The sequence below is a fragment of the Trachypithecus francoisi genome, unplaced genomic scaffold (genome assembly GCF_009764315.1).
Source record: "Trachypithecus francoisi isolate TF-2019V2 unplaced genomic scaffold, Tfra_2.0 Lachesis_group4, whole genome shotgun sequence".
NCBI classification, from domain to species: domain Eukaryota; kingdom Metazoa; phylum Chordata; class Mammalia; order Primates; family Cercopithecidae; genus Trachypithecus; species Trachypithecus francoisi.
Genome location: NW_022681469.1, coordinates 119,887,003 through 120,023,483, shown reverse-complemented (window position 1 = coordinate 120,023,483; position 136,481 = coordinate 119,887,003). Strand labels below are relative to the sequence as shown.

At 45.0% G+C, this 136,481-nt stretch overlaps 2 protein-coding genes across 7 annotated transcripts in view; both read right to left on the bottom strand.

Annotated features, from left to right (window-relative positions):
- NCF1 (neutrophil cytosolic factor 1) overlaps nt 1-3,599 on the bottom strand; it is a 16,202-nt gene extending 12,603 nt beyond the window's left edge. Inside the window, exon 1 of the mRNA XM_033192910.1 lies at nt 3,444-3,599. Within this exon, the coding sequence (XP_033048801.1) occupies nt 3,444-3,515 (72 nt within the window). The 5' untranslated portion in view covers nt 3,516-3,599. The remainder of the gene's footprint in view (nt 1-3,443) is intronic.
- Nucleotides 3,600-14,884: 11,285 nt separating this feature from the next.
- Nucleotides 14,885-129,925, bottom strand: GTF2I (general transcription factor IIi). 6 transcript variants are annotated; one of them, XM_033192904.1, is made up of 35 exons: nt 129,500-129,925; nt 96,543-96,646; nt 93,602-93,740; nt 84,220-84,354; nt 82,212-82,395; nt 82,008-82,036; nt 76,052-76,106; nt 74,814-74,857; nt 69,977-70,054; nt 65,931-65,990; nt 63,893-63,949; nt 61,916-61,978; nt 51,214-51,324; nt 49,824-49,889; nt 46,258-46,441; nt 44,959-45,017; nt 43,083-43,154; nt 41,639-41,822; nt 40,005-40,063; nt 34,710-34,781; nt 33,305-33,488; nt 32,281-32,339; nt 31,133-31,207; nt 29,132-29,233; nt 28,144-28,209; nt 27,783-27,966; nt 25,745-25,800; nt 24,658-24,738; nt 23,021-23,104; nt 22,162-22,345; nt 20,338-20,366; nt 19,000-19,041; nt 17,889-17,930; nt 16,723-16,798; nt 14,885-16,023 (listed from the first exon to the last, which is right to left on the bottom strand). In XM_033192904.1, exons 2-34 carry the CDS (start codon nt 96,639-96,641, stop codon nt 16,740-16,742), a joined length of 2,997 nt encoding a protein of 998 aa, XP_033048795.1. In that variant the 5' UTR covers nt 96,642-96,646; nt 129,500-129,925; the 3' UTR covers nt 14,885-16,023; nt 16,723-16,739. The 6 variants fall into 6 exon arrangements, with proteins under 6 accessions (XP_033048795.1, XP_033048796.1, XP_033048798.1 ...); XM_033192905.1 differs by having other exon boundaries at nt 65,931-65,987; XM_033192907.1 differs by lacking the exon at nt 61,916-61,978.
- Nucleotides 129,926-136,481: the final 6,556 nt, after the last annotated feature.

Below are 136,481 nucleotides of genomic sequence, written 5' to 3'. Positions count from 1 at the left end.
GGCGGATCACGAGGTCAGGAGATCGAGACCATCCTGGCTAACACGGTGAAACCCCGTCTCTACTAAAAAATACAAAAAACTAGCCGGGCGAGGTGGCGGGCGCCTGTAGTCCCAGCTACTCGGGAGGCTGAGGCAGGAGAATGGCATAAACCCGGGAGGTGGAGCTTGCAGTGAGCTGAGATCCGGCCAGTGCACTCCAGCCTGGGTGACAGAGCAAGACTCCGTCTCAAAAAAAAAAAAAAAGTAGGACCTAGGCTGGGCACGGTGGCTCACACCTGGAATCCCAGCACTTTTTAGGACTGAGGTGGGAAGATCGCTTGAGTTCAGGAGTTCGAGACTAGCCTGGGCAACATAGCGAGATCCCCATATCTACTAAAAATACAAAAATTGGCGGGTGTGGTGCCGCACATCTGTGGTCCCAGCTGAGGCAGGAGAATTGCTTGAGCCTTGTAGGTCAAGGCTTTAGTGAGCTCTGATTGCACCACTGCACTCCAGCTTGGGTTGGGAGGGGAGGGGAGAGTCAGGCAGTTTGGGCATAGTGGCTCATGTCTGTAATCCCAGAACTTTGGGAGGCCAAGGCAGGTGGATCACCTGAGGTCAGGAGTTCGAGATCAGCCTGACCAATATGGTGAAACTCCGTCTCTACTAAAAATACAAAACTTAGCTGGGAGTGGTGGTGGGTGGTTGTAATTCCAGCTACTTGGGAGGCTGCGACAGGAGAATTGCTTGAACCCAGGAGGTGCAGGCTGCAGTGAGCCAAGGTTGTGCCACTGCATCCCAGCCTGGGTGACAGAGTGAGATTCCATCTCAAAAAAATTAAAAAGAAGACAACATCGCATCTAACATCCACTGACTTGGATGCGCAAACTGAATCTAATGAAGAGAAACCCAAACCAAGGGACATTGTACAAAGTAACTGGCCCGCTCTCCGCAAAACATCAAAGTTCCAAAAGACAAAGACTGATTAAGACTGATCCAGAATCAGCTGGCTGCGGTGGCTCACGCCTGTAATCCCAGAACTTTGGAAGGTTGAAGCGGGCAGATCACCTGAGGTCAGGAGTTCGAGATCAGCCTGGCCAACATGGTGAAACCTTGTCTCTACTAAAAATACAAAATTTAGCTGGGCGTGATGGCGCATGCCTATAATCCCAGCTACTCAGGAGGCTGAGGCACAAGAATTGCTTGAACTCAGGAGGCAGAGGTTGCATGAGTGGAGATCGTGCCACTGCACTCCAGCCTGAGTGACAGAGCAAGACTCCATCTCATAAAAACAAAAAACAAACAAACAAATAAAACTGATCCAGAATCAACATGGCGAAACCCTGTCTCTACCAGAAAATACGAGCTGGGCGTTGTGGCGGGCACCTGTATTCCTAGCTACTCAGGAGGCTGAGGCAGGAGAATCTCTTGAACCTGGGAGGCAGAGGTTGCAGTGAACTGAGATTGCACCACTGCACTCCCATCTGGTGACAGAGTGAGACACCGTGCCAAAAAAAAAGAAAAAGAAAAAAGATAAAAAGACTGACCCAGATAAAAGAAGGTTAAAGGCCATGACATGGATCCTTGAGTGGATCCTAGACCTGAAGAAAGTTTTTACCGCAGAGGACAAGTAGGATAATCGGAGGAATCTCAGTAAAGTCTGTGGGTGGATAATGGTGTTTTGTCCATGTTAATTTCCTGATTTTGACACGTGCATTGTAATTATGTAAGAGAATGCCCTTGATTTTAAGAAATGCCTAACAACTAGTATTGAGAGGTAAAGAAACACGTCTTCAACTCACTCTCAAATAATTCACAAAATATACCCAGAAAGAGAGGTGCGGATGAAGGTGAGGGAAAGATTATTGGAGTGATTGGTACTGTTTTGAAGCCCAGTAGCCTTTCTATAAATTTGAAATTTCAAAACTGAAAGTTACAAAGAAAAGGAGAAAAGTGACTAGGCATGGTAGCTCACGCTTGTAATTCTAGCACTGTGGGAGGCTGAGACCAGAGAGTTGCTTAAGCCGAGGGTTCTAGATTAGCCTGTACAGGCCCGGCGTGGTGGCTCAAGCCTGTAATCCCAGCACTTTCGGAGGCCGAGACGGGCGGATCACAAGGTCAGGAGATCAAGACCATCCTGGCTAACACGGTGAAACCCCGTCTCTACTAAAAAATACAAAAAACTAGCCGGGCGAGGTGGCAGGCGCCTGTAGTCCCAGCTACTCGGGGGGCTGAGGCAGGAGAATGGCGTGAACCTGGGAGGCGGAGCTTGCAGTGAGCTGAGATCCGGCCACTGCACTCCAGCCTGGGCCACAGAGCGAGACTTCGTCTCAAAAAAAAAAAAAAAAGATTAGCCCGTACAACATAGTGAAACCTCATCTCTACAAAAATTTTAAAAATTAGCCAGGAGTGGTGGTGTGTGCCTGTAGCCCCAGCTACTCAAAGGGCTGAGGCAGGAGGATTGCTTGGGCCTGGCAGGTCGAGGCTGCAGTGAGCTATGATCGCACCACTGCACTCCAGACCTCATTTCAAAAAAACAGGCCCAGGAATGGTGGCTCCCAGCACTTTGGGAGGCCGAAACGGGTGGATCACTTTGAGGTCAGGAGTTTGAGACCAGCCTGGCCAACATGGTGAAACCCTGTCTCTACTAAAAATACAAATATTAGCCAGGTGTGGTGGCGGGCAGCTGTAATCCCAACTACTCTGGAGGCTGAGGCAGGAGAACCAGTTGAACCCAGAAGACGGAGGTTGCAGTGAGCCGAGATCATGCCACTGCACTCTGGCCTGGGCAACAGAGCAAGACTCTGTCTCAAAAAACAAAACGCAACAAAAAAGAGAAAGGCCTTGGCACATAGGACTAAATGTTCCATACAACCTTCATTCCATTTCCTAAATGTGGTTTCTCCCTGGCCTTCCTATGGGATTAGGGGACCCAGTGGACTTTCCTGTCTGAGCAGGCATTTGTCTCGCCTCCCGGGGGACAGATGGGAGGACTCTTGGCCCCTATGATGGTATCACCCTACTGGAGAGGATAAGACTCTAACTGACACTACAAGCAGCTGGGGAGAGAGAGAGAGCTTTAGTTTCCAGGCCTCCCTCCTGAGAGGGCCACTCTCTGATAGCAGGGCTAGTCAGGGAAGGCTTCCTGGAGGAGTGGGCCTTGGACCTGAGAGAGTGCTAGGCTGCCTGGCCATGGCAGGGGAGCAGAAAGAGGACTCCTGGCTAAGTCTGAGGGCCTGGCTGGGGACACAGGCGGGGACAGTAAACGGTGGGTCCAAGGGAACTGTCTTCCCCGGGTGGAGTCCAGGCTCAGAGGGGTAGATCCAGGCCCAAAGACCAGGGACCGGGTGCTGAGACCCTGCCCCCTTAGTCCTCACTGGAGCTGGTTGGCCTTGGGACTATAAGGGTGGCCGCGGTGTCCCTCCCGTATCCCCACCATGGGATCCCCTCCACCAGCTACTCACATAGTGCTGGCTGGGTACGAAACGCTTCTCAAAGCCCAGCAGGGCGATGTGACGGATGAAGGTGTCCCCCATGACTGGGTGGCCTCCAGTGCTCCCTGGCACTTCCAGGCTGCGCCTTAAATGCACTGGAAAGAGGAAGTCGCTTTTGTCGCGGTCAGGACGGGGGCAGGGAGGGTACAGAAAAAGGCTTTGCTTCTTCTTTCAGTTTCTGGGGACTCTTCAGGCTTGCAGGGTGTAAATGGGCAGAGTCACATTCACACACACCTGCAGGGACAAGGAAAAGAGTTTACACTTGTCCTTCCTGTCGCCTACATGGGCCCCACGGGTTTTGGGGGTGAACCAAGCTGCTCCTGCCTCAGGGCCTTTGCATTTGCTGTATCCCCTTGACCATCGTTCCCCCCTTGACCATATTCCTCGCCTTGACCATGTTCCCCCCATTCATCGTCTTCCCTCCATAACTCTCTCCTCCATTTCTCTGCTCAAATGTCACCTCTTCCGAGAAGCCTTCCTTGATAACTTCACATTGCACAGCAAACTTCATACCTCCCTCAGCCTCTTCCTGCCTCCTTTTTCTGCAGAGCACTTATTATCACTGATGCATCACCAATTGCATGTTATTTTTCTTTATTATTATTGCTATTATTCTTTGAGACAGGGTCTTGCTTTGTTATCCAGGCTCAAGCACAGTGGTGTGATCAGTTCACTGCAGCCTCCAGCTCTTGGGCTCCAGCGATCCTCCTGCCTCAGCCTGTGCAGCTGCTGGGACTTCAGGTGCGTTCCACCATGCCCGGCTAATATTTTTAAATTTTTTTGTACATATAGGGTCCTGCTATGTTGCCCAGGATGGTCTCAAACTACTGGCCTCACATGATCCTCCTACCTCTGCCTCCCACTGTTTTTGTTTTGTTTTGTTTTGAGATGGAGTCTCGCTCTTGTTGCCCAGGCTTGAGTGCAATGGCGTGATCTCGGCTCACTGCAACCTCTGCCTCCAAGATTCAAGCAATTCTCTTGCCTTAGCCTCTCGAGTAGCTGGGATTACAGGCATGTGCCACCACACCTGGCTAATTTTTTTTTTTTTTTTTTTTTTAGTAGAGACTGGATTTCTCCACGTTGACCAGGCTGGTCTTGAACTCCCAACCTCAGGTGATCCTCCCACCTCAGTCTCCCAAAGTGCTGGGATTGCAGGCGTAAGCCACCACACCTGGCCTTGCCTCTGCCTCCCAAAGAGCTGGGATTATAGGCATGAGCCACCGTGCCTGGCCTGACTTAATTTTTTTAGTCTCTCCTTTCCACAATGTGTGTCCCAGGAAAGCTAGGGCATGACCGGGTTATCAGGGGCTGTAGCCCCAGCCCCTCCATCTAGTGCCTGACACACAGAGACCATAAATATTTGGATCGTGACTGCAACATTCACTGAGTGAAGGAATGAGTGAGTGAATGAATGAATGAGTGAATGCTTGAATGAATGAATGAGTAAATGAAAGAGTGAATGAATGAATGAGTGAATGAGTGAAGGAATGAGTGAATGAGTAAATGAATGAGTGAATGAATGAGTGAATGAAGGAGTAAGTGAGTGAATGAAGGAGTGAATGAATGAATGAGTGAATGAATGAGTGAATGGGTGAATGAATGAGTGAATGAATGAGTGAATGAACGTGGGCATGGGAGTGTGCATTGCAAGTGCTAGGTGCTCGTCCTTGGCTATGTGTGGATGAGGGCCAGTGACAGCTGCGATGAAAATGGCACAGACTTTGAGTGAGACTTGAGTTCCGATCCTCAAGTAAGCAAATCGTTCATTGAATTGTTCCTTAGAGTTGACTCAGTTTCTTCCAGAGTGAAATAAGACTGTCAGCTTTGCCAGGAAGGGGATTTGGGACAAAGAGGTGAGGAGGGAGCAGCATGCCCAGAGACAGGCTGAGGCCTCTCTCTCCTACTCCCCCTAGAGCCTGGGAGGCCCAGAACTTTTGGAGCTCATTCAAGGTCATGAGTTCATGAGTGGCCAGCCTCAGCCCCAGGCAGCCTGCTGCAGCCTGTGCCTCCCAGCAGGCCAGGGGCTGCACCAACTCACCGTTGCCCAAGCCCAGGGTCAGCTCGTGGTCCGGACCTGATCTCCTGGGGGTGAGGGTTGAGGCCTGGCAGATGAAAGCCGAGACATACTGGGCTTTTATTTATTTGTTTGAGGCAAAGTTTCACTCTTGTTGCCCAGGCTGGAGTGCAGTAGTGCGATCTCTGCTCACTGTAACCTCTGCCTCCCGGGTTCAAGCGATTCTCCTGCCTCAGCTTCCCGAGTAGCTGGGATTACAGGTGTGCACCACCATGCCCGGCTAATTTTGTATTTTTAGTAGAGAAGGGGTATCACCCTGTTGGCCAGGCTGGTCTCAAACATCTGAGCTCAGGAGATCCGCCCACCTCAGCCTCCCAAAGTGTTGGGATTAACAGGCGTGAGCCACTGTGCCTGGTCTTTTTAAAAAAAAAAAAAAAAAAAAAAAGACAGTGTCTCTGTCACCCAGGATGGAGTGCAGTTGCACGATCATAACTCACTGCAGCTCCCAACTCCTGGGCTCAAGCAGTCCTCCTGCCTTGGCCTCCCCGGTAGGTTGGGACTACAGGCACGTGCCGCTGCACCTGGCCTGTTCCTGCTTTTATTATCCAAGAAGTGTAGGGTCCATTCCATCTGCTCTGAAATATTTGCTTGGCAAGTGCTTCACTTCTTCTTCTTTTGTTTTTTTCTTTTCGAGACAGAGTCTCTTTCTGTGCCCCAGGCTGGCATGCAGTGGCACGATCTCGGCTCACTGCAACCTTCGCCTTCTGGGCACAAGCAATTCTCCCGCATCAGCCTCCCGAGTAGCTGGGATTACAGGTGTGCACCACCATGGCCAGCTAATTTTTTGTATTTTTATAGTGACGGGGTTTCACCAAATTGCCTAGCTGGTCTCGAACTCCTGACCTCAAGTGATCTGCCCACCTCGGCCTCCCAAAGCGCTGGGATTACAGCAGTGAGCCACCGCACCCGGCCTTTGCTTCTTTATAGAGAAGAAAAGTCACATCACCTGCCGGCACCTGCTCCCTCTGGTCCTTACTGTCCCCCACCTCCACCCCGAGGTCCTCAGCCCTGGGTGTGAGCAGCCTTGCAAGCCCTTCCTATGGTGATTTCCATCTATGTATCTCGGAGCCTTCCATGCAGAGAGATAGGCATTTGCAACAGGACCTACTCAGCAATGACAAGGAACTGCCCCACAGGGCGACACCGTGGAATCTTCCAGACACATCACTGACGGAAGGAAGGCAGGCACAGAGCACATGTTCTGGAGGATGTCATTTATACGAGGCTTGAAAACCGCCCAAGCCAGGCTGTGGTGTTGGAAGCCAGGGTGACCTCTGGGAGGATGGCGGGGACGGTAGTGAAAGGAAGTAGTGGGAAGTGGTGGGTGATGTTTACTTCCTCTCCAGATAGATGCTAGTTCCACAAGTGGGACCAGGTGCGGCGGCTCATGCCTGTAATCCCAGCACTTCGGGAGGCCGAGGTGGGTGGATCACCTGAGGTCAGGAGTTTGAGACCAGCCTGCCCAACATGGTGTAACCCGGTCTCTACTAAAAATACAAAAATTAGATGAGTGTGGTGGCTCACACCTGTAGTCCCAGCTACTCGGGAGGGTGAGACAGGAGAATCGCTTGAACCAGGGAGGCGGAGGTTGCAGTGAGCCGAGATTGTGCCACTGCACTCCAGCCTGGGAAGCAGAGTGAGACTCTGTCTCAGGAAAAAAAAAAAAAAAAAAAAAAAAAGGCTCATCGCAGACGCTAGACCTGCAGTGGTGCTCACCTGGGCATGTGGAGGCAGGCAGGGGAAGGTTCTAGTGGGGATCGTTGTAAGCAGAGACTTTTGTGGGCTCTCGGCACTTCCTTCCCTTCCTCTAGCAGTCTTTCCACTCTTGCATAACTGCCTGGCCAGGGTGCTTGTCCTGTAGACACCCCGAACCCTGGCTGTGATCTTTCCACTCCCCTCCTGTGGCCTCCCGAGACCCTGTCACAGTGCTCTGCAGACGGGGTATCCAGCAAGTTTGTTGGGTGAGCAGAGGCAGGAAGCGCTCCAAACTTGAGTTTGACCTTGTAATGACCTCTGTAGCAGGTTCACAGCCTTTTTTCAGGATGACATAGGATTTTTTTCCCCGCTTTTTATATTTATTTATTTATTTTTGGTAGAGACAGGGTCTCCAGATGCTGCTTGGCCTGGTCTCGAACTCCAGCCTCAAGTGATCCTCTCGCCTCAGCCTCCCAAAACGCTGGGATTACAGGCATGAGCCACTGTGTCTGTCCAGGATTTAATTTAATGTGTGGATGAAACAAGGTCCAAATAATTTTTTTAATTAAAAAAAAAAAAAAAGGTTGGCACAGTGGCTCATGCCTGTAATTCCAGCACTTTGGGAGGCCAAGATAGGGGGACCACCTGAGGTCAGGAGTTCGAGACCAGCTTGGCCAACATGATGAAGCTCGGTCTCTACTAAAAATTAAAAAATTAGCCAGGCGTGGTGGCGCAAGCCTGTAATCCCAGCTACCTGGGAGGCTGAGGTAGGAGAATCGCTTAAACCCGGGAGGCAGAGGTTGCAGTGAGTCGAGATCACACCACTGCACTCCAGGCTAGGTGACAGAGTGAGACTCCATTTCAAAAAAATAAATAAAATAAAATAAAGTTAAGGAAGGAAGTAATAAAGAGATAAGAGAGTTTTTTCAAGGGGAGGAAATAGAATTTCTAAAAATGTTTGTATTGTGAAATATGTCAAAAACCGCATCTCTTACCTAATTATTATAAAGGAGACAGCTGGTGAACCATCACTGGGTGTTAGAACAATACCAGGGCCCCAAGAATTCCCCCACGTCCCGAGTGCTAACAGGAAGGGCCCCTCTCACCCCGCCACCCCGCCCTATGTCAAGCACTATTCTAGGTGCTTTCTAATTACGATCACATCTTCTCCTCACAAGGAGGCTGTCAGGGAGTGGGTCCAATTTTTTCCACTTCACAGATGGGAAAACGGAGAGGAAAACAGATTGCCACAGCTGGTAAATGCAGAACTAGGATATGTTTTGTTTTTGTTTTGAGATGGAGTCTTGCTCTGTCACCCAGGCTGGAGTGCAGTGGCGCAATCCTGCCTCACTGCAACCTCCGTCTCCCCAGTTCAAGAAATTCTGCGTCAGCCTCCCGAGTAGCTTGGATTACAGGCTCACACCACCATGCCCAGCTAATTTTTGTATTTTTTGTAGAGATGGGGTTTCCCCATGTTGCCCAGGCTGGTATCGAACTCCTGACCTCAGGTGATCTGCCTGCCTCGGCCTCCCAAAGCGTTGGGGTTACAGGCATAAGCCATCGCGCCAGGCTAGAACCATGATTGAACTCAGGCAGTCTGGACCTAGGCCCATGATTTAACTGTCGCCCTCTGATGCCTTGCCCTTGAACGATGTGAATGAATGAATGAATGAGTGGGGGACGGGGGCTCATGAGGGAAGCTGTCACCTCAAGCCAGGCTGGCGGGCCGTGGGGGCTTCCAGGTCTGAGCTGCCGGTCCTGGCCTTTTTCCAAATGTCACCTTCTCCACCCTCAGGCCACTTGGCCTTCCCCAGATGGGCTGAGCTCGCCATTTCCTTAACCAGGAAATCCCCAAGGCCAGGCCAGTGGGGACCATATGGGGAGAAAGGGAGCTTGGTGTCAGGGCATGGGACCCACACGGTGCCCTCTGTCACAATTTATCAGGAGAGGAAATCTAGCAGTTCCTAGGACTGGAGCAAATCAGCCTTTGTGTGGGACAGTTCTTTCCCAGGTCTAACCTAAGCCTCTCCTGCTGCGTCTTCTTGAATGAGTGACAGCCAGGATCCATCCCCTTGAACAGCCCTGGGTGGTGGCCTCCCGGGCCAGCCCATAGGACCAGCTCTTCCTCCTGCCTAGGGCAGCAGGATGGGCTCCAAGGTACCTATGACGCTGGCTCTATGTGACCGACCCTGTATTGGCAGGCAGGTGTCAATAGGCAGAAACGCTGGCCACTCCAGCCTGGCTAACATGGTGACACCCGGTCTCTACTACAAATACAAAAATTAGCCGGACGTGGTGACAGGTGCCTGTAATCCCAGCTACTCAGGAGGCTGAGGCAGGAGACTCACTTGAACCCAGGAGGTGGAGGTTGCAGTGAGCCGAGATCGCACCACTGTATTCCAGCCTGGGAGACAGAGTAAGTGAGACTCCATCTCAAAAAACAAACAAACAAAAAAAGGCAAAAAAGAAACGTGGGCCTCTCACTGCCTCCCCAGAGACCGTCTTCCTTTAGCAACTAAATCACCTGTGCTGGGCTCTGCTTGGCAGGGTGGACCCCGAGGCCTCGGCAGAGGGGAATCAGGGACCTGCCCGTGGGAGACTGGCCCAGGACAGAGCTGAACTACAGCCCTGGGAACTCCCTTCTCCCCTAGACCTGATCTCCAGCCCTTGGCCTAGGGACATGAGAGAATGGACTTCAGGCCCTAGGCATTCAAGTCAGGGGAGTCAGACGGAGGCCCAGGCTGCATGGGGAGATGTGCAGGCCACGGCTGAGCTGTGCACGTGGCTGAAGCTTCCTGAGCCTCCGTCTTTTCATCTGTGAAATGGCACTAACCATTCTACCCACTTCATGGGCTGCCGTGAGGATTAAATAGGGTCAAGTACTAGGGTGGCAAACGTTGGCCATCACCAGATACAAACTGCGCAGGGGCTGTCTCCAAGGTGCGGGGCAGGGAAATTGCCAGGTAGGAGGCAGGGCAGCTTCTTGCTGTTTAAATTGAGCTTTGAATGAAGAAAATGTCACACGAAGGACAGCGGGCACCCCAAGTTGCTGGGACCACTGGCCCGGGGCTCTGACAGTGGGGGCAGTCTCATGATGTCCCTTGGAGAGCTGGTCTGGGTGTGGTGCAGCTGTGTGGGTGGCCTGGAAGCTTTCCCTGACATGGCCAGGCTGACAGTAACCAAGCCCATGGACAGGCTGGGCCTGTCACCACTGCACTGCACTGTGGCTTCTGGCCCAGCTCCAGGCACGACATGGGCCTTCATCAAATATGCACCACAGGAATGGGGACTCTTCAAGCCCCGCCCCTGCGGGAGCCCCACTTCCGTGCTCAGGGGCCCAGATGCCCTCTGCCACCCAGGAAGGCTAAACCCTGCAATGCACCACCACCCCTGGGGGCTTCGGTGAATTTTTTTTGTTGTTGTTTTTGAGACAAAGTCTCGCTCCATTGCCCAGGCTGGAGTGCAATGGCGCAATCTCGGTTCACTGCAACCCCCACCTCCCGGGTTCAAGCAATTCTCCCACCTCAGCCTCCTGAGCAGCTGGGATTACAGGCTCCCGCCACCACACCTGGCTAATTTTTGTATTTTTAGTAGAGATGGGGTTTCTCCATGTTGGCCAGGCTGGTCTCAAACTCCTGACCTCAGGTAATCCACCCACCTCGGCCTCCCAAAGTGCTGGGATTACAGGCATGAGCCACCGCACCTGGCGGATGGTGATTTCTATACACTTGAAACAAATTTCTGTAATGAGGAAATCATGTCCTAAGAGTCAACCAGTCACCAGGTCTGGAGTGGCCATTTCCACATCTCCCCAGCCCCAAGAAGTGCAGTCAAGTCAGCGGTGGTGCGCTCCCTCTGGGACTTGCCGAGGGCCAGGCCCCTGCGCCACTTCCCAGGGGAGATCTGGGACAGTTGCTAAGTCACACAGGCCTGGAGCCGGGGGCGGGCCGCCCGCAGACAGGCGGGACCGGTAGACGCGGCTTACTCACTGAGGGCTTACACAGGTGCAGAGGCACCACAGATCCCCATCACGCATGAGGACAACCTTGTCACCTCCGTGGGACTGAAGCTCATCTCCCGCAGGCCAGAAAAAGAAACTTGGGGCTGTGGTGTCAACACTTGCCACAGCTTCATGAACATGCACCCCGGGTTCCCTGTTCCGGCCTTGTCTTTCTGGAGACCTGCAGTGACTGCTGTCTATCCAAGGGTTTCCCCTGGAGGGTGTGGGCACCGTACAGGAGGGGACAGTTTGAGAGTCCATCGGGACAGGAGTTCAACAGGTCCTTTGGATGTAGCTAGACCTTCTCAGCCTGTGGCATTTGGGACTCTGGGAGGTGGGCCCTCTGCTCTCTTGCTGGCCCTGCCTGTGTCCACCAAATCGCCCTCACACCTCTGGAGGGGTCCTCCTGCGTGGGTCCTCACTGCTTTATGTAGCCTGAGGCATGAGCAGCCTTGAGCCCCCGCAGGAAGTGGATGCCACAGCAGGCCCCGCTATTGCTTCTGGGGAGGAAGTCAGGCAGGAAACACCTTCCCCAGCTGGGCTTGCCTCACAAGCTATGTCAGAGCCGGCTTTCCCAACACTTCCTCAAAATTGAGGCGTGGTGCTGGGCGCAGTGGTTCACGCACGCCTGTAATCCCGGCACTTTGGGAGGTCCAGGCAGGCAGATGACTTGAGGTCAGGAGTTCAAGACCAGCCTGGCCAACATGGGAAAACCCGTCTCTACTAAAAATACAAAAATTAGCTGGGTGTGGTGGTGGACACCTGTAATCCCAGCTGCTCGGGACGCTGAGGCAGCAGAATAGCTTGAACCCGGTAGGCAGAGGTTGCAGGGGGCCAGGATTGCACCACTGCACTCCAGCCTGGGCAACACAGCGAGACTCCGTCTTCGGGGAAAAAAAAAAAAAAGAATTAAGGAGGGGTGGGGGTGCGGGAGGCAGGTAGGGAGGGTGCCCAAGGCAGCTGGGGGGACAAAACATGGGCCACAGTCTGGGCTTGGTTTTTAGCCCAGTTCCCAGGGTGAGAAAGCCCCTGTGGTGCAGCCATACCAGGTCCACCTGCCCTTTGTCACTGATGGGTCACCAGGCCCCTAGGAACCTGTGATTTCTACAACCGGCTGCAAGCTGCATCCTGTCTGCCTGTGAGCCAGGAGAGCGGGCAGCCATGGGTGAAGTACAGAGAGCCAGAGCTCGCTTCCCACCATGAACCCAGGCAGGATCTGAACTCCAGGCGGGGGAAGTGATGCTTTTGAGAGTCAAGGACCCACAGCCCTGTCTGTGGTCATCTCCCTGGACTCGCAGGTCTAAGGACAGGGACAGCAGCCTCCAGGATTCTTCCTCTTCCCCATCATAGGGAAACTGAGGCACTTTGGGAGAACATCAAATCTTCAAAACACACCCAAGTCCAGAAACTGGGGCTTCCATTTAGGAAGACGAGCAGCGACCTTTGAGAAGATGGAAGTGGTCACTGGGCAGTGACTTTCCAAAAGATGCCCCTTTGGTGTGTGACCATGATCTGCCCCCGAATGGTTAAATCCACCAGGTGCCTTGAATTTACTAAGACCAGCGCTTGGAGTATAATGTGGAAACTAGAAAGGCCTGGTCCCTTGATCTTCCTCGCCAGTGGAACTTTTGATCTTTGGAGGGAAAAAAAAAAGCAGAAATGGGGGCCTGGAGGAGGCTCAGAAAAACTAGCCTACAGCCGGGCACAGTGGCTCACGCCTGTTATCCTAGCACTTTGGGAGGCCAGGGTGGGCGGATCACCTGAGGTCGGGAGTTCAAGACCAGCTTGACCAACATGGAGAAACCCTGTCTCTACTAAATATACAAAATTAGCCAGGTGTGGTCGCACATGCCTGTAATCCCAGCTACTCAGGAGGCTGAGGCAGGAGGTGGGAGGTGGAGGTTGCAGTGAGTCGAGATTGTGCCATTGCGCTCCAGCATGGGCAACAAGGGCGAAACTCTGTCTCGAAAATAAAAGAAATATAGAGACCAACCTACTTCAAAATGCAACTGAAGACACCTACTTGCACCGTATTGCTTTTTCAATCCAGACTACTGGGCTAATGAAGATTTTACTGGGCAAGTTTAACTTCCCCTTCACCCTCTGAAGAATCACATTATCCGCCTTTTAGAAATGCACTGCCTGAGGTCAGGCGCAGTGGCTCACGCCTGTTATCCCAGCACTTTGGGAGGCCGAGGCAGGCGGATCACTTGAGGTCAGGACTTTGAGACCCACCTGGCCAACATAGCGAAACCCCGTCACTACTAAAAATACAAAAATTAGCCAGGCATGGTGGTGGGTGGCTGTAATCCCAGTTACTCGGGAGGCTGAGACAGGAGAATCTCAAACTCAGGAGGCGGAGGTACAGTGAGCCAGCAACAGAGACTCCGTCTTCCAAAAAAAAAAAAAAAAAAAACACACACACACACACACACACAGCAGAAATGCACTGCCTGTTAATTAATTAATGCAGGTAGCTAAGGGCTCTTCTTTTTAAGAGACAGGGTCTCACCGTCACCCAGACTGGTGTGCAGTGGTGTAATCACTGCAGTGGCTCAAGTGATCCTCCCATCTCAGCCTCCCTAGTAGCTAGGACTACAGCTGTACACCATAGCACCTGGCTTAAATCAAATCCTTTGTGTGTGTGTGTGTGTGTGTGTGTATATATATATATATATATATATATATATATAAAATAAAAATACGTGTATATACCTGAGGCCAGACCAGCCTGGCCAACATGGTGAAACCCCATCTCTACTAAAAACACAAAATTTAGCCAGGTGTGTTGGTGGGTGCCTGCAACCTCAGCTATTCGGGAGGCCGAGGCAGGAGAATTGCTTGAACTTGTGAGGTGGAGGTTGCAGTGAGCTAGGATTGCATTACTGCACTCCAGCCTGGGGACAACAGCGTAAGACTGTCTCAAAAAAAAAAAAAGAAAAAAAAAAGAAAAAGAAAAAAAATGTGTTATGTACACACAGAATTTTTGTAACGGATTGAATCATGAATCTCCTTGGCAAGTCTGTGACCTCACAAATGAGTGTGAAACCAGTAACTGAATGGAGATTTCATGGAAGAGCTGGGCTTTCGCCAACAGCAGCCTTGCCATGGCCCTGATTCTCCAGGATTGGTGCTGGGAGGTGTGGCAGAGGGTGGCACGGCAGGGCACGTTTTAAGGACACGTTCAAAGAACTGTGAGATGCTATCAGAGAAGCGGTCTCCTCCCAGGTTAGCAGGCAGGCGAATCGTGAGATCAGTTTCCCTTTCTGGCAGACGCGGATAGGGCACGGCAGAGGCAGGGACCACGCTGAGAACAGAAGAGCCTCAGAGCCAGTGTTGGGGCTCAGGCAGGAGCGGCTGCTGCATGAGCTCTCGATGGCAGGGGCTTTTGGCTCCCAAAATCGTATGTGAGCTGCTCTCCATCCACAGCTGGCTGGCCCAGAAGGGTGGGTGGGGGCCCTGGTCCAGCTCAGAGGAGACGAGCAGCAGTGGTCTGAAAAACACCGCAAGTGGCACTGTCCCCGGGAGGCCTGGCGGGCTCTGCCCAGCGCCAGCCTCAGCCTCAGTCTGCGTCCCACCTACGCCGAGCCACCCCCAAACTTCCCCAGACAGAACCATGAAAACAGCCGAGAGAGCAATGACTTAGTGTGTGAAAGGCATGGATGGATTTTATTGATTACCCTATATCTACAATTTGAGGTAAAATAGAAGCAACACATAAAAGGGCCTATTTCTGCTACCATGTCATATAATTCTCCATTGTGAATATTGTGATAAAGCTACTGAGAACTATGCTGTCACAGAGCCTAGCTTCTTGTAGAGCTGGTATTTTACAACTCGCATTGCTTGTGAAATCTCAACACATGTAAGACTCTCCTAGGAAGGCGCAGAACGTCAGAGGTTGCATCCTCAGCCCCCTGATCCCTCCTCCCTCCCCGTGCTGGCACCTCAGGGTTACAAGAAGAACTAGGAAGTAATGCCGGCCATGGCGACCCCTGGAGAGGGGACCGGCTAGAACCACGTTCCTAAGAATCCACGCCACAGCAGGTCCCGCGATGTCGGGGCCTTAGTGTCATCGAGCTACCCCCAATCCTCAACCCGATCTTCAACTTCTGGTACACCATGCATTTTATTTGGACGAAAAGTAGAAGTGGAAGAGGTTCTCTCTGTATTTACTCTGTAATTCACACGCTGAGATACTGACCTCTGACTGTTAGGTGATCCAGATGGTTTTGCTTTTAATTATGATAAAAAAACATAGGAACCATGAGAGATAGCTTAGGAAAAGGTTTAGTCAAATATACAGATAGGAACTGTTCACTCAGTCATTAAGGAGAGCCGTGAACAAAGGATCATTTAAATGATTTTTTTTTTTTTTCAAATAGAAAAACTAAAGAACTGAACTATCACAGGAATTTTTCTTCACTGCAGAAGCTGAGATGTTCCAGTAGGAGATATCTTCACTTGATTGGAAAATAAACACCATAACTCAAGGCTCTGCTGAGTACATAAAAAATCTGGTGAGATTCATTCCTGTCATTTTCCCTGTCGTTTCCCAGCATTGCTGTATAATCCTGATAATACATTCCCAAGTACACCAGCCATTCCAGACCCACAGTCACTCTGCTCTTTAATTCACAGAACTGCTGAAAAAGTAGACATTTCTATCTAAAAGTAGAAAAAAAGGTTTGTATAGAAGGTATTTCTGTTATACAAGTATATTACACAGCTTGGGGAAGTAACACGTCCGAAAAGCTCTTCTCAACCACTGATACTTTAAGCTAAAATAGGAGAGAAAACAAACAAGCAAGCAAACAGGTTAATCTAATTACAGGAATTTAACAGTCACGAATATCACAACTTAATTTGCAAATTCAGGTAACAATGACTTGGATTCGGATGCATTCATAAAGCGGGATGAAACCTTAAGTCCATGAGCTGACAGGGTAAGGCAAATTCCAGTACAACAAGTCTCTGGATTAAAAAAAAAAAATCCATTGTCAAAGTTTCCTGACTTCGGGTCTCAAGCTACTGCTCCTGTTATAACTTGGCCAAGCTTAAGAAATCTGGAATAACAGGATCAGACTTGTGAACTCAACTCTGCAAGATGAACAATAGATCTGCAGCTCTGTGAGACTCTGTAAAATACTATTACTACGGGAAAAAAAAAAGTCTAATGATTCTGACTCATAGTGAATTCCAATGAGAAGGACAACGTTTACTCTATAGATTAGAAACAACATTCTTTTTAAGGCAAAAGTGCTTTTACATCTTTGACTGAGAGACATATATTGATCCAAGGAGAATCTCCCTGTTGAACCTTCTAGCTTAAACATCCAGGAAGGCTCCCACCTGGCTCCCACATTCCCTGAAGGCAGGGCCACCATCTTATGTGGAAATGGGGAGATCACATTAGCTACGCATATGCAGGGGGTTCAGATGGACACCACACGGCATCCCTGACACAGAAGCTGATTTACCCTAGGAGGGAAGAGGTCTACCACGTGGGGTCTGGTTCTTGCTTGATCTGAGAGCTTCCATCAGTCTCTTTTATTTCTATCAATGGAAAAAAAATGGTACCAATTAATCATTTTGCAGACCTGCTCAATGATAAATCCATTTGTACCAAACTGTTTACTAAGATATGGTTTAATAATAAGAAGAACAAGACACCAAACATCAAAAGAGCTTCAGAGAGAAGTCTCTTTAGCAATACATTCAAAATTTTGTTACTTAAGTTTTCAAAGTAACAAACATCTCCTGGCTTTTACGCATTTAAAGGACACACATTATGTTATCTAGGTTATGTAGCAGAGTCATTCACAGAGAATTTACCAAGTCATCTGGGGGAAATGGAGCAAAGGCAGCTATGCCTCATCTCGCAACAGCATAACCTGCAAATCCAATTCACCCAGAAGAAAGAGAGCAAAACCACCACTCAATAGTTTAAACACACAATCCTTTGTCCTGGTAAAAAGTCTTGGCTGGGCGAGGTGGCTCGTGCCTGTAATCCGAGCACTTTGGGAAGCCAAGGCTGGTAGGTCACCTGAGTTCGAGACTAGCCTGGCCAACATGGTGAAACCCCGTTTCTACTAAAAATACAGAAATTAGCCAAGCATGATGGTGCAGGCCTGTAATCCCAGCTACTCGGGAGGCTGAGGCAGGAGAATTGCTTGAGCCTGGCAGGCGGAGGTTGCAGAGATCACGCCACCTCACTCCAGCCTGGGTGACAGAGCGAGACCCTGTCTTAAAAAAAAAAAAGAAAAGATGGCCGGGCGCGGTGGCTCAAGCCTGTAATCCCAGCACTTTGGGAGGCCGAGACGGGCGGATCACGAGGTCAGGAGATCGAGACCATCCTGGCTAACACGGTGAAACCCCATCTCTACTAAAAATACAAAAAAAAAATAGCCGGGCGAGGTGGCAGGCGCCTACTGTAGTCCCAGCTACTCGGGAGGCTGAGGCAGGAGAATGGCGTAAACCCAGGAGGCGGAGCTTGCAGTCAGCTGAGATCCGGCCACTGCACTCCAGCCCGGGTGACAGAGCAAGACTCCGTGTCAAAAAAAAAAAAAAAAGAAAAGAAAAGAAAAGAAAGAAAAAGAAGAAAGAAGAAGTTTTAAGGACTTGCAGGACCACCCCACCCTTTTACCTTCTGTGGCTGGAACTTCCAACTGGCTTGGTTCAGCTGATTCTAAAGAGAAACACAGAGATTGATTTCCACATTGTCCAACAGCTGCTTTATACTATGAAAGAACCCAGGAGGAGGAAGAGAAGAAAAGCCCTCCAGACTCTGTACAAACACAGGTGCATGATGGCACAATGCCCACAGTCTTGAGGTGGAGCACACAATTATCCAAGTGTACTTTCAAATTTCTGTTTCTCAAATGCGGTCCTAAGTTTACACATACAGCTGAAGTCTGAAAGAGCAGTCTTAACATAGCTCTACCATGAAAACAACAAGTGCCTTAGTTAGTTATGCTTTCTTCCTCATCCTTCTGTTTACTCCCTTTAATAAAAGCTTTTCATTACTGTTTTGTTTTTGTTCATATGTTTGTTTTTTTGAGACCCAATCTCCCTTTGTTGCCCAGGCTGGAGTGCAGTGGCGTGATCTTGGCTCAATGCAACCTCCACCTCCCAGGTTCAAGCAGTTCTCCTGCCTCAGCCTCCCAAGTAGCTGGGACTATAGGTGCCCACCACCACGTCCGGCTAATTTTTGTATTTTTAGTAGATATGAGTTTTACCATGTTGGGCAGGCTGGTCTCGAACTCCTGATCTCAAGTGATCCACCCGCTCCGGCCTCCCAAAGTGCTGGGATGATAGGCGTGAGCCACCGCGCCTAGCCTCATTACTTTCAATGACTCACATAGCACCGGGCCATTCCACTTGTTTTTTAAGGAATTTTTTAAAAGCACAATCAGTACATTTATACTCAAGAATATTTTGCTCAATGACTTATGGCAGACATTAGAAATGGACGGCATAGAGTCAGGTTAAAATGACGAGCCTCTTTCTCTGCCATTTCATCCTATCCATTAATCCTGGGGTTCCTGATGTTAGGCCTGAGCTGGGATAGGGGGTACAAATGGTTTGCAGCCCCCTGTTCTCAATCAGGACCCACAGCTTGAATTTATGTTTTGATCAGCTGTCAGACCCAGGAGTGAAAACCACAGAGCAGCATGTGTGCGCTGTGTAACTGAGTCCCCTCAGGGCAGGCGACGGAGCGGCAGGAGTAGCTCCAGGCCCTCCCCTGCCTCGCTCACCTTGTATCACGGGGCCTTCTGACTCACTCTGATCAACCAGCTCTGAAAATGAAGCAGATCAGTTTAATAATGTAAGGACGTGTTGTTCCCTTTGACAAGCATTTTAACATACATTTGCTCAAGATGAGAAGGATACAAACCTCAGAGTTCTGATATGGTCCTCAGAATCACTAATTCATAGTAATTACCATAAAACTCTTATTCCACACTACCGCACAAGAACAGGAACAAAAGAGAACATTTTATTTATTTATGTATTATTTATGTAAATAAATAATTTATTGAGACAGAGTTTTGCTCTTGTTGTCCAGGCTGGAGTGCAATGGCATGATCTCAGCTCACTGTAACCTCCGCCTCCAGGATTCAAGCAATTCTCCTGCCTCACCCTCCTGAGTAGCTGGGATTACAGGCGTCTGCCACCACGCCCAGCTGATTTTTGTATTTTTAGTAGAGACAGGTTTTCACCATGTTGGACAGGCTGGTCTCAAACTCCCAACCTCAAGTGATCCGCCTGCCTCAGCCTCCAAACTGCTGGGATTACAGGCGTGAGCTACCGCTCCTGGCCTCACTTTTATACATTTTTAATAATAAAGTTAAGGGAACAAAAACACACTCGCAAAATTAAGTTTGGCTCAAAATACTATTGAAAATGACATCAATGTTAAGGGATTGAAAGGACATTTGTTCACCCGCTCGGCAATATTTGAAAGCCCAATGTGTGCCAGACACTGTGCTGAAATAGTAATAGAAGCAGGCACATTAAGTGACTTACTTTGGCACGAAATCCAAGCACAGTAATTATAACAGTCATAAAAGCAGTAATAAATATAGATTGTATTCGCTGAGCACATACCGTAGGCTAAGCACATACTATAGGCTAGATGCTGTTTTAGGTTAGGGGGCTGCAAACTCTTTTCTTACAGAGCCAATTAGTAAGCATTTTAGGTTTTGCAAGCACACATTTGCTGTTGCCACCTCTCAATGCTGCCATAAACAAATGAACACGATGGTGGTTTCAATAAAACTTTATGCACAACCCTCGGCAAGAGCTTGCTGACACTTGTTCTAGGTGCTTTCCATCTACTGGAATGACTCCCCCAGAATCAGTGCTATTATTACCATTTTATGATTAAGTGCATCAAGGACAGGAAAAGTTAAGAAGCTTGAAGAATTTTACAACTTGGAAGTGCCTGGTGTTTTTACTGAGGGCTAAAGTAAGTATCTGGCATGGCTGCTGACGTAGGTGAAGTAACGTGATATACTTTAAGCATACATACACACTCACGCACACATGTCAGACCCCAGGGCAAAAACAAAAACACTTCACAAAATACTCACGGTTATTTATCACAAGTCCTGGAAATGGTCTAAAGAGAGAAACAAATTGTAAAGTATAATAATTTATTTTCACTCTATAAGAATTTACAGGTATAACTGTCTATTCAACTCATATCTAGCCCATGTCATTTACGTACTGCAGTGAGAAGTATTATCCACGACCTTATAAACTTATGGAAGAGATAGATAGGTATGTGTCCATAATAAGAACACTGTTAGAAAATGTTACGCAGTAAATGGAGGAAAAACAAAAAACAGAAGCGCAGAGCAGGGAACAGAGTGATTCTAAGTTCAACGCACAGAAGAACGGAAGGGGCTTTTTGCCTAACTCCTGGGAATGATATGGAGAATGACGGTGGGTGAAGCAGAACAAAAATATGAGATTTTGAGGGAAAGAAGGTTGGAAGAAGACGAGTGAATGAGAAGAAACCTCAAGAGGATTTATTATGAGATTTCTGAGTGCCAGTCCTAAGAGATTTGAACTAGAGACAGTGGCAATTTGATGATGATCTGATTGGGTAGGTTGAGTTGTAGCTAAGTTTCTGGGGCGCTGGAAGAAAAAGAGGAAGATAACCTGGGGTTGGTGCTCAGGTGGGCGTCTCTTTTTTTTTTTTTTTTGAGATGGAGTCTCGCTCTGTCGCCCAGGCTGGAGTGCAGTGGCGCGATCTCGGCTCACTGCAAGCTCCGCCTCCTGGGTTCATGCCATTCTCCTGCCTCAGCCTCCTGAGTAGCTGGGACTACAGGCGTGCACCACCATGCCTGGCTAATTTTTTGTATTTTTAGTAGAGACGGGGTTTCACCGTGTTAGCCAGGATTGTCTCAATCTCCTGACCTCATGATTCGCATGCCTCGGCCTCCCAAAGTGCTGGGATTACAGGTGTGAGCCTCCGCACCCAGCCTAGGTGGGCATCTCTTATGGTAACAAGGACACAGGAAGGAATGTGGTGCTCAAATGGTGTTAGAGGGTGAGTACAATCATCATGCCTGCTCTACGGGAGGGAGCTGACACTCTCCGACACTCTCCGTGGTAACAATGGTCACTCTCATTTACAGACAAGGAACAGAGTGACCAGGCTAACGAATGGTTGATGCGAGGTTGAATCCGTCTGACCCAAAGCCTGTGACACGGCGCCCTAAGACAGAGGTTGGCAAAGTTTTTCTTTCTTTCTTGAGATAGAGTCTCACTCTGTCACCCAGGCTGGAGTGCAATGGCATAATCTCGGCTCACTACAACCTCCACCTCCTGGGTTCAAGCGATTCTCCTGCCTCAGCCTCCCGAGTAGCTGGGACTACAGGCACTCACCATCATGCCCAGCTAACTGCTGTATTTGTGTAGAGACAGGATTTCACCATGTTGGCCAGGCTGGTCTGGAACTCCTGACCTCAGGTGATCTGCCTGCCTTGGCCTCCCAAAATGCTGGGATTACAGGCATGAGCCACTGTGCCTGGCCAAAGTTTTTCTATAAAGTGCTAGAGAGGAAATATTTTAGACTTTGGAGGCCATGCTGTCTCAGTCCCAGCTATTTACTCACTGTGACAGGAAAGTAGCCATGGATAATACGGGCGTAGCTGTGTTTCAGGAAGTCTCTAAAAATAGGAGGCTGGCAAACAGTCCTGGTTTGCCAACCCTTTGCCAAAGAATTAAAAGAGTCGGCTTAGGCAGAGGCACATCTAACATTCTACTGATGAAACAAGTTATATTTATTTGTTCATTGCATAGCATAGGAAGCCTGATTCGATGACTACCTGTGGCTGAATTTTAGATGAGTCAGCCTCATGAGCTCCAGATTCGTTCCTGTGACTGAGCAGAAAACTCTCACTTACCTAATGACCGTGAATTTGATAAACTCGGCAGAATCTAAGATCCTTCTCATGGAGCTGATTTCCAGGTAGCTAGGGGCTTTGAAGGATACCCCCGGCGGCATGCCATCAACCACCACACAGCCAGGGTTAATTGTGATTTTCCTGTAGGGAACTTTCACAGGAAAACCCATACCAATGGCTTCACCTACAGAGACAGTGAGACAAACAGCGCAACAGCACCGATTAACCCACTGCCTTAAAACGTCTGTCAAAAGCACCAGATCAACATTTATTTTAAAGACTGTCTCTGCTGTTAACTAAGGTCTTTGTACACTTCAAACACATTTAAATATGAACCTTAAAAAAAAATTTTTTTTGAGACAGAGTCTCACTCTATCACCTAGGTTGGAGTGCAATGGCTTGATCTCAGCTCACTGCAATCTCTGCCTCCCGGATTCAAGCAGTTCTCATGCCACACCCTCCTGAGTAGCTGGGATTATAGGCATGTGTCACCATACCTGGCTAACTTTTTGTATTTTTTAGTAGAGACAGGGTTTCACCATGCTGGCCAGGTTGGTCTCGAACTCCTGGCCTCAACGAATCCACCCACCTCAGCCTCCCAAAATGCTAGGATTACAAGCGTGAGCCACACTGCCAGACGGTGAACCTTAAATTCATGAACTTTTATACTGACAATCAATAATATAACACTAATGGTATCTTATTAAATAAATTTAGCATAAACAAAACACTTACTTTTAAATTTTAATTCCTTTTCTACAGGAGGATTACAACCACCTAACCATCATCTGCTGAAAAGATCTTACTAAAACAAATCTCTTTGCTTATAGCAACTGTACTTTCCAAATGCAAAACTTACCAAATTTCCGACTAAAGAGGTCATTCACTTGTTCTCTTAGCTGTCTAGCTTTTTCAACTTTCGAGAGTCTTTCATTATCATCATCTAAAACAGTTCAGAGAAAACCCAAAACTTAAATACTGCTTTTTTTTTTTTTTTTTTTTTTGGGTAAAGAGATGGTATCTCACGATGTTGCCCAGACTGGCCTCGAACTCTTGGGCTCAAGCGATCCTCCTGGCTTAGTCTCCCAAGTAGCCGGGACTACAGGTACAAGCCGCTGCTCAATGATGCACTTTTAATCCCAATTTATAGGAGCTCTGTGTAATGTTTTCAAGCATTTGCCATTTTTAAATGATTTAAGTATTTGAGCACTTTGAACTCAATTAAATTTGAAATTGTTTAAAATAATGCCTAACTAAAAATATTACAAACTTATTCTTGTTATAAAGACCTTTACCTGCTGATTTTTTTTTTTTTTTTTTTTTGAGACGGAGTCTCGCTCTCCCGGGCTGGAGTGCAGTGGCCGGATCTCAGCTCACTGCAAGCTGCGCCTCCCGGGTTTACGCCATTCTCCTGCCTCAGCCTCCCGAGTAGCTGGGACTACAGGCGCCCGCCACCTCGCCCGGCTAGATTTTTGTATTATTTTAGTAGAGACGGGGTTTCACCGTGTTAGCCAGGATGGTCTCGATCTCCTGACCTCGTGATCCGCCCGTCTCGGCCTCCCAAAGTGCTGGGATTACAGGCTTGAGCCACCGCGCCCGGCCTACCTGCTGTTTTATATAGATTTTTTATTACCCAGAAGGAGTATCGCTCTGTCACCCAGGCTGGAGTACAGTGGCACCATCTTGGCTCACTGCGACCTCTGCCTCCCGAGTTCAAGCATTTCTCCTGCCTCAGTCTCCCAAGAAGCTGGGATTACAGCCACGCACCACCACGCCTGGCTAATTTTTTTTGTATTTTTTTTTTTTTTTTTTTTGAGACGGAGTCTTGCTCTGTTGCCCGGGCTAGAGTGCAGTGGCCGGATCTCAGCTCACTGCAAGCTCCGCCTCCCGGGTTTACGCCATTCTCTCGCCTCAGCCTCCCGAGTAGCTGGGACTACAGGCGCCCGCCACCTCGCCCAGCTAGTTTTTTTGTATTTTTAGTAGAGATGGGGTTTCACCGTGTTAGCCAGGATGGTCTCGATCTCCTGACCTCGTGATCCACCCGTCTCGGCCTCCCAAAGTGCTGGGATTACAGGCTTGAGCCACCGCGCCCGGCCTTTTTTTGTATTTTTAGTAGAGACAGGGTTTCACCATGTTGGCCAGGCTGGTTTTCAACTCCTGACCTCAAGTGATCCTCCCGCCTCAGCCTCCCAAAGTGCTGGGATTATAGGCATGAACCACTGTGCCCGGCCTTATATAGACCCTTTTTAAGGAACAGACTAGACACATTTGTGTGGTTAACAGGATTTAGCTCATGCCAAGTGCCAAAACTTGCGGGAGCTGTTTGGAGAGCAACTGTATTTGGAAGGCAACTGCTGTAGGGGTCTGGGAGGAGCGCCAGGCAATGTGTAACATATCCGAGTACCTGGAGGAGCTGAGCAAACCTCTCTAGCTGGGAGAGTCCAAGAGGCCCTGAAGAGACCCCCACAAACGATGATGGAAGCAGAGAAATCATACCTGGAATTGTCACCTGAATGATGTTAAGGTCTTCTACACCTGAGGCAGTAGTATTAACGTTGGGTGATGAATTTATTTTTCCTGAAAATAGAAATTTAAAATCAGAATTTGTAGAAAACATGGTCAACATCTCTAATAATCATGCTGTCTGAGACTATTTGATCTCAGTCCTGTTCAAGGTTCTTTCTTTCCATGGTACATCATTTCAGGAAGACATGACGCCCCCTGAAGGGCTGCTTTTCACTGTTTTTCTCTTCCTGGTGGTGCTTAGGAGAACATCACACACAAACAGAGCCACCCAACTATTAAAGAACTGAAAACTGTGAAATAGCCCAAACTACAACTTTGAATGGGTTTTCCTTTTTTTTCTTTTTTCTTTTTTTCCTGAGATGAAGTCTTGCTCTGTTGCCCAGGCTGGAGTGCAGTGGTGCGATCTCGGCTCACTGCACCTTCCACCTCCGAAGTTCAAGCGATTCTACCATCTCCTCAACCTCCTGAGTAGATGGGATTACAGGCGCCCGCCACCACACCTGGCTAATTTTTTATATTTTTAGTAGAGACAGGGTTTTGCCATGTTGGCCAAGCTGGTCTCGAACTCCTGACCTCAGGTGATCCACCCGCCTTGGCCTCCCAAAGTGCTGGGATTACGAGTGTGAGCCACCACACCTGGCCTCCATGGCTATTCTTTATTTTTTTGAGACGGAGTCTCACTCTGTTGCCCAGGTTGGAGTGCAGTGGCCGGATCTCAGCTCACTGCAAGCTCCGCCTCCCGGGTTTACGCCATTCTCCTGCCTCAGCCTCCTGAGTAGCTAGGACTACAGGCACCTGCCACCTCGCCCGGCTACTTTTTTTTTTTTTTGTATTTTTTAGTAGAGACAGGGTTTCACCGGGTTAGCCAGGATGGTCTCGATCCCCTGACCTCGTGATCCACCCGTCTCGGCCTCCCAAAGTGCTGGGATTACAGGCTTGAGCCACCGTGCCCAGCCTCAATGGCTATTCTTTAAGCAATGTTTGTAAACCACAGCTGCATGGTGCACGCCTAAGAGCGTGTGTTCTATAGCAATGAAAATACAGAAAATACACTCACTGGGAGGGCTCTTAGAGGAGGTGCTCTCCTTAATCGCCGTCTCAAACATTTCGGGCCTATAGACAAAAGAGGGAAAAAAATGTGCTGATCAAACAGTAAAACTCTGACGTTAAAATGTAAACAACTCAAAGATTTACAAACCAGTAACTCTGTAAAGTCTAAATTCAATTCTTAGTCATGAAGAACAGAAATCACATGGTTATCTAAAGAACCACAGCCAAAAACACAAACCACAATTGTAAATCTAACATCCATCGCTGCCTCTCATTGGCCGCCCTTCCCCTACACTGGTTTTATTGGCATCTTCTTTCCAAGGCTAGAATGTATGCTGAAAAGAATCAGCGCCAGACTTGAGGATGGAAAGAGAAAACGCCCGACGTGCGCAGCACGGAAACACAAGATGGGCTGTGAAAACAGGAGCACTTGAGGCTCTTGCTCCGGAAGTGGAAGCAGAGGGCTTAGGGGCTGCCAAACTTCTGCAGACCTGGCCAAAAGTATAAAAGGTGGGCCACTGGCCAGGCGTGGTGGCTCATGCCCGTAATCCCAGCACTTTGGGAGGCTGAGATGGGCAGATCACGAGGTCAGGCATTTGAGACCAGCCTGACCAACATAGTGAAACCCCATCTCTACTAAAAATACAAAAATGAACCGGGCGTGGTGGCACGTGCTTATCATCCTAGCTACTTGGGAGGCTGAGGCAGGAGAATCGTTTGAACCCAGGAGGCGGGATTTGCAGTGAGCCTAGATCACGCACCACTGCACTCCAGTCTGGGGTACAGAGCAAGACTCCGTCTCAAAAAAAATAAATAAATCAAGAGGTGGCCATTATGCTTGGCAAGGCCAGCTTTGCTTGAGAGCATCCCTGGGTGACTCAAAATTAAGCCTAACACCAAGTAAATGAAACCTAAAATTCATTTCAATTGATTTCAAGTAATTCATGCGCATTAGCATGTACTATAAAACTCCAATTATTCTTATTTCTTTTTTTTCTTTTTTGAGACAGTCTCACTCTGTCACCCAGGCAGGAGTGCAGTGGCACAATCTCGGCTCACTGCAACCTCCACCTCCTGGGTTCAAGTGATTTTCCTGCCTCAGCCTCTCGAGTAGCTGGGATTACAGGCGACTGCTACCACACCTGGCTAATCTTTTTTTCTTTTTGTATTTTAAGTAGAGACGGGTTTTCATCATGTTGGCCAGGCTGGTGTCGAACTCCTGACCTCAAGTTATTTGCCCGCCTTGGCCTCCCACAGTGCTGGGATTTATGGCCGCACCTGGCCCATTCCTATCTATTTCAATTATGTTAGCCTAACCCACAGATGTTCGAGCAAACAGGAGAAATTAAAAATATTCTGTTAATTTGGAGAAATAAAAGTACTTTAGAAAACTGAACAGCTGCTGAGATTCCTCAGCATCAAGCAGTAACAACATTCAGCAACCAAAAGTCGTTATCTCTCTAGTATGGAGGAGTCGTCCTTCCCTTCTAGTAGCAGCATAAGGAAAATTTCTTTTTTTTTTTTTTTTTGATCTCTTTGGTACGCTGGAGTCCTCCTTCCCTTCTACTAGCAGCATAGGGAAAATTTTTCTTTTCTTTTTTTTTTGTTTTTGAGATGAAGTTTTGCTCTTGCTGCCCAGGCTAGAATGCAATGGCACGATCTTGGCTCATTGCAACCTCAGCCTGCCGGGTTCGAGTGATTCTCCTGCCTCAGTCTCCCAAATAGCTGGGATTACAGGCACGTGCCACCACGCCCAGCTGATTTTTATATTTTTAGTAGAGACGGGTTTCATCATGTTGGCCAGGTTGGTCTTGAACTTCTGACCTCAGGTAATCTACCCACTTTGGCCTCCCAAAATTCTGGGATTACAGGCGTGAGCCATCGCACCTGGCCGGAAAGTTTTAAACATAAGAGTGCAGCATAAAAAGGAGTTTTTCTGACTCCAGAGCTCATTCAGCCCTGCCACAAACATGAACCCACACACCCATCTCCCAGTGTCAAACACGATCAACTCATGCTAATCCCACTTCATCCAATTTCCTTACTTTTTAATGATGAATTTAATTTTGGCTTTGTTTCTGAGTATCTTCTCCAGCCTTGGAATGCCAAAAGTCGATGGTCTTCGGAATGGCACGCCCTCAGGTAAGCCTTCCACGTAAAAGTCTTCCGGGAAAGACTCAAATAATGCGAACGGCACCTTCACGGCTTGTTTAAGGCCAAGAGCTTCCCCTGCAAAACAGCCGCGTACACAGAACAGAACATGGGCGAAATGACGCCACTCAAGCCCGAAAAACCCATGCGTTGCCAATGACAGGGACACTCCAACGCTCAGTATCCCCCTCTGCTCCCTTCTACTCCCATGAAGGCACCCTGCGCTGCAGTAAGAATGTTTCAAAATAGACCTACCGCACTTCTCATTGAAGAGATTTTCAACTTTCTGTTTTAGGTCCGTGATCTTGGCATTCCAGGCCTCTGTATATAAAACATAAGATAGTTAAATTGCAATACTTATCACGGTACTTATCAATACACACTCACAGACGGGAATGTTTCATCCTATTTGTGCATCTTTTTGTTTGTTTGTTTTGTTTTGTTTTTTTGAGATGGAGTTTCGCTTTCGTTACCCAGGCTGGAGTGCAGTGGCGCGATCTCTGCTCACCGCAACCTCCACCTCCCAGGTTCAAGCAGTTCTCCTGCCTCAGCCTCCTGAGTAGCTGGGATTACAGGCATGCACCACCACGCCCGGCTAATTTTGTATTTTTAGTAGACACGGGGTTTCTTCATGTTGGTCAGGCTGGGGTCGAACTCCCAACCTCAGGTGATCCGCCCGCCTCGGCCTCCCAAAGTGCTGGGATTACAGGCGTGAGCCACCGCGCCCAGCCTTATTTGTGCATCTTTAAGAAGAAATAAAAAACGCATAATCTTTTACCAGGATATGACTTGACAACTACTCCAGTCCTGATACATAAGCAAACTGTTTTAGTACATTGCTTTTATGTTGACTACAAGTAAGTGAACAAATGCTGAAATAAAGAAAAAACAAATGAAAACCCCCAAAATGCCCTCATAACTTATAGTGTCTACTACATGCGAGGTATGGTTCTAAGTACTTCAAATGACAGTACTTATAATCCTCATAATAACCTCAGAGAAAGAAAGTAATGTTATTACCATTTTGCACAAAGGGAAAATGAGGCAGGGTGCATTCGCCTGCCTAAGTGGCATCGGATTTGAACTCAGATCTGAACTCAGGCAGCCTGGCTCTATGGGCTATTCCTTTAACCTCTGATATATACTGACTCACCAATAAGAACAATTCACCTGGCAAAAGGAAACACGATTAACTTATTCTATTTAAAACGATGAAAGAAAGAAAAATAAAACGCATATTTACCAAAGGAAAACTCTCTCCCTCGTGGCTTGAAGGGAACGTTAGAACCATTAGTCTGGGTAGGGGTTCGAACAGCTGAGGTTTGAGGATTGTTGTTATTAGGGCCTAGAGGAGAGTAAAAATAATGATAATCAATACACATTCAATGACGTAAGTGTCTCTAGGTTACGATCTTCAAGTCCAGCCTGTGCCAGAAAACAAACCTAGGTTCAAATTGAAATGGGTATTCTTGTCATCCTGCAAGTTCCACAGAAACCATTTTTCTATTTCCACAGAAACCCATTTTTCTTTTCCTTTCTTTTTTTTTTTTTGAGACAAAGTTTCACTTTTGTTGCCCAGGCTGGAGTGCAATGGCGCAATCTCGGCTCACCACAATCTCTGCCTCCTGTTTTCAAGCAATTCTCTTGCCTCAGCCTCCTGAGTAGCTGGGATTACAGGCATGCGCCACCACGCCCAGATAATTTTGTATTTTTAGTAGAGATGGGGTTTCTCCATGTTGGTCAGGCTGGTCTTGATCTCCCAACCTCAGGTGATCCGTCTGCCTCGGCCTCCCAAAGTGCTGGGATTACAGGCATGAGAGCCACTGTGCTTGGTCCTAATTTTATATTCTTTTTTTTTTTTTTTTTTTTGAGACGGAGTCTTGCTCTGTCGCCCAGGCTGGAGTGCAGTGGCCGGATCTCAGCTCACTGCAAGCTCTGCCTCCTGGGTTTACGCCATTCTCCTGCTTCAGCCTCCGGAGTAGCTGGGACTACAGGCGCCCGCCACCTCGCCCGGCTAGTTTTTTGTATTTTTAGTAGAGACGGGGTTTCACCATGTTAGCCAGGATGGTCTCGATCTCCTAACCTCGTGATCTGCCCGTCTCGGCCTCCCAAAGTGCTGGGATTACAGGCTTGAGCCACCGCGCCCAGCCTAATTTTATATTCTTAAAGCCTCCCAGGCCCCGTAAACCTGGATCTGCCCTTCAGGAAAGGCTGATCTTGTATATAAGACAGATCTTCCTCTGATCTTTTCCAGAAGGAGGAAAGTAAAGGGTTCAATATATTTTTAATTCTTGGCATTTTTTTAACAGAAATAATTAATCGGGTGTAAGTTGCCCAAGGATGCCTGTTGGCTGTCATAGGAGAAAGCCGGCTCTCTGAAAGGATACTAGATGACTAAATGAGGACTTTTGCGCCACTCAACACCAGTATTGCAAACTCTTATTTAAAAACTTGACACCTGGTATATAGAGAATGATCCTAATGCAGTGATTTCCTTCTGCATTTATGAAGAGATGGAAGAAATATCCATACTTGACTGTTGGTTGGAGATTGTCTTTAGTATTGTATGTAGTATTTTAACACTGTGAGCCTGAAAAGATGAGAACCAGTTGGGCATGTTGGCTCACTTGAGGTCAGGAGTTTGAGACTAGCCTGGCCAACATGGTGAAACCACATCTCTACTAAAGATATAAAAATATCCGGACTTGGTGGTGGACACCTGTAATCCCAGCTACTTGGGAGGCTGGGGCAGGAGAATCACTTGAACCCTAGAGGCAGAGGCTGCGGTGACCCAAGATTGTGCCACTGCGCTCCACCTTGGGCAAGAGAGCGAGATTCTGTCTCCAAAAAAAAAATAAAAGAAAAAGAAAATACTTTCATTCAAAGCACTGCTGTTTAAACCACCCTGAAACTTTCTTTCCTTAAAAGAATAGAAAAAAAATGAAGAGGAAAAAACAAGATAAAACATTCCACGTGATTCTGCACCCTTATTTGTTATGATAAAGGAAAAGCATTTCAGGGCTTTTCTTGGGAGCAGTTTATGATGTGATCCATGTTATCTTTTTTCTATTAATGGTTTAAAAATTTTCAATGAGAAACATTCAGAAATGTAGCTTTAACACAGGCAGCTGTTCACAGGTAAAGCTAGTTTGGCTAATGTCATCCGTATAAACACATAGCTAGTGAACTGACACAATCAGTAAACTAGAGAATGAACAGAAACATACCGCGGACTGGCCCTTACCTTCCACAGTGACCTCAATTTCGGGAACCTTTGAATTACTCCCAGGACTTCGTGGTCTTTTGGGGGACTGCAAAGCTGTAAAATAAACAGATTTCCTTTTGTATATTGTAGGGAAAAAAATACAGAAGGAGATGCTTTATAAGAGCAGAGTATTAAAATTCATACAGTTTGGCTCTTTTCTTTTTTTTTTTTTTTTTTTGAGACAGAGTCTTGCTCTGTTGCCCAGGCTGGAGTGCAGTGGCCGGATCTCAGCTCACTGCAAGCTCCGCCTCCCGGGTTTACGCCATTCTCCTGCCTCAGCCTCCGGAGTAGCTGGGACTACAGGCGCCCGCCACCTCGCCCGGCTAGTTTTTTGTATTTTTTAGTAGAGACGGGGTTTCACCGGGTTAGCCAGGATGGTCTCGATCTCCTGACCTCATGATCCGCCCGTCTCGGCCTCCCAAAGTGCTGGGATTACAGGCTTGAGCCACCGCGCCCGGCCCAGTTTGGCTCTTTTCAAAGAAACCTGCAGAATTAAACTTGTAGTGTAATCCTCCACAGGGGGCTCAACAAAGCTGTGAAAACATGAATGAACTAGGATTGCAAATGTGACACTTCCAATGGAATGTTTTTTTTTTTTTTTTTTTTTAAAAAAAAAAAAGAAAAGAAAAGTAAGTCCATTAAATAAAATACCTTAGGCTGGGAGCAGTGGCTCATGCCTGTAATCCCAGCACTTTGGGAGGCCGAGGCGGGTGGATCATGAGGTCAGGAGTTTAAGACCAGTCTGACCAACATGGTGAAACCCCGTGTCTACTAAAAATACAAAAATGAGCCGGGCGTGGTGGCACATGCCTGTAATCCCAGCTACTCAGGAGGCTGAGGCAGGAGAATGGCTTGAATCCGGGAGGCGGAGGTTGCAGTGAGCCAAGATTGCGCCACTGCACTCCAGCCTGAGCAACAGAGCGAGATTCTGTCTCAAAGATAAATAAATAAGTAAATAAATAAATATATAAATAAATAAAAATAAAACAAACAAAATACCTTAAAAAGCAAAGTAAACAACTACGAGCCCCACAAAGATATCGGCCGATTCCATATGATCTAAGGGATGCGGATAAAGGGTGTCTTAGTGTACACAAATAGGATACGGAGTACACGTCGCCTCTTACCTTTAGTGTTTATTTTACTAGCCATCCCAGGAGGCAAGTAGGAAATAACTAGTTCAGGTCTAGAAAGAAAACCAAGAAATGTTACAGAAGCCAGTACAGTGGTGGTCTCACAGCCAGTAAAATGGTCGTGATGTGACCAGGGTTGTTTCTTTCTAAAGGCGTTCACAGAATCATCCTGTAACACAACAGTAATTCCTAGTGTTGTGGACAAAAGACCCTGACTTTTCCTTCCCGTGACTAGTAAGCCATTTTATGAAGAGCAAATAAATGACTCTTGTCATGAAAAAAAAAAAAAGAAAAAAGAAAAAAAACTAGTGTACTTTCTTCAGCCATTAAAATTCTGCAGAAATGTAGATAAGAAAATCAATCATTAGGCCGGGCATGGTGGCTCATGCCTGTAATGCCAGCGTTTTGGGAGGCTGAGGCGGGTGGATTACCTGAGGTCAGGAATTCCAGACCAGTCTAGCCAACACGGTGAAGTTCTGTCTGTTCTAAAAATACAAAAATTAGCCAGGCGTGGCAGCGCAAGTCTGTAATCCCAGGTCCTTGGGAGGCTGAGGCACGGAGTTGCTTGAACCTAGGAGGCGGAGCTTGAGTGAGCCGAGATTGCCCCACTGCACTCCAGCCTGGGCGATAGAGCAAGACTCCGTCTCAAAAGAAAAAAAAAAGAAAAAAACTCAATCATTGATATTTAGTTGCTCTCAAGATTGACCAGGAATAACAGAGCAGATAAAAGCCAGCAAATTAAACTTCCATTCAGGCATACTGCGAGTCACCACGGGGCCTCGCGGTGACGCAGCGGTGGCCGTCGTCACCGTTTTCCTTGCACTGATGAAGATGATTGAGTATGGGCTGGGTGACTGCAGAGGCGATGGACAGTACCAGGACTGCAGCTCACAGCCAGGCTTTGCCATCAAGGACTTGACAGCCACGCCTGTCACTTCCAGCTTGAAAAACATTGTAACGGAAGTGTCATTTTATTGTTTTAATTCCAGAAACGACTACAGTGGCAAATAGAACTTACTTTTTAACAACGAACTTGATTTTATTACTCCCGCGGACGATCCTTTCAAGTCGTGGAATTCCAAACCAGGTAGGGCTTCGGAAGGGAATCCCCTCTGGCAAGCCTTCCACATACAAGAACTCCGGGTTTGATTCAAACACGGGATACGGTACTTTCACTGCCTCGGTGAGTCCAAGAGCTTGAGCTGAAAGCGGAAGAGAACGTAAGTTGCGGAGGATAACATTTGACACAGACATTCTTTTCTTTGCATCTACATTCTCGTGCACAGTATGGACAAGCTCCCTACAATCAAGCAATATCCACTTCATATTGAAGGCATTTTGCTTAGGATATGGGGCAAATCTGAAGAACGAGCCTAAAAAATAAGTGCTTTTAGGAGGAACATTTTAACACTTTCAATCAAAAGGAGAGTTACGTTATTAGTGAAAATGACCTCTGTGCTCTGGGCAGAAATGACCAAAGGCCATTCCACACAGCAGTGGCGCCTGCTGGTCTTTGCGTTATCATCGAGAAGCAGGGTGTCTGTTCACAAACGGGTGGCGTCTACGATACAGCTAAGCCTCAGTTCGAGTGGTCAGAGGCAGGGTAGTCAGGACTCCTGATCTGGGACAGGAAACGTCAACCCCAGGTATTGAGATAATGGATAGGAGTGCCCCGGGAATATTGCTAGCACTGCCCACTCCTTACTTCCTTCTCCATGACAGACACACCCAATCAACTGAAACACTCTTGCTGAGCCTCCTCAGAATCGTTCTCAAGACAGCACTCCAGGAAACCGCTGTCAACAAATCTAAGCTGAAACAAATGATGAAACCTATTTGCCACATGGGTGTTAGCCAGATGAGAAGTACAAACAGTGGAACTGAGACTTATCCCAACGCCTCCCTTCCTCTCCCATTCTGACACGTGTGAGAAAGCGGAATCCGAGAGAAATGAAGTCATCTGCTTGGTTTCAGTAGCAAGTGCAGTGGTAGAAAGAAACAGAAACCCAGTTTCTGGGACCTTCCTTCTTTAGGTCCTGAACTTTTTTTTTTTTTTTTGAGACAAAATCTCGCTCTGTCACCCAGGCTGGAGTACAGCGGCGTGATCTCAGCTCACTGCTCAAGTTCAGCCTCCCGGGTTTACGCCATTCTCCTGCCTCAGCCTCCCGAGTAGCTGGGACTACAGGTGCCCGCCACCATGCCCGGCTAATGTTCTTGTATTTTTAGTAGAGACGGGGTTTCATCATGTTAGCCAGGATGGTCTCAATCTCCTGACCTCCTGATCTGCCCACCTCAGTCTCCCAAGTGCTGGGATTACAGGCATGAGCCATCGCACCCAGTTGGTCCTGAACTTCCATACCTCTATTCAGACATGGCCCTTCGCTGATATGTTATTAAAGACATAAATATTGGCTTTTACTTACCAAATTTCAAATTAAAAATCTCTTCCACTTGCTTCCGTAGCTTGGTAATTCTGACATTCCAATCTTCTTTGACTGGAAAACAAAAGGAAACCCAATTAACTGTGTTATTTATCAGTGCTGTGGCAAATCAAAATGGACTTTGCTAGAACGTACCCTTGTTTGCAGTGATTCTCTTAATTCAGTTTTGTTAAAAGCCAAAATTTGGGGTCTTAAGGAAAAGAATAATTTCCGGTACTTGCCAAATATCAGAAAAATTGCAGAAAGACAGAATTTATTTATTTATTTAGAGACAGAGTCTCACTATGATGCTCAGGCCGGAGTGTGGTGGTGTGATCTTGGCTCGCTGCAACCTCTGCCTCCTGGGTTCAAGCGATTCTCCTGCCTCAGCCTCCCGAGTAGCTGGGATTACAGGTGCCTGCCACCACACCAAGCTAATTTTTGTATTTTTAGTAGAGATGGGGTTTCATCATGTTGGCCAAGCTGGTCTTGAACGCCTGACCTCAAGTAATCCGCCCACCTTGGCCTCCCAAAGTGCTGGGATTACAGGCATGAGCCACCGTGCCCGGCCTAGAAAGACAGAATTTAAATTTAAGTTGACATGGCAAATAAAGTGAAATTTGTCCACATGAAAGAGCGCTCAAAATCAGTGCTTCTCACACATTGCTCCTTGGAGAAGTCCCTCAGCGAACTTGGTCAGGGCAGGGAGGCCAGCTGCGTAAGGTTCAAGGGCTCCCACACCAGTTTCAACACGAAGGACTTTGCTTTTATTTGCTTTCTCTACAGGCAATCCTTGTTTTATCTAACAGATGTGTGCCTAAAAATCCACATAAAGCAACACTTCACTAATCAAAGTGACTTTTCTCATCAGAAATCAATGCTAAAGGGATGGAATTCATGTGGGGTCGGAGTGGACGGAAGCCTGAGTGGGTCCAGCAGACGGAAACACAGCTGCCAAGTCTGGCCTGGCCTTAGCTGCTGCTGCAGGAGGCGTGAGGAACTCTGCCTTCTACGATGTGGTGCTGGACAGAGAGCTGTCTGTCATCTTCGACCAGTTCCATGGCATTCAGGACACTGTGATAGGGGAAGGAACTCACTTTCTCATCCCACGGGAAAAGAAGCCAATTATCTTTGACTGCTGCTCTTGACCACATAAGGCGCCAGTCATCACCGTGAGCAAAGATTGTCACCATCACACTGGGCGTCCTCTTCCTGCCTGTTGCTGGCCAGGTTCTCCCATCTTCCAATTATCGGAGAAGCCAATGAAGAGTGTGCTGCCGTCCATCACCGCAGAGCTCTTCAAGCCGGGGGTGGCTTGGGCTGACGCTAGAGAACTGATCATGCAGGGAGAGCTGGGCTCCAGACAGGTGAGCAATTAACTTCAGAGCAAGCAGCAACCTTTGGGCTCCTCCTGGATGCTATGACCTTGGATCTGACCTTCAGATTTCGGAGCAAGCAGCAACCTTCAGGCTCCTCCTGGATGGTATGACCTTGGATCTGACCTTCAGGAAGGAGTTGGTAGAAGCAGTGGAACCAAAGAGGTGGCTCAGCAGGAAGGAAAGGGCCAGATCTGTGGTGGCAAAGGCTGAGCAGCAGAGGGCGGTGGCCATCATCTCTGCCAAGGGCAACTCCAGGGCAACGGAATTCATCACCAGCTCAGTGGCCACCGCAGGTGACGGCCTGATCAAGGCCACAAGCTGGAACCATGGAGGACACTGCATACCGGCCCTTCAGCTCTCAGAACTCACCCCCCTGCCCGCGGGGCCGTCCGTGCTCTTCCAGCTGCCCCAGTGAAGGCCGCCCTGCCCCAAACCTCCTCCAGCCAACTGGGCCACAGCACCATTGACTTTTACCACCGCCTTCCTTCCGTCCCCACCCCAGAAATCACTGATTTTTCACAAATGGCTTAAAACAATGGACATAAAAGGAAAAATCACTTCAAAAAAAAAAGAAAGCAATGGTAAAAGACCTAGGAGATGTCACTCAGCATCACCCACAGTGACAGTGGGGCACGTTTTCCTACCCAGAAGACAACCATTACCTTTTAAACATGAAAAAAAAAAAAAAAAAAGTGATTATAAAGACATGTAGAATATCGCTGATGTGGACAGAATGTTCAGGTGTGGAGGAGGTGTGGATGAGGACGGAGGTCAACTTGGAGACACTGCAGTTTGACTGGAGTGTTCCTGGATGACGAAAGGAGGGAAAGAGAGAAAGAGGAAAGGGGTCGGGGCGGGGGGTGGAGGGTTCGCCTCGGTGTGGAGGTCATCTCTGATTGCTGACAAACGCAGTGGAAAATGTTGGAGAAGGTCTGACGTTATCGCTAAAGGTTGGTGGTTTCAAAAAATCTTGTAGAATTTCCTTTACTTTAAAAGAAAACTTAGCATCTCAAGGGTTGAATGTGAGTTTTTTTTTCCCTGTGGATTTCATAGTAGTCCCTTCAGCCACAGAAAATACCTCTGGTATGAACCACATTTGACCACCAATAAAGACCTCGGACTCTTCCTCTGCAAAGGTCAAGCGCCTCTATTACCTGCTCAGCCTCCTCTTCTGCCCTGCTCCCCACTCCCCACCTTGTTCCTCCCATGCAGGACTTCACGGTCTCCTCACAGAGCCAGGTGCCACCTCCCACTCCATCACATGCCTGGCTCCACTGCCTTCTCGTGTGACATCTCCCTTTCACCAAGCTGAGGACAATGTGCACCTATGGTGGGTTTAAGCAGACAATTCTGATGGCCACAAAGTTCTTTTTTTTTTTTTTTTTTTTTTTTTGTGACGGAGTCTCGCTCTGTCGCCCAGGCTGGAGTGCAGTGGACGGATCTCAGCTCACTGCAAGCTCCGCCTCCAGGGTTTACGCCATTCTCCTGCCTCAGCCTCCCGAGTAGCTGAGACAACAGGTGCCCGCCACCTCGCCTGGCTAGTTTTTTGTATTTTTTAGTAGAGACGGGGTTTCACCGTATTAGCCAGGATGGTCTCGATCTCCTGACCTCGTGATCCACCCGTCTCGGCCTCCCAAAGTGCTGGGATTACAGGCTTGAGCCACCGCGCCCGGCCCACAAAATTCTTTTGTCATGTGGTCTGTGACTTGAATTGTCCTGTCCAAAGACTCATAATGCATGTTCCATACAGGCAGGCCAAGTAAGGTGTTGAAATGAGGAACTACCAAGCACCTTTAACTTCTTCCAAGATTTTTTATGAATGGGACAAAGTCAAGTGCTGTTAGTGATGGCGAGAGTGGAGAATCTCCTTCTGGTGACGGCTCCTGCACTCTCGTGACGATGGCGGTCTGGCACTGCTCCAGTACCCAATCCTTGCAGTGACTTCTATGGTGCTTGCACATTGTTTATATAATACAGGCTTCGCATTCTCAGTTTTTGCAGTCACTGTCACAACCGCCCCTAACAAAAGCAGTGACTGCACTCCTCAAACCTTGAATTTGAGCTTTGTCTTGAGAAATGAAGGTTTCTACAGGTTTCATCACGTTCAGATTAATCCAAACTGAAGATCTACCTCCAGGAAGATTTTTCTTTCTCTATTACTTGCCTGAGCAAAAAATGTGTCCCTTCCAATCTTCAATTCTTCACCAATACTTTGATTCCTTGACCAAATCAAAAGCATGCTGAGGTGAACCTATGAGTTAAGCATTGACTTTTATCTTCTCCACTGCAGGACTCCTGGACCAAGATAATTTTGTTACCCTACTACAGAATTCCTCAGCCACTTTCCATGCCATAATCCACACAACATCTATTTGGCACACTGACTGACCTTCACTAATGGCCACGAGGTACTGTGAGAGCTCAAGGAGCCGTATTTTAGGGCACAGGCATGAACTCAACATGAAACATTTGTTCGCCTTAGTATTCATGAGCATGTTTAACTGCACAAATCTGTAAACACCTGATACACACAAAAATTTCATACTTGAATTCAAACACTTATTTCCTGACAACAAAACCTTCACACTCCAGGGTATGGCCATTTATTGGTTCTTGACAATTGCAGTTCCTAAAGTGGTTGATGATCTGCAAATTGTGGTCACTTACTCTGACATTACACAATGGTAAACAAAAAGACAGAGGTCAGGTGCAGTGGCTCACGCCTGTAATTCCAACACTTTGGGAGGCCAGGGCAGATGGATCACCTGAGGTCAGGAGTTCGAGACCAGCCGGGCCAACATGGTGAAACCCGGTCTCTACTAAAGATACAAAAATTAGCCGGGTGTGGTGGCTTGCAACTGTAGTCCCAGCTACTTGGGAGGATGAAGCAGAATTGCTTGAACCCAGAAGGTGGAGGCCCCAGTAAGTTGAGATCACACCACTGCACTCCAGCCTGGGCAACAGAGTGAGACTCCATCTCAAAAAAAAAAAAAAAAAAAAAAGATAGGAAAGAAATAAAGGTACACTTAGAGCTCTAATAAAGAAAATAACATCATTCACTGAACAGAGACTTCTTAGATCTTTCCTATTAGGCTGTGATATTTGTGTGCAGGTCAGAGTTACAGTCTTTGCCATTTTAGGAACAGGATACATATGAATGAACATTAAGGTCTAAATGTATATAGTAGCTACTATCCCCGGGCAGTTGAAGTGTCTGAAATGTGGCTACTTGGAACTGAAATATGCTGTGAGTATGAAAGACGTGCCAACTGTTAAATAAAGAACATGAAATAAAGACCGTGAAATACTTCCTCGTGTATTTCTTTATAATGATTACAGGCTGAACTAGAACATGGACGATTACATGCGTGGCTTACATTTGTGGGGCACACCGTCTTTCTCGTGGACAGCAGTGGTCTATGGTCAAAGCTTGAGTTATCTGCGAACTGCAGGTGTTCACATTGATAAATCAAGGAGTGCCTGGATTGAGCTTCTGCAAACGATTTTTTGGGGAGGCGGGGGAAGGAAGACTTCCATAATTTTAAAAGACCAACTTTTAAAAGCTTAAAAAGTATTGATCTGTGCTTTTTTTTTTTTCCTGAGAGAGTCTCGCTCTGTTGCCCAGGCTGGAGTACAGTGGCACGATCTTGGCTCACTGCAAGCTCTGCCTCCCGGGTTCACGCCATTCTCTTGCCTCAGCCTCCTGAGTAGCTGGGACTACAGGTGACCACCACCACGTCTGGCTAATTTTTTTGTATGTTAAGTAGACACGGGGTTTCACCGTGTTAACCAGGATGGTCTCGATCTCCTGACCTCCTGATCCACCTACCTCAGCCTCCTGAAGTGCTGGGATTACAGGCGTAAGCCACCACACCCGGCTGATCTGTGTTTTTAAAAAAAGATTTCACAATTAGTTTACCTGGTGTATTCGTTCTTGGCTGAGTAACTTCAGTGGTACTGTGAGTCAGAAGTTCTGGTCTGTAAAAACAGAGTTGATATTAGTAATAAAGCATTTAGAGGAAACTCACAGGCCTTTCTCACACAGCTGTGCACTGCCAATTAGTTTTAAATATGGTGCATTCTGCCTTCGTTTTATAGTGAGAAAAAATCATTTCTGTGACTTGAGTTTATTTTGAAAATGGCAATTTTCGGATATTCGGGTGAGACCTTCAAAGTCATCTTATATTTAAGATAAACAGGTGACAGTCACTTTTCCCCCACACCAGCTCAATTCTGTTTCTGTATCTTAGATGAACTGTCTAGCACAGCCAGAAGCAGCTTGCTATAGCATCTTAAACATTTCCTATCCGTTATAACTCAGTCCCAACAAACACACAGAGGCACGACCCCAATCAGTAAGCAAGGTTTAACCCTTCCACATCCCTTCAATGAGTGGAGAGAGGCCTTCTGTTCCTACTCCCGCCCCCAAACCACCCACTGTGTTGCCCTTCAAAATCAAGCCAGAATTACCTTTCTAATGGGCAGATCCAAATTATTTTCAGAGGGATCTGCTTCAAGACCATTTTGTGACTGCCTCTGCTTTCGTAGGATCTGAGGACGTCCTCTACTTGCCCACCCAAGCCGATCCATGCAACCCCATCACGCCCACGTGGCACTCCTCACTCCACACACAATGGGGGAGTTCTGTGGCTACGTGGGCATATTCGCCACCTCCTGCCCCTACTCATATGATTTCCTTCACTTGAAACACCTTCTGTCCTTCCGGATGCACAAGTGACCGAGCTGGATGTGCCATCCTTGCCTTCTCCCCTAAAGATGCTCAATAACACTTCATTCCGTTTTTCTTTTTTTCTTTTTTTGAGATGGAGTCTCGCGCTGTTGCCCAGGCTGGAGTACAGTGGCACACTCTCGGCTCACTGCAACCTCTGCCTCCGAGGTTCAGGCGATTCTCCAACCTCAGCCTCCCGAGTAGCTGGGACTACAGGCTCCCGCCACTGCGTCCAGCTAATTTCTGTATTTTTACTAGAGATGGGGCTTCATCATGTTGGCCAGGCTAGGCTTTTTTTTTTTTTTGAGACGGAGTCTCACTCTGTCCCTCAGGCTGGAGTGCAGTGGCACGATCTCGGCTCACTGCAACCTCCGCCTCCCGGGTTCACGCCATTCTCCTGCTTCAGCTTCCCGAGTAGCTGGGGCTACAGGCACCCGCCGCCATGCCCGGCTAATTTTTTTTGTATTTTTAGTAGAGAAGGGGTTTCGCTGTGTTAGCCAGGATGGTTTCGATCTCCTAACCTCAAGTGATCCACCCGCCTCGGCCTCCCAAAGTGCTGGGATTACAGGCGTGAGCCGCTGCGCCCAGCCTTCAGTGCATTTTTCTTTGTATGAAGGCCCCAATGACAGCGTTCTTGTTAGACCCAATTTTGCACATCTGATGCTTATACTAATAAATACTGGTTCACTAAGTGAATCTAAATATTAATGCCTTCATTGTCAATATAAAGAGGTCATGATAAGGTAAACAAAAGGCCCTTCTTCATCAAATTAACCTCTTCTCAGGGAAGACACCGAAACTATTTCTGCAGATTATCATCTTACCTTTTAATAACAAATTTAATTCGATTGCCCACTTGAATGATTTTTTCCAGCCTTGGGATTCCATACCATGAGGGACTTCTGAAAGGAATGTTTTCTGGCAGTCCTTCCACATACAGATCATTCGGGTGTGCCTCAAATTTTTGGTACGGTACAGCCTTGGCTTCAGTGCTCCCCAAGGCTTCCGCTGGACAAAAATCAAAGCAATTCAGGAGACTACATTTGTATGGAAATCAGATTTTAGTACAATCCAAAGAAAGGCAGAGGTCAGTTTTGTTTTCATTGAAAAAAACTCTTTCTAGAAACATATTTATTAACTATTGAATACATTTAATGCAGCAAAGACAAGTAGAGATGACAGATCATCAACAGCCAGATTTTGGCAGATTTAAGTGTCCTGGTCCTAAGACAATCTTAATAGCTCTGAGATCTTTAAAAGATTAAACTTTGTTTTTCAATATCCTTAGGAAGAAAAGAGAGAAAGAAAATCATCATGGACAATAAAGGACACAACCTAAATACTACCTGGAAGCAGCCTTTTGCTACTAACTGTTCAGGACTGTAATTACCCTCCTCCATCGGCTGCAGCAAACTGGCACATTTCAGACTACAGTTTCATCTGCATGGCAACCAGATCAATGTTCTTTACCCCTTCAACCTCATGAGCATGCCATTTTAAAGGAAATAACTTTCCACAAATAATTCATGGAATGGGGGCCAGGTGCGGTGGCTCATGCCTGTAATCCCAGCACTTTGGGAGGCTTAGGCGGGTGGATCACCTGAGATCAGGAGTTCGAGACCAGCCTGGCCAACATGGTGAAACCCCATCTCTACTAATTAGACAGGCGTGGTGGCGGGCACCTGTAATCCTAGCTACTTGGGAAGCTGAGGCAGGAGAATTACTTGAACCCAGGAGGAGGCTGCAGTGAGCTGAGATAGCACCATTGCACTCCAGCTTGGGCAACAGAGTGAGACTCCCTCTCAAAAAAAAAAAAAACAAAAGCAAAAAACAGAAAACTAGAGCTGAGTCTTATTCACTGTATTTACTTTCCTAAAATAAAACAACATTTTAAAAAACATTACTCAGGCCGGGCGCGGTGGCTCAAGCCTGTAATCCCAGCACTTTGGGAGGCCGAGACGGGCGGATCACGAGGTCAGGAGATTGAGACCATCCTGGCTAACATGGTGAAACCCCGTCTCTACTAAAAAATACAAAAAAAGCTAGCCGGGCGACATGGCGGGCGCCTGTAGTCCCAGCTGCTTGGGAGGCTGAGGCAGGAGAATGGCGTAAACCCAGGAGGTGGAGCTTGCAGTGAGCTGAGACCCGGCCACTGCACTCCAGCCTGGGCGGCAGAGCGAGACTCCGTCTCAAAAAAAAAAAAAAAAAAAAAAACATTACTCAGTAATACATTTTCGTTGAAGTGGTAATTTAAAAAAACAGACTTACCAAATTTTTTGCAGAAAAGTTGATCCACCATCTTTCTTAATTTAGTGATTCTGGCATACCATTCTTCCTTTACTGTCAAAATAACAGTAATACAAGTTTTCTCAATTTAATGGTTTTACTAACTTTGAATATTAAATATTATTACTATAAAATAAGAGGTATAACTTTTCCTTTTCCTGTGACTAAAATTATTTCTAAGATTTGTGGCCAGGCGCGATGGTTCATGCATGTAATCCCAACACTTTGGGAAGCTGAGGCAGGCGGGTCACTTGAGGTCAGGAGTTCAAGACCAGCCTGGCCAACATGATGAAACCCCATCTCTAGTAAAAATACAAAAATTAGCCAGGTGTGACGGCAGGCACCTGTAATCCCAGCTACTCGGGAGGCTGAGGCCGGAGAATCACTTGAACCCAGAAGGCAGAGGTTGCAGTGAGCTGAGATCATACCACTGTACTCCAGCCTGGGCAACAGAGTGAGACTCTATCTTAAAAAAAAAAAAAAAAAAAAAGGCAGCATAATAAAATTATTCTTAATTATTCTTAAGATTCTAGAATGTATTTATTCCTAAAACAATGCTGACACTGTACAAAAGAGGAAGAACGGAACATTCATTACAGCTAGGAAAAAGCAAAACTCAGTGTATTTAGGAACAGCTAGCAGGTAACACTTGCTACAGGAAGATTAGGGATATGATCTTGCTGTAATCCTTCCATCTTACTAAATATCAACAGTGTGATTCCATTCTGTTTTGTCCCCACTCCACTCCACTCCAGAGCAAAAGCAAGAAAGAAAATCAATTCTATTTCTATTTCTTTTAAAATACATCTGGCCGGGCGCGGTGGCTCAAGCCTGTAATCCCAGCACTTTGGGAGGCCGAGACGGGCGGATCACGAGGTCAGGAGATCGAGACCATCCTGGCTAACACGGTGAAACCCCGTCTCTACTAAAAATACAAAAAAAAAACTAGCCGGGCGAGGTGGCGGGCGCCTGTAGTCCCAGCTACTCGGGAGGCTGAGGCAGGAGAATGGCGTAAAACCCGGGAGGCGGAGCTTGCAGTGAGCTGAGATCCGGCCACTGCACTCCAGCCCGGGCGAAAGAGCAAGACTCCGTCTCAAAAAAATAAAATAAAATAAAATAAAATACATCTAACAGGCTGGGCACGGTGGCTCATGCCTGCAATCCTGGGAGGCCGAGGCGGGCAGATCACCTGAGGTCAGGAGTTCGAGATCAGCCTGGCCAACATGGTGAAACCCTGTCTCTACTAAAAATACAAAAATTAGCTGGGCGTGGTGGCGGGCACCTATAATCCCAGCTACTCAGGAAGCTGAGGCAGGAGAATCGCTTGAACCTAGGAGGCGGGTTGCAGTGAGCTGAGATTGCACCACTGCACCCCAGCCTGGGCGACAGAGCAGGACTTTGTCTCAAAAAACAAAACAAAACCAAATACATCTAACAATCAAGAGATAATATAAATGGCTCCATGCTCTAAAAGGAAACCTTATGTCCTGTACATCATGGACATTCAATGAATGCTTGTTCCATTGACTCGTGTAGACTTCAATAATGAACCGTTCAATGCATTATGCCAGATAAATCTTGCATCAAAAGTAGAACACATATTCTTCTTTTACTTCTGTCTACTCATAAATGCAATATTTACATGTATTTACGATGGGTTAATAAAAAGAAGATGCACTTATTCTTCTAGAAATTATTAGACAGAATTTTGACAACATGAATTCTCCTGTAATGGCACATAATTAATAGTTAGAGACATATTATTTCATATGGAAGGTAACATAAAGAAGAAATCAATGTCAAGTGTGAAATAATTATGCACATAATCCTCTGATCTGCCTCGAGATTGAAGACCGACCTCCTGAAGCTGGTTTATCAAGCTGTAAATCTTCACGTGTTGAATTCAGAAGCTCATGTCTGAAAGGTGAGAATAAATACTCAATATTCACTAGGCAATATTCAGCAAACTAATAACTACTAGTACATATTTAACATTTAGTCAGCAAGGCTGGTTTCGAAAAGAAAAGATAATCTGGATGCTTGAGCACAACTACATCTTTTTTTTTTTTTTTTCCTGAGACGGCGTTTTGCTCGTTCCCAGACTGGAGTGCAATGGTGTGGTCTCGACTCACTGCAACCTCCACCTCCCGGGTTCAAACAATCCTCCTGCCTCAGCCTCCCAAGTAACTGGGACTCCAGGTGCCTGCCACCATGCCCGGCCGATTTTTGTATTTTTAGTGGAGACGAGGTTTTGCCATTGTTGGCCTGGCTGGTCTCGAACTCCTGACCTCAGGTGATCCACCCGCCCTGGCCTCCCAAAGTGCTGGGATTACAGTTGTGAGCCACCACACCCAGCCTACAACTAAAGATTAATTTGCGGTTTCTACAGAGTAAAAAGCAAAATAATAATTGCAAATTGTCTAATAAGATGCCTCATGGAGTAGGTATCCTCACAAGTAAAGAGGTAACTTTGCAACCCACAGCTCTTTGAAGCATATTAAAAAAATCTTAAATGGGATCCTTTAATGTCACATTGCATTCAAGACCATCTTCCTCCACACATCTATACAATCAATCATATATTCCCACACACGCTTTAAAAATCTTAGGTCTATGAGGGCAAGGTGGGCAGATTATCTGAGGTCAGGAGTTCAAGACCAGCCTCGCCAACATGGTGAAACACCATCTCTACTAAAAATACAAAAATTAGCCAGGCGTGGTGGTGCACGCCTGTAATCTCAGCTACTAGGGAGTCTGAGGCACGAGAATCGCTTGAACCTGGGAGGCAGAGGTTACAGTGAGCCGATATCACGACACTGCACTCAAGCCTGGGTTCCAGTGTGAGACTCCATCTCGGGAAAAAAAAAAAAAAAATCTCAGGCCTAAAAAAAAGGCATGGATTCTATGTTCTTTGGCAAAAGTAGCAGAAAATTGTGAAAGAAAATGTCAGTTGCATGCCAGTCCAGTGCAGGCACTGTTCATGCTTCAAATGCCAACCCTGGATGACTGATGCAATATTGGACCCACATAAGCTAAAAAGGGGAAGATAAAAATACACAAAATAACTTAAACTTCATCACATAGAACCCTAGTGGTGAATGAATATTTGTCAACAATAAAAAAGACGTATTACTCAGAAGAGAGACAAGAGTCTTACTTCTTAATCACAAAACGAATCCTTTCCTTTGCAAGTAATATCCTCTCAAGGCGAGGAATTCCATAAGTAGATGGCCTTCTAAAAGGAATTCCTTCAGGAAGTCCTTCTACGTAAAGGTCTTCAACATGAGACTGGAAAAGAGGGTATGGGATCGTCACCGGACCTTTGGCTTTTATGGCTTGAGCTATAAGGACAAAAAGAGAAGGAGATACTATTTAAACACGATTTGTGGAAAAGAATAATAAATCATTGAATCTGTATTGCTCTTTAACTTTTTTTTTTTTTTTTTTTGAGATGGAGTCTCGCTCTGTCGCCCAGGCTGGAGTGCAGTGAACGGATCTCAGCTCACTGCAAGCTCCGCCTCCCGGGTTTACGCCATTCTCCTGCCTCAGCCTCCCAAGTAGCTGGGCCTACAGGCACCCGCCACCATGCCCGGCTAGTTTTTTGTATTTTTTTAGTAGAGACAGGGTTTCACTGTGTTAGCCAGGATGGTCTCGATCTCCTGACCTCGTGATCCGCCCGTCTTGGCCTCCCAAAGTGCTGGGATTACAGGCTTGAGCCACCACGCCCGGCACTCTTTAACTTCTATAATTTGATCTTTACTTGTTATTGTGATTGAATCAGAAGAAAAACACTATGAGGGTAATAGAAAGAACACAAAACTTCTAATATTCTGTTTATCAAAGCCGGCAGTGAAATATCCCATTACTTTAAGGCAATGTGAATACAGCCAGACTTTCTACAGAAATCTGAACCACATTACAAAGCCAGAAAAACATACCAGGTAATATCATTTAATACATATAGTACTAAATGGAAGAAGTAGTATTTTAAAAACATAAACATCAGTGTAACCTTATTGGACTTATAAAAATAATTTCTGTTAAATAATAGAGGCAGGCTGGTCACAGTGGCTCATGCGTGTCATCCCAGCACTTTGGGAGGCCGAGGTAGGTCAATCACCTGAGGTCAGGAGTTCAAGACCAGCCTGGCCAACATGGTGAAACCCTGTCTCTACAAAAAATACGAAAATTAGTCAGGCATGATGGTGGGTGCCTGTAATCCCAGCTACTCGGGAGGCTGAGGCAGGAGAATCATTTGAACCTGGGAGGCAGACTTTGCAGTGAGCTATCGTGCCACTGGACTCCAGCCTGGGTGACAGAGCAAGACTCCGTCTCAAATAATAAATAGAAATAAATAAATAATTAACAGAAGTGGAAGATTCTCCTAAACTACAACATCTCTGCTAATATTTATTTACCCAACAGTAAAATAATACAACAGCTATAAACAGTCAAGAGTGTGGGGAGTATTAAAATTAAACATAGCATGTGGACTCCCATCAGAAAAGCTCCATTTTTTTTCCATAATTGTGTGTAAAAGTCTATTTGCTAAACATTAATATTTGTACTGAAACTTCAAGTGTACCATATTACACATTAGCACTGAGTTAGAGTCAATATCCTCTTTTGTACACTAAACTTGAATATCGTATTTATGTCACAATGAAAATATTGCTCTCTAAGGCAATTTCCATTAATATTGCTTTGAAATTATAAAATGTGAAGATGTTTTTATAATTTCACAGCAGTTGAACATTATTTATTGTCTTGTATACAAAATAATCTAATAAATCACCATCACAACAAAAGCCCCACAACATAACCTGTTTGATTTCATGAAAAGCACTGACATTTATGTAACTGATACAGTACATTTGCAGTGGTGCGATCTCGGCCCATTGCAAGCTCTGCCTCCAGGGTTCCCGTCATTTTCCCGCCTCAGCCTCCCAAGTAGCCGGGACTACAGGCGGCTAATTTTTTCTATTTTTAGTAGAGACGAGGTTTCACCATGTTAGCCAGGATGGTCTCAATCTCCTGACCTCGTGATCCGCCCACCTCGGCCTCCCAAAGTGCTGTGAACCACTGCGCCTGACCCCCCCTAGAGCCTATGATCTTACCACTAGGTTACAGTGCTTCCAGGTAGCACATGCTATGAGGTTTTTGCTTCAGAATGAACCAATAAAGAACACAGGGCTGGGCGCAGTGGTTCACGCCTGTAATCCCAGCACTCAGGGAGGCCGAGGTGGGTAAATCACCTGAGGTCAGGAGTTTGAGACCAGCCTGGCCAACATGGTGAAACCCCATCACTACTAAAAATACAAAAATCAGCTAGGCATGGTGGCGGGCACCTGTAATCTCAACTACTCAGGAGGCTCAGACAGGAGAATTGCTTGAACCTGGGAGGCAGAGGTTGCAGTGACCCGAGATCGTGCCACTGCAGACTAGGCGACGAAGGAAACTCCATCTCAAAAAAAAAAAACAAAAAAACAAAACAAAACAAAGGGCAAAAAAGGTGTAAGCTATTAAAAACTGGGAGAAACACTAAGAGAACCTGAAGTAAATCGCTAAAAATATGGAAAATTTGTTGAATTCATTAGCAAATTTACTCTAATTCTATTTTTCATTGAGGGGTAAGTCATATTACTCATGATGAAGAAAAAATGTTCATTTTAAGTTTATTAACACAAATACCATCAATATGGCTTACTGCGTTTAAATTTTCACTTATAGCAACTCAGTTAAAACTGCATATCATACAATTTTACAGCTTGCTAGTTAATGGCAAAGTTGTCATCCAAATAAAAATGATAATAACAGATGATAATAAAATTGATAATAAATATGATAAAAATAAAATGACTTATTTTTAAATCATTTTAAATATTTTATAAAAAAATAAAAATGATAACAAATTGCGAATTTCTTTCATCATTACATAAAGGTGGCTGTAGGATAGAATAGTAAAAGGACAAAGAAGGAATTGAAATCTAGCATCAACTCAGTTATACATCAAGATAAAAGCAGTGGCCAGGATGGTGGCTCATGCCTGTAATGCCAGCACTTTGGCAGGCCGAGGCGGGAGGATCACTTGAGGTCAGGAGTTTGAGAGTAGCCTGACCAACACGGTGAAACCCCATCACTACTAAAAATATAAAAATTAGCAGGGCATGATGGCAGGCACCTGTAGTCCCAGCTACTTGTGTGACTGAGGCAGGAGAATTGCTTGAAATCGGGAGATGGAGGTTGCAGTGAGCCGAGATCGCACCACTGCACTGCAGAGACTCTGTCTCAAAAAAAAAAAAAAAAAAGATAAAAGTAGAGACAATAGGGGGATCTCAGAGAATACTGGATTTAACAAAGTACGTTAAGAGAAACTATCAATTAAAAAAATAATTTTTAATGAAATCCCCAAGATCCAGAGCTTTGTAATACGTAAATCCATTCCCAAATATCCATGCTGAAAGTTTAAAAGAAGTGTTAGCTGATAACTACAGAAGTATAACTTTTCCTTAGCTTTACTGTAATCTAGAAACAAAGACTGTTTCTAATATTTAGACAGACACTACTAAGGACCTTACAATGAGAGACGTGTAAGTAAGTGTGGCACGGTTCACTGGCAGCCCTGGGCTGGGCTTGTCCACATCACCCCCATGGTGAACAGTAACGCCATTGTGTAAATGCTCATGAACAAAGCATTACAGGAATTTTCCTGTTTAGACATACCATATTTCCTTTCAAACAATTCTTCAACTTGTTTACGTAGATCAGTGATGCGAGCATTCCATTTCTCTGAAAATTGAGCAAAAGTTAATTCCCATTAAGAAGTCCCTACCATCGGGGCGGCACTAGGGTCTTGGGCTGACCGAACATACAATATATTTTCTACATTTTTACATCCCAACTGTCCATATCATTTTACTGCTTTCCAAAGCCCTTTCCCTTTTTTGCTGGTGGTTCTAAGAATTATGAGGTTGGTGCAAAAGTAACTGCGGCTTTTGCCATTACTTTTCATAGTCTCATGGGAGACCAGAAGAGAAGTTTTAACATTTAGCACCTCTTTTTAGCCTTTCAATTTCTGAAAAGCAGGAGGGCAGAAAAGATCAAGCGAATTAAACATGGCAAAAGGGAGCCCATGATAAAGAAGTCTCCAGGGGTCTTTTAACAAACTTCCTAAAACATGTCTTAATTGTGTGGAAATAAGACTTTACGGATATATAGCTGCAACTTAGAATGCTAAAGAACAGGCCAAGCACAGTGGCTCTTGCCTGTAATCTCAGCACTTTGGGAGGCTGAGGCAGGTGGATCACCGGAGGTCAGGAGTTTGATTCTAGCCTGGCCAACATAGTGAAACCCCATCTCTAATAAAAACACAATAATTAGCTGGGCATGGTGGTGGGCGCCTGTAGTCCCAGCTACTCAGGAGGCTGAAGCAGAAGAATCACTTAACCTGGGAGGTGGAGGTTGCTGTGAGCCAAGATCGTGCCACTGCACTTCAGTCTAGGTGACAGAACGAGACTCTATCTCAAAAAATTAATAATAAAAATTAAAAATAAAGAAGTTTAAAAACATATTTAAAAAGTACAAAAATTCAATTTATATCCAATCATTGTGACTATGACACAGTGGAATATTAAAGTACTATTTTCAAAATGTATACAAGCTCAATGTTCCACTTATTCAAAATATGAATCATCAACATCATTTGCCACTAATATCTCATTCAGTCGCTTGCTAGGATACATCATCCATTGGGAGCTCACAGATCAGCAGCCGCAGGGACACGGTGCAAAAACAGAAAACCAAGAGGTGAAATAGTTCTGAAATAAAGGTTTTAAAGCTAACAGAAATAAATTACTAAGTCTTTAGCACTAATCTTGAGCCAACTAATTATCATCAGACAAGACAATGTCCTATGCTTTGGTAAATCCAAACTATGTTTAAACAATGTCTGTAATGTAACTTTCAAAATGCTCCTGGCTTTCCAAAGATGAGATTATAATGCAGTAGTACAGGCTAAAGCATTTCCCCCTGCAGAGCATGTTGCAACATTTATCAGTCACACTGAGAGTCCAGATGATGAAGGAAAAGGTCACGTATTTCGCTGAGAACTTACCAAAGTTGAACTCCCTCACTTTCCGCTTCCCAGCATTGGCGGGTTCCGGGACTGGCGGCTGTGGTAGCTCATTGGTCTTTGGTCTCTTAGAAGGTGGAGAATAATCATCATCTTGAAAAAGAAAATGGTCATCACTGGAAGAACCGTCTTAGAGTTACAGTCACCTCCTGGTCAATTCCCAACATTGAAAAGGTGAGCGGGACTTGAAAGCTATTTTGAGTATCAATAATTATTTCTGTATTGTGAGCTTTAGCAGGCTTTTTCCTAGTCACATTTGAAACTGTATTTGTTTGGAATGCGTTCAAGGGAATATTGCTTTTTCCTCTGTCTTTCTTCATTATTTTTTAGTTTGCTTCATTTGAATTGTCATTATAAATTTCCCCTTCTCAAATAACTTTCAAATTGCCAAGAACTATATTGTTTTAAGACTTTCAAGAAAAAACTTTTAATGAAGACAGCCACCTAAAGTTATACAAATAAGTAAAAGGGGATAAAATAAAGCTTAGATGGAAAAGATATTTAAGCTTATACAAAATTTAAGCATGCATAAGCAAGGGAAACTGGGTAACTATGTTCAAATAGTTCTTTTTTTTTTTTTTTTGGAGACAGGGAATTGTTCTGTTGCCCAGGCTGGAGTTCAGAGGTGCGATCGTGATTCACTGCAACCTCCACTTCCTGGGCTCAAGCAATTCTCATGCCTCGGCCTCCAGAGCAGCTGGGATTACAGGCACCCGCCACCACGCCTGGCTAATTTTTATATTTTTTGGTGGAGATGGGGTTGTGCCATGTTGACCAGGCTGGTCTCAAACTCCTGGCCTCAAGTGATCCACCCACCTCGGCCTCCCAGAGTTCTGGGATTACAGGTGTGAGCCACTGCGCCCGGCCTGTTCAAATACTTTTAACAAGTGCAAAATGTATGGGCTTAAAGAACTAGGGCTGCATTATTATGAAAGGGATACTGTTGATTCAGTCGGCACAGAGGCTGCGTATAAAGGAGCAGTCAGCTATTCAAGCACAGCGCATAGCACACACGCTGTCGTGAGAGTTTCGTGCTCATTTCCTTATGGATACACACCAGCAACTCACTCTGCTGTGACCCTTCAATACACCTCACGTTAGGATTAGAGACATCTGGGTCAAATCAGCTGCCACTGTCATCTCTAGTCCCTCAAAGTGTCAGGTAACATGCTATTAATATTGCTGCTCAAACATCATCTATAAAATACTGAAAACATCCTTTTAAGAAATTCTTATTTACAAACAAATGTGGTATGGTAAAGAAAATAATTATTGTGTGAAAGACAGTATCATAGGAAAAACAAGATCACGTGAGTAAAATAAGCTATCTTTTTAGATGGGTATAATTGTTATTCTTGTTTTACAGCTAAAGAAATGGGCTCAGAGAATGTTATTTGATTGGACCGTGTTGTATCTCTGGACAGCACAGCTGAGATCAGACTGTGTGTGTAACTCCACTAGCCTACAAGAGTGCTTCTCATAAAGGTAAGAAATGCAAATTTGGCCTAATACACAACATTGCCCGGGCTTGCACTGGATCACTTCTGTAGACACTTCTGTATTAATCAAGGGAAGGTGAAAATGCTTCTAGAAGGCGACTGGACACCAGCACCCTTGCATGCTGCCTTTGGGCTCTTCCTCTAAGCCCAACAGTGACCTGAAATTATTGACTGGGCTGACCATGCCAATCAACTGGAGAAAATGGTACCGAGGTCACCAACATCAGACAAATTCATTTTAGGACTATTTATGTGCTTAGAAAGACAAAAGTGCTTTTGTAAATGATACTATTTCAGAAAAACATAATCATAGTAACAATTAATGATGTTGTAAAATGCTGATGTGTTGAACGCTACTTTAGAAAAACATGTTCAAATCTAGGAAAAAATTTCTGATAGAAAACTATCTATCGGTAGGGTCTCATTCTATCTATCTCCCCCCGCCCCCGCTCTATTGGCAGGGTCTCATTCTATCTATCTATCTATCTATCTATCTATCTATCTATCTATCTATCGGCAGGGTCTCATTCTATCACCCAGGCTGGAAGGCAGTGGCATGACTGTAGCCCACTGTAGCCTCGAGCTCCTGGCCTCAAATGATTCTCCTGCTTCGGCCTCCCAAACAGCTGGAACTACCACACCTGGCTATTTTTCTTTTAATTTTTTGTAGGGACAGGGTCTCATTATGTTGCCCAGGCTGGTCTGTAACTCCTGGCCTCAAGTGATCCTTCTGCCTCAGCCTCCCAAAGTGCTGAGATTATAGGCATGAGCCATGGATCCAGGACAGAAAACAATTTTAAAATGACAAACTACCTGTGAAAGAAGATTTGGCTGTCACCTGGGTTTGTATTACTGTAAGGATGAAAAATGGTTGGCCGGGCGCAGTGGCTCAAGCCTGTAATCCCAGCACTTTGGGAGGCCGAGGCGGGCGGATCACAAGGTCAGGAGATCGAGACCATCCTGGCTAACACGGTGAAACCCCGTCTCTACTAAAAAGTACAAAAAACTAGCTGGGCGAGGTGGCGGGCGCCTGTAGTCCCAGCTACTCGGGAGGCTGAGGCAGGAGAATGGCGTGAACCCGGGAGGCGGAGCTTGCAGTGAGCTGAGATCCGGCCACTGCACTCCAGCTTGGGCGACAGAGCGAGACTCCGTCTCAAAAAAAAAAAAAGAAAAGAAAAATGGTTGAGACACCCTATAAATAGATTAAGGTTCCAACCTAAGTAAAAACAATCTGGAAAACAGAAGTGTGTAAGTTTGGGCTTCGATTCTGAAAATATACTTTTTAAAAAACCCTATTTTCCAACTCCCAAACATATTTTAGAAACCTTAAGAGTATTTTTATGCTGGCTTCCAAAGGTTAAAACAAAATACACTCATTTCACCTATGAATACTGTCAAAGCATTATAAATGCTTAATATTATTATTATTATTATTATTTTTTTACAAACATTAAGCAGTAACTTCTAAAATAAAAGTATTTCCCCTATAGGTTAAGGTCTCCTAAGTATCCTCATAGATCATCATTTAAACTGACCATTCACTGAATGACAAACTGAAAGCTGCTAGAGTAGAATGACATGCGAAGGGAAACACAGCTGTAGATGGAATGGAATGGACACCTGGCGAGCTCCATCCCATGAATCTCAGTCCAAATCCAAACTTCACAGCTGAGGCCCGGGGGAGGGGAAGACAGGTTTTCCTTACTGAAAAGACTTCACTTTTTCAGTTACACAAACATTTTAGAACACAAAAGATTTAACAGCATAAATAGATTTTGTGAAGGTAATCCAATCGATCATAAACAAAAAAAAAAAAGAAAGAAAGAAAGAGAAAATGGCAAATCTACTAGAGTGCTTTTTTAATACAACAAAGACTGTAAAATATTGAATAGATCAGGGATATCACATTTTCTTCTTCACTGACAAATAATAAAGTTCAATCTGTTAAATGTTAACAAATACAGAGATGAATGTAGTTACTTTATTTTCTGAGACAGGGTCTTACTCTTTCACCCAGGCTGGAGTTCAGCAGCATTACTCACTACAGCCTCGACTTCCCAGGCTCAGGTGATCCTCCCACCTCAGCCTCTGAACTAGCTGGGACTACAGGCCTGCACCATCACGCCCAGCTAATTTTTTTTTTTTTTTTTTTTTTACTTTTAGAGAGATGGGGGGGTCTCCCTATGTTGCCCAGGCTGGTCTTGAACTCCTGGCCTCAAGCAATCCTCCTGCCTTGGCCTCCCAAAGTGCTGGGATTATAGGTGTGAGCCACAGCATCCAGCTGAACGTAGTTATTGATAAAACATCACACCATATATTCTATTTTAAAAACCCTTTTTCATAAACTTTTTAACTAATCTTTGGGTGTTTTAAGTCATACGGAACATGGCATTCAGGCATCAGAACAGCTATAAACTTCACCACATCCTCAATTTTTTCTGTAATGAACTCTTTGTTGCAATTAATTGGTTTTGAGAAAGTAAGAAAAAATGAGTTTCTCGACCTAAAATCCTTTCCACAAAGGATCAAAATTACTTTTTACTCTGAAGCATAAAACATCACCTAAAGCTCTAGGGCCTGCCCTCACATACTGGGCATTACTCTTTCAATTATTCTGCTGTTTCCAAAGTATAAACAACCATTTTTGTGTAACAAGACACACGTTTCAGCATACTTCAAATTCAAGCCCCAACTCTTAAGTGTTTCCATAATCAAAATGTAAAGATTTTAAGATATATTTTAAGATAGTTTATTTTATTTTTTGAGATGGAGTCTCACTCTGTCACCCAGGCTGGGAGTGCAGTGGCACAATCTTAGCTCACTGCAACCTCCACCTCCCACGTTCAAGCAATTCTCCTGCCTCAGCCTCCGGAGTAGCTGGGATTGCAGGTGCCCACCACCATGCCTGGCTAATTGTTATATTTTTAGTAGAGATGGAACGTCACCATGTTGGTCAGTTTGGTCTCGAACTCCTGACCTCAGATGATCCACTCACTTCAGTCTCCCAAAGTGCTGGGATTACACCACCACACCTGGCCCATTTTAAGATATTTTAATATACAAAAGGTGCTATTCATGAATTTACAATAGTTATGCTACCCACAGTAACAAAAGCGCTCCACCAATACTTACAAGTTGGCAACACCATCCCTAACTCAAAATTTGTGTTTAGAAAACACCAACTTCCTTTTTGCAACATATTAACGAATATGCCTACCGATAATACAGGCTTCAGAGCTAAAGCTGTTTCTCACTGCATTCTGGCCAGTGACTCAATTAAATAGACTATGTTACAATATCTTCTGATACTCTTATCTTCAACATAACCAGACTGGTAGGTAATGTGTTATCATACAATCTGACGTCTATTCAAAGTTTAAAAAAACCCAATCAAAACCAGGTACTGTATCTATACCAAAACCCGGAGCCATTAATTACCCTATACATTTCAAATTAACGGATTCATTCTTTCACCCATGGATACAACTTACAGCTCCTCTAAAACTCTTTACATAAACAATTGGGTATTCATTAAATGACTATTTGGCAGCAATAAAAATTTTTAAACAAAGTGTTCAAGTGCTAAACTAGGCAATTATGTCAATTTTAAAAGTGCTGCAGGGACATTTAAGAAAACACAAGAATTAAACAATAAACAGCAAAGCCTGATGGCTTTGTCTTCAAAATCTCCCCAGAATCAACCACTTCTTATCTCCCCTGCCACCAACCTGCTCTAAAGCACCCCTCTCTGTGCCCTAGGTAATTCCAAGAGGCCCCCAAGCTAGTTTTCTGTCAACACTATTGACTGCTGTAGGTATTTTCTTTTTTTCCCCCCTTTTCTCAACATAGTCGCTAAGTTTCCTAGAAGTGAAGGACAGAAAGTGTCACTCATATTTTCAAAACACTCCTGAGAATTTGCTACTAAATTATTCACTACTAAATTCTTAGCACCGTGGCCAGGCATGGTGGCTCATGCCTGTAATCCTAGCGCTTTGGGAGGCCAAGGCGGGCAGATCACCTGAGGCAAGGAGTTCAAGACCAGCCTGGCCAACATGGTGAAACCCCTGTCTATACTAAAAATACAAATATTAGTCGGGCATGGTGGCATGTGCCTGTAGTTCCAGCTACTCGGGAGGCCGAGGCAGGGGAATCACTTGAACCTAGGAGACGGAGGCTGCAGTGAGCCTAGATCACGTCACTGTACTCCAGTCTGGGCAACAGAGCAAGACTCCGTCTTAAAAAAAAAAAAAAAAAAAAGGTGGCCGGGCGCGGTGGCTCATGCCTGTAATCCCAGTTCTTTGGGAGGCCAAGGCAGGTGGATCACAAGGTTAGGAGTTCAAGATCAGCCTGGCCAAGATGGTGAAACCCCATATCTACCAAAAATACAAAAAAAAAAAAAAAATTAGCCTGGCATGGTGGTGGGCACCTGTAATCCCAGCTACTCGGGAGGCTGAGGCAGAGAACTGCTTAAACCTGGGAGGTAGAGGATGCAGTGAGCCGAGACTGAGCCACTGCACTCCAGCCTGGGCGACACAACGAAACTCCGTCTCAAAAAAAAACAACAAAAAAAAATTCTTAGCACCTGGCACATATATCGTGCTCAGTATTTGTGGAGGGATTAAATGAATATATGAATAGTATTGTCCTTAATTAAATGCAGCAGCCAAGTATCTGCCACTATCTTAAACATAAATTCCACAAAAAAGAGATGGTAGGTAATCCAACTGCCCATCATAAACCCTACTGAAATACTGAAACTCTAAAAGTGTTATTCAAATCTTAGTACATAATTTCTCTGAGACTCCTATTTTTACATATATAATTATGTATTCATTAAGTGTCTGATTCACAGCTATAAAAATAAAAAACACAAAGTTTTCTAATGCTAACCTCCTCAATTACAGAGATCCTAAAAAACCTACAGTAAGTGCCATGTGTGATCATGTGAGTCAATTATATTTGAAATTATTTACATATACCTTTCAAAGTATGAGAAATTTAAAAAGTCAAAGAGTTTGACTTATTAGGAAGATGTAAAATTCATCACAAAATGAATTTACTTAAAATCAATTTAAGGGAAAAAAATCAGGTTAAGTAATGAACAGAGAGTTAGGCCACAGCAGAAGGAACACAGGTAACAGGTAAGTGACTCAGGTTTGGGAAGTTAGGCCCTAAGAAAGAAACCTCTTTTACACCGTTCTTAGTGCTCCCTTGACAGCCAGACCTGAACCAAGTCTGATAAGGTTTTCTCTGCACACATCAGAGATAACATACCTGACAGCAATTTACCTTAACCCAGAAATGTAGTCACGGTGTTTACGAAAACTGAGGCATGCGGTTCTATTAGTCCAAGGCTGATTTCCCAAACCTAAGTCACGTAAACGTTTACCACCGACTCCAAGTACAAATAAAACGCCACAAATGGAAGCGCACAGCTCAGAGCGCACCAGCAGGGGGTTAAGTAATGACCCTGTATCCATGAACACGTCCACGTCAGTGTCAAATTAGCCACTTCAGAACTCCACATAATTGCAAATGAAGATATCCAGGTTAAAAACACTGTGAAAAATCGGACAGACTTATTATTATTATTATTATTTTTGAGATGGAGTCTCGCTCTGTCACCCAGGCTGGAGTGCAGTGGCACGATCTCTGCTCACTGCAAGCTCCGCCTCCCGGGTTCACACCATTCTCCTGCCTCAGCCTCCCGAGTAGCTGGGACTACCAGCGCCCGCCACCACGCCAGGCTAATTTTTTGTATTTTTTAGTAGAGACAGGGTTTCACTGTGTTAGCCAGGATAGTCTCGATCTCCTGATCTCATGATCCACCCGCCTTGGCCTCCCAGAGTGCTGGGATTACAGGCGTGAGCCACCGCACCCGGCCTGGACAGACTTATTTGATGACAAAGTTCTGTTGTTTTTTTTTTTTCTTTTCTATCAATGATTTGGGAAATGTGAAAAGATTTATATCTAAAATTAAGTCGTCTCCAGGCAAGCAGGAATATCTCAGTTTATTTCTGTCCATCTTCCTATCAAGCACAAGTATTTTCCAAAACAAAACTAAGATTATTCTCTGGATACACTTTTACTTTTCAAGTTGCCTTGTTCTTAAGGCAGGATTTTTTTTTTCCCCACTGAACATTTTATATTAGAGATCTTTTTTCAGATTATTAGAAAACATTATCAGGATTTCAATGGCTATAAATTTTTCTGTTATGAAGATATACCAAAATTTTATTTCCCAACTATGGCTATCTAAATAGCTCCCACCATCTGGAAGTAATCTTTCCAGAAAGAATATACGATACACATTATTAACCAGAGGTGTGCATGTAAGTTCTCACTTGACCTTGTTAATATCGAGACAATTTTTTTTTTTTTTTTTTTTGAGACGGAGTCTTGCTCTGTCGCCCAGGCTGGAGTGCAGTGGCGAGATCTCAGCTCACTGCAAGCTCCGCCTCCCGGGTTCACGCCATTCTCCTGCCTCAGCCTCCCGAGTAGCTGGGACTACAGGCGCCCGCCACAGCGCCCGGCTAATTTTTGTATTTTTAGTAGAGACGGGGTTTCACCGTATTAGTCAGGATGGTCTCGATCTCCTGACCTCGTGATCCATCTGTCTCGGCCTCCCAAAGTGCTGGGATTACAGGCATGAGCCACCGCGCCCGGCAATGTCGAGACAATTTTTTATCTTCCTAAAAAAATTAGGAATGGTTGATATAATTTCTATATAATATACATGTCTTTTATATGTACATATATAAAATGTGTATGTGTGTAAGCATATATGACATGGAAAATGCTACCTTTTAAAAGAATTACTTTACTTAGACCTGGTATTTCACTGGTCTTCTGAAAAGAAAGAAGTCTACATAGCAAAATTCTGCTACTTAATCACAAATGTGAACGTTAAATCAGGCGTATGGCACAACGTCTTAGTTTAAAAGAAATGAATGGCCTGGCGCGGTGGCTCACGCCTGTAATCCCAGTACTTTGGAAGGCCGAGGTGGGGGGATCACCTGAGGTCGGGAGTTGGAGACCAGCCTGACCAACATGGAGAAATCCGTCTCTACTAAAAATACAACATTAGCCGGGTGTAGTGGCGCATGCCTGTAATCCCAGCTACTAGGCAGACTGAGGCAGGAGAATTGCTTGAACCTGCGAGGCGGAGGTTGCGGTGAACCAAGATCAGGCCAATGCAATCCAGCCTAGGCAACAAGAGTGAAATTCCGTCTCAAAAATAAATAAAATAAAATAAATGAGATTTATTACTCCATCCAAAACAGTTAAAGTTCAAAAGACTGGTGTACACTTCAGGTTCATGAGCCATTTATTTCTGGATTTTCTTAAAGGTCTTATACTATAAAAGCAAGTATTTACATTCTAAACCATTTTAATACAGCCTCCATCTGCTTCAAGATTTGACAAATCAAAATGGTTATTAGTCCCACCTAAAAGTTTTATTTTTATAATTTTAATAACCTCCTATATTAATATCTCCATAGAAAGGGCACAGCTTAGTATTTATAATATTTATATGTTCTTAAATTTTTTCCTGTTAATGAGGTTTCTAACTAAAAAGGAATTAAATTTCAACTATTTAATGCTAGACTGTAAACAATTCAAAATGTTTTAGATTAGGAAAATTATATTAATGAAAAAAGAAATCTGTATATTAACACATGAAGTATGAAAAGATTTCTTATATTAGGTGGAAGCTACTAATGGACTTATATTTTAGAAGCAATGAAGACAGACACGTTGAGTAGTTTGGAGTAGTCAAACACTAGAAATAACCAAGTGACATCAGTAGGCGACAGGTTATTAAGAGAGAAAGAGAGACAGACAGCAAACCAACAAAGGTTACGCAGCAGCTAGAAAAAAACTAATAAAGTACCAAGATGTACAGTTACGGGAGGGGGAGGCCTATGGAATATGTGATATTTTAAAATTTGCTTTGTAATGTGTGCTGAAAACATCAGTGTATTTTTGCAAAAATCAAGATATATACTGAATTATTTCTCGAAGTAGACACAATAAGCTGACGTACATCCCTCGGTATTGGGACTTGGGAGCAGAATAAGGGTGAAGAAAACGTTCCACTGTGCAATTTACTATACCATTTTCACATTTTACCACAAGAAAGAAGTACTTTGAAGGGAAGAAACTTATAAAAGTACTGTGAGACATTAATTTTAATTTTTTTTTTTTTTTAAGATGGAGTTTCACTCTGTCGCCCAGGCTGTAGTACAATGGTGTGATCTCAGCACACTACAACCTCTGCCTCCAGGGTTCAAGTGATTCTCCTGCCTCTGCCTCCCAAGTAGCTGGGATTACAGGCATGCACCACCACACCCGGCTAATTCTGTATTTTTAGTAGAGATGGGGTTTCACCATGTTGGTCAGGCCGGTCTTGAACTCCTGAACTCAAGTGATCTGCCTACCTTGGCCTCCCAAAGTGCTGGGATTACAGGTGCAAGCCACCATGCCCAGCCGTGAGACATTAATTTAAAAGGAAAAACGCAATGCTCATTTAATAATTATTAATATGAACTGATAGTTAATAATTCTATTAGCTGAATTTTCAAATAATTCAGGATAAACTGTCTCAGCTGATCAGGTTCATGTTTATCTTTGGAGGAAAAAAAAAACTAAGTTTGAAGCAATCTTAGCTATAGAAGAATATTGTAAAATAACAGTTCTGAAAGATAAATTGTATGTCAGCCTCTAAGTAGTATTTGCGGGTCGGGGGCGGGGGGACTTGCTTTAAAAATTACTCACTAAACTATCAACACTTTCTCCTCCACTTTACTTAATTAGAAATTAGGGATTCCAGCTCCAAATAAGCCTTCTTCTATCACAACCCCATAGATTATAGAATCTGTTTTTGTGTGTATCAAGTCTGGTCATAATTTTCTTTTTCTCTTTTCAATTCCCACTGATAGCAAGGATAGCTTGGGCCACCTGTAGGCCAGTGCTAATTCTCACGGCTTCATTCTGTCATCTAAAACTCCCAAAGCACTGGGGTGCACTGCTGGGGAGTGGGCTGCTTTGGTCACACAAACACATGTATTCGTCCCACAAGTCTCCTTTCAAAATGAATGAAATGCATATTTAGCAATGTGAATGTGACAAATATTTTTATGACCAGAAGTAAACTTTGGAATCAAGGCTTTTAGATAACTAACCTTCAATAGTCACCTCAACTTCAGGGTCCTCACTTGTTTCTGAAGGGACATGTTGAGTAGAATCTTGAAAAAAATAAAATTCTAAAATGACATTCATTATTAAGCATTTTTCCATATGTTCCAACATTTTACTGATTTGATACTCCAAAAGCAGCCTACTATAAAAATTCACTGGCATTTTAATTCATTTCATATTAATGAAATTAAAATTTGACCCTTTTCATTATAAATAGGGATAAAAGAAAACAAAAATTAGAAAAACTCTGGAAAAATTTAGATAATAACATGTTACCTGCAGAAATTGACTCAAAAAAATCCCATAGTCTTGGAGGAATGAGGATCTGACAAAGTCACAATGAATTTCCTGCCACAGCTAGAAGATGCTCGGATAGAAACAAATGCTTTCTACTTGGGTTAGAATTTCTTCTCTCCTTTCAGAAATGTGAGGAGTGGTTTCTACTGTTCAATAAAACCACAACCCAGGCTTTGCAATGGAGACTTTCCTATCAAGAGACTCAGTGTCACAAGTGCACACAGGACTATATCCTCTGGCTTTGTATGCAACATATTTCGAAAATTAAAAAGTTCATTCATATTTGTTCCTACACAAGACAAACGTACATCAGAATGTTAGTGCTAGAAGCTTAGAGAGTATTTTCATTAGTTCTCTTTCATTGTGCAAAGGTTGAGAGATTAATTGATTTGCCAAAGATTATGTTTACTTATTAGTAGAGGAATAAAGGCCAGAACCCAGATTCGATTCAACTTTGTTAAAACTGGAAGATGACAGTAAAAATGTCCTAAAAACGCAGTCTTCAAGATGCAGTACCTGCCGACGGGGCTGCAAGGCGGTGAGCCCTCGTACTGCAAAGTTGTGATCTATTACCCAGGTCTTGTTGTTCTAAATCCCGCCTATTCAAAACTGAAAACTCTGTCACAGAGAAAATATCCACCTCCACACGGTAAAGCATACAACATTCACCCACACAATCTTCTATAAAAAGAGCTGACAGGGAAATGTAACCAACGGTTTAAAATGAGCATATCAGTATTTCTGAGAGAAATGTATTCCAGGGAGAAACCCTAATTCTATAACTGAATTTGGAGAAACCAGCCTCTACTGGGGGACTTTTAAGATTGTCTTTCCCTCAAAGAAGGTAAAAGATCAAACAAATGATTTATTTTAATTACAATACAAATGTAAATACAATGGAATATAAGCAGTTACATAGTAGACTCCTCTTTTCATTCTAGAAAAATAAGGTATAACATGACCGATTTATGAGAGAAATAATCCTGAAACAAGATTCAGTTACCTTACCAGTCATTTTCCTTGGGGAAAATCTACAAAAATTTGTGTGGAACCGTTTAAACCACTTGGAAGTAAGAAGTCACCCTGCATGATAAGTTTAACTCAGGATTCTAAAGAAAAAGAACTGTACCTCAGTCAGGTGTTCCACCCTAAAACCAAAGCTGTAGAGCTGGTAAACTGACAAAGTCGTTTATGGAGTAGTTGTGGGTATAAAATAAAGGGAGAAATTCTCTCCTTTATAAATTTTCTGTAGACTATATTCTTACTCTACTAAAAGACTAGAAGTATTAAAAAGCACATTTGAAGATAAAATACGAATGGAGCTAGTCATTTTAATTCTGAAACACTGAGGCTATTCTTCCTTAAAAGATCTTTCATATGGCACAAGAAAACCAGGACAAAAAAAAAAGTAGCATTTTGCATCATGTAAGAGCTTTACTTACCACTTAGTTTTCAATCCCATAGGCTTTATTAATCAGTATGGTCAAAGAAGCATATTACATCTTAGAACTTAAAAAAAAAAAAAATAACCTGTTGGCTAGGAAGGCATACCAAAGGAATCACCTTTTATTTCCAAATGAGGTGTTTTAAGGATAACAGAATCTATAAAATAGAATAAACATACAACAAATAGTGTAAAATATGCAATCTCTTTTTATCCTAACCTTCTGCTGGTACTTCCATTTCTGTGCCTTCATTGCCCTCTGAAGAATGATGGCTTCCTAAAAAGAAAATAAACAACATATAATAAACCAATAAAAACTGACACTGAAAGATGAAAGAGAATCTAGGTAACAATGCAAACAATGTAAGACATAATAAACATATGCAAAATGATTGTCTAACTCTTTAGCCATTAAGTCAAACAATGTTTTCTAATTCAGAAAAGAATACAACGCTTCTATTTGGAAGCTAAAAAATTTGTTTTAAAACACAAATACACAGCAACCTAAGTAGGTTTGGGGATTTAATAATAGTTACTATAACTACATGATAAAATTACTGGATATTGGAATCTGAGGAAGCAGAATTATGCTTCAAGTACCATGCTTATCTGTCAGTGACACACATACACACACGGATCAGAGTAAATGCTTGCTGTGCTCAGACACTTAATTAACTCTCTGTAAGGAAGCTCAGGGTTTGCTGTGGAAAACGTTTCATGCTTTCCATGTTCGCTATGGCGAAAGCCATGGAAACTCAATCCCCATCATTTCATCAAAGTTGTACTTAAAGGAAACTCGTAAGTTAAAATTTAAGATACTACCTTTAGTCTCAAAAGCATTTTAAGTCAGGTAATATAATCTGCCTGCTTCTAAAAACTGGAACATAAAGCATGATCAGTTAGGCAGTCACAAGGTAAACAGGCTCATCCTACTAGAGCAGAAGTTTTACTCACGAAAAGGAAAGAAAGAATCTAAGACATCAGAGAGCCATTTAGGATTAAGAAGGCAAGCTGCCCCCTAATTTGTATCCTCTGTCCTTAAAGATCTGAGCTACTAACATGGAAAAGATGGAAAAACATTGCCTTTAAGTACCAATACAAACATATTACCTATTAGTAAGAATACATCGCTTGAGAGGAAAGGAAGCAGATGCTCATCTATTTTGTCTTATCTATTGAGAACTAAGTTCAGAAGCTATACTAAAAGTAAGATCTAAGTTATAAACGTATCTTATCTTGATTTTTAAAGAGCAATGCTTACAGTCTGAAAAACTGTCATTTGGTGGCTAATATCACTGAATTCAAAGTATCATACTGAGGTCATATCTTTTTGGTTCTCAGTATCTAGTTTTAGCATGTCACAATTATCTGGGGATTCTTTTCCACTTCCTTTACATTGTGAAAACTCACCTGAACTCAAAACTGTCGGTAAATCTATAAACCTATACCTACGAGTCAATCTTTAATTCATTTTTAAAATATGCTTTCTCTACACACTTCCTTTCTCTTTTTTTAATCTTAATATTTGAATTTATGGAGCATTAAGTTCTTTGACTGTAAAAGTCAAAGAAAAAAGAGATGTGAGGTCAAAGGAATGAGAGCGAAACGACGAGGTCAGTAGGTAAAAAGGAAAATTTCAGCAAAGAATAACAGTTAAGATGATTGTTCGTGTAAGCAATAATTCTGTATGTCTTTTAAAATCTGAAATAAACAATTACATTTACATTATATGCTAAGCCTAAAGATAATACATCTTATGCACTCAAAGCCAGAATAGATAGAAGTAAACGCCATTACTAATAGCCTATGAGTACCAAGTTTCGGAACACTATAAAAAATTGCCAAAAAGGCAATCAACTTGAAACTTACAGATTAACAAGTGCTATTTCAGAATTCTTCTAAATACTAAGTATCAATATAACCTTATCAATATTTCCATCGCTAACCAATACAACAGTAACCTGGCTTCTGACTGTTCTGAGATAAGGTATAAATGTGTACTTTACCTTCAATAGGAAAGTGTGTCATGTACCCATTTCGAGATTCATTACTAGATTCACAAAAGGGAAAATTGATTTTGAAAAATTGTTGCTTGTGAAGTTCATTTATATGTTAAAAAAAAGGCCAATACATTTTTTTTTCCTTTTCCATTTAGAAAAGTAACACGATACTTATAAATATTAAAACACAGTCTGTGCAATATAAGGAAACATTAAATATGAGCAGTATGTGGGAGAATGGGAGTGAAAAGATTATACCTTGCAAAGGCTTCGATAAGGGCTGTTTTTCATCAACATCATCAGTTTCAGAAGGGCCTGCTTTGGGATACAAAGATAATACTTCAAAAGTAATCCCCCACCCCCCAAAAAAATGTGGGATGACTTTAGTCAACAAATTTGGGTGAGATACATGGAATGGCCTTTTTATAAATAAAAAAGAAAAAACTTTTTAAAAAAAGACTGACAAAATGAGCAATGTCAATTCATGATCTTGGTGAATGGAAAAATGTAATCAGGTAAATTCATATGTAAACAGCCAAAAGAAATTTTGAAGATGACTGGACATATGGATTGAATGGGAATGGTATGTCTAAAATGGAAGATATGGGTTTTTTAAAACAGTACAATGTTTATAACAGTAAACTGTAACTTTTACTTCATACAGATTACAAATGCAGGTTTATCTCACAGGTGTATATGTTTCTTCTTTGGCAAATATTTGCTTACGCTTTTGTCATACTGAAGAAAAATGCAGAACCAAATGTTATATACCTTCCTTAGAATCTCTAAAATAACGTAAACCATGTCCTTGCATCTCTACTCAAATAGAAATGTGATAAACTAACAGTTATTAATTCATTCTCCCTTTCTTCCAGCACCATGGGCATTTTTTCTAATAAGGTTCTTTCCAAAACACAGAACGTACTCTGAGTTAAATTCAACTTCACAAACTGCTATATTTTGACAACACATTTACATGTTATCATCAAACTCTTTAATGATTAAAGTAGTAATAGTTTTAAAGTAGAAAACAAAACATTGTGTTTTCAATGGCTATTTAACATAAAACCCATTTTGGCATTAATAAGACCATAAATCAGTTAACTATCTCTGAAGAGAACTGAGAAAACATCCTAAGTCGTTTGAAACGCTTCATTCATTAAAGCCTAAGAAATTTCACAAAGATGCATCACACTACACATTACAGGCAAAGGACACATCAGAGAAAAAAATCAATTGCATGAGAAATAAATAGTTTCGGCCGGGCACGGTGGCTCAAGCCTGTAATCCCAGCACTTTGGGAGGCCGAGACGGGTGGATCGCGAGGTCAGGAGATCGAGACCATCCTGGCTAACACAGCAAAACCCCGTCTCTACTAAAAAATAGAAAAAACTAGCCGGGCGAGTTGGCAGGCGCCTGTAGTCCCAGCTACTCGGGAGGCTGAGGCAGGAGAATGGCGTAAACCCGGGAGGCGGAGCTTGCAGTGAGCTGAGATCTGGCCACTGCACTCCAGCCTGGGCGACTGCGAGACTCCGTCTCAAAAAAAAAAAAAAAAGATTTAAGAAATAAATAGTTTCTACTTGGAATCTCAAAGGAGAGCAAGTCTTTGAATGTAGACTCCTAAATTCAAATGCTAGATCCACTGCTTCCTAGTCTTCTGACTCTGAGTAAAATATACAGAACTCGTGAAAAGGAAGATGTGCTATTCACAGGATTTAAAAATGCAATGTTAGTGAAGGCTACTAATTGACCTCTAAGTACTGCTTTAGCTGCTCTTCACAAGTTTAAGTGGCATTCTCGATATTCTGGTCTAAATATTTTTAATGAGGCCCTCATTAAGCCAATTACAAGCATGTTTCCTAGGATTCCCACTGTATGTTTTCTATTAATAATTTAATTTCAGTATGTTCAGAGAATTTATTAAGACTACTGTGAATAAGTACACAGTCAATTTTTATAAATGATTCATGCTTTGTAAATAAACTTATTTCCTGGGTACACAGTTTTCTTTAGTTAGCTTAAATATATTAACTGTAGTTAAAATATTCTATGTAACATATAAATGTTATAAAAGTATTCATCAGTTAGATATATATCATTGGTTAAAATCTCCCACATGACTGTACATATCTATAGAGACTTATAACTTGTAAATAATTTTTACTTTTACTTTGAGGATACATTTTTAGGCACATACAAACTAATGGTTGTATCAACTTAGTGACTGATTCCTTTAAATATTACATAGTCTTATTCTACCCCTGCTACTACTGTTTTTGGCCTCCAATATTGCTAAACTATATATTTTTTAGTTGGTATTTACTCAGCCTACCTCCATGTATCACTACACTTTCAAATTATTTTAATGTCACATATTTGAATTTTATTCACCCTAAAAATGGTACTTGATTTTATTCACCCTAAAACATACTTAACCTCCACCTCTCAAATGCTTGAGGTGCCTACCACTCATTGAGAAAACCAACACATTCCCAACACTCACATTTGAATGCCACTATTTTACAGGAGCACTGAGGTGCACAGAGAAATATATCCAAGCCTATTTTGGAATACAAAAGGTTTTAGAAGAAAACATCAATGTCCTTATGTAAAAGAACGAAGAAATGAACTGTATTATAATCACACAGTGTAACTACCATGATGACACGATTAAATCTAGTTGTGACAAAATAGATAAATCCCAGCTGAGGCAGAGAATTGCTTGAACCTGGCAAGCAGAGGTTGCAGTGAGCTGAGATTGCGCCACTGCACTCCAGCCTGGGCGACAGAGCAAAAATCCATCCCGTCACCCCAGAGAAAAAAAAAGATAAATCTTGAAAACTTAAATTGAGTGACAGACTATACTCAACAACATATACAGTGTACCACTGTGTAAGCTTAACTCAGGAAGTGACATATATAAAACAACATGCGTGGACATGCCACACACACACAGTCCTGCAAGAATATTTACATAGTAAACCACAATATCACCATCAGGAAGGACAATTCTCAGTTTTCAAAATCATGGTCAACTTAAGAAGAACAGAGAGAGAAGTGGGAATTTGGGAGAGCCCAAAGAAGGGCTTCAATGAAATAGTTACACGTTATTTCTTGGAGGGAGGAGAGAAGAGACGAATACTATGGTTCCCTAAACCTGGGCAGACTGATACTATGCTTTTAGGTTTTAAATATTTCATTTTAAAAAAGCATGTTAGTGCCTGTAATCCCAGTACTTTTGGAGGCCCAGGAGGGTGGATCACCTGAGGTCAGGAGCTTGAGACCAGCCTGGCCAAGATGGTGAAACCCCATCTCTACTAAAAAACACAAAAATTAGCCAGGTGTGTTGGCACACATCTTAATCCCAACTACTCGGGAGGCTGAGGCAACAGAATCACCTCAACCTGGGAGGTAGAGGTTGCAGTGAGCCACGATTGCACCACTGCACTCCAGCCTGGGCAAGAGTGCGACTCTATCTCAAAAAACAAAAAACAAACAAAAAAAAGAGAAATGAAGGCCTATGTCCACACAAAAACTTGTACACAAATGTTCATAGTACCTCTATTTGTAATGGCCCCAAACTGGAAGAACCCAAATGGCTGTCAACAGACAAAGAGATGAACAAATTTTGACCCAGGCATACAAACAAATTAACAATCAAATGGAATCTACTACCAATACATGCAATGCTGTGGATGAATTTGAATTTCAAAACAATCATGTGAAATCAAAGAAGCCACACTGCTCCCCGCCCCATGAAAATAGTCCACATTTTATTATTTCATTCATAAGACTTTATAGAAAATGCAAACTGGGCAGGGCAAGGAATGACAAGGGGACACAGGAAACTTTTGGGGTTATAGATATTTCATTATCTTGGATGCAGTGAAGATGATGTATTAGGTATGTACATGGCAAAGCTAACCAGATTTTTTTAAGTGTTTAATATACTAAAATTATGCAGTGAGAAAAAGTTAAGCTGACGATATATCTGCATTTGCCTAATAGGTTTATTTTATTTTGCAACACTACAACTTGGGATTGAATTCTAAATTGTGCCACAACTTTTGCTCATCCTTTTAAGAACATGAATGGCTATATTACATATCCCCTATGGATTGTCTGAGTCGATCTTATAGCCCCATTTTTAAAATGTTTTATCCCAGTGACTGAATTATAAATATATATGTTAATCAAGAACTGATCAATAAAAGTCTATTTAAGAAATTAAAGCAATTGATGAGCAAATTTTAATTTTAACCACGAATAATTTTAGAATGAAAAACTGCATTAACTCGAATTACCTTGAATGTTATATTGATAATAATCAGGATCTTCTGATTCTTCCTTTACCGTCACAGCTGCCATTTCCAGGGAAATGCCTAGAAAAGCAAATGCAATGATATGATTGCGTGTCAGAACTTTCAGCTAGATTGTGTAGGGAAATCCTCTCTGCCCTCCCTATAAATACAGCAGTGCGTATTTACTTTAAATAAAGACTTTAGGTCTTTAAAAAGACAAAAGTAGGTAGCAGAAGGTAAAAATCACCTATAATCCCAGACAATGCAAAATTTTAACCATTCATTAATATTCTGCAATTATTTGCTGCTCTTTTCTCCAGCATATTCTTATCTTTAGAATCAAAGAACATTTTGCCACACTCCCTTCTCACTTAATATTAAAAATACTTTTATAAACCATTGAAACACACTTATAAACATCAGCTTTAATAACTCAGTATTCCAAAGGAGAGACAGCATCATGGTTAACAATTTCAATAACGAGATACATTGATTTTTTTTCGCCTAATAAATCCCTTTTATTACAAGGATTTGTGCCAGGGTACAAAGCACACTTTTCTGCACAAGGCTTTGTCCACAATTAGGACAGGTGATTTGAAGCAGACCTTTGTGGCCAGATACAAAAGAGTACATGTTGTGTAAATTCCATTCGTAGGAAGGTCAAAACACGCAAAAGCAATCGATGTTATTAAAAAGCTGACTTTGGGAAGGGCCGAGATTGTGCCACTGCACTCCGGCCTGGGTGACACGGCGAGACTCTGTCTCAAGAAAAAAAAAAAAAAAAAAAAAAGAAAAAGAAATAAACAATGCACGGGTGCACATACATGTTTCAGGCTGAGATATTCAACCACAGTCATACCAACCCTAACACGAACGAAATCGTGAGCTCTGACTTGGGCAACTTTGTAAAGAATATTTTCAACTCTAGAGAAAGAGCTCAAAGAGAGTTAAATTGATACACAAAGGGTATGCATCCCTGAAGCAACAAGCAAACAAAGGAGTTACTCCACTGCCTTCGATCACCAAGGGGAAAGTGTTTTGCTGCTACACAGTGGTGGCAGAGAACACTGCATCTGAGACCTTTGCAATTCTCTGGGCTAACTTAGCCCTTTCGTGTCCATCGGTAAAAGTGAATGGAAAATTACAGCTAACAGCCGGGCAGTAATCACAATGACAGCTCATGCCTGTAATCACAGCACTTTGGGAGGTCCAGGCGGGCGAATCACCTGAGGTCAGGAATTCGAGACCAGCCTGGCCAACATGGTAAAACCTCATCCCTACTAAAAATACGAAAACTAGCCAGGAGTGGTGGCACGCACCTGTAGTCCCAGCTACTCGAGAGGCTGAGGCACAAAAATCGCCTGAACCCAAGAGGTGGAGGTTGCAGTGAGCAGAGATGGCACCACTACACTCCAGCCTGGGTGGCACAGCAAGACGAGGAAGGGAGGAAGGGAGGAAGGGAGGAAGGGAGGAAGGGAGGAAGGGAGGAGGGGAGGAGGGGAGGTGGGGAGGGAGGAAGGGAGGGAGGGAGGGAGGGAGGAAGAAAGGAAGGAAGGAAGAAAGGAAGGAAGGAAGAAAGGAAGGAAGGAGGGAAGGCAGACAGGCAGGCAGGCAATAAATTACAGCATTATAGCTAACAAAAAAGGCAGATCCACTGGGGATTCAGACCCTTCAGGAATAAAAATTTGGGTCACTCCAATCGGCTACAGAATCCCACACATACTGGCTGGGGGCACTGGCTCACGCCTGTAATTCCAGCACTTTGGGAGGCTGAGGCGGATGGATTACCTGAGGTCAGGAGTTCAAGACCAGTCTGGTCAACACAGTTAAACTCCGTCTCTACTAAAATAAATAAATAAATAATACAAAAATTGGCTGGATGGCACACGCCTGTAATCCCAGCTGCTGGGGAGGCTGAGGTGGGAGGATCACTTGAACCGGAGCCGTGGAGGTTGCGATGAGCCGAGACCACACGACTGCGCTCCTGTCTGGACAACAGAGTGAGACTGTGTCTCAAAAAATATAAAGAAATAAAGTAAAAAGGTAAATCCAAAAAAAAGTCTGGTAAGCTGCAGAAGCACAGACTGTGGCAACTATTCCTACTCTCTTCCTTGTCTGTTACAAATGTGTTTGTGTCAAGATTATGCGTTTGCATATACTAACTATTCTCTTCTATGCAGTAGCATTTCACAATAGTATGGTTGGAGGTTTCCTTTCCATTTGTCCAATAGACTAGGGATTACTCAAAGAGGTTTGGGCTGCATTTAAAGAGCAGGTAATATAGCTCGTGACTTTTAAGTCAGTCTCCCAGCGATGGGTGTGACTGCTGGAACACTGTGTCTCCCCATTTTGAGGAGAGGGTAAAAATGGATTTCTTTGCAGGAAGTCAATTACATCTCTTTAGATGGAAGAGTTGTCTCGTTGTACAGAAGGTCAAATGTGCAGGGAAGGGTGTGTATATATGCTGAGTAGCCAAAGAGAACAGCCTGGGCCAGCCGCAAAACTGATGTCTCTCAGTTGCAAACCCATCCTCTGGGTTTCTGCTGAAGCTTGAGTTCTGCACAGCAGCTGCCTCTATGTGAGTCTCTGCCACAAGGATACACTATAGAGAGACAGGCTAGAGGAGGGGAAGGGATCTGGGCCTTCCTTTTGGCTTCTTGTCTGCATTCTCATCCCAAAAAGGTGACTCCTCGATATCCTCAATCAGCCTAGCCAAAGCAGGCCCTCCCATCACAACAGCTGTGCCTGGTTGGCAATGTCTCCGACACTACCAGAAGCAGCCTCGCCATGCCCGTCAGCCACCAGCACCAGCCAAACACTACCCCACCTCAGAAGTCAGATGGAAAGCTGACGGGGTGGCAGTCACTGCCTAGAACTGTTCCTTAAAGAAAACCTTAGTATTCTCCTTTAGGTTACAAAGTTAAACAACTTTATAACTAGTTAACAATCCTTTTTTTTTTGAGACGGAGTTTCACTCTTGTTGCCCAGGCTGGAGTGCAATGGCACGATCTTGACTCAATGCAACCTCCACCTCCTGGGTTCAAGCAATTCTCCTCCCTCAGCCTCTTGAGTAGCTGGGATTACAGGCGCCCATCACCATGCCTAGCTAATTTTTTTGCATTTTTAGCAGAGACTAGGTTTCACCATGTTGGCCAGGCCAGTCTCGAACTCTTGACCTCAGGTGATCCACTCGCCTCAGCCTCCCAAAGAGCTGGGATTACAGGCGTGAACCACCGCACCCGGCCAACAATCTTTATGTTAAATTTTCTCTGTTCCAATAACTGATATGGTTTCTGTCTCCTGGCTGCACCCTGGCCATAAATGTAAATAAAATTTTATTTGCAGGATAAATTAAGAATATAAAGATGCAAAGTGTAAAAGAGAAAACAGAAACCTATAATGATGCTGATGAGTACATAAAGACAGTTGAAAGAATTCGATTAAATACATGGGGTTTCCCGATTCAGCATGTTTCTTTTTGGAAGCCAACTAAATATTCAGGAGATGAATACATGAATTAAGGGGAAGAATTTGCAAAATGATGATTTTTTTTTGGCACAATCTACTAAAAACTACACAAAAATGTGAGATTTCCTATGGAGTGAAAATAAAGAAAAAAGAAAAACCTTCTGTAAAACCGGCAAACAGTGTAAAAGACTCAAATACCTTTTCCAAAAAAGGATAATTCAACACTTTTCTTGCAGCGCTCCCAAAATACACTTACACACATAAAAGCTCTCATTCACATGCACGCACACATGTTAACGCCCCCTTCCCTCCTCCCCAGCAACTCATTCGAGATGCCCTTAGATGGGGTCAAGCAGGGTAGGTGGCTGCCCAGGAAGCATGGCAGAATGAGAAGGCTGACGAAGGGCCGGGGAAGGGCTGGGGAAGCTGCCGAGGGCCTGGGCAGAGAGAGGGAGATGAGGGGGCCGGCAGGGTGGTGACAGCCCACTAAGGAGCGTTCCGTGTGAATAAGGGGCACAGGGCCGAGCAGCAGGAGGCTTGACGGTGGCACTGGGACACAGAATAACACTGGCGAAACGATGAAATAAATAAATATGTTGAGAACATCTGGGTGCCATGGTTCTAGGACAGAACCGAATTATAAACAGGGGATCGGGGGCACTGGATCACGCCTGTAATCCCAGGACTTTGGGAGGCTGAGGCGGGTGGATCACTTGAGGTCAGGAGTTCAAGACCAGTCTGGCCAACCTGGCAAAACCCCGTCTGTACTAAAAATACAAAAATTAGCCGGGCGTGATGGTGTATGTCTGTAATCCCAGCTACTCGGGAGGCTGAGGTGGGAGAATCGCTTGAACCCACAGGCAGAGGTTGCAGTGAGCCGAACTTACAAGACTGCACTCCAGCATGGGTGACAAAGCAAGACTCTGTCTCAAAAACTAAATAAACAAATAAATAAGGAATTAAATAATTTTCAATTATTTGAGAATTGAAAATGGTCTCCTTGGAGAGTGGAAAATGGGAGTGCAGAGGGAAGGAGGAGACGAAGGTGGCATTCTATTGATTTTTGTAAAAAGTACTACAGAACAGCCGACCTCTTACATTGTATGTCTGTATAACTGGAAAAGAAGATAATACATTTTATCTACAAACATGTGTAACTGGCAAAGAACTCTGCCTACCACCTACTGAACAAATTACCTTTCTGGGTCTTAATGTGATAACATTAACAAATAGTGTCACAGTTGGAATATATTAGTAGTGACTGCCTCTTTCTTATCAAAACAAAACAATAACTGAGTCAAACTATAACCTTCTACACTAAGGAAAAGTCTTCCTTAATTTCACCATTGATTCTAAAAGCACTAGTACGTACCAGAATCTTCTGTGGGTTCAGTTTTCACTTTGATGGGACCACAACTGCAAGGAGAAGAAAGCCCTGATCAAGCCATGTGCTGGTGACAGTCATTCCCACAACATTCAAAGTCTCTGGGTCTCAAAGTGTAAGATCCCTCCCTTGACCAAGGCAGGTGCCAACCTGACTCAGCTTAAAACTGGCATATTTATTTCTTGCATAAATAAGAGTCATTTGGCTGGACGCAGTGGCTTATGCCTGTAATCCCAACACATTGGGAGGCCGAGGCAGGTGGATCACAAGGTCAGGAGTTCAAGACCAGCCTGGCCAATATGGTGAAACCCTGTCTCTACTAAAAATACAAAAATTAGCCAGGTGTGGTGGCGCTCGCCTGTAGTCCCAGCTACTCAGGAGGCTAAGGCAGAAGAATCGCTTGAACCCAGGAGGCGGAGCTTGCAGTGAGCTGAGATCATGCCACTGCACTCCAGCCTGAGTGACAGAGGGAGACTCTGTCTCCAAAAAAAAGTTATCAACTGAACTTAGGACTTCAATTTCTATCTATCTTTTGGGGAAAAAAGTACTATAAAATACTACAGAGTAGCATATTAAGAGTTATAGGGCCAGGCGCGGTGGCTCACGCCTGTAATCCCAGCACTTTGGGAGGTGGAGGCAGGTGGATCACCTGAGGTCAGGAGTTCAAGACCAGCCTGGCCAACATAGTGAAACTTCGTCTCTACTAAAAATAGAAAAAAATTAGCCAGGTGTGGTGGCACATGCCTGTAGTCTCTGCTATTTGGGAGGCTGAGGCAGGAGAATCACTTGAACCCGGGGGGGAGCGGAGGTGGCAGTGAGCCGAGATCACGCCACTTCACTCTAGCCTGGGCGAAAAGAGCAAAACTCCATCTCAAAAAAAAAAGAAAAAAGAATTATCAACTGAACTTAGTACTTTAATTTCTATCTATCTTTTGGGGAAAACAGTACAATACAATACTACAGAATAGAACATTAACTTCCAAATATCACTCTAAGGCCAATTCACAGTGTGACCAACGCCGTTGGCTTTTCCCAGGAACTCTACTATTCAGAAATACCAAGTCAAAGAGGGCATGTTCACAAGATCTGCAAATGCTATCCTTACCTATTAAACTTTAAGATGTGTGACATAAGGCCTTTTTAATATTCTAATATTTCAATTATCTAACAACTAAAACTTTTTGAGATGTGGGAGTTAAACAGCAGTAATGAAATTAGGTTTTTACCTTCCACCTGGAGATAGTATCGACCTGTCAGCATCTGTTACCATCACACGACCACCTACGTACAAAAAAAAATTGGCGTTAGTTTTGCAACATTTCAAATATCATACTTCTAAAGCCTTTAAATAAAGAATGAATGGGGTAGAACTAGGCTTTGCAGCTCCGGATCACACCAGAACAAACATTGTTTTTCATCCCTTCACCCAACCACACCCTCCTTGAATGAAAAAGCTCTATTTTCATCAGTGAGAGAAATGCAGACACATACCATTTGTCTAGTAAGATGGAATATGGAGAATATGACTCTGCTGACGTATAAATGACGATACACATTTTTCTTTTTTTTTAGAAACAGGGTTTTACTCTGTTGCCCAGGCTGGTGTGCAGTGGCATGATCATAGCTCACTGCAGCCTCCAGCTCCCGAGGATCAAGCAATCCTCCTACCTCAGCCTCCTGAGTAGCTGGGACTACAGGGGCATGCATTACCACTCCCAGCTAATTGTTTTCTATTTTTTGTAGAAATTAGAGCTTGCTATGTTGCCCAGGCTGGTCTCGAACTCCTGGACTCAAGGGAGACTCCCACTGTGGTCTCCCAAAGTGCTGAGATTAGGCTGGGCGCGGTGGCTCACACCTATAATCCCAGCACTTTGGGAGGCTGAGGTGGGTAAATTGCTTGAGGTCAGGAGTTCAAAAGCAGCCTGGCCAACATGGTAAAACCCCATCTCTACTAAAAAATATAAAAATTAGCTGGGTGTGGTGGCAGGCACCTGTAATTCCAGTTACTCGGAAGGCAGAGGCAGATTTGCTTGAACCCGGGAGGCGGAGGTTGTAGTGAGCCAAGAACGCGCCACTGCACTCCAGCCTGGGCGACAGAGCAAGACTCCATCTCAAAATAAATAAATACATACATACATACATACAAATGATAAAAAAACTTTTAAGTCTGAAATTTAACATAAACATGATAAATATTTCTCCATCTTAAAAGAGATCTACACAAAAATCCTACCACTAACATCATAGCTCATGGTCAAAATACTTTCCTACTAATATCACAAGGTGATGTCTGCTATTACCAATGCTGTTTGACATTTATATTCTAGCCAGAGCAACAAGAATAAGAAATAAGAGGCACTTAGATTGCAAAGGAAGTGGTAAATTGTCTTGATTCTCACACAACATGATCTCCTACATACAAAGTCCAGAAATAAATATAGGGTCAAATGACTTTCAACAAAGACAACAAGGATATCCCGAGGGAAAGGACGGTCTTTTCAGCAAATTGTCCTGGAATCAAAGGATATCCACGTGCAAAAAGATGAATTTACACCCTTACCTTGTACAATATACAAAAATGATGTCAAAAATGAACCATAGATCTAAATGTAAGAGCCAAAGCTATAAGGCTTATGGTAGAAAACATAGAAGTCAAATCTTCATGCCTTTGGGTTATGCAATGGTTTCTTAAATATGAAGTCAAAAGCATAAGTGAGGGCCGGGCGCAGTGGCTCACGTCTGTAATCCCAGCACTTTGGGAGACCGAGGTGGGCAGATCACCTGAGGTCTGGAGTTTGAGAACAGCCTGAGCAATATGGTGACACCCCATCTCCACCAAAAATACAAAAGTTATCCGGGCATGGTGGCAGGCGCCTGTAGTCCCAGCTACTCAGGAGGCTGAGACAGGAGAATTGCTTGAACCCGGGAGGTGGAGGTTGCAGTGAGCTGAGATCACGCCACTGCACTCCAGCCTGGGTGACACAGTGAGACTCTGTCTCAAAAACAACAACAACAACAACAAAAGCATAATTGACAAAAGAATAAACTGGTTTTTATCAAAATTTAAAATGTTTCTGCCTCAAAGGATACTACCAAGCAGGTGAAAAAGACAAGTTATACAGTAAGAATAATGTAGATTTATTAGAATTGGAGAAAATATTCTCAAATCCTGTACTCCAGCCTGGATAACAGAGTGACACCATTGCAAAAAGAAAAAAAAAAAAAATTTTAACAAATCGTCAATTAGGGACTTATATCAAGACTATAAAAAAACTCTTAAGACTCAATAATAATAAGACAAATAAACCCAATTTTTAAATGGGAAAAGGACCTAAAAGGACCTAAATAGATATTTATCAAAAAAAATGAATGGATGACCAATAAGCACAATGAAAGATAACACAAGCCTGTAATCCCAGCACTTTGGGAGGACGACGCAAGTGGATCACTTGGGCTCAGAAGTTCCAGACCAGCCTGGCCAACACGCAAAAGCTTGTCTCTACCAAAAAAGGTTCAGAAATGAGCTGGGTATGGTGGCGCACGCCTGTAGTCCTAGCTACTGAGAAGCTAAGGCACCAGGATTGCTTGAGCCTGGGAGGTTGAGGCTATACTGAGCTGAGATGGCACCACTACACTCTAGCCTGGGCAACAGAGTGAGACCCTGTCTCAAAAAAAAAGGTAAAAGATAACACAACATCAACAATCACTAGAGAAATTTTTAAAAATCAAACAAAAATGAGATACCATGTCACACCTATTAAAATGGCTAAAATCAAGAAGTAAGTTGGCAGAAATGTGGCGGTAACCCTCCTATCCTGCTGCTAGAATATAACATGGTATAGCCACCTTGGAAAACACCTTGTCAGTTTCTTCAAAGTTCAGTGTAGCAAGGTGCGATGGCTCACACCTGTAATCTCAGCACTCTGGGAGGCCTCCCTTGATCATGAGGTCAAGAGATTGAGACTATCCTGGCCAACATGGTGAAACCCCATCTCTACTAAAAATACAAAAATTAGCCAGGCATGGTGGCGTGTGCCTGTAATCCCAGCTACTCGGGAGGCTGAGGCAGGTGAATCTCTTGAACCCAGGAGGCAGAGGTTGCAGTGAGCCACCAAGATCGTGCCACTGCACTCCAACCTGGTGACAGAGCGAGACTCCGTCTCATTAAAAAAAAAAAAAAAAAAAGGCCGGGCACCGTGGCTCACGCCTGTAATCTCAGCACTTTGGGAGGCCGAGACGGGCGGATCACAAGGTCAGGAGATCTAGACCATCCTGGCTAACACTGTGAAACCTTGTCTCTACTCAAAAATACAAAAATTAGCCGGGCGCAGTGGCGGACGCCTGTAGTCCCAGCTACACGGGAGGCTGAGGCAGGAGAATGGCGTGAACCTGGGAGGTGGAGCTTGTAGTGAGTGGAGATTGCACCACTGCACTCCAGCCTGGGCAACAGAGTGAGACCCTGTCTCAAAAAAAAAGGTAAAAGATAACACAACATCAACAATCACTAGAGAAATTTTTAAAAATCAAACAAAAATGAGATACCATGTCACACCTATTAAAATGGCTAAAATCAAGAAGTAAGTTGGCAGAAATGTGGCGGTAACCCTCCTATCCTGCTGCTAGAATATAACATGGTATAGCCACCTTGGAAAACACCTTGTCAGTTTCTTCAAAGTTCAGTGTAGCAAGGTGCGATGGCTCACACCTGTAATCTCAGCACTCTGGGAGGCCTCCCTTGATCATGAGGTCAAGAGATTGAGACTATCCTGGCCAACATGGTGAAACCCCATCTCTACTAAAAATACAAAAATTAGCCAGGCATGGTGGCGTGTGCCTGTAATCCCAGCTACTCGGGAGGCTGAGGCAGGTGAATCTCTTGAACCCAGGAGGCAGAGGTTGCAGTGAGCCACCAAGATCGTGCCACTGCACTCCAACCTGGTGACAGAGCGAGACTCCGTCTCATTAAAAAAAAAAAAAAAAAAAAAAGGCCGGGCACCGTGGCTCACGCCTGTAATCCCAGCACTTTGGGAGGCCGAGACGGGCGGATCACAAGGTCAGGAGATCTAGACCATCCTGGCTAACACTGTGAAACCTTGTCTCTACTCAAAAAATACAAAAATTAGCCGGGCGCAGTGGCGGACGCCTGTAGTCCCAGCTACACGGGAGGCTGAGGCAGGAGAATGGCGTGAACCTGGGAGGTGGAGCTTGTAGTGAGTGGAGATTGCACCACTGCACTCCAGCCTGGGCAACAGAGAGAGACTCCGTCTCAAAAAAAAAAAAAAAAAAAAAAAGTTCAGTGTAAATTTACCCTATTCCTAGTAATTGCACTCCTATGTAAATCCAAGAGATATCAAGGAATATGTTCAGACAAAAACTTGCTCAAGTGTGTTCACTGTAACATTATTCCCAATACCTAAAGGTAGAAACAACCAAAATATCTATAAACTGATGATTGGATCAACAGGCGGTATATGTTCCTGTCATAAAATAATTAGTGCTCAGCAATAAAAAGAAACTACGGATACACCCATCAAGCTCGATGAGCCTCGAGTGAATGATGCTCAGTGTAAACAGCTCATTTCAATAGGATACATACTACATATTCCATTTCTACAACATTCATGAAATAACAGAGATAGGCATGATGAAAACATCCCAAAATTAGACTGTGATGATGGGTTAAAAACATTTTAAGACTGTAAATCTACTATTAGTGAATTATATACTTAAGACAGGTGAATTTGGCTGGGTGCGGTGGTGCACGCCTGTAATCCCAGCACTTTGGGAGGCCGGGGCAGGAGGATCATTTGAGGTCAGGAGTTCGAGATTATCCTGGGTAACATGGTGAAACCCCAATCTCTACTAAAAATACAAAAAAAATCAGTCAGGCGTGGTGGCGCACACCTGTAATCCCAGCTACTCTGGAGGCTGAGGCAGGAAAATCACTTGAACCTGGGAGGCGGAGGCTGCAGTGAGCCAAGATCACACCACTGCACTCCAGCCTTGGCGACAGAGCAAGACTCCGTCTCAAAAAGATAATAATAAAATAAGACAAGTGAATTTTATGGTGTATCAATTATACCTCAATAAATCTGCTAAAAAAGTAATCTTTTCACCACAATGAGAATAAAACAAAGGTTAATAGAAAATACAATGTGTGTGTTTATGTATATATAATTTTTTCCTTTCATCCTTACATGGTTAAGAGTATTGCAATGATACTGGTTATTTACTTCCGAAAGTCTCAAATAAACCTGGCTCTAAAGGGTACCACTCTTTATGCTGTTTTCCCTTCAAATGAAATGGCTAGACTTCCCTAAAGGAAGCTGAAATCCTCATCATTCTTCAAGGGCCCATAGAAATGCTCTCTTCCTCATGAACTCTTCCCTGAACTATAAAGGGATCCAACCTCCAATAACATCCACAGCCCTTTCTCAGAACCATTCTTGCAGTAGGGATGTGATGATCCTGCCATGTTCACTTTACAGACTTTTCTCTCTTCCATGAGACTCTCAGCTCTCAAAAGTTGTAATGCTGATACACAGCTGCGTATCCCCTCCCCACCCAATGCTGTGTGCCCAACAATGCCTTGACTAGTCAATGACATTAGGTCAATTAAATCCTACTCATAATTCTGCTCAGTGAGGGCAGATATATGATCTTCTGTAGAAAACAAGCAGCGGAGCTGAAAGCAAAAAAACAGCTGGGCGCAGTGGCTCACGCCTGTAATCCCAGCACTTTGGGAGGCTGAGGTGGGTGGAACATGAGGTCAGGAGTTCAAAACCACCCTGGCCAAGATGGTGAAACCCCGTCTCTACTAAAAATACAAAAATTAGCCGGGTGTGGTGGCGTGCACCTATAATCCCAGCTACTCGGGAGGCTGAGGCAGAGAATTGCTTGAACTCGGGAGGCGGAGGTTGCAGTGAGCCAAGATCGCGCCATTGCACTCCAGCCTGGGGGACAGAGTGAGACTCCATCTCAAAAAAAAAGAAAACAAAAAAACAAGTCTCCACTTTTTTAGCTCAAGGAACCTTTCGTGGATTATATAAACATCTAAACAGCTCATCCAAAAATGTCTGACATCATATTCTCAAAGAAAATAAAACAGAAACCATTGAAGTGTATTAAAATCTAGCAAAACGGAGGCCAGCCAGCTATCAAGGAATTGAATCTCTTACTTACCTAGATGCTTCTTTGGCTCTAAGAAAGGTCTGCATTAAAACAAAACAAAACAAAACTCCATATGAATACACAAAATTATTGTAGCACATACATTTAAATGACTTCTGTGTTAAATATGAATTTTTAAAATATATTAACATAAGCTGAATATTCAAATTTATATGAATCAACTGTTGATGGCTACAAAGGGAGAAAGCACTTCACCTCTTAATGATGAATGAAATCCCTGCTTTGTTCTCCAAAATCCATTTCAGGGTTGCAAGATCATAGTTCTCGGGGTGTTTAAAGGCAACGCCTTCCGGAAGCCCCTGCACTACCACAGCCGACTGGTCTCGCAGCATCTTCTCATATGGTACAGGTACCACTGTGGATTTGCCTAAAGCTTTCCCTGGGGGAGGTGAAAAGCAGATGAACATCATTCAATGGTAAGATTAAAAAACGAAATCATCGCTAGCTTATTGTGGCTTAATAAGGACATCCATGATTTCTTACGTGATTTCAAAATTAATTAATACTACAGCATTCTAGCTCCCCATGTCAGCAGAAGGTCTAAACCTGAAACTGATCCAAAAGGCCAAAATGAAAAGTAGATAAAATATTTTACTTTAAAAACTACACAGAGAGAGCAATGGCTGGTTTCTTGCACTACTGCCTTTCTTGAAGATGGTCCCATCCTGGCATATTCTCAGGTACAATTTGGCCTCAGAATATAGAAGCCCAGCACATCCAACCATTACCATAAAATACCAGGGATATTTCAGCTAATATTCTCATTGAAAACTTATCAGGTAAACACAAGCTTCCCACTCACAAATGAGTATATACTGTCAACCTGTTGGGCAGCGAGCCTCACACATACTGAAAATCCCATTCCAGAGAATTGATTTTCACCTATGACCCCACAGTAAAACCTCAGTCTCCTCCTTTGACTGTTTTTTTTTTTTTTTTTTTTTGAGACGGAGTCTCACTCTGTCGCGGGGCTGGAGTGCAGTGGCCGGATCTCAGCTCACTGCAAGCTCCGCCTCCTGGGTTCACGCCATTCTCCTGCCTCAGCCTCCCGAGTAGCTGGGACTACAGGCGCCCGCCACCTCGCCCGGCTAGTTTTTTGTATTTTTTAGTAGAGACGGGGTTTCACAGTGTTAGCCAGGATGGTCTCGATCTCCTGACCTCGTGATCCGCCCGTCTCGGCCTCCCAAAGTGCTGGGATTACAGGCTTGAGCCACCGCGCCCGGCCCTTTGACTGTTTTCGTGTAAGAGCTTTGTTTTATGATGGGACAAGAGTAACAAAAGGTGGCTTTGCAGGGAATTGGAGAGATGAGCATGCATATTAGAAAGAAACAGCTAGGCTGGGCATGGTGGCTCACAACTGTAATCCCAGCACTTTGGGAGGCCAAGGTGGGTGGATCACCTGAGGTCAGGAGTTCGAGACCACACTGGCCAATGTGGTGAAACCCCATCTCTACTAAAATTTAATACAAAAATTAGCCGGGCATGGTGCCGGACACCTGTAATCCCAGTTACTTGAGGGACTGAGGCAGGAGAATCACTTGGACCTGGGAGGCGGAGGTTGCAGTAAGCCGACATCGTGCCATTGCACTCCAGCCTGGGTGACAGAGTGAGACTCCATCTCAAAAAAAGAAAGAAAGAAAGAAAAAAAGAGCTCTACTGGTGACATTTCTTCCTGGGTTCCTTCAAAATGGAAGTGGAAGAAAGTAAGGTTATTGCAGGGCTGGGCACGGTGGCTATGGCCGGGCGCAGTGGCTAGGGCCAGGCACGGTGCCTCACACCTATAATCCCAGCACTTTGGGAGGCCGAGGCAGGCGGATCATGAGGTCAGGAGAAACCCCGTCTCTATTAAACAGTGAAACCCCGTCTCTATTAAAAATACAAAAAAAAAAAAATTAGCCGGGTGTGGTGGTGGGCATCTATAGTCCCAGCTACTCGGGAGGCTGAGGCAGGAGAATGGCGTGAATCCAGGAGGTGAAGCTTGCAGTCTGCCGAGATCGCGCCACTGCACTCCAGCCTGGGTGACAGAGTGAGACTCCGTCTCAAAACAAAAACAAACAAACAAACAAAAAAGAAAGGTTATTTATTGCTAATCCATTCAATCAGTGAAAATAATGTGTCATATAATTTTCAAATCAATTAATCTCCCCTTTAGAAAACTCAATTATATAATGTATCTTTTAGAAAAATTAAGTATTGTTTTTACCATAGCAAAAGCAGAAATAGTCCTCAACTGTTTTTCTAAGTGTTTCAATTTCTACAGCATCTACACTCATCCGATTTGCCTGGGTTGTAGATTTCATTTTATGCATCTCTGCCGCTTTTTCTTCTTCTTCAACACCTATAAAAAACAATAATAATAATAAAAAGATCCATATCCATTACCTTAATATTTGTTTTTTAGTAAAAATCGTTTTCCTGTATTCTAACAGGGAAAACTATTTTTAACATGCATTCTAACAGGGAAAAATATTTCTTAAGTATTCTTTAACATTTATTAGTCATTTGTGATTTGTTATAAAAGCAAAAAAGAGGCTAAGCCCAAGGGCTCAAGCCTGTAATCCCACCACCGTGGGAGGCTGAAGCAGCATTGCTTGAGCCCAGGAGTTCAAGACCAGTTTTGGCAACATAACAAGGACCCGTCTCTGCAAAAAAATGAAAATAGCCAGGTATAGTGGTGCGTGGCTGCAGTCCTAGCTGTTTGGGGGCTGAAGTGATTGCTTGAGCCTAGAAGTTCAAGGCTGCAGTGAGCTATGACTGGGCCAAGAACATACCACTGCCCTCCAGCCAAGGTGACAGAGAGAGACTGTCTCATAAATTTAAAAAAAAAGAAAACAAAAAAATAAAGGCCAGGTGCAGCTCATGCCTGTAATCCCAGCAACTTTGGAAGGCTGAGGCAGGCAGATCACAAGGTCAAGAAATCGAGAGCATCCTGGCCAACATGGTGAAACCCCATCTCTACTAAAAATACAAAAATTAGCTGGGAGTGGTGGCACACACCTGTAGTCTCAGCTACTTGGGAGGCTGAGGCAGGAGAATCGCTTGAATCTGGGAGGTGGAGGGTGCAGTGAGCCAAGATTGCGCCACTGCACTCCAGCCTGGTGACAGAGCGAAACTCTGTCTCAAAAAAATAAAAAATAAAAGGCAGGGAGACAGAGATTTAAAAGGGAACTTTTCAAATAAAAATCTAAAATACGTAAATGAGATGAATGAAAGTAATATGAAATGGTGACCATCTCTGAAATAAGTGTAGCTATAGCTAAAAATACTACATACTAGTACCCTTGTACTAGTTTTAAAAAGAAAATTTGTATTGGCTACAAATTTAAATGAGAAGATTATCAACACAAAAAAATTATAGGCTTACAAAGTCTAGCAGAATAACAAATAGATACAAGTAGCACTTGAAACGTGGCTGGTCCAAATTCAAATGTTTCATGAGTGTACAATACACAATGGATTTTGAAGACTTAGTACAAAAAAAGTATGACAAATAACCCATTAATTTTTTTTTTTTTTTTTTGGAGACAGAGTCTTACTCTGTCACCAGGCTAGAGTGCAGTGGCATGATCTCGGCTCACTGCCATCTCCGCCTCCCAGGTTCAAGTGATTCTCCTGCCTCAGCCTCCTGAGTAGCTGGGATTACAGGTGCGCACCACCACTCCTAGCTAATTTTTGTTATTTTTAGTAGGGATGGGGTGTCACCATGTTGGCCAGATAGTCTCGATCTCCTGACCTCATGATTCGCCCACCTCTGCCTCCCAAAGTGCTGGGATTATAGGCATAAACCACTGTACCCAGCCCATTAATAATCTTTAAATTGATTACATTTGAAATATTTTAGATAAGTATTACCAGTAAAATGAATTTCACTTGTTTTTCTTTATTCTTTAATGTTCTAACTAGAAAGTTTTAAATTATGGCCGGGCGTGGTGGCTCAAGCCTGTAATCCCAGCACTTTGGGAGGCCGAGACGGGCAGATCACGAGATCAGGAGATCGAGACCATCGTGGCTAACACAGTGAAACCCCATCTCTACTAAAAAATACAAAAAAAAAACTAGCCGGGCGAGGTGGCGGCGCCTGTAGTCCCAGCTACTCGGGAGGCTGAGGCAGGAGAATGGCGGGAACCCGGGAGGCAGAGCTTGCAGTGAGCTGAGATCCGGCCACTGCACTCCAGCCAGGGGGACAGAGCGAGACTCCGTCTCAAAAAAAATAAATAAATAAATAAATAAAGTTTTAAATTATGTGAGTAACTCACATGACACTTTTTTCTGCTGAACAACGCTTTTCTAAATCTCAGAAAAGGGCTCAGAATTCTCCTGAAGAATTTCTGTGATTGCCTCATAAACCTACTGATTATGTTCCAGAAGACCAGTAATTGCTCTTTATCTGCAAAGTACTTTATACAAACAAGTAAGAGGTACTTGAGAATTAGGCTGGATGCAGTGGTTCATGCCTGTAATCTCAGAACTTTGGGAGGCCAAGGAGGGCGGATCACCTGAGGTCAGGAGTTTAAGATCAGCCTGGCCAACATGGTGAAATCCCATCTCTACTAAAACACACACACACACACACACACACACACACACAAATTAGCCAGGTGTAGTGGCACATATTTATAATCCCAGCTACTTGGGAGGCTGAGGCAGGAAGACTTGCTTAAACCTGGGAGGCACAAGTTGCAATAAGCCAAGATCGCCCCACTGCACCCCAGCCCGGGTGATAGTGAGACTCTGTCTCAAAACAAAAGAGAAAATGGAGAATTTTTAAAAAAAGAGAGAGAGAAAGAAAGAAGAATTACAGAAACCATTCTCCATGGATCAAATTATTAATAATGAGGCCAGTCATGGTGGCTCACGCCAGTAATCCCAGCACTATGGGAGGACAAGGTGGGTGGATCACTTGAGGTCAGGATTTTGAGACCAGCCTGACCAACATGGTAAAACCCTACTACTAAAAATACAAAAATTAGCTGGGCGTGCCTGTAATCCCAGCTACTTGGGAGGCTGAGACAGGAGAATCGCTTGAACCTGGGAGGCAGAGGTTGCAGTAAGCCAAGATCACGCCACTGTCTGGGTGACAGATCAAGACTCCTTCTCAAAAATAAAAATAAAAATAAAAAAATAAAATAAATAAATTATTAGCAATGAAAACAAAGTATGAATACCGATGGACAGTGAACACAGCTTGCAACTGAGGACAGCGCCCTAATGCTTACTTCTAACCAGTGAAGAACCATGTAAACCAGGCAGGACAGGGAAGGGGAGAATATGCACAGCTGCGGGCGGGCTTATGGTATCGGTGGGGCAGATGGCAGCTTATACACACGCAATCAAAACAGCATTATTAGTATAAAGAAACACAGAAACATAATCAATGCCTGAACATTTCTCAACATTATCATATTGACAACATTTTAAAAATAGGTTATAACATAAAGCTTAGGAGATTATAGCATGGGGGTGGGGGACAAGGGAGGAATACAGTGGCAGGGGATAGTTTTTAAAAGAAATTAAAAATACAATTGGGAATTAAAATTCGTGAATTAACAAAACTTTTTGTTCACTAATAATTTATTTGCTGAATGTATCCCAATTTAATCTAAACTGACATCAGAAGTTTAACTTTAGACCTCAGTGGCATACAGGCATCTGCAAGAGATATTGTAGGTTGAATTCCAGACCACCACAATAACGCAAGTATAAAGTAAGGTCACACAAATGTTTTGGTTTCCCAATGCATATAAAAGTTACATTCACTCTTGCTTTCATGAAAGATCTCTCTGTAGTATGACGCTATTTGATAGCATTTTACCCAGAGTAGAACTTGTTTCAAAATTGGAGTCAATCCTCTGAAACCCTGCCATTGCTTTATGAACTAAGTTTATGTCATACTCTAAATCCTTTGTTATCATTTCAACAATGTTCGCGGAGGTTGCAGTGAGCTGAGATCGCGCCATTGCACTCCAGCCTGGGCAACAAGAGTGAAACTCTGTCTCAAAAAATACATAAATAAATAAATAAAAATAAATGGCATGCATCTCCTTATACACCTCCATCAGGACTCTGTGAGTGATTATGAGCAGTCATATTTTGAAAGCAATCTTTTTTTCTGAGCAGTAGATCTCAAAAGTGGGCTTAAAACATTTGGTGAACAACGCTATCAAGAGATATGCTGTCATCCAGGCTTTATTGTTCTATCAAGAGAGCAGAGGCAGAGCAGATTTAGTGTAACTCTTCGGGACTCCAGGATTTTCAGCATGGTTAATGAGCGTGGCTTCAAAGTAAACAGCAGCATTAGCACCTCACAAGGGATTCAGTCTGTCCTTTGAAGCTTTGAAGCCAGGAATGGATTTCTCTCTAGCTAGCAAAGTCCTAGACAGTATCTTCTAATATAAGGCTGTTGTGTCTGCACTGAAAATCTGTTTTGTGAGTGTAGCCATCTTCATGAATGATCTCAGCTAGATCTTCTAAAGAACTTGCTGCAGTTTCTATATCAAGCTACTTGCTGCTTCACCTTGCACTTTTATACTTTTATGTTATAGAGACTGTGGGCCGGGCGCGGTGGCTCAAGCCTGTAATCCCAGCACTTTGGGAGGCCGAGACGGGCGGATCACAAGGTCAGGAGATCGAGACCATCCTGGCTAACACGGTGAAACCCCGTCTCTACTAAAAAATACAAAAATCTAGCCGGGCGAGGTGGCCGGCGCCTGTAGTCCCAGCTACTCAGGAGGCTGAGGCAGGAGAATGGCGGGAACCCGGGAGGCGGAGCTTGCAGTGAGCTGAGATCCGGCCACTGCACTCCAGCCCCGGCAATAGAGCGAGACTCCGTCTCAAAAAAAAAAAAAAAAAAAAAAAAAAAAAAGAGAGACTGTGTCTTCCTTTTTTTTTTCTGAGACACAAGTCTCAAGAGTCCAAGCTGGAGTGCGATGGCGCGATCTCAGCTCACCGCAACCTCCGCCTCCTAAGCTCAAGCAATTCTTGTACCTCAGCCTCCAGAGTAGCTGGGACTACAGGTGCACGCCACCAGGCCTGGCTAATGTTTTGTATTTTAGAAGAGATGGGGTTTCACCAGGGTGCCTAGAGTGGTCCTGCACTCCTGAGCTCAAGCGATCCACCCGCCTTGGCCTCCCAAAGTGCTGGGATTACAGGCGTGAGCCACCGCTCCCAGCCGACTGTGTCCTTCCTTAAACCTCATGAGTCAACCTCTGCGAGCTTCCAACTTTTCTTCTGCAGCTTCCTCACCCATCTCAGCCTTCACAGAATTGAAGAGAGTTAGGGCCTCGCTCTGGATTACGCTGTGGCTTAAGGGAATGTTGTGGATAGTTTGATCTTCTATCCAGACCATTCAAACTTTCTTCCTGTCAGCAATAAGCTGTTTTGCTTTATCATCTGCATGTTCACTGGAGCAGCACTTTTCATTTCCTTCGAGAACTTTTCCTATACATTCTCCACCTGGCTAACTGTTCAGCCTAGCTTTCAGCCTACCTCACCTGCTGACATGCCTTCCTCACTAAACTTCATCATTTCTGCTTTTGATATAAAGTGAGCAGCCTGCAACTCTTCCTTTCATCTGAACACTCAGAGGCCACTACAGGGCTATTAATTGGCCTAATTTCTTTTTCTTTTCTTTCTTTTTTTTTGTTGAGACGGAGTCTCACTCTGTCACCCAGGCTGGAGTGCAGTGGCACGATCTTGGCTTACTGCAACCTCCGCCTCCCAGGTTCAAGTGATTCTCCTGCCTCCCGAATAGCTGGGACTACACGTGTGCGCCACCACACCCAGCTAATTTTTGTATTTTTAGTAGAGACGGGGTTTCACCATGTTGGCCAGGATGGTCTCGATCTCTTGACCTCATGGTCCACCCATCTCGGCCTCCCAAAGTGCTGGGATTACAGGTGTGAGCCACCGCGACTGGCCAGCCTCATTTCAATATTGTGTCTCAGGGACCAGGGAGGCTTGAGGAGAGGGAATAATGGGGGACCAGGCGATTAGTGAAGCAGTCAGAACACATAATTACCAATTAGGTTTGCCATCTTATATGCCTGCATTTGAGGACTCCCAATACAATAGTAACATCGAAGATCACTGATCTCAATACCTTGAACCAAGGAGGCAGACGCTGCAGTGAGTCGAGATCGCACCACTGCAGTCCGGCCAAGGTGACAGAGCGAGCCTCCCTCTCAAAAAAAAAAAAAAAAAAAGGCCGGGTGCGCTAGCTCACGCCTGTAATCCCAGCACTTTGGGAGGCCAAGGCGGGTGGATCACGAGGTCAGGAGATAGAGAACATCCTGGCTAACACGGTGAAACCTCATCTCTACTAAAAAATATAAAAATTAGCCGGGCGAGATAGCGGGCGCCTGTAGTCCCAGCTACGCGCTACTCCGGAGGCTGAGGCAGGAGGATGGCATGAACCCAAGAAGCGGAGGTTGCAGTGAGCCGAGATCACGCCACTGCACTTCAGGCTGGGTGACAGAGCGAGACTCTGTCTCAAAAAAAAAAAAAATATCCACCACAGCGGAAGCAATAGTCATGAAAAAGTCTAAACTAGTGCTATGCCAAGAGTTAACAAAATGTGACATAGAGAACGAAGTGAGTACATGCTGCCAGGAAAACGGCACCAACAGACTTGACAAAAGGTTGCCACAAATATTCAATTTATGCAAACCGCAGTATCTGCCAGGCACAAAAAAAAATGATGTATGCCCAGTCGGGCGCAGTGGCTCACTCCTGTAATCCCAGCATTTTGGGAGACCAAGGCAGGCAGATCACCTGAGGTCGGGAGTTCGAGACCAGCCTGACCAACATGGAGAAACTCTGTCTCTACCAAAAATACAAAATTAGCCGGGCGTGCTGGAGCATGCCTGTAATCCCAGCTACTCAGGAGGCTGAGGCAGGAAATCACTTGAACCCAAGAGGCGGAGGTTGTGGTGAGCCGAGATCGTACCATTGCTCCGGCCTGGGCAACAAGAGCAAAACTCCATCTCAAAAAAACAAAAACAACAGCAAAAAAAAATGAGGTATGCTTATATATATTATGTGCCTATAGGTACCCTAGCTTTTTTGTTCCCTTTCCATGTTTTTAAGAAAATGCTGTATCAGGCTGGGCGCAGTGGCTCACGCCTGTAATCCCAGCACTTTGGGAGGCCAAGGCAGGCGGATCATGAGGTCAGAAGATCAAGACCATCTGGGCTAACACAGTGGAAACCCCATCTCTAATAAAAATATAAAAAATTAGCCAGGCATGGTGGCGGGTGTCTGTAGTCCCAGCTACTTGGGAGGCTGAGGCAGGAGAATGGCTTGAACCTGGGAGGCGGAGCATGCAGTGAGCCGAGATCACGCCACTGCACTCCAGCCTGGGCAACAGAGCAAGACTCCATCTCAAAAACAAAAACAGAAAAAAAAGAAAATGCTGTATCAATTAGTTAACATAAAACCTACAGTGTTAGGTTAAACACAGATATGAAAATTGTCATACTGTGAAAGGCTGTAAGTATGAATACCCTATAGTAAATTTTAACACTGTGTTCCAATGTCAGGTAACCTCACCACTGCTCTAAATGAGAATTACAAAACTCACTGAAGACTGTGATAAGGTGATTCCACTGGGGGAATGGAGGAGAACTGTTTAATTTTGCATATGCTTAAACAAACTCATTTGCACAGTAAATAACTGATTTTCAACACACCAAATTTTTATCTAGAAAAGAATTCCTGGCTGGGCATGGTGGCTCACATCTGTAATCCCAGCACTTTGGGAGGCCAAGGTGGGTAGATCACCTGAAGTCAGGAGTTCAAGACCAGCCTGATCAACGTGACAAAACCCTGTCTCTACTAAAAAATACAAAAAATTAGCCAGGTATGGTGGTGTGCACCTGTAATCCCAGCTACTCCAGAGGCTGAGGTAGAAGAATTGCTTGAACATGAGAGGTGGAGGTTGCAGTGAGCTGAGATCGCACCATTGCACTCTAGCCTGGTGACAGACCGAGACCCCATCTCTTAAAAAAAAAAAAAAAAAAAAGGCCAAGAGTGGTGGCTCATGCCTGAAATCCTAGCACTTTGGGAGGCCAAGGCAAGCAGATCACCTGAGGTCAGGAGTTCGAGACCAACTTGGCCAACATGGCAAAACCCTGTCTCTGCTAAAATTACAAAAATTAGCCGGGCATGGTGGTGGGCACCTGTAATCCCGGCTCAGGAGGCTGAGATAGAAGAATTGCTTGAACACGGGAGGTAGAGGTTGCAGTGAGCCGAGATCGTGCCACTGCACTCCAGCCTGGGCGATAAGAGTGAAATTCCATCTCACAAAAAAAACAGAAAGAAAAAAGAAAGTAACTCCTTATCTGAGTAAAACTTTTTTTTTTTTTTTTTGAGACGGAGTCTTGCTCTGTCGCCCAGACTGGAGTGCAGTGGCTTGATCTCAGCTCACTGCAAGCTCCGCCTTCCGGGTTTACGCCATTCTCCTGCCTCAGCCTCCAGAGTAACTGGGACTACAGGCGCACGCCACCACGCCTGGCTAGTTTTTTTGTATGTTTTAGTAGAGACGGGGTTTCACCGTGTTACCCAGGATGCTCTCCATCTCCTGACCTCGTGATCCAACCGTCTCGGCCTCCCAAAGTGCTGGGATTACAGGCTTGAGCCACCGCACCCGGCCCTGAGTAAAACTTTTAATCTATTCAAAATTTCTCTACCTTCATTACCTTCTCTCTAATGTACTTCATTAATCCAGAGTAAAGCCAGGTAAGGAACACTGGACAATAAACATTACCATTTTTCTTAACTCTTCAGTATCTATCCTGACATATTTCAGTGATTCCTTTGGAGCATTTTGAAATGTCTCCATAAACATTTCAGAAAATCTTTTTTAGTTTTTTTTTTTTTTTTTGAGACGGAGTCTCGCTCTGTCGCCCAGGCTGGAGTGCAGTGGCCGGATATCAGCTCACTGCAAGCTCCGCCTCCCGGGTTCACGCCATTCTCCTGCCTCAGCCTCCCGAGTAGCTGGGACTACAGGCGCCGCCACCTCGCCCGGCCAATTTTTTTGTATTTTTTAGTAGAGACGGGGTTTCACCGTGTTAGCCAGGATGTTCTCGATCTCCTGACCTGGCGATCCACCCGTCTCGGCCTCCCAAAGTGCTGGGATTACAGGCTTGAGCCACCACGTCCAGCCGCTCTTTTTTAGTTTAAACCTCATCCTGCTCTAGAAGAAAATATAACTTGGCCAGGCACAGTGGCTCACGCCTGTAATCCCTGCACTTTGGGAGGCCAAGGTGGGCGGATCACCTGAGGTTGGGAGTTCGAGACCAGCCTGACCAACATGGAGAAACCCTGTTTCTACTAAAAATACAAAATTAGCTGGGCATTGCCTGTAATCCCAGCTACTAGGGAGGCTGAGGCAGGAGAATCGCTTGAACTCACGAGGCAGGGGTTGTGGTGAGCCAAGATTGCGCCACTGCACTCCAGCCTAGGCAACAAGAATGAAACTCCATCTCAAAACATAAAAAAGAAAAAAGAAAGAAAATATAACTTGTCTTACCTATAAATATTTAGGCTTAAAATTAATGAAATGCAAAAGATAAAAATACAACGCTTACAATATTTTACAAAATCTTTTTGAAAATCCTTTCTGGTATTGACAAAAGCACGTCCTCTTTCAGTTCCGACGACAAACACGTCTGTTTCATACACTGCAATGCAGGCCACTTCGGCTTTGGACTTGGCCAATTCTTTACACTACAATACAAACAGCAAATATTATGTTACATGCAGACATTTAAGGGTACCGTTTCTGCTCAATGAATTAAAAAAATCTAACAACATTTTTTAAAGGTACTTAGCTTTCAAAATAGTTTTTGGCCTGATTTTAAACAAAAGACAATACAGAATTTATAAGGAAAAAAAGCAGAATTCCCTTGTAATCTCTTATAGATCAGATTCCCCAAGAAGCAGACTCAGAGTTTACACAGGCTTGCTGGGGGTCATTGTCAATTACAGCTCTTGGGAGGTGGGAAGCAGGCAGGGCTGGAGAGTGGAAGCACTGAACACTGATGTAGCTGCACCCAGAGCTAGGAGCTGGCGTGGCCCTCCCCAGGGAAAGCGTGGAACCTTGTGCAAGGTGGCTCAAACAGTCATGGCACCTGGGGCAATAAGTGCCATCAGTACAAAAGGAGGGGGGGTCTGAAACCTACACTACAGCATTCATTACATAATCCCCACCTCCAGAAGTATTCCCCTGTGTACATACAGCCAGAATCACTTTTAGGTGGGCAGAGTATTTACTGACTTTTACTAAGTATATTCCTATAAGATTAAATATTCTTTAAAAACGTTATAGAGTATATAGTATTCCATTTAATGAATATACCTTGGATCATTTACTGATAACATTATTTAAAAGGTTGGTGATTCCAATCTTCCTCCCTAAAAATAACACCACCATAATAACCTGGGAACGAAATATTTATGGGCGTTTTTTTTTTTTTTTTGAGACAGAGTTCCGCTCTGACACCCAGGCTGGTGTGCAGTGGCGCGATCTCGGCTCACTGCAACCTCTATCTCACGGGTTCCAGCAATTCTGTCTCAGCCTCCCAAGTTACTGGGACTACAGGTACATGCTGCTACCCCAGCTAATTTTTTTGTATTTTTAGTAGAGACAGGGAGTCACCATGTTGGCCAGGCTGGTCTCGAACTCCTGACCTCAGGCAATCCACCGCCTCGGGCTCCCAAAGTGCTGGGATTAGGCATGAGCCACCGTGCCCGGCCTTATGTGCATCTTGAATGACTTTCTCAAAATAGATACAGAGACATGAGAGTCAAAAAAAAACAAAACAAAAACAAAACACATTGACAGTAAATACTCTGAATTCTCAAAATCTACTGAAATTTGCTTCCTAATAAGATTCATAGGCAAAGCACAGTGGCTCACGCCTGTAATCCCAGCACTTCGGGAGGCTGAGGTGGGCGCATCACCGGAGGTCAGGAGTTCGAGACCAGCATGATCAACACGGTGAAACCCCTTCTCTACTAAACATACAAAAAAATTACCCGGCAGTGGTGGCAGCCGCCTGTAATCCAAGCTACTTGGGAGGCTGAGGCAGGAGAATCGCTTGAACCCAGGAAATGGAGGTTGCAGTGAGCTGAGATCACGCCACTGCATTCCAGCCTGGCAACAGAGTGAGACTCCGTATCAAAAAAAAAACAAAAAACAACAACAACAACAAAAAACCTGGAGCACCATATTCTAGTATACAATCTCACTCTGAATAATTGCTAATATTATACATAAATTCAAAGTTAACACTTGCAAAACAAATGACTGCCTAAGGTGATGGCAGAAAAAAAATTTGAGATTAAATAGGAAAATTAAACATTTAGGTAAGTTAAGAAGATTCTGAAGCATGGTAATAAAATGTGATTTTGGCCGGGCACGGTGGCTCAAGCCTGTAATCCCAGCACTTTGGGAGGCCGAGACGGGTGGATCACGAGGTCAGCAGATCGAGACCATCCTGGCTAACATGGTGAAACCCCGTCTCTACTAAAAAATACAAAAAACTAGCCGGGCGAGATGGCGGGCGCCTGTAGTCCCAGCTACTTGGGAGGCTGAGGCAGGAGAATGGCGTGAACCCGGGAGGCGGAGCTTGCAGTGAGCTGAGATCCGGCCACTGCACTCCAGTCTGGGCGGCAGAGCGAGACTCCACCTCAAAAAAAAAAATAAAATAAAATAAAATAAAATAAAATAAAATAAAATAAAATGTGATTTTGGCCGGGTGCGGTGGCTTACGCCTATAATCCCAGCCCTTTGGGAGGCCAAGGTGGGTAGATCACCTGAGGCCGGGAGTTCGAGACCTGCATGACCAACATGGTGAAACTTCATCCCTACTAAAAATACAAAAAATTAGCTGGGCATGGTGGCACGTGCCTGTTATCCCAGCTACTCGGGGGCCTGAGGCATAAGAATTGCTTGAATCCAGGGGGCGGAGGTTGCAGGGAGCCGATATCACGTCATTGCACCCCAGCCTGGGCAACAAGAGCAAAACTCTGTCTCAAACAAATAAATAAATAAATAAAATGTGATGTGAAAGGCTTAAATCCATAACTATTATTCAAGAAGAAAAACTATTCATTGGTTGGGGTGGTAGCTCATGCCTATAATCCCAGCACTTTGAGAAGCTGAGGCGGGTAGATCAAGAGATTAGGAGTTCGAGACCGGCCTGGCCAAGATGGTGAAACTCCATCTTTACTAAAAATACAAAAACTAGCTGGGTGCGGTGGCAGGCGCCTGTAATCCCAGCTACTCAGAAGGCTGAGGCAGGAGAATCGTGTGAACCCAGGAGGCAAAGGTTGCAGGGAGCTGAGATCTTGCCGCCGCTCTCTAGCCTGGGCGACAGAGCAAGACTCTGTCTCAAAATTAAAAAAAAAAGAAAAACTACTCATTAAAACTAAAAACCATAAAATTCTATCTTCCACAAAAACAAATCAACCTTATCTACAGCACAGGCCTACCCAACTATGGAATGATGGAACACAAGGCCTCACCATGGACTCGAGAGCTGACATGAGGAATGTCACCACCATCCTGCTCTCTGAGGACTCCTCATCTTCAACGGGCAGGGTGGACATTGCAACTTGGGCCATGATCCCTGTGCAAGAGAAGTAAGAAGAAAGTGAGTGGTAGAAAACCGGTATCCTAAACCCACAGCCAAAGCTGTGAGGACCCCTCATGGGCAGCCTAATTTGCAGTTTTCCTGCACTAGAGAAAAAAATAAGGTTCAGAAACTAAGTATTTGACTTGTCCCACACCCTCATAAGATAAAGAATCCATCCCCTAACTTTCTATGTATTGTTATTTCCAGAAAACTGGGTCAATATCACACCCCAAATAAATCCAGGTAGCACCCAGAATCAGTGAAATTTCTCCCAAGTAAGAGGAAGAGGAGGCAAGGCACTTTAAAACCCAGTGACAGGCAACCACAACTCAACACAGGAAAGAGGTGCCAAGCTCTCTTCTCCCCTGAACATCCTGACACAGAAAAGAATGGATGCAGTGAACTGAGGCTGAGTGGAGAGTTCCTCTTCTTACTAAGAAAACAGATCACAGTCATCAAGTACCATGTAAGATTCTTTATAATACAGCATATTCTGGCCAGGCAATTGGCTCACACCTGTCATCCCAGCACTTTGGGAGGCTGAGGCAGTCAGATCACCTGAGGTCATGAGTTTGAGACCAGTCTGGCCAACATGGAGAAACCCTGTCTCTACTAAAAATACAAAAATTAGCCGGGTGTGGTGGCGGGCGCCTGTGTAATCCGAGCTACTCGGAGGCTGAGGCAGGAGAATTGCTTGAACCCAGGAGGTGGAGGCTGCAGTTAGCAGAGATTGCACCATTGCACTCCAGCCTGGGTGACAAGAGCAAAACTCCGTCTCAAAAACAAAAACCAAAACACACAAAAAAAACGGTTAGTAGTGTAAATGTTATTTTATGTATATTTTACCAAAATAAAACCAAGACAATACACCATAAAAAAACATACTGGTCAGGTGTGGTGGATCACATCTGCAATCCCAGCTCTTTGGAAGGCTGAGGCAGGTGGATCACCTGAGGTCGGGAATTCGAGATTAGCCTGGGCGACACGGCAAAACCCCGTCTCTACTAAAAATACAAAAATTAGCCAGGCAGGGTGGTGGGCACCTGTAATCCCAGCTACTCAGGAGTCTGAGACAGAGGAATCACTTGAACCTAGGAGGCGGAGGTTGCAGTGAGCCAAGATCATCCCACCTCATTTGAGTCTCGGTGACAGAGTGAGACCCTGTCACAAAAATTAAAAAACAAAAAAAAAATTATGTATATTTTGTCAAAATAAAACCAAAACAATACACCATATAAAGACATACTAAGATGGCAAAATCTAAAGCAAATTTCTAAAACTGAAATACTAAAAAGGTTTTCTGTAAATAGCATGCAAATTAGATGCCTATTAAAAACTGTCCCTTTTAGGCCGAGACGGGCGGATCACGAGGTCAGGAGATCGAGACCATCCTGGCGAACACAGTGAAACCCCGTCTCTACTAAAAATACAAAAAACTAGCCGGGCGAGGTGGCGGGCGCCTGTAGTCCCAGCTACTCGGGAGGCTGAGGCAGGAGAATGGCGTAAACCCGGGAGGCGGAGCTTGCAGTGAGCTGAGATCCGGCCACTGCACTCCAGCCTGGGCGACAGAGCAAGACTCCGTCTCAACAAAAAAAAAAATAAAAATAAAAATAAAAATAAAAATAAAAACTGTCCCTTTTAATTTAGTTGAATTAATTCTATTTTTAGGGAGGTATTGAATAATTAAACTTAATATGGAAGGATAACTGAAAAATTTAAAAATTAAACACTGGAAACAAGAATAGTAACTGTAAAAACATAAATTTACTGACTGTAAAAAAATTAATTAATTAATTAATTAATACCCGAGTATTCCTTAAGGAAAGCCCCAGGATTCTGGAGAACATGGACAAGCCGTTGAGGAGCTGTCAACAGAAAACTGTCATGCCTAAAACTGTCAGTAAATCTTTTCCCTATTATTAAAGAGGATGCTCTATTTCCCTATTATTAAAGACTGTGATCTAGCTTTACCATCTGTTACCATGTGAATTAACTGCTAGCCCAGATTACCCATCAACAAGTAATGAAGCATACACACTTAGGAAGTTATGCTTTATAACAAAAACCATAATCAGCTGGGCATGGTGGCGTGCACCTGTAATCCCAGCACTTTGGGAGGCCGAGACAGGTGGATCTCTTGAGGTCAGAAGTTGGAGACCAGCATGGCCAACATGGTGAAACCCCGTCTCTACTAAAAGTTCAAAATAGTAGGGCATGGTGGCACGCACCTGTAATCCCAGCTACTTGGGAGGCTGAGGCAGGAGAATCGCTTGAGCCCAGGAGGCAGAGGTTGCAGTGAGCCAAGATTGCACCGCTGCACTCCAGCCTAGACGACAGAGTGAGACTCCATCTCAAAAATAAATAAATAAATAAATAAATAATAAATAAATAAATACAAACAACAATCAAAAAATAATTGACACTTGGCCGGACACAGTGGTTCATGCCTGTAATCCCAGTATTTTGGGAGGTCGTAGCAGGTGGATTACATGAAGCCAGGAGTTCCAGACCATCCTCGGCAATGCGGCAAAACCCTGTTTCTACTAAAAATACAAAAATGAGCCAGGCATGGTGGTGTACCGTCTGTAATCCCAGCCATTCAGGAGGCTGAGGCACAAGAATCACCTGAGTCCTGTAGGTGGCAGTCGCAGTGAGCCAAAATCGCGCCACAGCACTCCAACCTGAACAATAAAGCAAGACTCTAAAAAACAAAACAAAACAAAAAAGCAAAACAATTATCCCCATATATTTGAACAAACGGATGCAAATCTGATTCCCAAAACAAGGTTCCCTGACTAGAGACGGAAAGTAACAGCAGTATCAAGCAAGTGAATAGGTAAATTATAGAAATTATTTGGTCTAACAGCCTAGGTAGATCCCATTCTTTTTCTCTTGGATAAGACTAAGTGAATTTGTTTGGTTTTCGTTCCCTCTCCCTCTCCCCCAAGTCTAAGTAAATTTGCATTAAAATGTGGCTCAGGGCAAAATGGACAACAAAGGCACTATATGTTTCTATAATTAGACATTCACTTAGCATACACTTTCATTATTTCTGAAAGTTCATGGTATTTCTTCATAATCTCACTTTTCCTTTAATCCCCCCAGCGAAAGGAAACAAGAGATGTGTTCTCATTTTACAAATGCAGTGATTTGTCAAGGTCATGTAGCCACTATCACAGTCAGAACATGAAACTAGGGCAATTTTCTGCCTACCGCTGTTACCATTTCTTCTCATCTTTAATCGCCATAAATCTGCTATCAAGTCATCATGAGGCCAGAGAATAAGGTCTGGAGGCAGGGAATCTAAGGCCAATTCATGCTGACTTCCAGAACTAAATCAACAGGAAAACCCCAACTTTCCACACTTAAGTAACAAAAGGATGGGAGGCTACTCAGTTTGCAAACCACCACTCCCACTTTTGCTGCGTCCCAGATGGAAAACTGAAAGTATCTCTGATTGGTTGCTTCCTGCAACCAATCAGACGTTTGCACAGGGGTGTAACTTTGTAACTTCACTTCAGCCTCTGATGGTTGCTTCCTGCACCCAATCAGACTGACTGCGACCAAGTCTTTTCGTTTTCTTTTGAGACGGAGTCTCACTCTGTCGCCCAGGCTGGAGTGCAGTGTCGCGATCTCGGCTCACTGCAAGCTCCGCCTCCCGGGTTCATGCCGTTCTCCCGCCTCAGCCTCCTGAGTAGCGGGGACTACAGGCGCCCGCCACCGCGCCTGGCTAATTTTTTGTATTTTTTAGTAGAGACGGGGTTTCACCGTGTTAGCCAGGATGTTCTTGATCGCCTGACCTCGTGATCCGCTCACCTCTGCCTCCCAAAGTGCTGGGATTACAGGCGTGAGCCACCGTACCCGGCGTTTTTTTCTTTTTTTAAGATGGAGTCTCGACCCGGCGCGGTGGCTCAAGCCTGTAATCCCAGCACTTTGGGAGGACGAGGCGGGCGGATCACGAGGTCAGGAGACCGAGACCATCCTGCCTAACACGGTGAAACCCCGTCTCTACTAAAAACTAGCCGGGCGAGGTGGTCGGCGCCTGTAGTCCCAGCTACTCGGGAGGCTGAGGCAGGAGAATGGCGTAAACCCAGGAGGCGGAGCTTGCAGTGAACCGAGGTCGCGCCACTGCACTCCAGCCTGGGTGACACAGCAAGACAGACTCCGTCTCAAAAAATAAAAAATAAAAATAAATAAAAATAAAAAAAGATGGAGTCTCGCTCTATCGCCCAGGTTGGAGTGCAGCAGCAGCACGTTCTGGGCTCACTGCAACCTCGGCCTCCCGGGTTCAAGCGATTCTCCTGCTCTTCAGCCTCATGAGTACGTGGGATTACAGGTGCCCGCCACCACGCCCAACTAATTTTTGTATTTTTAGTAGAGATGGGGTTTCACCATGTTGGCCAGGCTAGTTTGGAACTCCTGACCTCAGGTTATCCACCCACCTCGGCCTCCCAAAGTGCTGGTATTACAAACGTGAAACACCACGCCCGGCCTTTTTTTTTTTTTTTTTTGAGACAGAGTCTGGCTCTGTTGCCCAGGCTGGAGTGCAAGGGTGCTTATCTCAGATCACTGCAACCTCCGCCTCCCAGGTTCAAGCGATTCTCCTGCCTCAGCCTCCCGAGTAGCTGAGATTACAGGAAACTGCCACCACACTGGCTAATTTTTTGTATTTTTAGTAGAGATGGGGTTTCACCATGTTGATCAGGCTGGTGTGGAACTTGTGACCTCAGGTGATCCACGCCTCTAGGCCTCCCAAAGTGCTGGGATTACAGGGCAAGTCGTCATTTGCATCAACTGTAACTTTGTAACTTCACTTTAGTCTCTGGTTGGTTGCTTTCCACAACCAGATACTTGCATAGGGTATAACCTTTGTAACTTCAAGTCAGCCTCTAATTGGTTGCTTTTCACAACCAATCAGACTGCTTGCGGGCCACTACTACATGTACATAAGGTGTACAACAGGTAACCAATGGGAAACCTCTAGAGGGTAGTTAAACCCCAGGAAATTCTGTGAAGGGGATCTTCCCTAGGCTCAGCACCTCCCCTCTTTGTGGAGTGTACTTTCTACTTTGAGTAAATCTCGGCTTTAGGTGCTTGTCCCATTCCTTGCTTCGTGCCTTTTGTCCAATTCTTTGTTCAAAATGCCAAGTACCTGGACACGCTCCACTAGTAACAATCACACTCCGTGTGTGTAAGAAATGGGAGACAGACGCCACAGCAACTGCCCACGGGGTGCCCCTGGTGATGAAGGTCCTATGTCATTATCAGAACTAACAGGGCAGGCAGCGAGCCCTGCAGGATGGAAAGCACCCTGGGGGCGACCCACGGGCCTTCTCTGTGCTTTCTGCTCTCTGGAAATGGGTGCATCCGGGTCACACCGGAAGTTCACTGTTCTTTGCTCGTCCCGAGGTTCCTTCATGGGACAGTCCTTAGTTGAAACTATTCGTGGAGCCTTCCCTGCACCCTTCACTTGGGGACGGCTCCCTCTCTTTTCTCCCCTTCCCAAAAAAAAACTGCCATCAGGAGGTGGCATTAACAATGAACACCAGAGGAGGCATCGGGCCAGGCAGGCGAGGCCAGCTTAGGAAGCACGTGATGCACTGGTCCTCACAGGACCACACACCTAGAGAGCTGAGGTATGGGTTCAGCAGACCTAACCATCTCGCTGCGTGCCCTTGGGGGCTGTACTCAGTCGCCTCGTCTATAAATGGAAATGCTCAATACCTTTTATGAATCCCCTCAACTTAAGAAGGGTTGGACAGAGAAAGAAATGAACATTTATTGAATATGTCATGCTTTATTGGCCATCTTGTATAATAAGCACAGCAACCCTGAGTGGGAGAGCAGGCACCATGGAGCCCACATGGACCCCAGAAGAGCTCCTTGATGGAGGTGGTGCTTCAGAAGCCACCTGAGCCGGGCCCATGGAGTCTTTTTCCTGGTTGACTTTACTTTCTGATGTCACCAGCAATGAACCACAAATCACCAGGATATGACCTGTCCTATCTGTCATGACACATCAAAACTCAGAGGTCTCCCAATAAAAGAGGCTGTTAAACAAAAAACAAAAAAAACTAAACCAGGTAAAATGAGAACATTTTGCTCTGTGCTCACAAGGAATGCAACTAGGTATGATTTTTACTTTTTTTTTTTTGATGGGGGAAGGAGTCTCACTCTATTGCCCCGGCTGGAGTGCAGTGGTGCGATCTTGGCTCACTTCCATCTCCAGCTCCTGGGTTCAAGCAATTCTCCTGCCTCAGCCTCCTGAGTAGCTGGGATGACAGGCGCCCACCACCACACCCGGGTAATTTTTGTATTTTTAGTAGAGATGGGGGGCTTCACCATGTTGGCCAGGCTGGTCTTGAGCTCCTGACCTCAGGTGATCCGCCCGCCTCAGTCTCCCAAAGTGCTGAGATTATAGGCGTGAGCCACCACACCCGGCCTCCCATTTTTTCAATCTCCTCAGTTCTTCTATTCTGAAGGTTTTTTGACTCCACCTTTAGTTTCTCTGATTTGATCTTAATTCTCCTTCATGAGTTTCAAACATGAACTCATTTGGCCTGTTGCCGTTTCACTGGTTATCTCTGATTCTGGTCGGCTACTGTATATGTGATGCTTTCTTTATCTCTGAAAACAGACTCTAGCCATTCTTTAAAATCTTCTTGAGTTACAGCCGGGCGCAGTGGCTCACGTCTGTAATCCCAGCACTTTGGGAGGCTGAGGCGGGCGAATCACGAGGTCAGGAGATCGAGACCATCCTGGCTAACACAGTGAAACCTGTCTCTACTAAAAATACAAAAAAAATTAGCCAGGCGTGGTGGCAGGCGCCTGTAGTCCCAGCTACTCGGGAGGCTGAGGCAGGAGAATGGAGTGAACCTGGGAGGCAGAGCTTGCAGTGAGCCAAGATCGCGCCACTGCACTCTAGCCTGGGTGACAGAGCAAGACTCCGTCTCAAAAAAAAAAAAAAAAAAAAAAAAAAAATCCTCTTGAGTTTCCTGTTGGAGATCCATTTCAGGTATTAGGTCTATCGGTGTCCTTGCTATTCTGATCCATTCTTCCTCAAAATAAGCCAATAACTAATTCCATAAAATTGTCTTTTTGACTCTACTTCTGCTTTAATTAACTGATTCCTTGCTGTTATTACCAAACAGCACACAAAAACATTTGGTTTTGGGTTTTATGAGACAGTCTCACTCTCTGTTGCCTGGACGAGTACAGTGGCACCACCACCGCTAACTGCAGCCTCCACCTCCTGCGTTCAAGCGATCTTCCCACCTCAGCATCCCTACCAGCTGGGGCTACAGACTCCCAGCACCATGCCCGGCTAATTTTTTGTATTTTCAGTAGAGATCGGGTCTCAGTATGTTGCACAGGCTGGTCTCGAACTCCTGAGATCAAATGATCCTCCCACCTCAGTCTACCAAAGTGCTAGGATTAAAGGCATAAGCCACTGCACCCAGACAAAAAAATATATTTTATAGTGAGTGAAAGGAAGAGCGTGTTGAAGATTTTTACAAACCTTAACATTAGTCTAACAAAAACTGCGATTCTTAATTTTTTTTTTTTTTTTTTGAGGCGGAGTCTCGCTCTGTCGCCCGTACTGGAGTGCAGTGGCCAGATCTCAGCTCACTGCAAGCTCCGCCTCCCGGGTTTACGCCATTCTCCTGCCTCAGCCTCCCGAGTAGCTGGGACTACAGGCGCCCGCCACCTCGCCCGGCTAGTTTTTGTATTTTTAGTAGAGACGGGGTTTCACCGTGTTAGCCAGGATGGTCTCGATCTCCTGACCTCATGATCCACCCGTCTCGGCCTCCCAAAGTGCTGGGATTACAGGCTTGAGCCACCGCGCCCGGCCAATATTTTTTAGGATACTGTTGTCTGAAATACTTCTGAACTGTCAATACATTTCTGCTTCAAAACAAGGTTCCAGTCAGACTGGTAAGTGGGGAAGTGCTAGAACACTCTTTTATTTAAATTACATTCATGTCCTTTTCTTTTTTCATGTTTGTAATATATAAATATATAAAAATTATATATGTGTGTGTATGTGTGTGTGTGTATATATATATATATATATATTTTTTTTTTTTTTTTTTTTTTTTTTTGAGAGGGACTCTGGCTCTTGTCACCCAGGTTGGACATTACAACCTCCGCATCCCGGGTTCAAGCAATTCTCCTGCCTCAGCCTCCCAAGTAGCTGGGATTATAGATGCCCAGCTAATTTTTCCATTTTTAGTAAAAACGAGGTTGCACCATGTTGGCCAGGCTGGTCTCAAACTCCTGACCTCAGGTGATCTGCCTGCCTTGGCCTCGGCCTCCCAAAGGGCTGGGATTATAGGCGAGAGTCACTGTGCACAGCCTACAGTTAGTTCTTCAACAAAGGACTAGAATCCCTCTCTAAATTCCAAATTGCCTCTTTACAGCCAGGTGTGGTGGCTCACACCTGTAATCTCAGCACTTTGGGAGGCCAAGGTAGGAGGATCACTTGAGGTCTAGAGTTCAAGACCAAACTGCCTTTTTAATGCATAATAACAATCAAAGAATGGCAGGTTTTAAAAACAGAATCAACACAAGGTAAATAATTAGACAGTGATTGCAACTATAATACTATGCAGTCTTTCAACAGAGAATTAACTGCCACTCACCATAAACGAACTGACTGAAGCAAAAGTATAACATCCTTTTCATTAGAAAGCAAAGATGATAGTGGACACTAAACTTTCTGTATCACATTCTAAGAAAATAAGGCATTTGGTTCAAAATATATATATATATATATGGCAGTGGCTCACGCCTGTAATCCCAGCACTTTGGGAGGTCAAGTCAGGTGGATCACTTGAGGTCGGGAGTTCGAGACCAGCCTGGCCAACATGGTGAAACCCCATCTCTACTAAAAATACAAAAATTGGCTGGGCATGGTGGTGGGCACCTGTAATCCCAGCTACTTAGGAGGCTGAGGCAGGAGAATTACTTGAACCCGGGAGGCCGAGGTTGCAGTGATCCAAGATCATGCTGGGCAACAGAGTGAGACTCCATCTCAAAAAACTAAAAAATTTTTTAAAATATAGCTAGGCATGGTGGCTCATGCCTGTAATCCCAACACTTTGGGAGGCCGAGGCAAGCAGATCACAAGATCAGGAGTTCGAGACCAGCCTGGCCAACATGATAAAACCCCATCTCTACTAAAAATACAAAAATTAGCCAGGTGTGGTGGTGCACGCCTGTAATCCCAGCTACTCATGAGGCTGATGCAGGAGAATTGCCTGAACCCAGGAGGTGGAGGTTGCAGTGAGCTGAGATCGCGCCACTGCACTCCAGCCTGGGCGACAGAACAAGACTCCATCTCAAAAAATCAAAACAAAAAAAAAGTAGGTTACAGACCGATTATCTAGGTGAACACATTACTTATGTCACAAAAACTGCTTCCAGGTACTGTCAGGCAAACTATCTTTTAATAATGAAAGACAGCCCTCAATTGAGACAATAGTTTAAATTAGTAAAACCTTGACTCACCACCTAAAAGACTGAAGACGCAGTCTCAACGAAGGTGAAATGGATTTAAACTGATGAGAAACACCAGGCCCATTATTTTATTTTCCTCTGCACAGATTTCTGTAGGCTACTATTTTTACTTGTAATAAGCAATGAAGATCTACACTGTACCTTTACTTAAGGAAGGCGAGATAAACTTCAAGACTGCAGAAATCAGTATCTTTTCTAACTCAATGTTTTGCATTCAAACAATAATCACTAAACCCCTAGATGCTTAGATGAATAAAAACTGAGAAAAGCCTTCAAAATTAGCTAAAATAACTACCACTAGGATATTGTCCCTGGAAGACAGTATTTAAGACACGTAATAATATTCAACTCTGTAATTATTCAACAGCCTTAAGAGTTAGAAAAAAAAAAGCCGGGCTCAGCAGCTCACACCTGTAATCCCAGTGCTTTGGGAGGCCGAGACAGGAGGATGGCTTGAGCCCAGGAGGTGAAGGCTGCAGTGAGCCATGATGGCACCACTGCATTCCAGCCTGGGTGACAAGAGCAAGCCCCGGTGTCCACTAAAGAGAAAGAGAGATACAGACAGACAGACCGACAGAAAGAATACTTTTACCAGATAAATTTTCCATCCAAACTTAAGTTTGTGACCCCCTATTCCAAAAAATGGACTACAGCGGTGAGTCTGCAGTACTGATGGATGCAATTCTGCCTAGGCCAGTATTTCAGGGAAGTTCTCTCTTTCTTGGTTTTCTGGTGTCTTCTAGCTTTCCAGCTGTCTTCATTCTTTGAGATCTAGTCTCCAGTTATTTTTTGTATAAGAGGAAAAACTGTAAAACCCAAATTTACTTTTTTTTTTTTTAGACGGAGTCTCACTCTGTCGCCCAGGCTGGAGTGCAGTGGCACAATCTTGGCTCACCGCAATCTCTGCCTCCTGGGTTCAAGCAATTCTCCTGCCTCAGCCTCCCAAGTAGCTGGGATTACAGGTACATGCCACCACGCCCGGCTAATTTTCTTTTTTTCAGTAGAGACGGGGTTTCACCATGTTGGCCAGGCTGGTCTTGAACTCCTGACCTCAGGTGATCTGCCTGCATCAGCCTCCCGAAGTGCTGGCATTACAGGCATGAGCCACCACACCTGGCCAACCAATTCATTTTATTAACAGCCACCAAAGCCAAGTTTCAACAAAATTAAATGACTAATGGCATATGATATTCTTGAATGTATACACTAACAGAAACATCTTCAGTCAGAAGAATAAAATGAATTCATGTATCTCTTTTTTTTTTTTTTTGAGGCGGAGTCTCGCTCTGTCGCCCAGGCTGGAGTGCAGTGGCCGGATCTCAGCTCACTGCAAGCTCCGCCTCCCGGGTTTACGCCATTCTCCTGCCTCAGCCTCCCTAGTAGCTGGGACTACAGGCGCCCGCCACCTCGCCCGGCTAGTTTTTGTATTTTTAGTAGAGACGGGGTTTCACTGTATTAGCCAGGAGGGTCTCGATCTCCTGACCTCGTGATCCGCCCGTCTCGGCCTCCCAAAGTGCTGGGATTACAGGCTTGAGCCACCGCGCCCGGCCGAATTCATGTATCTCTTAATGCTAAGGGAAAAATTAGCGACATCTCAAACTTTTAAAAAGTAATTTCTTCAAGCTGGGCGCGGTGGCTCACGCCTGTAATCCCAGCTCTCAGGGAGGCAGAGGCGGGAGGATAGCTTGAGCCCAGGAGTTCGAGACCTGCCTGGGTAATATAGCGAGACCCCATTCTCCACAAGAAGGAAAAAAAAAAAAAAGACAAAAAAAAAAAAAAGTAATTTCTTCAAAACAATGAGTGGTAAGAAAAAGTTAAAATTCATCAAGTAAAATGTTAGATATTTTGTCCTAAAATGGTGCTTAAAATAAATGCAAAAGATCTAATACTAATAGTTGAAATCAGCTGACTTTATTCTAAACCAGGATTCAGTTGCATTAAAACTAGTTTAGATTATCATGTAATACTATATTTTGGCCATCTTTTAGGTCACCTAAATTTTTTTATCTCTGAAATTGTTGGGGTTTTTTTGGTTTTTTTGTTTTATTTTGGTTTTGTTTTGGAGATGGAGTCTCACTCTGTTGCCCAGGCTGGACTGCAGGGGCGTAATCTCAGCTCACTACAACCAACTCCACCTCTTGGGTTCAAGCAATTCTCCTGGCTCGACCTCCAGAGTAGCTGGGATTACAGGTACCTGCCACTACACCCAGCTAATATTTTTTTGTATTTTTAGTAGAGACAGGGTTTCCCCATGTTGGCCAGGCTGGTCTTTAACTCCTGACCTCAAGTGATTTCGCCTGCCTCAGTCTCTAAAATGGTGCAATCACAGGCATGAGCCATCACGCCCAGCCAAACTGTTGGTATTTAATATTTCCATGTTCTCCCTATAATTATTAAGTACTAAAAGCCAAAACCAAAATCTGTTTTTCAGAAGGAAATTTATTCATTCCTAAAATGTCAGTATACATTTAATATAATCAGTTTGGATTGTAAATACAGACTTTGTAAATGTCTTCATGTTTTCTATTTAATTTTTTTTTTTTTTTTTTTTCTGGACATGTGGTTCACACTAAGTGTCTTAAGTTTTTCAACATGCTACCATTTGTTCTAATTATGCCCACCGAGTAGCTTCTACAGAAAATGTGCTTTGTTGGGGTTTTTTTTGTTTGTTTTTTTATTTTGAGATAAGGGTCTATGTTGCCCAAGATGGCTGCAAACTCCTGGGCTCAAAGGATCCTCCTACCTCAGTCTCCCAATTAGCTGGGACTACAGGCATCTGCCACCACGTCTGGCTATAGGAGACGTGTTTTTAATTTTTTTTTTAATGAGAACATGTTTAAGGTAGTTTGCTGACCTTATTAGTTTGTCTTTCGAATGACAGCAAAGATATTAACTTCGTACTTTGATATGTTATTATAAATGGTCGACATCTGCTTGACACAATTTACAAAAGGGATCTTTTTATAACCTAAGAAAAGCTGATAACTTAAAAGACAATGTAAATTGCCCAAGACCACAGAATTGCTAAGAATAGAATCCAGATCTATCCAACTGACTGGATGACCTCAATTCCCCATTCTCTTTTTTGTTTTGTTTGTTTGAGACAGAGCCTTGCTCTGTCACCCAGGCTGCAGTTCAGTGACACGATCTCGGTTCACTGCAACCTCTGCCTCCCGGGTTCAAGCAATTCTCCTGCCTCAGCTTCCTGAGTAGCTGGGATTACAGGCACCTGCCACCACGTCCAGCTAATTTTTGTATTTTTAGTAGAGACAGGGTTTCCCCATGTTGGCCAGGCTGGTCTTTAACTCCTGACCTCAAGTGATTTCGCCTGCCTCAGTCTCTAAAATGGTGCAATCACAGGCATGAGCCATCACGCCCAGCCAAACTGTTGGTATTTAATATTTCCATGTTCTCCCTATAATTATTAAGTACTAAAAGCCAAAACCAAAATCTGTTTTTCAGAAGGAAATTTATTCATTCCTAAAATGTCAGTATACATTTAATATAATCAGTTTGGATTGTAAATACAGACTTTGTAAATGTCTTCATGTTTTCTATTTAATTTTTTTTTTTTTTCTGGACATGTGGTTCACACTAAGTGTCTTAAGTTTTTCAACATGCTACCATTTGTTCTAATTATGCCCACCGAGTAGCTTCTACAGAAAATGTGCTTTGTTGGGTTTTTTTTGTTTGTTTTTTTATTTTGAGATAAGGGTCTATGTTGCCCAAGATGGCTGCAAACTCCTGGGCTCAAAGGATCCTCCTACCTCAGTCTCCCAATTAGCTGGGACTACAGGCATCTGCCACCACGTCTGGCTATAGGAGACGTGTTTTTAATTTTTTTTTTTAATGAGAACATGTTTAAGGTAGTTTGCTGACCTTATTAGTTTGTCTTTCGAATGACAGCAAAGATATTAACTTCGTACTTTGATATGTTTATTATAAATGGTCGACATCTGCTTGACACAATTTACAAAAGGGATCTTTTTATAACCTAAGAAAAGCTGATAACTTAAAAGACAATGTAAATTGCCCAAGACCACAGAATTGCTAAGAATAGAATCCAGATCTATCCAACTGACTGGATGACCTCAATTCCCCATTCTCTTTTTTGTTTTGTTTGTTTGAGACAGAGCCTTGCTCTGTCACCCAGGCTGCAGTTCAGTGACACGATCTCGGTTCACTGCAACCTCTGCCTCCCGGGTTCAAGCAATTCTCCTGCCTCAGCTTCCTGAGTAGCTGGGATTACAGGCACCTGCCACCACGTCCAGCTAATTTTTGTATTTTTAGTAGAGACAGGGTTTTGCCATGTTGGCCAGGCCGATCTCCAACTCCTGACCTCTAGTGATCCGCCTGCCTCGGCCTCCCAAAGTGCTGGGATTACAGACATGAGCCACCGCGCCCAGCCCCCAATTCTCTTTCAAATCACACCATACACTGTAAAATTTAATCAGATTTTAAGTATTTTTCAAATTCCATTATCTACAAATTTAAACTTTAGAAAAACATTTAAGTTTTCAAGGGCTTAGACAACAACTATAATGGTATTTAAGTCCATGAACTCACCTTCTGCCCCCCCTCAAAAAAAACAGCCTCTCAAAGAAATAGGATTCCCTCAATACTAAAGAGTTATTTTCATTGTCCCAAAGTATTGTACCACAAAATACTAGTTCATAGCTATTTTTCTTTTAAAAAATATTTCTTCTTGGGCCGGGCGCAGTGGCTCACACTCGTAATCCCAGCACTTTGGGAGGCTGAGGCGGGTGGATCACAAGGTCAGGAGTTCGAGACCAGCCTGGCCAACATGGTGAAACTCCGTCTCTACTAAAAATACAAAAATTAGCTGGGCGTGGAGGCACACGCCTGTAATCCCAGATACTCAGGAGGCTGAGGCAGGAGAATCGCTTGAACCCAGGAGGCAGAGGTTGCAGTGAGCCGAGATCGTGCCATTGTACTCCAGCCTGGGCGACAGGGCAAGACTCCGTCTCAAAAAGAAAAAAAAAAAAAATTCTTCTTTTAAAAAAAGGAGAACATGGCACACTTCATTGTAACCAAGTCATCAAAGTTAACGCTAGTCTCCAGACAGACAGACACCAGATCCCAACCAATAAAATGCAAGGAAGACATGGATATTCCTGCTTAAAATGCTTAACCTCAATATAAGCATGAGGAAGCACTGGACAAACCTGAGTTGAAAGACATTCTATAAAAATGCCTCTAGTCTTCAAAAAGGTTAAGGGTTTGAATGAAACTCAAAACACTGAAGAACTGTTCTAAAATAAAGTATATTAGGCTGGGATTGGTGGCTCACACCTGTAATCCCAGCACTTTGGGAGGCTGAGGCGGGTGGATCACCTGAGGTCAGGAGTTCGAGACCAGCCTGGCCAACGTGGCGAAACCCCGTCTCTACTAAAAATACAAAAATTGGCTGGGCATGGTGGCAGGCGCCTGTAATCCCAGCTACTTGGGAGACTGAGGCAGGAAAATCGCTTGAACCAGGGGGAAGAGATTGCAGTGAGCCGAGATGGTGCCACTGCACTCCAGCCTGTGCAAAAGAGCTAAACTCCATCTCAAAAAAAAAAAAAATTATATATATACACACACACACACACACACACACACACACACACACACTAGAGGGCTGGGCACAGTGGCTCACGCCCGTCATCCCAGCACTTTGGGACACTGAGGTGGGCGGATCACCTGAGGTAGGGACTTCAGGACCAGCCTGACCAACATGGAGAAACCCCGTCTCCACTAAAAAAAATGCAAAATTAGCTGGGCATGGTGGCACATGACTGTAATCCCAGCTACCCGGGAGGCTGAGGCAGGAAAATCGCTTGAACCCAGGAGGCAGAGGTTACAGTGAGCTGAGACTGCACAATTGCACTCCAGCCTGGGCAACAAGAGTGAAACTCCGTCTCAAAAAAAAAAAAAAAAAAAAAAGTATATTAGAGAGGCAAGGAAACTGGGTGGAAAGGTGATCCTGGATTACACTCTTGCAGTAAAGGACATCCGTCACCAAAACGATAGGCAGAACTTGAATGCAAGTCTCTGCATGAAAGATATGTAAGCAATTTTTGTTTGTTTGCTGTTCTTGCAACTATTTTCTAAGTTTAAAAGTGACAGGATGGGCACCGTGGCTCACACCTGAAATCCCAACACTTTGGGAGGCTGATGTGGGAGGGCTGCTTAAGACCATGAGTTCGACACCAGCTTGCGCAACAGAGTGAGATCCCTTCTCTATCAAAAATGTAAAAAGTATCCAGGTGTGGTGGTGCACCCCTGTTGTCCGAGCTACTCAGCAGTCTGAGGCAGGAGGATCACTTGAGCCTAGGAGTTCGACGCTACGGTGAGCTATGACCACACCACTGCACTCCAGCCTGGGAGACAGAGCAAGACCCTGTCAAAAAAAACAAAAAAGCCATAGATCACTAGCTGGTTTATATTAGTTGTACATTTTACCTGCTCTTTAAATTTTGTAGCTATTTTTCTTTTTTAAAAAATAGTTTTTAGGCCAGGCACAGTGGCTCACGCCTGTAATCCCAGCACTTTGGGAGGCCAAGGTGGGCAGATCACGAGGTCAAGAGATGGAGACCATCCTGGCTAACATGGTGAAACCCCATCTCGGCCGGGCGCGGTGGCTCAAGCCTGTAATCCCAGCACTTTGGGAGGCCGAGACGGGCAGATCACGAGGTCAGGAGATCGAGACCATCCTGGCTAACACGGTGAAACCCCGTCTCTACTAAAAAATACAAAAAAATTAGCCAGGCAAGGTGGCGGTCGCCTGTAGTCCCAGCTACTCAGGAGGCTGAGGCAGGAGAATAGCGTGAACCTGGGAGGCGGAGCTTGCAGTGAGCTGAGATCCGGCCACAGCACTCCAGCCTGGGCAGCAGAGTGAGACTCCGTTTCAAAAAAAAAAAAAAAAAGAAACCCCGTCTCTACTAAAAATACAAAAATTAGCTGGGTGTGGTGGTGAGCGCCTGTAATCTCAGCTACTCAGGAGGCTGAGGCAGAATCGCTTGAACCTGGGAGGCAGAGGTTGCAGTGAGCTGAGATTGCACCACTGCACTTTGAACTGGCGACAGAGCAAGACTTTTTTCAAAAAAAGAAAAAGGCCAGGCGTGGTGGCTCACACCTGTAATCCCATCACTTTGGGAGGCCAAGGCGGGCGGATCACCCGAGGTCAGGAGTTCAAAACCAGCCTAACATAGAGAAACCTCATCTCTACTAAAAATACAAAATTAGCTAGGCATGGCTGCACATGCCTGTAATCCCAGTTACTCAGGAGGCTGAGGCAGGAGAACTGCTTGAACCTGAGGGGCGGAGGTTGCAGTGAGCCGAGGTCAGATCACGCCACTGCACTCCAGCCTGGGCAACAAGAGCGAAACTCCATCTCAAACAAAACCAAAACAAGCAAACAAACAAATCCAAAAACCACATGGTAGTTAAGAGTAGGAGGTGTCTGGCTGCCTAGTTTTATATTAACACTGTCCCTTACTATATTTTTCAGATTTGTTAGCCTCATTCCTCTCAACTTTAAAATGGGATCATAATAGTGCCTACCTCACATCTCAGGATGGCTATGAGGATTAAATATGTTAATGCAGGTAGCACTTAAAACAGTAAACTCGGCTGGGGGCGGTGGCTCAGGCCTGTAATCCCAGCATTTTGGGAGGCCAAGGCGGGAAGATCACCAGGTCAGGAGATCAAGACCATCCTGGCTAACACGGTGATACCCCATCTTTACTAAAATTACAAAAAAATCAGCTGGGCATGCTGGCACACGCCTGTAGTCCCAGCTACTAGGGAGACTGGGGCAGGAGAATCACTTGAACCCGGGAGGCAGAGGTTGCAGTGAGCTGAGATTGTGCCAGTGCACTCCAGCCTGGGCAACACAGTGAGACTCCGTCTCAAAAGAAAAAAAAACAAACAAACAGTAAACTCATAAACTCTCAAAAAATGTCAGTTATTGTTGTCGATATTGTCTTTGGTATTCTAGTCCAATCTCCAGCTTTGACATATCCTCTGAGAGCTTCCTGTTTACTGTACATAATATCTCAGAAAAGATAAGTTCACCAGAGACTACACTAGACCTAGAATAGGCAGGACTTCTGTATGCCTTGCTTATACTGAACAATACTTTAATTCTAAGAGTTTATCTCCATAGGCTTACTAGGTATTTTCCCAAGGAAAATAAATTAGGTCAGCAATTCAGAAGGTCTGGTTTTTTTTTTTTTTTTTTGAGACAGAGTGAGACTCTTGTCGCCCAGGCCGGAGTACAGTGGTACGATCTTGGCTCACTGGACCCTCTGCCTTCTGAGTCCAAGCAATTCTCCTGCCTCAGCTCCCGAGTAGCTGGGATTACAGGGGTGCTCCACCACGCCTCGCTAATTTTTGTAATGTTAGTAGAGACAGGGTTTCACCATGTTGCCCAGGTTGGTCTCAAACTCCTGAGCCCAGGCAATATCTGCCCATCTCAGCCTCCCAAAGTGCTGGGATTACAGGCGTGAGCCACCGTGCCTGGCCAGAGGTTCTGTTTTACAAATATTTAATAGCAGGATATAAACTATCACAATTTATATTAAGGTATATTAACATATACACTTCAGCAGACAAGAAATAGAGCCACAGAACCCATTTTAGTTCATTTGACTTTAATTTTTAACTCATATCTATATATAGATACAGATATGAGTTAAAAATTATATATATATATAAATATATATATATATGGCAAGTACTTACAAATAAAAGAAGAAATCCCTAAGCCAAATCTTTGATCAGGATTGATTTTTTTTCTTTTTGAGAGGGAGTCTTGCTCTGTCGCCCAGGCTGGAGTGCAGTGGCGTCATCTCAGCTCACTGCAAGCTCCGCCTCCCAGGTTCACGCCATTCTCCTGCCTCAGCCTCCCGAGTAGCTGGGACTACAGGCACCCACCACCGCGCCCGGCTAATTTTTTTTTGTATTTTTAGTAGAGACGGGGTTTCACCGTGTCAGCCAGGATGGTCTCGATCTCCTGACCTCGTGATCCACCCGCCTCGGCCTCCCAAAGTGCTGGGATTACAGGCGTGAGCCACCGCGCCCAGCCAGGATTGATTTTTAAATCAAGGGTTTGAATTTTTTTTTTTTTTTTTTTTTTGAGACAGGGTCTTGCTCTGTCACCCAGGCTGGAATGCAGTGGCAGGGACATGGCTCATTATAGCTCAACCTCCTGGGCTCGAGCAATCCTCCCACTTCAACCTTCTTAGTAGCTAAGACTACAGGAATGCACCACCACATCCGGCTGATTTTTCTGATTTTTTGGCAGAGACAGGGTCTCATTATGTTGCCCAAGCTGGTGTCAAACTCCTGTGCTCAAGCAGTCCTCCCACCGTGGCCTTTCAAAGTACTGAGATTACAGGTGTGAGACACCATGGCCAGCCGGCTGTGAAATTTTTCTAGCAGCGTATGCAGACATTTTAAGATACTAAATTGTTCATCTCTATCTCCTGAAATGAAGCTGGCACTTGCCTCAGTAAATAACAAATATCTCTCAAGAAAAAATAAATTTGAAGGGTTAAGATTTGAAATGATTTACAACTGTGTTGTACGCATACTTAAAGCTTTATAGTATGGTGACCTCATTTAAAAAAAAAAAAAAAACTTCAGACAGCTAATAGCTAAATTAACTCTTTAAAATTAGCCAGGTGAAGGAAAGAATGACGAAATAATAAAGAAAGGATCTAGCCGGGCACAGCGGCTCATGCCTGTAATCCCAGCACTTTGGGAGGCCAAGGTGGGCAGATCACCTGAGGACAGGAGTTCAAGACCAGCCTGGACATCATGGTGAAACTCCGTCTCTATCAAAAATACAAAGATTAGGCGGGTATGGTGGCACATGCCTGTAATCCCAGCTACTTGGGAGACTGAGGCAGGAGAATCGCTTGAACCCAGGAGGTGGAGGTTGCAGTGAGCCGAGATCACGCCACTGCGCTCCACCCTGGGCAACAGAGCGAGACTCTGTCTCAATTAAAAAAAAAAAAAGGATCTGCCCAATCAGTGGATCACAAGCTCAGCTCTGAGTTCTAAGTTTCACAGTAGCCAAAACAACATCCTTAAAAAACAAACAAGGAAAAATCTTATCAGCTATTCAGAAAGACCTATTTTCCTTGTACCACAGTTTAAGACACCATTTTTGCATGTGTATTAATTATGGTTTTAAACTGATAGTCCAGATTTTTAAACAGCAGCAGCTTGCTCTGCCAGCACACAAGGAATATGTCCCTTTGACATGACTCCAAATTTAAAACTCAGTTGGATTTGGAAAAACCATTTGGAAGAGAAAATGAAAATCAAGTAGCTATTATCTAAAGGTCCATCTTTACTTTGTTCTTGAGGTGTTTTTCTTTTCTTTTTTTTTTTTTCTTTTTTTTGAGAAAGAGTCTCACTCTGTCGTCCAGGCTGGAGTGCAGTGGCATGGTCTTGGCTCACTGCAACCTCTACCTCTCAGGTTCAAGCAATTCTGCCTCAGCCTCCCGAGTAGCTGGGACTACAGGTAGCTGTCACCACACCCGGCTAATTTTTTGTATTTTCAGTAGAGACGATGTTTTACCATGTTGGCCAGGACGGTCTCAAACTCCTGACCTCAGATGATCCACCCACCTTGGTCTCCCAAAGTGCAGGGATTACAGGTGTGAGCCACCCACTCCCGGCCATCTTTACTTTTTTTAAAAGCACTGTTCACAGAAGGCAGGCAACAGAGCAAAGCTATTAGGAAGGGTGAGCTTTGCAATCAGGCAAAAGTTCTGAATTCAAGTTCTGCCTCCAATCTTACAGGTGACCCTGGGATTCTTTAATCCCAAATTTACTAGTCTGGAAAATGACAACAGTCTGCATACTTACCTTACAAAGTTGTTATCAGAATGCATGTCAATACTTAATAAAGTGCATCACAAAAGCGTTCACTGAATTGAGCAAGCATTTATAATTTAAACTTCACTAAAATCGTTATTTTTAAAATATGTGTATATATCTATTAATTTACATAAAAACCAAATCCAAGCCTGGTAAATTGAAAATAGCTTATTTCCCAACAAACTGCTTTAATTATCACTGCTAAATAAAATAACCTATTTTCTGAGAGAGCAGGAAAATTAATGAGACAAGTGTCAAAATAAGTAACTGCTGTGAAATGAAGTATGTGTACCTTTTAAGGCATTTGTGCATGAACACCTGCTTATGTCAAATTTACTCCTCAAAGATCGTTTTAAAATTTAACTTTAAAAAGTTACTTTGGCCAGGCATGGTGGCTCACGCCTATAATCCCAGCACTATGGGAGGCTGAGGTGGGTGGATCACAAAGTCAGGAGTTCAAGACCAGCCTGGCCAATACGGTGAAACCCCGTCTCTACTAATACAAAAATTAGCTGGGCGTGGTGGCATACGCCTATAGTCCCAGCTACTTGGGAAGCTGAGGCAGAAGAAGAGCTTGAACCCAGGAGTTGGAGGTTTCAGTGAGCCGAGATTGTGCCACTGCACTCCAGCCCGGGCAACAGAGGGAGACTCTGTCTCAAAAAAAAAAAAAAAAAAAAAAAAAAAAGTCACCTTCCGGGAAGCGCAATGGTTCACGCCTGTAATCCCAACACTTTGGGAGGCCAAGGCTGGCGGATCACTTGAGGTCAGGGGTTCGAGATCAGACTGGCCAATGTGATGAAACCCCGTTCTCTACCAAAAAAACACAAAGATTAGCCAGGCATTGTGGTGCATGCCTGTAATCCCAGCTACTCAGGAAGCTGAGGCACCAGAATGGCTTGAACCCGGGAAGTGGAGGTTGCGTTGAGGTGAGATCGTGACACTGCACTCCAGCCTGGGAGACAGAGCAAGACTGTCTCCAAAAAAAAAAGTAAACTAGTCTTGATACGCAAAGTAAACTAAAAGATTCTTTATCCTGAAGCTCTCAACAATGTCATTTGCCCATGCCAGTATTTTCCAAGAAACATGCTGTGTTCTGAGGCCTCATATGATGAGCCCATCAGTATGTTGAATAAATGAATAAATAGTTACTGTTCCCGACATGATAAAAGATCCCTTCTTTTGGGCCGGGCATGGTGGCTCACATCTGTAATCCCAGCACTTTGGGAGACTGAGGTGGGAGGATCGCTTGAGCCCAGGAGTTTGAGACCAGCCTGGGCAACACAGCGAGATCCCATCTCTATAAAAATAAATTAATGTATTTTTAAAAATTTAAAAGATCCCTTCTTAGCCGGGCACGGTGGCTCACACACGTAATCTCAGCACTTTGGGAGGCCAAGGCAGGTGGATCACGAGGTCAGGAGTTCAAGACCAGCCTGGCCAACACGGTGAAACCCCATCTTCACTAAAAATACAAAAATTATCCAAGCATGGTGGTCAGCGCCTGTAATCCCAGCTATTCAGGGGGCTGAGGCAGGAGAATCACTTGAACCCAGGAAGTGGAGGTTGCAGTGAGCCAAGATCATGCCACTGCACTCCAGTCTGGGTGACAGAGTGAGATCCATCTCAAAAAATAAATAAATAATTAATAAATAAATATGATCTCTAAGGACTGTGTATGGAATGAGATCATGCCGGCGCAGTGGCCAGCTGAATCCCAGCACTTTGGGAGCCGATCGGGGGATCACGAGTCAGGAGATCGAGACATCCTGGCAACAGGTTAACCCCGTCTCTACTAAAAATACAAAAAACTAGCCGGAGGTGCCGCCTGTAGTCCCAACTCCGGAGGCTGAGGCAGGAGATGGCTAAACCCGTCGGCGGAGCTTGCAGTCTGATATCCGGCCACTGCACTCCAGCAAAGAGCAAGACTCCGTCTCAAAAAAAAAAAAAAAAAAGGAAATGAGATCAAACACAAGCAGCAATTCTCAAAAGCATAGAACCTATAAAATCAGAAAACTTCCTAGGCTCTGTCTGCTAAACAGGGTTTAGCATAACCAGTTATATTATGGATCATACTCTTCCAAGTACACCATAATATAATTATGTATACTTCTTACACACACACACAATGTGCTGTGCCATGCCATAAAACAAAAACTCCAAAAACCACCAAAAGGATTAAATAAGAAGGAAATTCTAACACACAGATGAACCTGATAATATTCTGCATTCCAGCCTGGGCAACAGAGCAAGATTCTGTCTCAAAACAAAACAAAAAAAAAAAAAAGAAAGAAAAAGAAAAAGTTCGGGACCACTGAACTACACATACACTTAAAAATGGTTAAGGCTGCCGGGCGCGGTGGCTCAAGCCTGTAATCCTAGCACTTTGGGAGGCCGAGACGAGCAGATCACGAGGTCAGGAGATCGAGACCATCCTAGCTAACACGGTGAACCTCGTCTCTACTAAAAATACAAAAAACTAGCCGGGCGAGATGGCGGGCGCCTGTAGTCCAGCTACTCAGGAGGCTGAGGCAGGAGAATGGCGTGAACCCGAAAGCGGAGCTTGCAGTGAGCTGAGATCCGGCCACTGCACTCCAGCCCAGCAACAGAGCGAGACTCTACCTCAAAAAAAAAAAAAAAAAAAGGTTAAGGCTGGGTGCGGTGGCTCACGCCTGTCATCCTGTCATCCTAGCACTTTGGGAGGTCAAGGCAGGTGGATCACAAGGTCAGGAGATTGAGTCTATCCTGGCCTACATGGTGAAACCCCATCTCTACTAAAAATACAAAAATTAGCTGGGCGTGGTGGTTGTGTGCCTGTAGTCCCAGCTACTCGGGAGGCTGAGGCAGGAGAATCGCTTGAACCCGGGAGGTGGAGGTTGCAATGAGCCGAGATTGTGCCACTGCACTCCACCCTGGTGACAAAGCGAGGATCCATCTCAAAAAAAAAGAAAAAAATTTGGTAAAATCAGGCTGGGTAAGGTGGCTCATGTCTCTAATCCCAGCACTTTGGGAAGCAGATTGTTTGAGCTCAGGAGTTCGAGACCAGCCTGGGCAACATAGTGAGACCCCCCATCTCTACAAAAAATAAAAAATCCAGCCAGACATGGTGGCGTTCACCTGTAGTCGCAGCTACTCAGGAGGCTGAGGTGGGAGGATGTCTTGACCCTAGGACACGGAGGTTACAGTGAGTCAAAACCATACCACTGCACTCCAGCCTGGGCAACAGAGTGACATCCCATCCCTCCTCCCAAAAAAAAAAGGTTAAAATGGTGATTTTTGTGTTAAGTATATATTACCACAATTTAACAAAAAACAAACAAACAAAAACACTATAAGGAACCACTCCAAAGAAAGGCATTCACAGTGTAAATAGCAGCCACAAATTTATTCTTCATAAAGGAACAAATTCATCTTACAGGATTTTCTTTCTTTTTTTAAGATGGAGTCGTGCTCTGTCACCCAGGCTGGAGAGCAGTGGCAAGATCTTAGTACACTGCAACCTCAACCTTGCGGGTTCAAGTGATTCTCATGCCTCAGCTTCCCAAGCAGCTAGGATTACAGGCACTTGTCACCACTCCCAGCTAATGTTTGTATTTTTAGTAGAGACATGTTTTTTTGTTTGTTTGTTTTCCTCGAGACACAGTCTTCTTCTATTGCCCAGGCTGGAGTGGAATGGCGTGATCTTGGCTCACTGCAACCTCAACCTCCTGGGTTCAAGTGATTCTCCTGCCTCAGCCTCCCAAGTAGCTGGGATTATAGGCGTGTACCACCACACCCGGCTAATTTTTTGTTGTTGTATTTTTAGCAGAGATGGGGTTTCACCATGTTGGCCAGGCTGGTCTCCAACTCCTGATCTCGTGATCCACCCGCCTCAGCCTCCCAAAGTGCTGGAATTACAGGTGCGCGCCACCACGCCCGGCTAATTTTTTGTATTTTTAGTAGAGGCGGGTTTCACCATGTTGGCCAGGCTGGTCTGGAACTCCCGACCTCAAGTGATTCACGGCCTCCCAAAGTGCTGGGAGTACAGGAGTGAGCCACCACACCTGGCCAAACAAACATTTTTTTTAATGCTTACCATGGAGAAAAAAGAAGAAAGAAAATGAACAGGAGGAAGGAGTGAAACCATTGAATCTTGCAGGGTCTATTTGTCTGCCCTCCTCATATGGACATAATACATGCCATCATCCTCCACTGTCAAATTATTTCAGATGAGATCATGTAATTTAAGTGCATTAAAGTCTAATGCCAAAGCCAGTTACTAATTTTAGTTCACTTCCAATACCTTATTTATTTTATTGAAACCAATTACTGTCTGAAAATTCAATCTCGATAAAATTCTGCTCACGTCATGTATGTATTATAGTCAACAGTTAGAGCTAAATATCTAGATATAACAAATAATAATGAACCATACATATAAAGTATACATTCTCAGGTTTCATTAATCAAACTGTCAAGCTCTGGCCAGGCGTGGTGGCTAACGCCTGTAATCCCAGCATTTTGGGAGGCTGAGGCAGGCAGATCACCCGAGGTCACGAGTTCCAGACCAGACAGCCTGGCCAACATATAGTAAAACCCCTTCTCTACTAAAAAATACAAAAATTTGCTGGGCATGGTGGTGCACACCTGTAGTCCCAGCTACTTAGGAACCTAAAACAGGAGAATCGCTTGAACCAGGGAGGCAGAGGTGGAGGCTGCAATGAGCACTCCAGCCTGGGTGAGAGAGCGAGACTCTATCTCAACAAAACAAAACATAAAAACAATGTAACAGTCACAGGGGAAAAATCCCACAGAGGAACAAGTCCTTGCCCTTGCAATTCATATTCTCCAGAGTTCTTGGAGATTAACATTGTAATCAATATTACTAGTAAAATTTTCACTTCCTCAATTTCCCAAAAGCCTTTACAATAGTATTTTTATGACTACTATTTCTTGAGTGTCTACTACATGCCAGACAGCAACCTAAGCACTTAAACTCTATCCTCCCAACAGCTCTTAGAAGCGAAACATGTTCTATTATCATCAACTCCATTTTTAAAAATAGGGGCCAGGAGTGGTAGCTTAGGCCTGTAATCCCAGCGTTTGAGAGGCTGAGGTGGGCAGATCACTTGAGGTCAGGAGTTGGGAGACCAGCCTGGCCAACATGGTGAAACTGTCTCTGCTAAAAATACAAAAATTAGCCGGGTGTGGTGGCACACGCCTATAATCCCAGCTACCTGGGAAACTAAAACACAAGAATCACTCGAACCCGAGAGGCAGGGGTTGTAGTGAGCCGAGATGATGCCACTGCATTCCAGCCTGGGTAACAGAGCAAGATATTGTCTCAAAAAATAAAAATAAAAAGTAGGCCTGGCGCTGTGGCTCACGCCTGTAATCCCAGCACTTTGGGAGGCTGAGGTGGGCAGATCACCTGAGGTCAGGAGTTTGAGACCAACCTGACCAAAATGGAGAACCCCTGTCTCTACTAAAAATGCAAAATAAGCCGGGCGTGTGGTGGCAGGCGCTTGTAATCCCAGTTACTCAGGAGGCTGAGGCATGAAAATAGCTTGAATCCGGGAAGCGGAGGTTGCGGTGAGCCAAGATCACGCCACTACACTCTAGCCTGTGCAACAGAGGGAGACTCCTTCTCAAAAAAAAAAAGAAAAAAAATCCTATAGAGTTTTTACTCAAGTCACAACCAACGAAGAATGAGTCAATCCTCCAACAACTCTGACAGTTCCTGGCGATATTGAACTTTCCCTTACATTCTCAGTAGGCCAAAGTGGTAAAAAGCAAATGAGTACTGCCAGAAACAGGCATGGAATACCAAAACAAGAATTTTACAAGGAAAAAAAAAAGGAAGAGGAGAAAACAAACAGGAAGACGGCAGGGAAAGTTCCAGAACAAAAGGACAACAGTAAAGGGCGACAGGGGAAGAATGGAGAATGAAGAATTATCAAGACAATAAATACCTTCACCTCTTCCGATGACGTAGCCACACAATTTTTACAGGATACACACATCCTCGGCTGGGCACCGTGGCTCATGCCTGTAATCTCAGCACTTTGGGAGGCAAAGGCGGGCAGATCACCTGAGGTCAGGAGTTTGAGACCAACCTGGCCAACATGGTGAAACCCCATCTCTACTAAAAATACAAAAATTAGCCGGGTGTGGTGATGGGTGCCTGTAGATCCAGCTACTTAGGAGAATGAGGCAGGAGAATCGCTTGAACCCAGGAGGCGGAGGTTGCAGTGAGCCCAGATCGCGCCACTGCACTCCAGCCTGGGTGACAAGAGCAAGACTCTGTCTCAAAAATAATAAAAAAATACAATACAATTAAAAAAAAAAAATCCTCTAAGACACTAAGGCGTTTCGCTCCCCCAGATAGGTAGCCCCAACACACTTTAGTTAAACGAGTATGAGTCTTCATAGAGCTATGCTGCCAGTTTAAGCCTACTGATTCCCAGGTATCTCAACTCTACAATTAGAATAAGCAACTGATTAGGTGTATTTTCTACTTTCTTTCAATTATAACAATGAATAACCTAAAAATAAGCTTCACTCAATAAATGAACTGGGCGCAGTGGCTCATGCCTGTAATCTCAGCACTTTGGGAGGCCAAGGCGGGTGGATCACTTGAGGTCAGGAGTTGGAGACCAGCCTGGCCAACATGGTGAAACCCCATCTCTACAAAAAAATACAAAAAAATTAGCTGGGCATGGTGGCATACACCTGTAATCCCAGCTATGCGCAAGGCTGAGGCACAAGAATCACTTGAGCCCAGGACTCCGAGGTTGCAGAGAGCTGAGATGGTGCCACTGCACTCCAGCCTGGGCCACAGTGAGACTCCGTCTCGAATAAATAAATACATACATACATACTTTCCCTTAGACTGACATAAAAATGATTTGACATCCATCTATTTAAGCCAGTGGTAAGACAATTTCATGTTAATTATACCACCCCAGTTATGAAGCATATTGCAAAAACTCATGTTTATATAAAACATTCATGTCCTCAATAAAGAATGAAACAATGGTAGAAATGAATTAGGTGAAATGCAATGCAAATAGCTGGTAACCAGTAATAACAGAAAAGGTTAAGTATCTAGTAATTGTTCAGTGTTCAGCTCCTTTAGATAATAACAACCTGTCCACCTATGGGTCGTCGAAAACGCTAGAATATAGCAGGACAGTCAGTGGCCATGGAAGTTGGGATGCCTTAAGGAGCGTGTACAACTCGCCTAAGGGTGTAGGCTGGGGAAAGGAGGGGGGTCATTAACTGTAAACTAAAACCATTCCTCCCACCTAATCTGTGGTTATTTTCCCCAGAAAGAAATACATTATAATTTTAAGAACCTAAAAATCGCCGGGCACGGTGGCTCAAGCCAGTAACCCCAGCACTTTGGGAGGCTGAGGCGGGCGGATCACGAGGTCAGGAGTTCGAGACCAGCCTGGCCAGCATTAGGAAACCCTATGCCTACTAAAAATACAAAAGATTAGCCAGGCGTGGTGGTGCATGCCTGTAATCCCAGCTACTCAGGAGGCTGAGTCAGGAGAATCACTGCTGAACCCAGGAGGCAGAGGTTGCAGTGAGCCAAGATTACACCCCTACACTCCATCCTAGGCGATAGAGTGAGATTGTGTCTCAAAAAAAAACAACAACAACAAAAAAAACGGCCAGGAGTGGTGGCTCACGCCTGTAATCCCAACACTTTGGGAGGCCAAGGCAGGCGGATCACCTGAGGTCAGGAGTTCGAGACCAGCCTGACCAACACAGAGAAACCCCGTCTCTACTAAAAATACAAAATTAGCCAGGCATGGTGGCGCATGCCTGTAATCACAGCTACTCGGGAGGCTGAGGCAGGAGAATCACTCGAACCCGGGCGGGGGTGGGTTAGGTTGCAGTAAGCCAAGATTGTGCCACTGCACTCCAGCCTGGGCGACAGAGCTAAACGGAACGGAACGGAACGGAACAGAACGGAACAGAACAGAACAGAACAGAACAGAACAGAACAGAACAGAAAAGAAGGAAGGAAAGAACCTAAAAATCTTAGTAAGAATTGCCCCCAACCCCATCCGGCAAAAAGAACCCCCAAAGCCTACATTTAAATGCCAGTGTCTGTAGTCACATTTGAGTCAGCTGAATCGTTGGAGGGGCATGTGGCAGAGGGTGGCAGAGGATGGCAGAGGAGCATCAGCACACAATGCTCCCCAACCCCCATACCTCCAAGGACCAAAACTACAAGCTGTGGTCCTATCACTCAAACCTTCTGTGTGGTGGGTGTGGCAGACCTTGGGCATCTGAAGAAGATAATGTAACAAATGCCTGTGCTGCAAGTAAATTAATAAATAAATCAGAGTGGGGAAAAAGTCAAACTTCTATAGATTTCCCATTTTATTCTGCACTTAAACCATGGCCCCTTTTTAAACCGGAGATTTATGAAACTTTTAACTTCTAATCATGGCTAACAGGAATTCTCAACTCTCAGTCAGTTTTCTGAGCAATCTACGGGCAGTCGTCCGAATTATTTAAGATCTAATTTTATTTTATTTTTATTTTCTATTTTTATTTTTATTTTTTTGAGACAGAGTCTCACTCTGACACCCAGGCTGGAGTGTAGTGGTGAGCTCTTATCTCACTGCAACCTCCGCCTCCCGAGTTCAAGAGATTCCCCTGCCTCAGCCTCCCCAAATAGCTGAAACTACAGACGCACGCCACCACACCCGGCTACTTTTTCTATTTTTAGTAGAGATGGGGTTTCGCCATGTTGGCCAGGCTGGTCTCGAACTCCTAACTTCAGGTGTTCCACCCACCTCGGCCTCCCAAAGTGCTGGGATTACAGGTGTGAGCCACCGCACCCGGCCAAGATCTAATTTTAAAGTAAGGAAAAGCAAATGTCTCCGATAAATTTCCCTTCCTTCATTTTGCACCATTGTGAATGGTTCTCAAAGGGCTGTCCGGGGAGCAGCCACCATCAACACCACCCGGGGAGCTAATCAAAATGCAAATTCTCGGGCAACTCCCCAGACGTGCAGAATCAGCCTGGGAAGTAGGACCCAGCAAGCACAGTCCGCACATGCCAGCGCTCCTGGGGACGCCCAGGCGCGGCAGTTTCAGAACCTCGGCTTAAGGGTTGAGTCACACCGGCCAAGTTCGTGTGCTAGGTAAGCAAGAGTACAGAACTCTCCAACTTCTCTAGACTTGTTCCACTCTAAAGAATTACAGACTTGTCACAAGGATTAAATAAGAAAAATACTGTACATCCAAAGCGCTCAAGAGCCACGGGGGGCAAGGAAGACATTCAAATGTAAGCAGCATTGTTAACACAGGCAAGGCACTAGGATGCCAAACTGGAAGGGGAAGTGGAGGGAGAAAGACAAAGGAGGAAAAGGCTTCTTGTCCCTGCCCCTATGAGCTCAACACCCAGTGACTAGGCCAGATGCAGAGGAAAATAAAACTGCCCTCAGCCGGGCGTGGTGGAGCGCGCCTGTATCCCAGCTACTCAGGAGTCTGAGGCAGGAGAATCACTTGAAACCGGGAGGCAGAGGTTGCAGTGAGCCGAGACCGCGCCATTGCACTCCAGCCTGGGCAACGAGAGCAAAACTCCGTTTCAAAAAAAAAAAGAGAAAATAAAGGTGCCCCGCGAGGAAGGACACACAGGTTGATTGGAAGATTAGTAAGAAACAAACTCTGACCACACAATATAAGGGAAGACCTCAGGACGCGAGCGGCGGCTCACGCCTGTAATCCCAGCACTTTCGGAGGCCGAGGCAGGCGGATCACCTGAGGTCAGGAGTTCAAGATCAGCCTGGCAAACATGGCAAAACCTCGTCTCTATTAAAAATACAAGGCCGGGCGCGGTGGCTCACGCCTGTAATCCCAGCACTTTGGGAGGCCGAGACGGGCGGATCACGAGGTCAGGAGATCGAGACCATCCTGGCTAACACGGTGAAACCCCATCTCTACTAAAAATACAAAAACTAGCCGGGCGAGGTGGCGGGCGCCTGTAGTCCCAGCTACTCCGGAGGCTGAGGCAGGAGAATGGCGTAAACCCGGGAGGCGGAGCTTGCAGTGAGCTGAGATCCGGCCACTGCACTCCAGCCTGGGCAACAGAGCGAGATTCCGTCTCAAAAAAAAAAAAAAAAAAAAATTAGCCGGGCGTAGTGGCAGGCGCCTGTAATCCCAGCTACTCGGGAGGCTGAGGCAGGAAAATCGCTTGAACCCGGGAGGCGGAGGTTGCAGTGAGCCAAGATCGCGCCACTGCACTCCAGCCTGGGGGATAGAGCGAAACTCTAACAAAAAAAAAAAAAAAAAACGAGAGAGAGAGAGAGAGAAAAGACCTTAAGGAAGCGGCTGCATATGAGCAAGAAAGATTTCCATATCCTGAAAAACGTCATTCCAGCCAAAAGGCCAAGATCCCAAGTAGCAAGAGAAACGAAAGTCAAGGCAGCAGCCCCCGAAAAATCCTGTAGCAGGAAATAAAATCGGTCATCCCACACCATAGGCCTCAGCCTGGGGAGAAGACCCCGCCTCCGCAGGGCACTCTACCTGCACATTCTCATTTGCAAACTAACTTCCCCTTTTGTTCCCTGAAGGACTGGAGACTTCTCCTCTGCACTGTTGGCTGATCAAGCCATTGTCTGCGGCAAAGTTGAATTTAAAAGAGATGAGGCCCAGCGTGGTGGCTCAAGCCTGTACTCCCACCACTTTGGGAGGCCTAAATGGGAGGATCACCAGAAGCCAGGAGTTCCCAACCAGCCTAGGCAACACAAGAAGATCCCATCTCTAAAGAAATATTAAAAATTAGCCAGGCGTGACCCAGGGCGGTGGCTCACGCCTGTAATCCCAGTTCTTTGGTGGCAGGCCGAGGGGGGCCGATTGCTTTGAGCTCAGGAGTTGGAGACCAGCCTGGCGAACATGGTGAAACTCCATCTCTACTAAAAATACAAAAATTATCCCGGCGTGGCGGCGCACGCCTGTAATCCCAGCTACTTAGGAGGCTGAGGCAGGAGAATGGCTTGAACCGGGGAGGCAGAGGTTGCAATGAGCCGAGATCATGCCACTGCACTTCAGTCTGGGCCACAGAGCAAGATTCCATCTCAAAAAATAAAAATAAAAAAATAGAAAATAAAAATCAGCCGGACATGATGGCATGCGCCTGTAGTCCCAGTCACTGGGGAGGCTGAGGCAGGAGGATCGCTGGAGCCCAGGTGTTGGAGGCTGCAATGAGCTATGATTGTGCCACTGTGCGCTTTAGCCGGGACAACACAGAGACCCTGTTTCTAAAAAAAAAAAAAAGAAAATTAAGCCGAACGCGATGGCTCACACCTGTAATCCTAGCACCTTGGGAGGCCAAGGTGGGAGGATCGCTTGAGCCTAGGAGTTCAAGACCAGCCTGGGCAACATAGTGAGAACGCGTCTGCACAAATAATTTTTTTTTTTTTTAAAAAGGAGGTCAGTAGTCGGCAAGAGCTGCGCATCCGCAAGAGTGGACACTACTCCAACAGCACCCCAACCTCTGAACATCCCCAGCCGCAAATCAGCGCAAATCCACAACCTAGGGAGGACAAAATTCGCTACACGAAAAGGCAAAAGTTGGATTAAGAAAAAGTGGAGGAGCCAGGGAGCTGCAAGAAGACTTCATTTTCCTTCTTCCTCTGCACTCCCGTCATCTGGGTGCTGGCCGAACCCAGACGGCTTAATTTTCATCGCCTAAGGCTGAGGTTTTCCTTCCGGTCATTGTGTTTATTTCCCCCAAAGAACAGGCCCCGCGGGGCAGGCGCGCCGGGCCGGCCCGGGACAAAGCCCACTGCGGGCTCCACCTGGGAGCGGGGCGGGGCGGAGGACTGCGCTCCCGCTCCCCCGCCCGCCGCAGTTACCAGGCAACGCGCAGCCCCGCCTCCGCGCCGGTCGGCCAATCCAGCGCGTCTGCTGCCCCGGCGCAGGAGCCCCAGATACACCAGGCGAGCGCGACCCCACGACGGCTCGGGCCTGGCACCGCGCGCGCCCCCGCACCGCCTAGCCGGCCAATCAGCGCGGCGGGGCATGCGCAGCCCGCGGGGCCGCTCGCTCGCTCGTGCGCGGGACCGCACGCGCGAGGCGCCCCCCCACCCCACGCCGGTTGGCGCGCGCGCCCCTCCCCCACGCGCACCGAGGCGCGCGCGTGCCACTGTCGTCCCCCGCGACCGCGTCCGTGTCGCCCCACCCCCATCGCCTGGTTTCGGCCACTGCCAAGGCCGGCGGGGCTGGAGACCCGGCGAGGCGGTGGGGGTGGGGGTAGCGGGAGGCGGCACGGACGCCCCCCAAGGCCCCACACCGCGCGCGGCGGGCCGCGGCTCCCAGGCCCCTGTCCCTGCAGGCCCCGGCGGGGCAAAGTCTCCAATAAAGGCCCCCGCTCGCAAAGGCCCCCGAGGCGGAGGCGGGGGGCACGGGGATGAGGCGAAAGGGACTCACCCGAGTGCGGCCGCCTCCAGGCAGCGCCGGGGCCGGGGGTGCCGAGGGGAGGCGAGTGTGGGCCGCGCGCGCTTTGCGGCCGCCGCGGAGCAGCCTCGGCTGAGGGGAGCTGGCGAGCGGACGGGAGGCGAGAGGGGGCGAGGGGCCCGTGCGTGTCGGCCGCGCTCCTGTCACCGCCGCATGGCCGCCCCGCAGGCAGGGCCTCGCTCAGCGCCTTGATCCGATCACTGGGGGACAGAGGCAGAGGCCGGGGTGACCGCGGCAGGCGGGCAGCCGCGGCTGGAGAGCGCGTGCGGGGAAGCGGGGGGGGCGACCGGTGGCCCCTTTTCTCTGCTCTCCCAGCTTCTCTCTCACCCTCCTCCTCCTCCTCCTTTTTTTTTTCTTTTTTTCTTTTCTTTTTTTTGTTCCTCGAAGGCGCTTTGCGCGTGCGCACCCGCAGCGCCGCCCAGCGGGAGTTGTAGTTTCGGATGTGTTCCCCATCAATGCGGCAGCAGGGACAGGGGACTACAAATCCCAGGAAGCACCGCTCCGGCGAGCCCCGAACCCGAGGACGAGGCAAGCGCGGCGCCCGGCCCTCTCCAGCAAGGGCTGTCAATGGAGGCGAGGGTGGTGGGAGCGAGAACATGGCTGCACCTGGGGCCTGCGCGGCCGCCCGGGTGGGGGAGGGGAGCCGGGGTGCAGAAACGGAAATCTGGACGGGTGGTGGCTCCGGCCTCGTCCCTACCGCGCGCCAGCCGCCGTCCAAGTCCCCCACTTGCTCTTGCACCCCACATTCCTTGCAAATTGCCAGACCGGGACGCTGCAAAAGCCGGGGAGCCCCGGGCCGGCCCGTCGCCCTCCGTGCTCTGCCAAGGGGAGTCCTTCCGCCCTGCACCACCCTCCGGGACACAAAGAACTCCTTTCTAGTGTTTTCCAAGCTGTCCTCCAAAGAAACCGTTGCCCCCAAGTTCGGACAGGAGAGAGGGGAAGAGATCTTGTGTTTTAATTCCTCCCCCAGACCCTCCGCCTCTGTCTCTCCCTCAGGATTTGGAAGAAACTTGCAAGGGAGTGGGAGCAGAAATCCTGACTCGTAGCTCCTGTTTTGTTCTGTCAACCGCGATGCGATTTAACTCAAACTCCTCCCCTTACCATTATTTTTTGCTTCTCAACTTGCATTAGCCGGTGGGTTTTGAAAATGGTGAGACACTACGGTTCACCTAAGTTAAACTCCAAAACTTTACAACCCCGAGGCCGACGATTTTTAGATGTTTACGTAAAGCACGAGATTCAGTGGTTTTTCTGATCCCCCCACCCAGTACCACCCACTGGGGATTCGGGCCACGACAGCCATCCTCCCCCGACCCGCCGCTTCTCGGTAGGTGGCGACCACGACGCTTTTTCCAGCCTCCAAGTCTTTGTCGCTAGCGAGAAAACTTTCCGAGCAGCCAGTCTTTTGATGTGGGTCCAAAAAACCTTCCCTTTGAATCTGGGTTCTCCGATTGGCATTCCCCATCGTCTCTCTTGCACAGACCGCACCCAATAAAGCCTCCTCTAGAATTTTCGTGTTGGATATTTTAAAAAATACGTGGAGAGCGTAAAGCTCACCGGAGAAGCAATCTGATTACAGAAGCCTGAATTTTTGCGATTTCCCCGACAATGTCTAGGATCCCTTCGGTCCTTGCCTAAAAAGATTGTGACTCTCCTTTGTCGATTGTCTTGAAAGCCGTTCATTAAGTTTGCCCAAGAGCAACTTTCTTTTTGCACTTGTATTTCATTGACATTTAGGAATATTTAATTAAAATTTCTATTCCCAATACCACGTGCCACTGACATATATTTAGGAACAAATTTAACTCTTGAGAAGCCTATAACTCTAGTAAGAACAGCTAGCCTGTGAGATGCAGATTTCAGCTGCTGTGGACTTCGGTGAGTATGTTTTTTTGAGAGAGTGATTTCTCCACCTGGAGGGGTCAGGGAAAGGATTTCCTGGGTATAGTGGAGTCATGGAGTAGAATTTGGGAAGGGTGTTACAAAGTGAGTTAGTAAGGCAGAAGTGTATTTAGCCAAGATGATCCTTATCATCGTGAAAACGTTTGGAAGGTAGTCCCTTTTTTCTGTGAATTTGTTTAGTGGTTCACAGTGGAATTTTTTTTTTGAGACCGAGCCTCGCTCCGTTGCCCAGGCTGGAGTGCAGTGGTGCGATCTTCACAGCAACCTGTACCTCCCGGGTTCAAACCATTCTCCTGTCTCAGCCTCCCGAGTAGCTGGGATTACAGGCGTGCACTACCACGCCCAGCTATTTTTTGTATTTTTAGTAGAGACGGGTTTCACCATATTGCCCAGACTGTTCTCGAACTCCTGACCTCAAGTGATCTGCCTGTCTCAGCCTCCCAAAGTGCTGAGATTACAGGCGTGAGCACCGCGCCGGGCCCACAGTGGAATTTTGCTGCCTCTTCGTAAACAACTCTAACTTCTTTGAGACTGAAGCAATTCCTAAAACGGTTAGGTCAACATTAGCTGGTTTTGAATTACCTCTAGTCAGAAAGCTGTCTCTGTTGAGGCAATGTGTATGCAGACAAAGCATTTTTCTGAGCATTTTGCCATCAAGGCTTGTAACCCTCAAATTCGTGTGTTACAGTCATAAAAGATCTTGCGTGTTCTCTCTTCATTAAGGTCTGGCTCACCGCTTTCGCAGCTTGTTGGAACACTTGTCACTATTCATTGACCAATTTCTCCTTCATCTTAGTGGTATAGATGCTACATTAATTGTGGCCATTGTTATAAATCACTTTAGATGCCATCTCTCTGCAAAGGTAGGGTTTTGTTTTACTTTTTTTTTTCCTATTTTTCAGACAGGGTCTCACTGTGTCACCCAGGCTGGAGTGCAATGGCTCTATCACAGCTCACTGCAGCCTCCAACTCCAGACTCAAGCCATTCTCCCGCCTTAGCCTCCCGAATGCCTGGGACAACATGTATGTGCCATCACACGCAACTAATTTCGTTTTTTGTAGAGACAGGTCTCACTATGTTGCCCAGGCTGGTCTTGACTTCCTGGGCTCAAATGAGCCTCCTGCCATGGCCTCCAAAGTGCTGAGATTACAGGCGTGAAGTACTGCACCAGGCCCAGGTTTTTTTTCAAATGTAGCATCACATTACTGTTTTGGGGATTGAGCGACAGACGAAAAATAATAGTTGATTTGTGTCTAAAAATGATGTCGTAGGAAATCCTCTTTTATTTCATTTATTGATTTTTTTTGCGGGGGGACGGGGTCTCACTCTGGTATCCAGGCTGGAGTGCAGTGGTTCGATCTTGGCTCACTGCAACCTCCAACTGCAGGGCTCAAGCTATTCTCCTGCCTCAGCCTCCCAACTAGCTCGGATTACAGGTGTGCACCACTATGCCTGGCTACTTTTTGGATTTTTAGTAGAGACAGGGTTTCACCATGTTGGTCTGGCTGGTCTCAAATTCCTGACCTCAAGTGATCTGCCTGCCTCAGCCCCCAAGGTGCTGAGATTACAGGCGTAAACCACTGCACGCGGCCAGGGAATCCTCCTTTAAAGACTAGAATCAGGATGGGCACGGTGGCTCATGCCTGTAATTCCAGCACTGTGGGAGGCCGAGGCAGGCAGATCACCTGAGGTTGGGAGTTCGAGACCAGCCTGAGCAACATGGAGAAACCCCATCTCTACTAAAAATATAAAATTAGCCAGGTGTGGTGGCACATGCCTGTAATCCCAGCTACTCAGGAGGCTGAGGCAGGAGAATCGCTTGAACCCAAGAGGTAAAGATTGCTGTGAGCCAAGATCATGCCATTGCACTCCAGCCTGGGCAACAAGAGCGAAACCCCGTCTCAAAAAAAAAAAGAGAGAGAGACTAGAATCACAGGATGCATATACCAAGAGATGCACACCGGACTGGGGCTTCAGCAAGAGCAGATTTGCAGCTTTCAGCTCATGGTCAGTCAGGACATAAGTGCAGAGTCCGACAGCTGGCAGAACCATCCATGTTATTTTCATTATTTCCCCCTCTCTTTTTGTTTATGTTTAGCTTAGCCTTCAGATAAGCGTCCATATGATGTGACTTTTCCATTCTTCTGTTTGGTGGGAGACAAAGCCAAGTCAAATGGGCCTTGGCCAGGCTAGAGGTGGATCTGGACCATACGTGAGCACTTCCACCAACTCAAATGCATCTTTGCTTAGACTCTGGGCTTAGAGCTTTGTTGACTGCTTTGAAATAGCACGTGATTGGCGCGGTGGGTCATGCCTGTAATCCCAGCACTTTGGGAGGCTGAAGTGGCTGGATCACAAGGTCAGGAGTTTGAGACCAGTCTGGCCAACATGGTGAAACCCCATTGCTACTAAAAATACAAAAAAAATCAGCCGGGCATGGTGGCATGTGCCTGTAATCCCAACTACTCGGGAGGCTGAGGCAGTAGAATCACTTGAACCCAGGAGGCAGAGGCTGCAGTGAGCTAAGATCACGCCATTGCACTCCAGTCTGGGCAAAAGAGCGAGACTCCATCTCAAAATGGTAAAACCTGTCTCTACTAAAAATACAAAAAATTAGCTGGGCGTGGTGGTACGCGCCTGTAATCCCAGCTACTCAGGAGGCTGAGGCAGAGAATCACTTGAACCTGGGAGGCTGAGGTTGCAGTGGGCTGAGATGGCCCCACTGCACTCCGGCCTAGGAGACAGAGTGAGACTCCGTCTCAAAAAAAAAAAAAGGACAGAAAAGAAAAAAGAAATAGCACGTTGCCAGGCGTGGTGGCTCACACCTGTAATCCCAGCACTTTGGGAGGCCGAGGCGGGCGGATCACGAGGTCAGGAGATCGAGACCATCCTGGCTAACATGGTGAAACCCCATCTCTACTAAAAATATAAAAAATTAGCCAGGCGTGGTGGCAGGCGCCTGTAGTCCCAGCTACTCAGGAGGCTGAGGCAGGAGAATGGCATGAACCCGGGAGGCAGAGCTGGCAGTGAACCGAGATCACGCCATGCACTCCAGCCTGGGTGACAGAGCGAGACTCTGTCTCAAAAAAAAAAAAGAGAAAGAAAAAGAAATAGCATATGATCATGGGACCCTGGAAGGGAACCCCTGAAAGCCCATGGTGACCGAATGATGGTTATGCCACTTTGTTGAGATCTCTGTTATTGGGATCATATGCTCTTTTTAAAGATGCTCTTTTGAAACCAAACTGAATAATCTTTTGGTGACTCTGTTATATCATTTTTGTTTTGTTTTGTTTTGTTTTGTTTTTTTGTTTTTTTTTTTTGAGACGGAGTCTTGCTCTGTCGTCCAGGCTGGAGTGCAGTGACTGGATCTCAGCTCACTGCAAGCTCCGCCTCCCGGGTTTACGCCATTCTCCTGCCTCAGCCTCCCGAGTAGCTGGGACTACAGGCGCCCGCCACCTCGCCTGGCTAGTTTTTTTGTATTTTTTTAGTAGAGACGGGGTTTCACCGTGTTAGCCAGGATGGTCTCGATCTCCTGACCTCGTGATCCGCCCGTCTCAGCCTCCCAAAGTGCTGGGATTACAGGCTTGAGCCACGGTGCCCAGCATCATTGTTTTTTGGTAGAGATGGAGTCTTGCTGTGTTGACCGGGCTGGTTCCAAACTCCTGGCTTCAAGCAATCCTCCTGCCTCAGCCTTCCAAAGTGCTATGATTACAGGCATGAGCACCTGTACCCACCCTCTCTCATATATTCTATTTTATTTATTTATTTATTTATTTATTTATTATTATTATTTTTGACAGAGTCTTACTCTGCCGCACAGGCTGGAGTGAGGTGGCACAAGCTCCACTCACCACAACCTCCACCTCCCGGGTTCAAGCGGTTCTCCTGCCTCAGGCCCTCGAGTACCTGGGATTATAGGTGCATACCACCACACCTGGTTAATTTTTGAATTTTTAGTAGAAACAGGGTTTCACCATGTTGGTCATATTGCCCAGGCTGGTCTCAAACTCCTAACCCCAGGTGATCCATCCACCTCGGACTCCCAAAGTGCTGCCACTGCATTTCAGCCACCGCACCCAGCCCTCAGTCATGTATTTCAGATTGCCCAAAACTATAATTCTGGTGAAAGTTCAGATACTCTGTTTTTCTGTTTTCTGCTTTTTGTTTTGAGACAGATCTCTCACCCCAGTTGCCCAGGGTGGAGTGGAGTGGCGAGATCTCGGTTCACTGTAGCCTCAAACTCCCAGGCTCAAGCAGTCCTTCCACTTCAGCCTCCCAAATGGCTGGGACTACAGGTGCACACCACCACACCCAGCTAATTTTTTGTATTTTTAGTAGAGACAGGGTTTCACCGTGTTGCCCAGGCTGGTCTTGGACTCCTAGACTCAAGAGATCTGCCTACCTCAGCCTCCCAAAGTGCTGGGATTACAGGTGTGAGCCACCAGGCCTGGCCCAGATACTCTTGACAGATCTGTATTCCACAGCACAGCATGACTTTTGATGAATACCAGAGGTCTTTTTTGTTGAACTCTGATTGATACAGGCCCAATATCTTCTAAGTCCAATTTCTTGGTTTTTCTTTACAATGTACATAGTACACTATATATTCTTTATATAGAGAACGGGATGTAAAATATCATTTGTAAGATAATACTTTGATCCTGTAGACATTGTTCCAATTTATGATTTGCACAATCCTGTCCAGATCACTTCAGTAGGGTCACAAGACCTCTTTGGCTGTCACATGTGTGTCTACACTCTAGCAGATATCTCCTTTGTTCTTACAATGATACTTTTTTTTTTTTTATTTTGAGACTGAGTCTCACTCTGTTGCCCGGGCTGGAGTGCAGTGGTGCGATCTCCGCTCCTGCAACCTCTGCCTCCCGGGTTCAAGTGATTCTCCTATCTCAGTCTTCCGAGTAGCTGGGATTACAGGCGCGTGCCACCAGGCCCGGCTAATCTTTGTATTTTTAGTAGAGACAGGGTTTCGCCACGTTGGTCAAGTTGGTCTCGAACTCCTGACCTCGTGATCTGCCCGCTTCGGCCTCC

Excerpts from the sequence above, each read along its gene's own strand:
- GTF2I (XM_033192904.1), bottom strand. The coding sequence starts at position 96,641 with ATGGCCCAAGTTGCAATGTCCACCCTGCCCGTTGAAGATGAGGAGTCC. Across the intron at positions 82,037-82,211 it reads ATTTCATTCATCATTAAGAG|ACCTTTCTTAGAGCCAAAGA; the intron begins GTGAAGTGCTTT and ends GTTTTAATGCAG. Across the intron at positions 76,107-82,007 it reads AGAGCCAAAGAAGCATCTAG|GTGGTCGTGTGATGGTAACA; the intron begins GTAAGTAAGAGA and ends TTTTGTACGTAG.